Raw genomic sequence first — 144,179 nt, 5'->3', positions numbered from 1 at the left:
TTCTGAGTCCCGTGTGGGCCTTCCTGCCCCCACCCCTGACACTAAAGCAAATCTGGCTCAACTTCAGCCTCAGTGTCTGAGAGTTCAGAGCCCTTCTCAACATGTCAGTCACTTCTGACATATTTCCTTCTTGGCGTTTCCTCTAAACGTTGTCATTACTACATTCAGGTGTAGTGTATTAATAGAAATGTCAAAGTGCAGTAAGGTAAACAGATCAGATGATGGTGACCATTGAAAAATAGTTGTGGATCCCAACAGGATGAGGCAGGTGAGCCATGGGGTGGCGGCACACTGGGAAGCCCAAAGGTCAGTCATGAGATCTTCATTGTGCTTTCTGCAGGAAGGAACAGGTGAGACCAGGTACGCAGGCTTAGAATTTGCTCATTTGAACCATTTCAGGAGGTTGTGGGGTATAGGAGCTGTCCTTAGTTGCTTGGTAACTAGCTCTGTGTGATTAGAACAGGTGGATGGATAGTGGCTTAGAGGTGAGAGTACAGAAAAGGGGGTGTTTGGGAGTGTGGGATCTAGATTGGTTTGTTTGCATTTGAAAAGCCTGCTCTTACTATTTCTAGAAATTGGCCAATTCTGGGAGGGTCAGCAAGACTTCAGATCTCAAACTACCGGAATACAAAAACCAAGAAGATACGGCTAATACAACTAGGTCTAACTCACTAGCTTGGCTCTTCCCCTTAGAGACCTGGATCAAAAGTATAGTCCCTTCATCAGTTTCTGCAAAAGTTCCAGTCACTTCAAGAATTTCTTTAGACTTCAGGTACAATGTTTTAGGAAAGTTACAAGGAGTTTTAAACATCTGTGGGCATTTTCTCTTTTCCTGACTTTCTCTTTCTTCCCTCTGCATTGCAACCAACAATTTCTCCTCCTAGCCTCTGGCCAGTCACATCCTTACATTTAGGCCCTCCAGGGTCTTAGCTTCTACTCCTCTGGGGGTTTTAAATAAATTTCTGAGCATTAGTGGATCTCTTCTGCTATGATAAATGCTTCTGTCAAATGATTCTGTCAATTGCGAAGAAAATAAAAATTCCCTCTCTCACATCATAACATCATAAACATGTATAAACATACTGATAAGGTGGCTGGGGGAGAACTAAAAATAACAAGAGCAAAAAGTGATTTCAAATTAACCATAAAGTTGAAGTGACAGTGGGCAATGTGGCACTGTTGAATCCTAAGGGATAATTTGGGCAGCAGCATTCATCAACACACCATGACTTTGTTCCCTGAGGCAGGATATGATCTGTGAGCTTGTGTAGAAGGGATTTATTGTATGTGCTTGCATTATCATAATACAATTTGTGTTACAATTTGCAGGGGGGTGTGGTGAGGGGGGTGGTGACAAGTGTAGCTTGCTAGGTAACATGGGAAAGGGCTCTTGGATATACAGAATGCTGCCTGGTTTACAGCTGTCTCTCTAACTCTGTAGGACATGCGCCGTTGATTATTCTGGGCCCAGTAAAAAGCAAAACAAAGCAAAACAGAAACAGCCTATGAATACCTTTAATTGTCTGCTTTCCTAGGACCTGTGTGATGGCTAATTTTATGTGTCAACTTGATTGGGCTTCAGGATATCCAGACAGCTGATAAAACATTTCTGGGTATGTCTGTGAGGGTGTTTCTGGAAGAGATTTAGCATTTGAATTGGTAGACTGAGTACAGATCACTCTCACCATATGAAGAGGCATTACCCACTCCTTTGAGAGCTTGAAGAAAATGAAAAGGCCAAGAAAGGAAGGAGGAATTTGCTCCCTGAGCAGTGACACCCACCCTCTCCTGACTCAGACATCAGAGCTCCTGGTTCATGGGCCTCTGGACTTGGATGGAACGACACCACAAGCTTTCCTGGATCCCCATCCCCGATGGCTCTGTTTCTCTGGAGAACCTTGACTAATACGCCACAAGTAACTGGGAGCCAGGATTTCTGGTATATGGGATAAAACTCGTGTAATTTGTTTGCTGTGTTCCCCTGGCCCTGCCTGAGGCTCACGATCCCCTCATCTATGAAATGGGAATGATGTCTGTATTCGTGATTGTGCACATTACTCCAAACCATGTATTTAAAGGGGTTTAACCTTGCGCTTAGTACCATTGGTGGTTATTTTCTGGCTAAATTGAATTTAAGTACAATCACAATCTAAATCTCAGCACAATAAATGCTAATATATGTCTGAAACTAATCAGTACAATATTTGTTACAACATTCAGACATTCTAAAGACAAAAGAAATTAGACTGAAGTTTATTTTTAAAAATATGTTGGCCTGTGTTCTTGTCAGCTATGAACGTTTCAACTCAACTGGAGGCAATCAAGTCAGAGGGGATGAGATACTCTTTTTGATGGAAATAGAGCTGTTGATCCTGTTGATCATTGTTCAGGTATCATCACCATCTGATGAATGGTGTTTCAAGAAGCCAGAGAGAGACAGACAGACAGACAGACAGACAGAGATAGAAATAGAGAGAGAGAGAGAGAGAGAGAGAGAGAAAGAGAGAGAGAATGCATGCAGAGTGGGCCATTAAGAGTTCTTGAGGAAGAGCTGCCAGAGTACTCTTTGATTTGCATTCAAAGAAATCAAGAATTCCTGCTTAGGCATCTTGATTTTGCCATAGCTACTTCCTTCTTATTTCTAAGTTATTATTAAACATGGATTAAGCACCCACAGTGCACAGTGCAAAACAAGTCAAGGAGGGCCTATACTAGGATTGCTTCTGCCTTCAGACCTTTCTTTATCTTTTAACCTAAAGTCTAGGATTACACAGAAATATGATATCATAGTAAAAATGTAGTTAGGATACTTCTGGACCTTCCCTTGGTTATTCTGCAATATAAAAATAAGTTATATTAATGAGTAAAATTATCAGTGTATTTGTGGCTCATCATTACAGTCAGGATGTGGGATACGATGGAAAGCAGAGGATGGAATAGCCGCCACAATCCATATTCCATTGGTTCTGAAAGATTGAATATACAAATGGACAAAGGCCAGACCATATATAAAAATGGAACTTTGACCTGCAACCTGCAGCAACTTGCCCAGGAAACCAACCCCTCATCTACAGTACACAGTCCAGGAAGCTTGACAACAGATTCTGTAACGTGTGGTTGGTCTTTAGTTATTTTCACAGTTCTAGGAAGGGCAGGAGAACTGAGTATGAATGAGCCCATGGAAACCCTTCCCCACTGCCAGGGGAGGAGGCCATGACTGCCGTGGCTGGCCAATGGCATCTGAGTCACACACAAGCCCAAGTGAGCGGGTGAACCTGAAGACCAGAGTGTGGGTATGGACAATTGAACTTCACAGATTATTAATGAACTGAGGGGCTGGGGATAGAAATGGCAAAAACAACAGCACAGCCTTCCCAGGAGGACTCCTGGGAATTAAGGTAGAAGGCCAATAGTCTCAAAGTACCACAAAATAAAAACTGAACAGTTCTTTCAACTATTCAGTGTACTGCTGTGAGATTTTAAAACATTACTGACTTTAGCGATTTTATGAAAATATTTCTCTAACATTTAAACTGCTTTTGACAACACTTTGAGATTCATTTAAAAGAATTTTCCCTCTACCATAAGTACATCAAAGCATGGCTTCAGGCAGAGTGATAACTTGGGGAGTTAAACTCACAAAGGGACAAGAAGTAACCAAAAGCATCATCATCAGAAACAAAACCAATAGGAGCTGCTAATGACAGAGCATTTTCACTTGCCAAAAGTAATTGTACAAGAGCACAAGTGTGGTAAGACCTAACTGGTAGAATAGATCTTCCTAACCTCACTGATTTTCAGTGTTAATTGAGCTATATTTCTTCATTTACTTTATCATTCCTATTTGGGTACTATTAGCTACAAAGGTCATTGCTGAAATGCTAGGAGCCCTCACTGCCTCTTTAGGAAACTGCAGGCTCCTTAGACTGGTGGTTCTTAATCATGCCAGCTCATTAGAAGCATCCCACTTCAGACCAATTAAATCATAACCTCTGAGTGTATTTTTAAAAATAACTCCCCAGGTGATTCTAATGTGCAGAGTGTTGAAAAAACACTGTCCTAGAAGCAAGGTTTCTTTGACAGGAAATATCACCTTGGATTTGAGGGTTGTCAACATTCAGTAAAACCACTTTAATCTTGTTCATTTTAAAGCAGTAGTAACACAGATATTACAAATGGCCTCCCTAGAGCCTTGCCTGACTTCCTGTGTGCTCCTGTCTCAGGATCCAAGGGTGGTGGTTGGGGGAGGTTACCAGACTTGGAGTAATGGGAAAAGGGGAGAAGAGTGAGGTTGAGGGGGATTAGATCAGCAATTCCAACAGCCCTGAAGGGAATAGTTCTTGCACTGTTTCTCTGCTGTATTTCACAGTCTCTAAGTCTTGAGTCTCTCTTTATGTTGCTACTGCTCACTGCCCCTTATCCCTTCTCTCTACTACTCACTCTTGGGAGTCACACCTCCATGCCAGATGGTGTAGAGAAGATTTATTTCTTCTTTAGGGTATTTTTCCAAAGGAAGACAATTCTTCTAAGAGAAATTCAGGAACCACCTATTAAAATTTCCTGACATTTATAAGGTACTTGAATAAGCAAATATTGCTGTTATTAAAAGGGACGTGGGCATTCAGTTCCCATCCAAGTCTGGCTCTGGTAGACAGGTTTGGAAGATTTGGAGCTCTCTTCGATTCAATTTTTGTCATATTTGGGCACGCAACCCTTAATCTTTCTCCCACACTCCCACCGTGCCTTTTCAGCTGCCGACTTCATCCCTGCTTCTGGATGTGTGTTTGGCCCCTCAGTTACAGTATTTATGTTTCAATTTTGTGGGCCATTCTCTATGCTAGACTATGTCAGAGTTCCGGATTGCTACTCTGGGGTCATAGGATAGGCTAATGTAGTGGTTGACGGCAGGGGGAAAATGTGAAGGTGAATAATTAATTTCTCTCACCTCAAGATAAGGAGGTGGCCTTCTTAATCTCTTCTACTCAAAGATAATTGTTAGCCAATTCTAGTCACAAAACATGATTAGGGGACTGACTATGTCACAACCTTTATTTTTTGTGAGTCTCACACAATCTGGAGCTGATCCCTGGGTAAATGCCTTTCTGCTTCCATGAAGGTTAAATTTCAAACAGCCAGCAAAGGGCAAAGAAAGATCTGAAAGTAATTACAGAGAGGAACGCACATCTGCTCCCCCAGAATGTCCATCTTGCTGCTGCTGCTCCTGCTGTAATGGATTAATCCTTTCTCAGAATTGGTGGAGCAGCTTGAACGGCAGGAAGCTATCAAAGACAAGATGAGTCCACTTTGGAGCGAAGGCAAAAAATTAAGGCACCCAAATTAAATCACCCCAATAAAAATACATTTCTCCACTTCTCTGGAATCAGCTAAAGTTTGCGAGCTGAGAACACAGAACACTGACCTTTATCTCAGTCAAATCCTTCAAATATAGGTAACTGAGATATTGAAAGAAAAATGGCATGTGGTTTATTATTCATACAGTGGTAACCACATTCACCTGTATGCTTAGGTCACTGTCTCTAGAAGTAAGGTGTGAGTTTAAGGCAACTTACAAAGTCCTTCAAGCCTTAGGAGAGATACCAAGCTAGTTTATGGTTTAGGGCCTTTGTGTTTACTTGGTGATAACAGAGGGCAAATATTTTTAATAGTTTATCAACTGGAGAGGCCTGAGGGATCGCCCCATTGAAGGCTATGATGACTTTTTTTCTAAATCAAGTGTCCAGAGTCTTATTTTTTGTGTCTTGTAGATCCAGAGATAGAGGTCTAACCATGGTAGTGTAGAACATGGTACTATTGGAGATACCACCAACTTGTGTTTATGATAATCCACCATTATCCTAGAAGACCCAATTTTTTGTATAAAAAGGACCTTAATTTTTCCTCTTCCTTTTCTTTTTTAAAGGCAGATGCAGTATGAAGCTTTTAATTTCAGGAAGTTAACTTTCTTTTTAATGTTATATTTTAAAATTATTACTGTAAGTTTTCTTATTTTATCTAATTTTTCAATTACAGCTGATATTTAATATTATTTTGTATTATTTCAGGTGTATGGCATAGTGGTTAGACAATGGACGTGATTTCTTCACAGAAAAAGTCAATGGACATTTCAACATCTCAAAGTACATATTGAGAGACTACTCTAGGTCAACTCAGAACTATATTTAAGGTACTAAGATGACCCTACGAAACTTACAGAAAGGCAGTAGGGAAAATTTATAAATACAAGTGTGGCTCAGTGTCCTGGTCCATTCTTCCCATTTTTAACTGCATGGCTCTTGTTCACTCCCTAATAAAATCCAACCCAGAATGCCAATTATATAAGCCAAATAAAAGTAGAGTGTTGTTAGTGTAAGTATATTTAAATGTTCAACATTATATGGTACAAAGGACAGTGAGGACAATGCAGATTTTTATTAAATACAAGCTTTAATATAAGAAATAATATTTAAGACATTTGTGCATTTCTGTTACAGTTTAGAATATTTTTCACTTATGTATATGGACATGTGTGTCTTCAGATCAATTGTTTGAAAAATTTACTTCTACAAAATGATAGTTTTGAAAAGTTCTTCATAGCAGATATACAGCCATTTGAAAAAAAAATTGTAATCAAAGAAACTGGTCAGTGTGCATTTAGATAGAATAATTTGAGCAGAAGTGTGGAGAGATTTGAGACAGAACACATAGAAGACAGTGGTATGGAGACTTGACGCTTATTGAACATCCCCTTGTGCTTCTCTTATTTCCCTACCTCCCTTTTATTTAAGTTAGGACAGTGTGACTGTGACTTAGTTCTGGCCAATTTTGTCACTTCCAGGCTGAATCAGAGAAAAGTGAGGGTGGTTTCTCTATCCTACCTATTCCTTTTCTGTGAGGCAATCATGGGTACCACTGTTGAAATGATGTTCCTACAAGTTGGAAGCAACCAGAATTGCTGTCATGAAAAGGAAGTCAGCTATAATAGAGCATCAGTTTTCTCCCACTGGCCTGTGTGTGTGTGCACAGGACAAGTAAACCTATAACCTGTTATGCCACTAAGATTTTGGACTTTGTTTCTTACTTAGCATATCCTGGAACCAACTGACTCATGCAAGCTAGTCAAAAGATAATGAGGGATGCAAAGCAGGAATAAAAAAAAGACAGAAAAATTAGAAGAAAAGTATAGAATGGCAGCAGTTTGTAATTGAATAATTAATTGTAGCACGAGGAAAAGATAGGTATCTAAATGACTCTGGATGTTAATTTTGAGCAACTATGTATAAGCTGGTGCCATTAGGAACAAAATACAGAAGTAGAATATGGCAGTAAATGAAACTGTATTATTACTTCATTTGTGAAAGTACTTTTCAGCATACCAAAAGCATAGTAACTCAATAAAAACATTTTCCTTCTGTTCTTATAATTCACATCATTTTATTTGCCCTATGAATCATTTAGCAAAGAGCTCATTTTCTAAAATCCTTTACACATTACTATTTTAAAACTAATAGTTATTCTTCTTGAAAATTGAAATATTTGGAAAAAGAAAAAAAGTAATTTCTATTATCAACCTTCTCTATCAAGTTTCTGTATCCTGAAACAAGCTCAACAGTTCTACCTACCAGTCACCTGTTTGCTTCTTAAGGACGGCCCAGGCGCTCTTTGTAGGGTTTGCAGTGAGCATTCTGGCTTGTCCATTCTTGCTTCTGATCTACTTCCTCTGATCCTATTTCACTGGGCCAGCTTGAAGCTGGACTTTTCCCAGGCAGACCTCATATATGTACAAATTATTGTTTTTCTGAATCATGTAAGAGTAAGTTGCAGCAATAATGCCCCTTTATCTCTTACATAACCATGATAATTACAAAAATCAGTATATTTACACAATATCATTCAATACTCTTACTAAATCTTCTGGTCTTAGTTATATATCACAGGTCCCAATTGCTTCCATAAAGCAGAAGGAAATAATCCCTACCTTTACTTTACAAAAATTAAGTCTTAGTTGCATATTATATCTAAATATCTAAAACTGATGTATGGATTAATATAAAATAGGATTCAACTAGATATATGTGATTGAAATATTAATCAATTTATATTATTTCCTTAATATAATTTCCTTGTCAAAATTTCCTTAGTCAAAATCACAAAACATGTCATGATTGAGTCCCTTCCTTCATGACTATGTATGGCTATAATAAACTAATGAATAAAATAATGAGAAATGCTGCTACTTTAAACATTTTACATTTTTTCCAGTTTTATTGAGATAAAATTGACATATAGCACTATATAATTATTTGACTTAGATGTATTATAAAATAATTACCATAATAAATTTAGTTGTCATCTATTATTTTATAGATATACAAAAAAAAAGTGTTTTTTTCCTTGTGACGAGAACTCAAGATTTACTTTCTTAACAACTTTCATATATACCACAGAGCAATGTTAATGATAGCAATCCTGTTGTATGTTACGTTCTTAATATTTACTCATCTGACAACTGGAAGTTTATACTTTTTGATCACCTTCATCCAATTCCTAATCCCCCACTCCTGCCTCTTGTAACTACAGATCTGATCTCTTTTCCTATGAGTTTGGGATACAGTATTTGTATTTCTCTAACTTATTTCACTTAGCATAATGCCCTCAAGGTTCAACGTGTTGTTACAAATGGCAGGATTGCCTTCTTTTTATGGCTGAATTGTATTCTATATGTATGTATTTACACACAGAGAGAGATGAAATATATGTGGTAAAAAATGTTAACATTGGGGAAACTGCGTGCAGGATATACAGGAGGTTGTCTTTGTATTATTTTTGCAACTCTTCTATATATCTGAAATTATTTCAAAATAAAAATTACAAAAGCCAGTAAGAAATGGATCAGAAAAAACTCTCACACTAAAGTTTTCTTCTACCCACTCTTTATATAATTTTAATATGGACATTTATTTAATATTTTTAAAATTATATTTTATTGTTTATGCTATTATAGTTGTCCCCACTTTTTCCTCCTTTGGCCACCTGTACCCAGCCCCCTGCCACTACCGTAGGCAACCTCCACACCCACATCATTGCCCATGTCCATGGGTCATGCATCTATGTTCTTTGGCTAATTTCTTCACCTTTTTACATCCAGTCCTCTCTTCCCCCTCCCCTCTGACAGCTATTAATCAGTTTCATGTATCCGTGTCTCTGTTTTTATTTTGTTCACTGGTTTATTTTGTTCATTAGATTCCATATATATAAGTGACATTATGGTATTTTTTCTTTCTCTGACTGGCTTATTTCACTTAGCATAATGTTCTCCAGACCCATCCATGATGTTGTGAAAGGTTAAGATTTCCTTCTTTTTTACTGCTGCATAGTATTCCATTGTGTAAATGTACCACAGCTTTTTTATCCACTCATTTATTAATGGGCACATGGGCAAAGGGCCTGAATAGATACTTTTTCAAAGAGGACATACAGATGGCCCATAGATATATGAAAAAATGCTCAACATCACTAATGATCAGAGAGATGCAAATTCAAACCAAAATAACATATCTTCTTATACCTGCTAGAATGGCTGTCATCAATAAATCAACAAACAATACATATTGGGAAGGATTTGGAGAAAGAAACATAGTTCACTGTTAGTGGAACTGCAGACTGGTGCAGTGTCTGTGGAGTTTCCTCAAAAAATTAAAAATGGAACTTCCTTTTGACCCAGTGATTCCACTTCTGGGGGTATAACCTAAAAATCCTGAAACACCAATTCAAAAGAATATATGTGCCACTATGTTCATAACAGCATTATTTATAATAACCAAGTACTGGAGACAGACTATTTAATATTTTTAATAGAAAGGACAGATGACATTCTGCAGATTAGTATTTTTAACTTATAAATTATGTGATATCGTGATTCTGAGAGCATCAGTAAAAACATTCAAGTGGGATGTGGCAGAGCTAAAGCTAAAATTAATTGTTCTTTTATTTATCGTCAGTGCTCTGTAAACTAATTATGCATTCAAAATCACTTTACTACATATTTTGTAATGAATATTACTGTGAATTTGCATTAAAATCATTGTTAATTTAATGTGATGGTTATTCAATGAGAGCCCAAAGATCCCAAGATGTTCATTTTCTTATTGATTTGCACGTTCAATCTGTAGCGAACATATATATTAATAGTCATGTTGGTTTATGTCGGGTTCATTGACTTTTACTAAACACTTCTAATCTGCTAAGTGCTACATACATGATAGGACACAGTCATTGTTTATTTTCAAGGTGCTTTCCTCAGACTGAATAATAAAGACAGCTCCAGCGAATGGCACCGTGCCTGCTCTTAATAAGGCCACCATCCCCCCTCCTCCTTTCAGAGGGGAGGGGCGGTAGATGAAACGCTGCTTGGGGACGAAGGAAGAGAGCGCAGGTGAGCAAGTGTGTGCGCCTCCCTCCTGTAAGCAACTTCCTCAGCTGTCATCTCTTCTTCAGGAAAGTCATTGGCTTGGGGCAGTGCAGTCGTTTAGAGGGCATTTTTCTGTGGCTCACCTCAGGATGACTTTGCAAAAGCAAGGAACTCTGGGAATGATGCAGGCTGAGTTTGGCCTTGGCTGGGGCTGTGTGGCAGATGGCAGCGATGGGAGGAGGCAAGAGGCTTGGCTGGGCTCGGCTTGACTGGCAACCCTGGGCAGCGAGAAGATGCTCAGGCATCAGAGGAATTCCCTTTCTCTTTCAAGGCCACTTTTGTCCTGCTGGGCAGTTAAATACTGTATGCCAAAGGGTTTTCCCTGAATATCCTTAACTCACACCTACCTTTCTTTTCATTGTCCCCCAAAGGTCGAGCAATGCCCTTTATACCACTTTTAAACTCTACCTGCATTCATGCCTTTGGATTGCTTTAGGGCATCTCCCTCAGTGCTCAATCAGGCAATAAAATCTTTCTCCTATTTAAGGGCAAGAACTTTTGAGTTCACTGGTTCAGGGTTCAAATCCAGACTCTTCCTTCTACTCAAGCTTTAAAACCTTGGACAAGTATTTAAGTTCTTTTAGCCTATGCCTCCACATCTGTAAAATGAGAGTAATAATAACAACTGTGACTTCAACTTGTACCTATTCTATTTAAGACCTTGCCTTTGCAATTCAGAGTACTTCAAAGAAACTAAAACACAAACAATTAGAAGATTTCACTAATATTATTTTATCCCGCAGAAGATGGGAGATAGATTGTGAATTGGTCCAGGTTCATAGGGAGGAGCATTATATAGGTGTGTTCCTACCTAATGGAACAAATCTCCATACTCTTCCCTCCCCCCACCCCTACCCACTAGGTAATAATATGGCCATTCTCTAAGTAATTGCAGTCAAATGGGAAGTTATTCCTCCAGTTTCTGGGGTGCAGTTCAGCTTTGTACTTGGGACAGATGGGTCTGCCAATTACTTCAATTTTATATACCAAAGGGACAAGAGGCAGTAGCACTGAGTTCCACCAGATGGCCACAAAATACTACAGGCAGGAAAGATTCAGGGAATAAAATAATAAATTGAGATAGTGAAAAGGACAAGAATATAGACAACTTGGTGCAATTGAAGTTTACCTTAAAGAAATTCAGGGCCTCAGTCATTGCATATTACACAACCTTTTAAGGTGCTCCTGGGAATATTTCCAGATGCATAATCCAAATATAAAGGAATTTTTCAAAGTTTTTCTGTGTATCAGGTTTGTTCAAAATTCATTTGCATGTCTGGACTCTGTGGTTGCTATAATAACTCAGCAATAGTAGCAGAAGTCTGAGTCTTTATATCATTGAACTCATCATGTGCTTTTTAAGTTCACAGACAAATACCAAAGTGATTAATAAATTATGAGTGTTCAGAAAATGTTAGTTTTTATTATGACAAATGTCATATAGATCATTGACTATTGCCACACAAGAAATATGGCCTCTCTAAGTGTGTGATGAACCTACTGAAATGATTCTAGCGTTCTTAGTGATAGAGTTACAAGTAAGTTGGATCTATACATATAACACACTTAACTTTTCCTTCGAACTAAACTTTCCCAGTCACACTCCTTAGTGGTGGCCCAGCAACCTTGTGCTACATAGGAATCTAGCAGAGCCAAGTGATAATTCTATACTGTAAGTGCTTTCAGGAGAGCCAGGGTACTGTTTCTGTTTTCTGTTTCCCTTCTGTTGATTTTTACCAAGTGGCAGAGGGGTAGGTATGGACACTTTCTGTGTTTCTCAGCCTAATTAAAGTTGAGGGCATTTGCTGGAAGGGAGAGGGCAAGTTAAACTGTTGTGTGAGCAGGTAATTTCCACACTTACTCTTGACTTAATTATAGTTTGAGGTTATATTCTCCTATGCCACATTGAAATTTATAAACTCTGTTCATCCTTGAAATGTAAGAATCTGAGCTTGTAGGAGCCAGGGGGGTGGGGCTTCATATGTAGACACAATACAGAAAATCTGTGAATCTCAGGAGCCAAATGTTTACATTAGCAAACTGAAGTAGCATCCACAAGAACTACCAACAAAACAGCTTTACTCTCTTTATTTCCTTTGTGTCTGCTGGCTAACCAGGTAAATATTACTGCACCTTTGGGGAAGAGCAGGACAGGGGGTGATTAGTAACCCTCTGTGTCCTTGCTGGTGGCGACCGCTCCACAGGTCTGAGTGGCTGAGAGCAGTTATTAAATATTCAGATAGATCATTAGCCACCTAACTGCTTCGATAATATAGCTGGAGGCATAACATCTAAGCATCTTTCTCAGCCTTGCTGGGGCTTTAACATCAAAATGCAAGCTGTAAAAAATCAAGCAGAGTGAAATTTACATATTCTGGTATCAAGACTCTGTGGCTCTTGTTTTATATATTTTACTCAAATGGCTTTGATGACGGATGTTTTGATGACTATCTTTCTAAACAGTCAGACCATCCATATACATGATTGTTCTATAGCTTTAATGGAAATTCTGTTCTACCAGCTCACCAGCTCTTTTTACCCAACTCTAATTAAACAAATTGTTATATAAACAGATGTCTTTTACACCAAAATCTACTTCTCATGGGAACTCAAATTTTTCTCTGTTTGTATGCCAGTGGGCTGAAAGAAACAGCTTTTGATGTTACCAAGAAACATTTTATGCTGTCAGGATGTGAGCAGAAAAGCAGACTCATCAATCAGGTTCCTTTGCCTTCATGCTCCAAGGAACAGAGAGGAAAGACCCAGAAGAGAGAGCACCTCACAGGCCTTGGCTCAATCCCTAAAGGAACTCTTTATCTTGGCTAAATTAATCCCTTTCCCAATACACACACTTCTGCCAGTGTCCCCCCCACTCCCCAACCATGATAAAAACAATAGTATATAAAAAGATTTTCCTGTGCAGTCTTGTTTGATCTTCAAAACTCAGTTATTATAGAGGTAAAGGTGAAACTAGGTTCTTCCATTTGGCAAATACTCGTATCTCAAAGCCACCGACCTAATATTCATTCATTCATTCACCCACTTATTCATTCACATACATGAAACGAACAACTAGTTCTTGGTATCTGCTCTGTGCCAGGCACTGTGTTTTGCTTCTACCGAATGATGACTAAAAAGAGACTGAACATTGCCCTCAGCAACTTACAGCCTAGGAAGGAGACAGACATTAATTAATTAATAATAAAAGTTGGTAATTTTAAGCCATGGTAAACTTATGATTTAAATAGAAAGTAAAAGAATATGTAGAAGTATTATGAAGGATCCCTTCAAGAAATGAATTTTGGGATGAGTCTGAAAAATGTATAGGGTTTACCTACTAGGGCAGAGCAGGTAAAGGAAATATCTGAGCTAGGAGAAAACATGTTAAACTTTGTGATCCCGAAAAAGACCAACTTGGCAGGAACTCAGAGAGGGACAAGGAAGGAGACAGGCAAGCTGTCAGGTTGAGAACAGCCTTGCATGTCATGTTCATTTTCTTTCTTCACTCTAAAAACAATGTGAGAACATTACATATTTTATTTGAAAATACACATAATCAGATTCGTATTTATAAAAATAAATCTACCCAATTGATGCTTGCCTCTTGCATTGATGTTTTTGTCTTTCTTCCTTTCTCTCTTCCTCTCTCTCTAAAAAGCAATGAAAAAATTGTCCTTGGGTAAGGTTAAAAAATATAAGCACTGGCTATAAGATGAATAATCAAGAGGAGGGATCAACAGTTGATGGGAAAGACAGTTAGCAGGCATTCTCTAGTCAGTCATGTGTGGAAGAGAAGACTGGGGTTTGAACTAGGTCTCAGCAGTGAGAGTAGAAAGAAGTGTTCCAATTTTACAAATATTTAGAAGATAAAGTTTAAAGGTGAGTATCCTCAGCACCTTCAACCTTAAGTATCTGGTTAGAGTTCTCTCTGGGGACTCCTCCCACCCCAACCTGATAGAACTAACTTTATCTCTGGGACCACCTCTCAGTAACACTCTATTTGGACCCCAAGCACCAGATGCTGGGGCCACCCAGCTTCACGTATTAGCAGACATTGAGAAACTCTGGGCCCACCCGAGGTTCACAAGAATGAGATGTCTTGGCTTCTTAATCCCCAACCTGTGAACTTTTCTGTATCGGAAAGGCCGACCCTTTTCTACAACCTCAGGAACAGAAACATCCCTTTACTTGATCCAGGCTGACCTGAGGTTTTGTGCTCCAGATCTCCTTCCCTTGCCTGTGCTGGAGGGTCAACAACACACTCCCATCTTCTACATGCATTTTCACCTCAGTCCACTCCCTTCCCAGTGGTTTATAATTCACTCACTTTTTTGAAAATGTCCCCTGGCTGCTGCCCTATCCCCGCTTCTTGTCTCCCAAAGCCAGGAGCTCACACTCTCTCCACTCTCTTGCTTCAAACTCACTGCACCCAGTTTCCTGCCACCTCACCACAGATCTCATCGTTTCCAAATCTGCTGTCTAATCATCAGAACATGTTTAGAATGATCTCACCATGTAATGTCATTAGTGACTTTCTCCTTTTACAACTCTTTGGATTCCATGACATTACTCCCTCCTGGTTGCCTCTCTTCTGCCTGATCATTCTTTCTTATGATTCTCAAGTTTTTCTATTATAACTTATATTGGCCCAAGTTTACATCCTAGACAACCTTCCTTTCTCATGCTGTAATATGTGCTGGGAACCCCCACTGTTCCATTGGTTTTGACCAATACCCACACACTAGTACCCTCAAAAGGGAATTTCTAGCCTCTGCGTCAATCTTCAATGCCTGGATTTTTTTTTTTTTTAATGCTGTGAAACACACAACTATACCTGAACACACACACACAAATAACAAAACCAAACCAAAGAACAAAAATCAATATAAATAAAAATCAAAAACTCTTACACCATACATTAAAACGTCTTAGTCCTTTTCACTAGATTTATCTATGCAGAGTAGAGACAACGCTGTCTTGGGATATTGTAGACAGACCCTAAACATTGAAAAGAGGAATGAAGTTAAGTGAAACTTTGTTTCAGGTCTCATGCAATCTGAGATTTGATGATTCAGATAACATTTATGTGAACTTGGTAAATGCAATAAATTTTGTATTCACACATTTAGTTTTATTAATCTTCTGATCATGTGAATTAAGCATTATGTCCTTATTTTTGTACGAATAAAAAGAATCAGACAATTTTTGCCTATAATCCCATAGTAGGATGCAAATGGCAGTCTGGGATTTGGGGGTTTTATCTCTGACTCTAACCCTCATACATTCCACATGATAAGAGATGATTCTTTGATGTATATAAATATTATTTCTCCAACAAAATTGTAATTATTTTGAGGGAAAAAATGTAAATATTTATTATTTTAGCCTTCTAGGATACTTTGTCACTCTCCTAGGTACCAGTTAGAGCTAGGCTTCATGATGATTGAAGCTTATAAAAGTTTACAATGCTTTTTTAGAAAAATGTACAAAATTATGTTGATACCTTCTAAGGTTTTAGTCAATACATTTGGTGGGGCTCTGAAACTTAAGCCTCATCAGTGCCATTAAATATTTTGCAGAACTAAATACTTGTTACCTTAAATATAGTTATCTGTATCCTAAATTATTACCAAAAAATAGCAGAAAAGTTACAATCACTCTAATTATTTTCAACTATTTCTGATCAGTGATATGATTCTTTTGATGATTTTCAAAGGAACCAACCTATTCATCTAAAAGCTGAAACCCATCAATACTATTTGAAACTGGCATTTAACAAAATAGATTTTTAAAAATTCTGCATGCCATTGTAAGGCATCGTCTTCTCATTAGAAAGATATAGCTGTTTCTGTAATTTCTTAATGTTTTTTTCCCTAAGATACCCTGAAAACAAACTTGAGATGATGAGTTTGATCATGGTGTTAGCTGGAATGGCATGAAAGATAAATAAGGTACAAAGCAAAGAAATGATTAAGAAGCTAGTGTCTTCAAGACCATTGTGTGGAAATATGTGCTCAGGCACCCTTGTTTACACCCTGTTCTTGACTATTATAGAATTGCTTACTGTTTTCTGGAGTTTTGATCAAAAGTCACCCAGAAACAAAGAAACAAGTTTTATCCCTGAATGATTCACTGCATTAACAGTGTGAAGTCCTTTTAGTCATTACTTTTAGGGAAGACAGTGAATGAAAAAATACCACCATCATCAGGGAAATGGTGGGTTAATGATTCTCTTGCCTTCTTAAACTTCATCCTCAACCATAAGAGGCTAAAGGAAATCTTACTTAAGTTTCCAGCTTTGTTTTAAGAGGGAATAAAACCAGATTAGTTATCTTTGTTCAAAAGAGGTGTAGAAACATCCTTCCAATTACAGCTGACTGAAGAATGAATGAGCTACCTATATTTGTTGAGAGCTGCCTGGTGCTAGAGGAGTTTGAACTGTGGGTTAAACACTTGCCTTATATGTTACAGTGAAGGTTCAAAACCAGAGTAGTAAGATTATCTTAAAATCTGCTTTCAACTTCAGGAGATAGGTTTAAGAAGGACTATCCCATGCTAAGAGAGAGTGCTTTGATTTAAAAAAGAAAGAAAGGAATTTTGATGAGCTTTTGTTTTTCCACTTGTTCTTCTAATGGACATTTACCATCGTGCCAGTACTGTACTAGTTTTTAGCAAATAAATTGCTGGGGATTATGTTAGCTATGAGAGTGATAGACCTTACAGCATATGTCAGACACCACACTCAGTTTTATTTTTTATGGAGCTGTCCAGCCATTGCCAAGCAACCCATTCAAACATTGCTTTTTACAATTGCCCTTGAAGCTATTATTTAAGCCACAGCAAAAAGGAAGAAAAAATAGCTATAATATAAGACATCAATAATCAATGCAATGCAACAAAGAGTATGAATAGTGAAAAATGGAGACCAGAAAGCTGACTGTAGATATTAACACTGATCTAAAATAAAAAAGATTTATAAAGCAAATGGATTCTTGTGTTGCTTGTCATTTGGCTTCAGTGAATTTCTGCTTTCATTTGCTGAATGTTGCTTTTTTTTAAAAGCCATTTTCTACAAATGCATGTAAGGTTTTTATGCATTATGTTTATTAATGGGACGGAGTTCCTCATTTTGCCCAAGTAAAGATTCTTTGGGGTACTTTTTTCATTTTGCGCTAACAACAATTTACATAAATAAATAGAAAAATAAATAAGTAGAGGCTTTCTTTAGTATTGAAGACCATGATCAAATGTTCTACCTTTAAACGACCTTCATTGTCACCTGACATTGTCGTGAAAAGTAGGTCAAGCAAAGATAGTGCGCTCCATTTCAAAAACTTATATATTCCAAGCATTAACAATGGTCATTTTAGTTGCGATGTAAAAAAACATGCAAACTACTATATTTTCAACATGATTTCTTTAAAGCCTCAAAGTTAAAGGTGGAAAAAAACTGGTGAATGATGTTCTGTTAACTAATGACATTATTTATTATTTTTACCTCAGTCAATAGTGCTAATTAAAATCATAGTGAACCTGAGATTATCATTTGCAAATTCTGTACTGCTCTCTTTTCCAGGAGAAAATGTAAATGTGCATATAAGAACTCTGCCAGCTGGGTGTTCATAGTTCTCCAGAAAGAAAAATGAGAAACAGGTTTATCAGTTTATTATAGTGCCTCTGCTCACAGGAAGTCTCTATTTTTCTATTGAGTGCTGCAGGAGATTTGCTACCAGGCATTTGATTGATGGCCTCAGTGAATGCTCATGGTTTGGTCCTTACTTATTTATTATCCAAATGCGTTGCATATGGTCTGATTACATTATCCATGAAGAAAATATAACATTGGACTGATTCCAATGTAGGGACTATATATATGTATGTTTTCTCTCAGAAAAAGAGAATGTGTCATAATTTTTTTAATGATGTCATTGTATACAACTCATTTTTGCTGTATAATAAATTATCCCACAGCTTAACAACTTGGAACAGCAACAAGCGATTATTATCTTACAGTTTCTGTATGTCACGAATTTGTAAGTGGTGTGGCTGGGCAGTTATGGTTGGGGGTCTCTCATGAGATTGTGTTCAGGTCTTGGCCTGGGATGCTTTGAGCTAAAGCCTTGACTGGGGCTAGAGGACCCATTACTGAGGTGGCTCATGTCACTAAACTGTAACCATCAGGTCACTGGATGAATATCCCTGATGGATGGGACCTAGCATTTGATAAACCCTTCATTAATGGTTACCTGGTGTGCTCTTCCTGAAACAACCTCTTTTAGCCTGGAATTTGTGTGATATTTGGAAATAAATAAGTTTAGAAAGAAAGAAATAAGACCTGGCAGTATGACTAAAATTTTTGGAAGATTTTCTGGCTTAAAAACAAACAGCTAAATAAATAGCTCCTGTCTAGATAAAATAGGCCTTTTAATTCATTTCTGGTCTCAAGGTAAGAAGTTAAGGAAATCTTTGAGGGCATTTCTCACCACTACCCAAAGGATATAAAGGATGAGTGAACAAGAAGCAATCACAAACAACCAAGGTGGCTCTGAGGGTCAATGACTATCCTCGTGTGACCATCGACTGGGAGGCTGATCCTTTGCCAGTTACAATGCAGAGAAGCTGAAATAGAATTCTTCATTAGTCCAAATGACTTGAAGGGGCTAGATTGGCCCAAGAACACAAATACTTTTAACTTTCAATGGAAGCAAATGCAGATTTTCTTTGACCCATACTCAGTGTTAGAAATTAAAAAAGAGAACAGATAACTGCAAATATGGACACTTAAAACACAGTGAGTATGATAAGCAACTGGAGGTTGACAATTTTGAAAATTTATGAAATGGGTACAAATTATAAGTAATAGAATTTATCAGAACTGACTCAGGAAGAATGCCTACGTTGTCCTGTAACCATTCAGTAAGTAGAATCAATACATTAAAATTTTTTTTTCAACAGAGAAAACACGGGGCCCCAACAGTTTTGCCAGTGGTATTAGTTTAAATCTTCATTATGATTAGATGTTCTATGAGGTCAATATAGTTTTGATATAAAACTAGGATCTCGTACTTCTTTCAACAACAACAACAAAAACCTTCACTATTTAGCCTACGATTCACAGGGATGAGAGGTGTATGGAGCAGACCAGGCTCCACTTCTAGATTGGAGTCAAGTGTACCTGGTCCTAGCCTAGACCAGTTTATCACAGCTCATCCACAGACACATGAATCAGTATAAGTAATTATTGTTTTAAGACACTGAGTATCGGGGTGGTTTGTTATGCAGCATTAGCTTGTCAATAGTTAACTCATTCCTGGTAGAAAAAGCATTTAGTACAATCCAACAATTATTCCTTCAAGACTATTCACAAACCACTAATGAAAGAGAATTTCCTTCTCCATGTAAACTGTATCTCCAATTAAGCTTTACCAAGTACTATGAAAAGTTGTACTTTCATAACTTTTATGCACTACAAATTTTATTTCTAAGAAATGTCCTAGAGCAGGGTTCCCCAAACTGCACTCCACAGATCCGTTCCTGTCTGGGTGTGTTAGGAACCAGGCACACAGCAAGACGACAGCTTGAATGTGATGGGCTTGAATCATCCTGAAACCATCCCCCCTCACTTTTGTCAGTGGAAAAATTGTCTTCCACAAAACTGGTCCCTGGCGCCAAAAATGTTGGGGACCGCTGTCCTAGAGAAACTACTGCACATAGGTATCAAAAGATGAGTGCAGTCATATCTAAAGCATTCTTATTAATAAAGCAAAAATCCAGAAACAACCTAAAATGTCTTTAAAATGAAAATAAACTGTTGAATATTTACACAATAGAGTATTAAACATGAATGAACTACAAAAAGATGAATCTTACTGCAATACTGAGAATGGCAAATGTTCAACCACATACATCATGAATCTTTTTGTGTAAATCTCAAGGCACAGAAGCTCCTAAATTGAATATGGCTTCATAGTAATTTTGTTATGATTATAATTTATATACCTGTTACATATATCTATGTGTATCTATCAGGATGATGTAAAATATGATAATATGAAATAAAATATAAAAAGTTTATGCCAGAATTGTATTACTATAATAATTTTAGTTGATCAGATTAAACATTTAGTAAAAACACCATATTTTAGCCTCAGTGGCTTCAACATGGACACTGTGCAGCAATGGGAATGATTTGAAGTGCATATACTGATTATGCACTATATTATATTTTGTAGTTATTTTTGCAGCTACAGAAATGCAAATGTCCCCTGAATAAAACCGGTGACAGAAAATCTGAAACATTGGAATATCATGTCTTATTTATTTGTGAGTCAGTATTATGCAATCAGGAAAAATAGGATAGTATCTCTTCCCAACATTACTATTCAAAATTGTGCAGAAACTGGACATAGACTGAACACACATATGCTTTCATTAGTTAGGAAGGAATAAAACTGTCATTTGCACACAAAATAATCATCTACTTAGAAAATCTAATAAGATCAATAAAAATTCATTAAAATTAAAAAGGTTGCTTGTACAGTAGTCCTCTCTTAACTGTGCGGAATGTGTTCCAAGACCCCCAGGTAGATGCCTCAAATCATGCATAGTACCAAACCCTACATACATTATGTTTTTTTCCTATATGTTCATACCTCTGATTAAGTTTAATTTATAAATTAGACACAGTAGGAGTTTAACAACAATAACTAAGAATAAAATAGAATAGTTGTAACAATATACTGTAATAAAAGTTATATGGATTTGGTCTTTCTCTCTCCAATAACTTTTATATTTTTCAGTCCAAACATATTTCTGAATCTGTGTAACCATCCCTTGCTGGCAGCGAATGGCTTGCTGTCACTGTTTCAGGGGGTCCTTGGCTGGGGTCCTCACATAGGCTCAGTGCTTTCTAGTGCTACATACTGTCTTCATTCAGCTGGAACACATTTTCTGTTCATGTCTTCCACGGACAAGTTCAATGCCTTGCATCTTCACTAAGCACTTACCACACATTGTGCCTGTCACTTCTGTAGTTTGAGGTGCAGCAAAACTCACATGAATTTTACTGATTTTTTCCCATAATTTTACTGATAAAAGATTGGTTCTTACCATAGATCTTAGTAACTTTAGCATACAATTTTTTTTTCTTTTCCCGTTACATAAAGAATTTTCACCTTTTCACTAAGGAAGCACTTTATGGCTTCTCTTTGGCATATTTAAATTGTCAGTATCACCACTCTTGTGCTTTGGGGCTTTTATTCAGTGACAGAAGGGAGGCTTGAAGACAAGCACAGAGATGTCACAACAATTAGTCTGATAACTGTCTACTAAGTGACTAATGGACGGGCAGCTTACATAGCATGGAGATGCTGGACAAAGGGATGGTTCATGTCCTGGGAGGGATGGTGAGAGACTTCATCACACTACTCAAAATGATGTGCAATTTAAAGCGTATGAAGTGTTTATTTCTAGAATTTCCCGTGTAATGTTTTTGGACCATAGGTAACTGAAACCGCAGGAAGTGAAACCGTAAAGAATGTGAAACGACTGTACATAGTAGCTTTTGCATATAGGGCAATAACCAAATCAGAACATATCATGGGAAAATATCTAAATCACATCAACAGAAACCCAAACAGTGAGAATTGAACCTAACAAGAAGTTTGAAAGACCATTATGAGAAACAATTTAACACTTCCTGAAGGATATATAAGCCGAGCTCAATAAACGCAAGGCATCTTGTGTTCCTGCAAGAGAATATTTAACATTTAAAAGACGTTCGTTCTTCTCAAATTAATCTGTAAATTTAATCAATGCCTTATAAAATCCTAAAAGAACTATTTGTGGAGCATGACTGTTTGAGTTTAAATTCAATTGAAGAACAAAATATAATAACCAAAAAAGATTTAAAAGTGATATTTGTTCAATCATGTTAAAAATACCTCGTATACAGCTATAGCAGCTAAATCTACATAAGTACTTGTTCAAGAATAGAGAGCTTGATTGCCCAGAAAAGGGGAGTGCAAGATCTGAGCAAGTTACTAGGGAAATTTAATATGTGACGACGGCAATGTCATATATTACCTTGTGGTGAAATGAATAGGGAAAAAACAGGCTATTGAATAAAATGTCATGGAACAATTTGCTGACAATTTGGAAAAAACGCTAAAATTATCGGAAATGTACCAAGCAATTATAGATAAATAACAGAATTATATTGAGAAAATAATGATATTTTTTAATTTATAAACTAGGGTCTTAAAGGATTTCCCGAGAAAGTCTCTAAATTCAGAAATCAAAAAGGATAAAGTTGCCTTATTTATCTACATAAAAATTATAAACTTTAAAGTGACAAAACTCACAATGAGTACAAGACAAATAACAAATGTCTTTCCTAGAGAATAATTCCCATTTGCCCAAAGGTGCAAATACAAGGATCTGATGGCAAAGAAAAACTGAAATCACTCTATACATACATTGATTGTGGACTGGTTGATCTCCAGTACCTCTGTACTGTGAATAATCAAATAGTTCTATATATAGCAATGTGGAAAAATTTCCAGTATGTTTTAGGAAGTGAAAAAAATCCATTGCTTATATTAAGTATAGGATTACATCATTTAGGCAATAAATTATTTAAAAACAAAATGATATGTACATATATATGTGTATATAATATGTTTCTTACATATTGCACAGAAAGTGATCTGGGAGAACAACAACCTTCAGCTAACCAAGATTGCAGAAGAGGGGGAGTGAGATTTATTTGTATGGACAGGGAGTAAAACTGGATATTTCTTCTGACAGTGTAAGTAATATTTCTGTGCTTGAATTGTTTTTATAAACTGTTTTCTTATGTGATTAAAAATAAACCAAAACAGATGTAAATAAAGAACAATCTCAAAATACCAAAAGAACTTATGCACCCCTATGTTCATAGCAGGACTGTTTACAATAGCCAAGTGCTGGAAACAGCCTAAGTGCCCATCTGTAGATGAGTGGATCAAAAAACTGTGGTACATTTACGCAATGGAATACTATGCAGCATAAAGAAAGAAGGAAAGATAGGAGTCTATCTTTTGCAACAGCATGGATGGAACTGGAAAATATTATGCTAAGTGAAATAAATCAGTTGGTGAAAATCAAATACATTAAGGTTTCACTTATAAAAGAAGTGTAATGAACAAAATAAACTAATGAGCAAAATAGGACCAGAGACATAGAAACATGCTACAGACTGACAGGGCCAGAGGGGAGGGAAGAGGAGGATAAGGGTGGAAAGAACGGGGAGGGACAAGTCTAGGAATATGTATGAATGACCCATGGACATAGACAGGAGTGTGGGGATTGACTGTGGGGGAGGGGCTGGGCAGAGGAGGGCAAGGGGGGTGGGGGGGACTGGGACGACCATAGTAGAATAACAAAAAAATTTAAAAAAATGAAATTAAGCAAAAGGAAAAATCCCACATAATTCAAAACCACCATAAGATACTACCATATACCAATTAGAGTCAGAAAAATCGAAAAAAAATAATAATCATAGTGAGGATGTGGAGCTACTGGAACTCCTAGGGACTGCTGGTAGGAATGTAAAATGCTACCACCACTTTTTTTCCCCGTTACTCAGCACACTCTCATTACATCTCCTGGCTTTTTATTTCCATTCTGTTGCCCACAGAGTTATCTTGAGGTCTTCCTAATCCACATACTTCATGTCTGTAATGTAGGATATGTCTCGTTCTTTGGCACCCCAACAGTAACGTCCTTGTAAAACTCTTGAGAATTTTCAGGCGGCCAAGTCTGATGTGGATATGCGACTGGATGTCGCTGATGACTCCTACAGCCTCCTCTGGGCTCCAGCCGTGCACCTGAATCAGATGCTGTGCCACCGTAGTGGCACTTCCGGAGCGCCCAGCCTTACAATGCGCATAGACACACTGGCCCAGCGACTGGTATTTGAGAATACACTGAACTCATTCCCCGAGTTTATGTCTATTGTGCTGAGCTGCGCCGCTTAGCTCCTCCTTTCCTCCACTTCTTTGCGGAGTTGCACAGGAATTTGCTTGCATATTCCTCGTTCTCTGTGATCACCTGCGCACATTCTCGTCCTCTGCCAGCCTGCGCGTCCTGCTCTGCGCTGGCAGTGCGCCCAGCGACACTGTCGGAAAGATGCGGTGTGGTACCAGTCGCCGTGCGCCCAGCCCGGCACCTTCCCGAGAATAGTGTGTACAGCCGCGTGGGTAGGAAAGCACCCGGGCCAGGCCGGCCTCCAGCAACACGCAGGCAGCCGTCCTGCTCACGTGGCCCGGAGCAGCAGCAACCCGTCCACCTCTGGCCTCTTGTGGAGGCCACATTGTTGGAGCAGGCCCCTGGGGCTCTGAGACCTCTGGTTTGGCCCGTGGGGACTCTGCCTTGGACAGAACAGGGGGTTGGGGTCGGGAGGGGGAGGTACAGTTACCTTGTAAAATAGATTGGCCTTGTAAAGTTAACTATTAACTTACCATAGGACCCAGCAATTCAACTCACTGATATTTACCCAACATAAAGAAAAGCTTATGTCCTCACAAAAACCCAAACACCAATGTTCTTAGACATTACTTTCATAGTGTCAAAGCACTGTAAACAACCTAAATGTCCAACAACTGGTAAATAGATGAACAAACTATGGGATACATCCATATATTTGAATACTACTTGGCAATGAAAAAGAATGAACTACTGATGCATTCAGCAAGAATATGACTGCACTTCAAAAGCATTATGCTAAGTAAAATAAAGCAGACACAGGAGACTAAATACTTTATTACTTCATTTATATCACAGAATAGAAAAGGAAGATTATGCTGACAGAAAGCAGATCAATGGCTGGTTGAGGAGGGGAGGTAATTAATGACTTCAGAAGTACATGAAGGAACCTCTTGGAATGACAAGAACAGTATCTTCATTGTGGGTAGTTCTGTGACTATATACATCTGTCAAAACCATCAAATTGTATGGGAAGTTTTACTGTAAGTACATTACATATCAATATAACTAAATTTTTAAAAAGCAATAAAAGAAAGAGAGTAATTGAAAATGTAAGGATGAGAATGTGACATAATATCTGGATAAAAATTTTGGTATTGAACTAACTACAGCTAACTCAATTTACCAACTTGATTTGTATTTGAAGCAAAAGCAGGAGTCCTCTTAACTGATGTTTAAAAAAGGGTTAAACAAATTATTGATGGTGGTAAACTGATGGGCCTAGAAATGCCTTTGCCCTGGAGTTTAGGAGGAGGGGCTGATGTAGACATGCTTGTGGGGGAGCCAGTGCAAGAAAGTTTCCACACACAGACTTACAGAGTTCTGGCTGTCCTGACTGTCATTTCTACCTCAATAAAAATTCGAATAGACAGCTGCAGGGTTAGAGGCTGAGTAGAATACCAAGCTATGTTTTAAGTTACGAGCAACATTCATTGTTTTTAATTAGCTGCTAAAGATAGGTGTGTGATAAAATATTCTATATCAAAATGCTTTTGCACGAGTAAGCGAGAATTTCTAGTTTTTTGAAAATTGATGAAACTTAGCATCTTCTCCTTGGAAAAATATATGTTAAGTATAAAATTTTGTATACAATGTGGCATCAGTAAATTTTCCACTTGACTTCATGCAAAGAAGGGGTGACGTATATGTTGCACAAGGATCAATCTCCCACTCTCCCCCAACCCATCCACACACATTACACAAAAGTTCCTGAGTAGTTTCAAGTACCACACACAGCTTAGAATATTCGCCTTTCTCCTATTTGACTTTCCTGGAAATATTCAAAATATAAGACAAGAGCTCTTGCAGTGTGGCTATATTTTACAAATAAACCAAACATGTATGAAATAATAAAACAATATGTTTATTTGTTGGTATTTTAATACGAGTTGATAGGTACTCAGTACATACTAGTGCCTAGCACTCTTCCAAGAGGAAGTGTTGCTGGACGAAAGGAGTCCATTTGCCTGTGCATATCAAAGCCCAGTAAAGCAGGAACCGGAGCTTGTAGCAACGAAAGTTTAGTAGTGATTAGTTAAGGACATGGCACCACAGCCGGAGTCACAGGTGAGCTGTTGCTCAAAGACTTAGGTCCCCTATGGCTTTTAGGGGATGGGTTATATAGGGAACTAAAGGAATTAGGGTCAGGGTTATTTATGGTCTCTACTGATTGGCACCTGGATGGGGGGAGCTGCTCATTCAATCTGGTCCTGATGGCACCCATGGCATCGCTTTGTCTGGTTTCAAAAAGATGTGGTCCATGAAGTGGTTCTGGAGCTGAACTGAGGCCTAGATGTTCTCTCTAGTTTGACTAAAACTCTGTCTCTGTGGTCATTAGACCCAAGGACGCTTTGTCTCTAAGATTATTTGATCCTGACCAGAACCTCATTGTCCTGAGGGCTTAGCGGTTAAGAGTGGATCTGTAAGGGAGAAGGAGGGAGGTGAAGCAGGGTGCTGGATGAGGCCGGTGTGAATTAAAAGGAAAGAAAGAATAAAAGATCATATGCAGTTATAGAAACAAGAAATGAAGGGAGTTGCCTGTGGTCTCACAGCTGGTAAGCGGAAGCGTTGGGATTTGAATCCAGGCAGTGTGGCTCTCACGCTTATGCTTTTGAGTCCTGTGATCTATGGACTGTCATGTTGCGGTTTCTTCAGGCACCCACATCCTGGCTTTAAGTTGATGGAGGGTCTTCATAGGTAGGGTTGCTATCTCTGAACTTCAGTTGACCTTGAAGATTCTCCCTTCCAGAGTCCCTCTGAAATGTCCGCATTCCTGGAGGGCTTGATGTGCTTAATCATAGCTAGGGCTGACCGTTGCGCAAACTCAAATATTTTGCTGGAGGTAAGAGGAACCAATTTATTTTCCTTGCACTCACCATCTTTTCTTCGTCCTCTGTATCAGAGGCCTTATTCATCTCTGTTTTACTTTCTTCCAGAAAGGTACTTCCAGTATCCTCAGGAGACCTCATCTCTTCACACAATTAACAGACTTTTTCCTGTGCTGCCCCATACAACATATGGCATTGGGTTTTAGGTTATTGCTCAATCATTAAACTTGACTGTGAAGGTGCACATGAATGGAGTCTAATCCAGTGCAGGAGAACAGGTTGTGTCTCTTCTTTAATCTCCCCAGCTCTATTATACTCACTGCTTTTCTCCTAGGCTGCTTGCACTTTGTTATACACAACTGTAGCCTTGCCTTTGACTTTTCTCCCTGAATGTGAAACATCGCAGTTGCCTCATAGGCATTCTCCAGGGCATATGACTTCAAGGCATTGAAAGCCAAGAGACGCCCATGACCCCCTTGAATCAAACTCAAATGCCTATGATTTCTACACAAAAGCAGATTCATTGCTTATTAATTTTGCTCAACTTCTCAAATTAAGTAGCAGTATTACTTTACAGTCTTATAAGTAGACTTAGATCCCATTTTAAAAGAGCATAGCTGATAAAGTTTGGGCATAAAAATGGGATTTAAATGCACAATTTCTTAGGCTGATGAATGAGAGGATTGCTATGAAAGGAGGACATATTGCAGTCAAAATGTTTGATCTTTGGTTAGAGAGGCCACCAAATGGGGAATAAAACTACTAATCACCAGTTTTAGATTAATATTTCATATTGATATGCTGATGCTGGACTTTTAAATGCCAAATCTATTCGAAGTTCAGGGGTCTTCTTTAGAGAATATGTCTGGATTTGACTCTTAGAAGTTAAAGCTATAAAACTGGTTGCATTGATGACTTCTTAAAGAGACTATTCCTCCTGTTAGATGGTTAAACATTTATAAGAACTTATTTTGCACAGTTTTCCCCTAGAATCTGAATAGCCTATGCTAAAACTCCAATCAAGAAGGTAGTCTAAAGTCTATTCCAGTCTGTCCTGTAATGCGTAATTGCCCACCCACTTTCCCCTAAATATCCTGGTCTTAATCTGCCATCTTATACCTGAATGAAGGTAGAGGAAAGAAAGAGGGAATGAAAAAGGTAGGAAGGAAAGAAGAAAGAAAAAGTGAGGAGGGGAGGGAGGAGGTGGGTTAATTTCATTTTGAGGATTTACTGTGCACCAGACGGATTATCTGCAGAGAGAGAAGGAGAGGAACCGGAGCGTCTCTGGAAGGAGGGCGCGTATGGAGACGAGGCGTTATGACCACAGTTTTGAGCACCGTTCCGCCCAGTACACAGAGAGAAGTCATGAACCGTCTCTCACCTTAGACCGAGCGTAAGTACCGTCCATGTGGCTGTGACGTGCAGGTGGTGCCGCTCCCGTCGGAGGACCGCGAGCCCCGGAGCAGCGCCGCTCACGGGCTCGGTGCCCGGAGCCGCCGGGACCCGGCCTTGGCGCCGACAAGGCCTTCTGCGTCCTTGGTGAGGTTTCTTCCTGGGTTTGCTGTTGTCTTTTGACGCAGTTGTCAGTGGCTGACGCCACTTGGAGGGGAATGGTCTACCCGCAGTACTGGGGATGAGTCAGCACTGGGACCCAGTCGGCTGCTCCTCCAGTTCTCCCCTCAAAGCCACCGTGCCAAACTCTCCCCAAGTGTCTCCAGTCCTCTCTGCCTTCCCTCTGCTTGAGCCCAGGAATTCTTGCCCTCTTTCTCTTCCTGGGAATGGGTTGCAGAGAACTCTGAGACCAAGCACCAGACTGGAAGAAGCCTGAGTCGGTGTTTTACCATGCTGAGACAAGCCACTGGCCTACCAGGAACTATGCCATTATTATGAGAGCAATTGTGTATCATCTGAATTTACATGTTGATATACATTATCTCATAAGGAGAAATAATGAAATTCTTTGTGAAAATGATTGGCATGTAATTATGAAATTGGCTTCTGAATGAAGTGTCAAGAACATCTTCATGGAAATTTGGAAATAGATTTTCCAACTCTCGTGTAAAAGCTGTGCTCCGAGAGAGAGGCCGGCAACAGCTTTCAAGTGCGCAGAAGAAATGTGCATTGACCATCCTTACCATCTCTAAAATCAGAGAAGGAAAACTCTGACTCCAAAAAACCTCCGCTGCCTTGCGGCATACCTCTTCAGGGGAAAGGCTAAGGGAGTAAACCCCGACAGAAAATCCGGAGCCGGAGTCCCTAAGGCGGTTTGACGTTGTAGTCAACACCGGCAACTCCTGCGGCGCACCTGAAGCCAAGCTGTATTGACTTTGTCTTTCCCTTGGACCCTTCAGCTGCGAAGAGAGGGGGGGGTCTGCTGCATGGGCAACAGCAGACCCTCCATATCACCCTGCCCAGGCTCTGTAGCTTCAGTTTCACTGGAGAGGACACTCCAGCGTCATCGCAAGATGTCGACTCAACACGGGAGGAGACAGATACCGGTTATAAGCTCATCCGATTGGCGAAGGAAACGAGCGCCAGGGGTCTCCTCTGACGGTGGGAGAGGTCATCGCACCTCACTGGACAGCTACCGCCCGCCTCAAGCTGGGCAGCCCCAGCCAATTAGGTGCCGTCTCGCCATGGCTCGCCTGCCCCACTGGGTGCGTGGGGATCAGAGAGGCGCCTCTCGAAAAGTGAGCCACAAAACACCCGCACCAGTTAATTCCAAGCAAACAACAAGAAAGAAGCCTCCGGCTCTTCGCCTCGCTAGCTGGAACATCAGGACCATGTGCCCTGGACTTACTGCAGACCTTCCGTGGATCAAGGGTGCCAGGAAAACCGCTGTCATCGATAGGGAACTGGCACGACTAAACATCGACATTGCGGCTCTACAGGAGACCCGGTTGGCCGACAACGGAACTATCAGAGAAACCAACTACACCTTCTACTGGCAAGGGAAGTCTCCGGACCAACCAAGACAGCACGGTGTTGGGTTCGCTGTGAAGAACACGCTTGTTAACTCCATAGAGCCACCCACAGGAGGCACAGAGAGATTACTTACCCTCCGATTGTCAACAACTTTCGGCCCAGTCAGCATTCTTAGCGCATATGCCCCAACCCTCTGCGCCACCATCGAAGAGAAAGAACAGTTCTACCATGCACTGGACGAAGCATTATCCAAGATCCCCAGTAGTAACGCTCTCTATCTCCTTGGAGACTTCAACGCAAGAGTAGGAGCCGACCACATGGCCTGGCCCACCTGCCTCGGAAACTTTGGGAGAGGAAAGATCAATGAGAATGGTCAGCGACTGCTTGAGCTTTCGTGTCACCACGGCCTGTGCGTGACAAACACATTCTTCAAGTGCAAAGAGATCCACCAGGTGTCATGGAGGCACCCCCGCTCCCGCCATTGGCACCAACTTGACCTCGTCATCACCAGAAGAACGGATATTGGCAGCACCCTCCTCACCCGCAGCTACCACAGTGCAGACTGCGACACGGACCATGCCCTCGTGGTAAGCAAGGTGCGCATAATGCCGAAGAGGTTGCACCACTCCAAGATGAAGGGTCGCCCACGCATCAACACCAGTTGTGCCAGCAACCCAGTTAAGACCCAGCAATTCATCAACAAGATGGAAGATGCACTCAGCGAGGGAGTGGCGGCAGATGACATTATCAAATCCAATTGGCCACGTCTCCGCGACGCCATATACAACTCCGCCATTATTGCTTACGGGAAGAAAGAGCGGAAGAACGCTGACTGGTACGAGGCTCACTGGGAAGAAATGGAACCCGTGATCGAGGCTAAGAAGAAGGCCCTACTGGCTTACAAGGTCACGCCCACTCCCAGTACACTTCAAGCTCTACGGGCTGCCAGGAACAAAGTCCAGAAGACCGCCCGCCACTGTGCCAACACCTATTGGCTAAACCTGTGCAGAAGCATTCAGGAAGCCGCCGATATAGGCAATGCACGAGGAATGTATGAGGGTATCAAGAAGGCAACAGGCCCAATCCCCTCCAAGATCGCCCCCCTTAAGTCCAAGACAGGTGAGGTCATCACTGACCAGGAACAGCAAATGCGGCGGTGGACCGAGCACTACCTCAAGCTGTACGCAACGAAGAACACCGTAACAGACACTGCTCTTAACGCCATCCCAGACCTACCAGTCATGGAGGAGCTAGACACCCCACCTACTGCGGCAGAGCTCAGCAAAGCCATCGACCGCCTCGCTTGCGGGAAAGCACCAGGAAGCGACGGAATCCCTCCAGAAATCCTAAAGAGCGGGAAACCAGTCCTGCTACAGCCGCTCCACCATCTACTCTGTCGCTGCTGGAAGGAGGGTTACATCCCCCAGGATATGAGAGACGCCAACATTATCACCATGTACAAGAACAAAGGAGACCGCAGCGACTGCAACAACTACCGGGGCATCTCTCTCCTCAGCGTCATCGGCAAAGTATTCGCCCGGGTCGCTCTTGCCCGCCTGCAGACCCTTGCTTCCCGCGTCTACCCAGAGTCCCAGTGTGGCTTCAGAGCTGGCCGATCAACAGTGGACATGACCTTCTCCCTACGCCAGCTGCAGGAGAAGTGTCACGAGCAGCATAAACCACTCTACCTCGCCTTTATCGACCTTACGAAGGCGTTTGATCTGGTCAGTCGAAGCAGTCTCTTCAGCTTGCTACGGAAGATTGGCTGTCCACCACATCTGCTTGCTGTGGTCATGTCCTTTCACGACAACATGCACAGCACGGTGTCCTACAACGGCGCAACCTCTGAGGCCTTCCCAGTCAGCAGCGGAGTAAAGCAGGGCTGCGTCCTCGCGCCTACGCTGTTCGGAATCTTCTTCTCCATGCTCCTCCAATACGCCTTTAAGGACTGCAGCGAGGGTGTCTTCATTCACACCAGATCCGATGGCAAGCTCTACAACCTGGCCCGTCTACGAGCCAAGACCAAAGTCAAAGAGGTGCTCATCCGTGAGATGCTCTTCGCCGACGACGCAGCCTTGACATCACACTCCGAAGAGGGACTCCAGCAGCTAGTCACTTGCCTTTCCCACGCATGCAAGGAGTTCGGACTAGCCATCAGCCTGACGAAGACGAATGTTATGGCTCAAGGCACGGGGACTCCCCCATGCATCACCATCGACGGGTACACCCTGGAGGTTGTCAACGACTTCACTTACCTCGGGTCCACCATCTCGAGCTCTCTGTCAGTCGACTTGGAGGTTAACCGGAGAATCGCCAGGGCAGCCACAGTTATGGCCAGACTGAACCGGCAAGCGTGGAACAATTCCAGCCTCACTGAGAAAACCAGACTGCGCATCTACCAAGCCTGCGTACTCAGCACTCTCCTCTATGGCAGCGAGACGTGGACCACCTACGCAAGGCACGAAAGGAAACTCAACAGCTTCCACATGAGGTGCCTGCGACGCATCCTGCATGTCGCCTGGCAGGATAAAGTCCCCAACACCGAGGTGCTGAAGTGAGCCAACATGAGCAGTTTGCATGCAGTTCTTAGTGAGAGACGCCTCAGGTGGCTCGGCCATGTCAAAAGAATGGATGCAGGCCGTATCCCCAAAGACCTCCTCTACGGCGAGCTAGCAGAAGGCAAGAGGATGACAGGGCGCCCAAAACTGCGGTTCAAAGACATCTGCAAAAAGGACATGACACAATGCTCCATCAATCTCAACACATGGGAAGTTCAAGCAGACGACCGCCTAGCCTGGAGGCTCGCGGTCAGGCAAGGTACGTCACGTGCAGAGGCTGCGCGCAACGAGGAGGCGGTCCAGAAAAGATCGAGGCGGAAGCAGCATCAACAGCAGCAACAACGGCCATCTGCCTTCACCTGTAACAAGTGTGGCAGGGATTGTCACTCCCGAGTCGGACTGCACAGCCATTCTCGGCGGTGCAGATAGACTCTCAAGAAGCTACGCCATCGTCTCTCGAGACGGACGGCTGCCGACGTCTGTGCACCAGCCCGGTGTGAGCCGCTGACTTTATACATGCTCATTTATCCATTGCACCATGTCTAATGCAAGATAAACCCAGCATTTTCAATGTAAGGGGCCTAGGAAGTAATTTCTCCCTGCTTATTTTATAGATAAAGAGGCTATGATCAGGCAGATTAAGAAACTACCCAAGACCATACAATTGGTTCATGACAGTTTCAGAAAAAAAGTTAATATTGATTTAAGGTTTTTCCTACCATTCCAATTGATCTTTGAATAGGACTATCTATTGACAAACTTAATATATTTAGTGAAGATTCCAGACCTTACAAAGTTCTAGCAACTCTTCAATCCACCCAATATCATCTCAACTCCTTCTTAAAAATTGTGGTGATCAGTCCCTATCTCTCTCTTCTGAGAGGAATGGGAAGAACTGGTATTTTCTGTGATGGTCAGTCCATCTCTTAAAAAATTTATAATTATGTTGATTTTAATATTAGGATGGATATAATATATAAGATGTGAAAACCTATGTTTATTTCTAACTCAGTATCAACTACCTAAATTTAATTAAATCACCTGCAGCATGATGTATAAGTTATGAAAACCACTACTGGTCTGAGTACATTACACAGGGTGAAATTGATTTTGCTTCCAGATTCTTTTTTAAAGGAATGATTTTGTGATAAATTGGTAAGTTATAGGTGCAGATAGGGAAATGAGAGGTCTGGTAGAAGAGACAGGAGTGGGATAGTAGCCACTATTTATAAATAAAGTAAGGGCACAATGTTTTGGAGGAATTGAGAAATATTATTGTCAAATTGTTTATATATTATGATTTGCATACTACCTAATGTCAGCATCCTTTATAACTTTTTGATAAAGTTACAAGTTAACAGCTTTTGAAATTGAGTTAATTAGAAAGTTACCACTTCTGTAAAGTTGAATAAATACTGGAGTTCAATAAACAAGGGGTCTCTTTCTACATTTCAGAGCTTTCAAATCACAGTTCTCAAAGCCTGAATGTAACTCTGATAAGTGAGATCCTTTTGAGCATTGTCCTCAGGGATTGGCAGACTCCTTTCTGGACCAAACTTTAATCTGGCTCCTTGAACTGTCTTCTCAACTATGTCTCAACCTTAGCTTGCCTTTAGCAAGAACGTTGTTAGACCAATTTAGCAAGAATTCTCCTCCCCTTGATATCTCCTTTTATTAACTTTCCATTTACTGCTTCCCTCATGCTTGCCTGTTCATCTTGACTCCTATTACAGTAGCCTTGAATAAAGTCTTCTGTACCATTTTAACAAGTGGAAAATAGTTTTTCCATGACAGGATTCTATGTGAAACACTCACAAAATGTCCCTCTCACTACACAAGGGCCTGCCTGCATGGTGGAGCACATCGAAGAATGTTTACCTACAAGACACATGGGACACCCCTCTGAGACTATAAAGAATGTTTGTTTTGGACACTGATCTTGGATGGTTTGTGCCAGAGTATCTAGTATCTAGTAGCACCTTGATTTCTTTGGCACATTTTAGTTGATGTGCTTAAAACAGGAGAATTTATGCCAGCGCCTAATGATCTATCCATAAAGAAATTGGCTGGCTACAACAGGCTGCTGGGAGAGAGACGTGACTATTCAATCAAGAAATGCACATGTAAATAGGTATTGGGCAGCACTGGCCAATAGATCCATTTGTCCTATGAAACAGAATAACCTCCATTCCCTATCTTCCCCACAATATATCTACTTTCCATACTGATAAACTAGGGTTTCAGCTATAGGAAGACCATTCTAAGTGCCATTGTGATTGGTATGAAGCAAGATTGAATCTAAGCATCAATGTTCTAATGCCTAGAGAGAAAAATTCAGCACAAGAGAAGGAGCAGTCTGGCTTGGAAAACGTGGCAGAGAAACAGAACCACTGCATTAGTTCTGGGCCTGGAAACACCTGGGAAGTAGAATGGCTCTGCACAGAAATACAGCTTTTGTCCAAGTCTGGCAATAACAGGGGACAAAGTGGCTTTGGCCTTCCCCACTGATCTTCACACAGAGGGAAGGGTCATTATCTCCCTCACCCCCCAAGAGCATTTATTGTTGTATGTGGAGAATTGGCAGGGACTGGCATGGAGCAATGGTAGCTCAAAGAGTGACTAATGATAGATGGACATATACTTAAGTAGAACATTGGCGTTCTCAGAAATACCCTAAAAACAGGAACTCCAAAAAGGTCTGAATGTTCCACAAGGGTTAGTGGACTACTGGAATGCTTCAGATTTGAGTATTAGTATTATTGATATTGCAGTTGAATTCAGAGACTTGGAATGCTAGACATGTATACTAAAGGCATCACTGATTCAAATGACATGTTTTATCAGTATTATCTAATAAATCTCTTGTTTTATTTATTCTACTTAATGTTACATCTGAATTTAAATAGGCCTTAATAACTTTCTACATTCAGACAACTCTCTCTGGACAAATATCACAAAGAAGCACGTCTCACTGTGTGAAACATAATTCAGCCTCCAGATGCTCAGAAGAAAAATGAGTCCACATCTGAGAGTTAGGAGAAGAGAGTTCCATTCTCTGCCCCCTACCCATTGGACTACACCTGCCCAGGTCACCTCAGTTCTCTGGCCTTAGGCTCTGATTGGCCTCTTCAGATGATCATATTTCAAATCTCATACAGCCATATCTAAATTATCTCTACATTAATTTGGCTTCTTTGTGAATGTGTTTATCCCCTGATCATACTTACAAGTTTCTCCTTAACTAAACATTGCTATTACATATTATGTGTTCAATCTTTTCAATATCTGAATTAATTTTTAATGTTTTCTTTTGGTGACTTTCTTTTGTTAGTCCTCAACGATATTTCTTTATTTTCTTTTCTGTTCCATAATATTTGGCAGTGAGTTGCTCTCTTTTCTCTAACACCTGGGTTGAAGTTGAATCCTACAGAGATTGGCATCTGTTTCTGCCAGTTGCCTGCTAGCACTTTAAATTAAAAGCTTTGAAGAGTCTTTGAATCCCCCAGGTAGTGTGAATTCGTGTCTTAAACGCACTGCAAGGACCAGTTCAGTATTGAAAAAATTCAAAGAAGGATTTTTCCTCCACTTGGCTCTGAGATAGAAACATTTTCTCAGGATCCCCTTTGCATGGCAAGATATCCTTAAGAAAGTAGTGACATATTGAATTTTGAGAATGTTTCTTTCCCAACTCTAATTCTCATGCTTACTGTGAGTGCACAGAGAAGGAAAACTCTGATTCCAAAAAACCTCCGCTGCCTTGCGGCATACCGCTTCAGGGGAAAGGCTAAGGGAGTAAACCCCGACAGAAAATCCGGAGCCGGAGTCCCTAAGGCGGTTTGACATTGTAGTCAACACCGGCAACTCCTGCGGCGCACCTGAAGCCAAGCTGTATTGACTCCGTCTTTCCCTTGGATCCTTCAGCTGCGAAGAGAGGGGGGGGGGGGTCTGCTGCATGGGCAACAGCAGACCCTCCATATCACCCTGCCCAGGCTCTGTAGCTTCAGCTTCACTGGAGAGGACACTCCAGCGACATCGCAAGATGTCGATTTAACACGGGAGGAGACAGATACCGTGTCACTCCCGAGTTGGACTGCACAGCCATTCTCGGCAGTGCAGATAGACTCTTAAGAAGCTACACCATCGTCTCTCGAGACGGACGGCTGCCGACGACGACTGTGAGTGCAACCCTCTTGGGTCCAAGCTCCATGGCTGGCAAGCTCTTACCAGGTTCCCGACCTTGGCAACCTGATGAGTTTTATCTCTTCTCTCATACCTCACACCACCATAGGAGCTCAAGATAAGCAGGGGTAAGCTGTCACCCCCAAGACAAAAACTAGCTTTGGAGCATGCTGACCTGCGCAGATTTCCTGGTTTCATCTAGTTGGGGGCTTTGAGGATTTACTGGCTTCCTAAAAGCCCATTTAGGAAGGTGTTTTACATATCTTAAAATATTTTTTCCAGCACTTTCTTCCAGTACATCCAGCACTTGGGGGAATATTCTGTGTGACTAATCTGCCATGACATTGAAAACAGGAGCACCTGAAGATATTCTTAAGAAAAAAGTAGCGTACTGAATTTTGAGAATTTTTCACGGAGGACAGATTTGACTCAGTAAGGTAGGTGTGTCATTAGATACCCAGGGAAGCTATCACTATCACAAAAGTGTCAAAAACAGATGGGGACCATTCTCTTCAAAGTAGAATGATAGGACAAAATGCCCAAAATATGTGTGTAAGGTTTTTTTCCCTTTCTTATTTTAAATAAACATAGCATAAGGCAAAATAAAAATGAGGATAAATTTATTGGAGTGAACAACACCATCAAAAGCTTAAAAAATAATCCGTTAAATAAAGAAAACACAGCTACTCCCTGAGCCTCCGACACACAAATGACACCAGCAAGAGTAACACATGATGCTGAACTTGACTCATCAATTTAGCTAATAACCATGGAGACTTACGCCAGACACAGAATACACATAAATTAAATGTTTTTTTTGATCTGTTATTCCCAGATTACCAGATTTTCAAATGAGAAGGAAAACATTAACCGTGACAAAGTGAAAAGGAAATAATTTCCTTGGGAAATACTATTCCTGTTTATTCCATCTTTGCTCAGTTGTGGTACAACCAAGAAGCACCAGGTACAAGCTAGAGTAAGAGGGTTTGTCTCTTATTTTCTAACCTATGACATTTTATCTGTTGGGTGGGGGAAGAGGGTGCTGACAATGGACCTTTCAAAAATCTGTGAGAATAACAGGGAAGGAGATATTTCTCTGGATGGAAAATTCTAAATAATGAGGATTTTATTCCTCTCCACCTCCCCTCCCTTTGTCAACCCCAAGGACTGATCTATACAGTATCTTTTTCTAAATATTAGAAAGTAACTCAGAGAAAAAAAACATTATACTCTTCTGGGGAACAAATGTCTGTGTGTTGGGATACATTGCAGGGAGAGATTGTGAGTCTGTTGTTCAAGAAAATGTCACAGTTTCAAAGACAGAACTTTAAAGTAAGAGACTTTGAAAAGGAAACGCTAAATAAAAGATTATGGTCTTCCAACTACTTGTTACAATATACAAAATGCTTGCGAGTTCTGAGTATCACAGCAGGCAAGAAGTCCGACAAAGCTGTGTCACTGCGGTGGAGCAGGCACCGGGGAGTTCCTCATAAGCAGAGTAGACAGCTGTGTGGTTTGCAAAGCACCAGGAATCTTCCCATCTCCCTAGTCAGCTCCCTATCCCAAATATACACATGCCCAGCCCTGTTGGAAGGTGTATTTTGCTACTGGAGTTACACTAAAGATGTACAATGCCTCTGTAGAGATGCTTTTAAATTTGAACACTCCTTGGAAGTTTAGAATTATTTTTATTTATCAAAATTGGAGTTCATCTTGATTGGCAAAGCGGGAAACAACATCTGAAATTCAGAGAGGGACAGATTCACAGCAGGCAGTAAGAACACAAACCGGAGAAGGCTCTTGGAGATGCTCTGGTTGACACCAGTCACACAGCAAGTAAAGAGAAGAAGTGCAGGCAATGGAGAGAAAACACACCTGTTGGGGGCCAGTGGGCAGAGATCAGGTAAGCCCGCGATTGCATGAAGTAGTTCTGGCCTCAGTGGCTGGTGCCTAGCTCAGGACAGTGGGACACAGAGATACATTTTCAGCCATGAGAGGCGTCAGGGCAGGACCCTGTTAACAGAGCCAAAATATTAAAGAGAGGAACAGACTAGAGAAGAATCAAGGGCTGGACTCACACAGAAAGGAGCAGACTAGGAAGAGAATTTCAAACGTGAAAACATAAGGGAAGGGAAGTTGTAAGGAAGATTTTGGTCTCAGGAACTCTTTACATGCCTAAAAATTATTGGAGATCTCAAAAGACTTTTATTTATGTGTTGATATGTATTGATATTTAGCCCTGGCTGGTTTAGCTCAGTGGATTGAGCGTCGGCCTGCGAGCTAAGTGTCGCTGGTTCGATCTTCCAGTCAGGGTACATCAGAGAAGGAAAACTCTGACTCCAAAAAACCTCCGCTGCCTTGCGGCATACCTCTTCAGGGGAAAGGCTAAGGGAGTAAACCCCGACAGAAAATCCGGAGCCGGAGTCCCTAAGGCGGTTTGACGTTGTAGTCAACACCGGCAACTCCTGCGGCGCACCTGAAGCCAAGCTGTATGGACTCCGTCTTTCCCTTGGACCCTTCAGCTGCGAAGAGAGGGGGGGTCTGCTTCATGGGCAACAGCAGACCCTCCATATTACCCTGCCCAGGCTCTGTAGCTTCAGCGTCATCGCAAGATGTCGATTCAACACGGGAGGAGACAGATACCATGTCACTCCCGAGTCGGACTGCACAGCCATTCTCGGCGGTGCAGATAGACTCTGAAGAAGCTACACCATCGTCTCTTGAGATGGACGGCTGCCGACGATGTATTGATATTTACCATAACAGAAATGAAAATTAAGAGTTTTTAAAAATTATCTACTTTGAAAATAACAATAATAAACCCAGTATGTTATCATAAGTAACTTATTTTATGAGAAATTGTTATATTTTTTAAAACAAAAATATATAGTGAGAAGATTGACATTAATTTACACTTTGAAAATCGATTTAACGTCTGGCTTAATAGAATATATTGGGATTCTGTTTCTGAATTCAGTATATCACAGCATATTTTTATTGAAGAATATAAAGAACATCTAGTCAAAGAGAGGTCTTTAATTGGAAAAAGGAGAATATTACAATATCTTTTCAAATAACTGTGTATACTCATCTTTGATACTACACCAAAACTCAAGTTGTTTCTTAAAACTTAGTTGCACCTCAGAATCTGAAACTCTCTCAATGATGTTACATGAAAATCCATTGGTCTATCTTGTGCTTAAAATGGACATTTTGTATCTTCAGGCATTGACCATTTGAAAAATATTAGTGTAGCAAGTAATGTATACTTTCCCATGTTGACACATTCCATTATAGAATAATAAAAAAATCACAGTGATAAGATCACCACTGACTTCTTATTTATTTATATTGTATTTTATTGTTTATGCTATCACAGTTGTCCCAGCTCTTTTCCCTTTCCCCCACTTCACCTGACCCCACCCCCTTCATCCGGCCCCTCCCCCTTCAGGCAATTCCTATACATCTGTGTTCTCATTGTCTGTGTCCATGGATAATGCATATATGTTCTTTGCTTAATCCCTTCACCTTCTTTCATTCAGTCCCCTGCCCTTCCCCGCCAACATGTATCTATGCTTCTGTTTCTATTTTGTTCTTTAGTTTATGTTGTTCATTAGATTTAACATGTAAGTGAGATCACGTAGTATTTGTCTTTCACTGACTGGCTTATTTTCCTTAGCATAAAAGCCTCCAGATATATCCTGAAACACCAATAGAAAAGAATATATGCACCCCTGTGTTCAGAGCAGTGTTATTTACAATAGCTAAGATCTGGGAACACCACTGACTTCATTTGAGATGTATTTATGTACTGAGATACTGTCAAGTTAATGGTGACAGATACACATTTTCTAAAGTTCTAAATTTTGCTTGAAAGCTTGAATTTTATCATTGACAACAAATACTATCAGTTGTTTTTCTTGAAGTAATAGGCTCACTTTGTTGATTCTAGAGAAAATGTCTGCCAAACACCCATTCCTGAAGAACTGTAGACTGGCCCTTAATTGTTCTTTCAGGTAAAAATGGTATTGCTAAGGATGTTAGCTTCTGGACAAGAAGGGATAGCAAATCCTGGATTTACCCAATGGTCAGATATCAAAATTAGGTGAAGTATATAAAACAACAGTTTCAAAGCATTGGAACATGAGAAGTGGAAAACAAATGATGAGCCTCACTAATTGCCCCAGCTTACATCCTTAAAGAGCTTCCAGGTCACGGTATGGGGAGTGGGATCCAAGATAGGGCCTGTCAGATTTCCCGGTGGAAGCGATGGAGCTGAGCGGTCGGGCAGAACAAGGTGACTGAAGTTAACAGGACAGAGTACAGGAAAGGAGAGAACTGCACAAAGAAGCCTGGAGATCTGCAGTGAAGTTGCCCAAGAATATTCATCTGCTTACTGATCACCATGTACATGTAGCAGAACATACAGTCAGAGAGAGGTTAGCAGTGCTGGGATTGATTCTTGTATGTGTCTTTTGGTGAGTGTGCAGATAAATTTCTGTTAGGTAAATGCCTAGGAGTGGAGCCGTGGATCGATAGAATATGTGTATGTTCACCGTTAGTAAATACACCAAGCTGGCGATACCGCTGATGATGGTTCCAGTTTCTTACATCCCCTTTAATGCTTCTGTTGTCTCTCATTTTTATTTTAGTCATTCTGGGGGGCATATACTATTATCTCATTTGATTTTAATTTGCATTTCCATGATAACTATGGGATAGAATTCCTTTTTTATATGCTCATTGGTTTTGTTCATATAACCATTATGGTGTAACTAATCATTAAAATAACTTTGTGACCAAAACCAACTGCTTGCTTTATTGACTTACCAGAGCTTTTTTTTTTTCTCCTTAAAAATAATGTCACAGGGGAGAGCAATGAGGGAAAAACTGGGACAACTGTAATTGAACACAAAAATTTAAAAATCCTGACAAAAAATAAATAAACATTCATTTTGTTTCCTTTTTTGGCATTAGGAATAATGTTGCAATAAACAGAGTTGTACATATAAAAAATAATATACTTAAACATCAAAGTTTAGGTGAAATTCTTTGTTAAGGTTGTTTGGCTGTACTGAGAATAGTCCAGTGAGAACACGCTATTTGGTAAGTAGCTTTGGAAGAGTATTTATTGATTGCTGTGGCTGGAAATACCTTATCAAACTGAATAAGTCTGCTCAGGTTTTAATTAACTACTGGGTGATGACAAGATCTCAAAATGAGTTGAATAGCAAAGACTTCCCCTCATAAACTTGTGGAGGAGATTTGCTATTTCCAACTTGAATGTTAAACCAACTCACTTCACAAAGTGAATGGCTTGGATAACTAGGATAGAAGGTGCTATCACGTAATCTTGGTAAGTTGGCTTTCAACAAAATTAACACAAATTGACAGATCTCTGTCAACTTTAGAAATAACTGTAAATAAAAATAAGACTGCACTGAACGGGGCATCTGGAGGTACAAAAATAGACCACACATGGCCCAGGGAAAACTAGCTATCATGAAAGTGTCTGCTAATTATTTTTAATTTGGTGCTGTCATTCCTGAAATACTTCAATCACCTGAAGTCTTCTGTGTGGCTGTAGTTAAATCACTTGATTTAAGTGTTTAAAAAATTGTAGTGGGAATCTAACTATGCCAGCAGCATAATCCCAATTAGCATAAAGAGTCTATAAATCACAGTAGCCCTGACAAAGGTGTTAATGGATATCGTCAGACATTCTACAATTCATCACCGCTTAGGTAAAAGCAAAGCTCCCACATACAACCAAACATCCCAAAGAAAATAGTTATGAGATAGCACCCTAGCCCTGACATTTCTGCTTCTTTTATGTTATACTTTTCTTTTTGATGAGACCCATAGTTTTTCATTGTGATTCTCATGCCATTTATTTGTAGAGAACAACACAATAACTCATGAGTTCAACAACTAAGGTGATGTTTTGAAAAAGTGGAAGAAACTCTTTGTCTGGAGTGTGTCTCTTTAGTAAAAATACAATGGGACAAGTCATCTGTTAGGTTTCAAATTTTTGGTCTATGTATCACCTCTGTGTTTTCATTTTTGTATTTAAGTAAATAAGATAAGCAATGATTCAAAGAGCAGGTATCTCAGGTACTGTTGCTGACAAGGAAATTAGCTTATGCTGTAGCAATAGATTTTGTTTCCTGTTGTTGTTTTATAACAAACAAAAATGACAATATCAATGAGTGTTTACTAAACATCAAGTGTCATAGTAACAGCTCTGTTTGCGTTAACCCTCTTCCCGATGATTACAGAAGTTAAATGTTATATCTGTTTTACAGATAAGGAACCTGAGGCTTAAAAAGTTTGCATTATTTTCCCTTACCTTCTTTAATACTCTCACTTCTTTGATGTCTGTTTTTCTGGTCTCTTTCTTCTACCCTGTCCTTCAAAGCAATTGTTTCCAAAATTATCTTGTCTTCCCCCTATAGCCTCCAGGAAAAATTTGATCTACATTACGCTTTCTTATAAGTTTGGGTAATGACAGAACGTGCCAAATATACCATCATGTGTAGAAGCCGATGACACATGAAGAAATATTTTATTAAGGGATCATAAACATCTTGTTCATATTTTAAATAGCTTTTTAAATTAAATAAGGAAATAAAAAATCATTACAATACTGCCTTTACATCAATTAATCAATTATGTGGAATCACTAGTCACTGTGCTCTTTGAGAGGAAAAAAAATATTATCACATATATTGGTTTCCTGAGGAATTAGACAGCCATTAACATAAAAGAGGCATTTAGTATTATTCAAAAAATAAAACTAATATTATCTGTTTCTTTAAATCCAATATTTCTTCAAGTATAAGAAAATCTTTTAGTTTAATGTAAGCCTTTTCAGAATTTTTAAAAAAATAGACATGAAACCAAACTACTGCTAACCAACAAAAACATATATTTATGTATTATTTTTATATCCCACTTTCTTCAACAGTCTAATACTTAATATTTTCAGTCTAATAATTCTTCCTTTGGGTCATGTTTGGCCATTGAGAGTTATACAAAAAATCATGATAACATGGTTATGGTCTTGGATTTTTTGAAACTTAAGGTTGTACATTATGGTGATGTTGAGGTTTTTTAAAGAATTCTTGTTTGTCAGGGTAAGACATGTTTGAACTTCTATGTATTCCATGAAAATAAAATTTTCTTTGTTTATTCTTGTAGGCAGTACTCAGCCACTGAGATTTTTAAATATTTTAAACCACTGAAATGTAATCATTTGTGTTTGAGGAAATACTACAAAGAGTATCTAATGAAAGATAGAATGAGGGGAAGGAAAACTAGAAGTAGGGCAAAATGGGAAGTTACTACATATGTAGTAACAGGTAAGAGATGTTGAGCCTCCCAAACTGAGATAGCAGGGATGAAGATGGAAGGGCATATTGGAAAGATATTATAAATATGAAATTAATAGAACTCAGTGGCAAATTTGGGACGTAGGAGAAGTTTAAAATATATTGATCAAGGAGGATATCTAAAAGCCCTTAAAGCAAATTTTTGGGTGTACCTGGGGGAAAAGATCATTAGGAGAACAACAAGCCTGTCCTTTTTGTTTCCTTGCCTCCTGTTGTCCTTCTTTCAAGAACACAAAGTGGGGCAAAAGTAGATTTAAAGTTGTAAATATGCAAAAAGAGAGTTTATTCTGATATTATTACCTATTAATTATTGTAGTCCCTGTCATATGAACAACCGTAAACCTACTTTTGCCCCAGCCTGTAGTTGTTGCAGGCTCTGGGAAGTCACCATGTACAAAATTAATTCCTGCTCTCAAGGCACTATAGTAAGGACACAGGACACATAGAATAAACAAACAAGTAAATACAGAGGATGTAACATGCTATGGAGAAAAAAACATGGCAAGATAAACTTTCATGCTGAGTTGTGATGGAATAACTTGTATCAATCCAATCCACCCACCAAGAAAATCTGTGAAAGCTGAATTAAAAATAAATAAATAAGTAAAAAGGACAACTATTTGAATATATCATAAAATAATCCAGGTACCCAGGACTTCAGAAGAGATATTTTAGAGAAAGTGATAACACACAGATGCAAATCTGACATATTATGCACAATCTCCCCCTTGAGGCATCCTTTTGAGGCATTACCTGACTCTCAAATTATGCATTTTGGAAAATTGTTCTAAGAAATCAAGCTGAATTAGTTATAAGAGGCTAAAAATGTAAGAGCTTTTAGCAGTATAAAGGAAAAAAGTGAACCTGCCAAGGAAGGGAGACTCTGATAACCCAGAATTAGTCCATAAGAATGAGAGTAAACAAGAAGTAGATTACAATCAACTGGATCAGAGAGATCTGCCTATATCCTATATGCCTGCCAAAATAACATTAAGTATTCTTTGTAAGAAGATAGCACACTCAGTGCCTCTACACATTTTCATATACAATGTTTATGTTTCAATAGAAAAGGACAGTGCATTGCAAACGTAACCAAACTGAAAACCAAGAGAAAAGACAGGCAATAAAAACAGGTCTCCTGGGGATGATATCCTCATGTTCCAGTTACTTTTGGTGAAGAACTTACTATTCCTAAACTTGGTGGCGTCAAACATTCATGATTTTGAGGGTCAAGAATCTTGGGAGGGGCTGACTGTGCAGTTTTCACTTGGAGTCTTTCATGCAATTGTAGTTAGACGTTGTCCCAGGCTGCAGTCATCTGCAGTCTTTACTGTGCTGTACATTCAAGATAGTCCTTTCGTGTGTCTGGCAGTTGATGCTGACTGTTGGCAAGGAGCTCAGCTTGGGTTGTTATGTGGGACAACTAAGAATGACCTCTCTAGCATTGCAGTCTTGGTGTAGTTGGATTTTTTACACAGCAACTGGTTTTCTCCAATATAATCATCCCCAAAGAGTCAGGCAGAAGCTATAAATTTCTTTTTTTTAATAAACATATCCTTGGAAATTATAGCATCATTAACATGTACTTTTTTGGCTCAAATAAATATAAAACTGTGTAGATTCAAGGGAAAAATACATCAACTCTCTCTCTCCGCAAAAGAAGTGCCAAAAAACTTATAGCCATTTTTAAATTGCTACATGGAAACATAGTAAAATATGGACGTTTAATAACAATGATAAGAATTATCTAATCAAAATGGCTGAGTAAGGAACTGTGAAAGTTCGCTTCTTCATAAAAACACAGAAACAAATTGGCCCGCACTGTCAGAATCACCGTTTTTAGAGCTCTGGAAATGAACCAAAGGCTTCCAGGCCTAAGAAGAATTCATTCAATGAAAATGGCCATGTATGAGTAAGTGAAGGGAGGTCTGTGGCATTTTAATTTATCTGAATTTCACTCCCCTTTTACCACTTCTAGAGTAGCTTTGGTTTTTGACATTGGAAAGAGTAGGATAAACTTTATTTACAAAGATTTGTAGTTCATTTGTTTTGCTATATTTGATGGCACCCTGGAAGACTGGCTCAATGGTTTGTCTTTATTTCACCTAACATGTTTTCTTTTTCCTTTCCTTTTTTCTTTTCTCTTCTTCTTCTTCTTTTACATTTTTTTACAAAAATTCATCAATAATTTCTATAATAGACATTCATTTTTCCCATAAGTATGTGCCTTTATCATTCCTTATATTAAAATCTTAAATTTTAGCCCTGGCTGCTGTGGCTCAGTGGATTGAGCATCGGCCTGCGAGCCAAGTGTCGCTGGTTCGATTCACAGTCAGGGCACATGACTCGGTTGCATGTCAGGTTCCCAGGTGGGGGCGAAAGTGAGAGGCAACCACACAGTGATGTTTCTCTCCCTCTCTTTCTCCTTTCCCCACTCTCTAAAAATAAATAAATAAGCCAAACAACAGATAAATAAATAAATTATTTTTAAAAATCTTAAATTTTATTTTTTTCATCATCTTAAAGATGATTAAGAAGAATATTTCTGAGTTCTGCAAAAGTTCAATAGAATGTTATAAATTTTAGGATATGAGATGATAAATTTTTGTAGATATTTAATGATAATATTAAAGTTTGTTCATTATTTCAGACTATTATCATATTCTCTATCCATTGAAAAATATATACTGATTATCTACAATATATACCAGGCCTTATTCTAGGTGCATGGAGTATGGAATCAAATAATATAGAGAAGACCCTTACTTTCAAGAGGAAAAGCAGCAATCATTAGATAGACAAACAGTTTGATGGACAGATAAACTAAAATATATGAGATTATGGTAAATGTTTTGTTTAAGAATTAAAATAAGGTATAACGTGATAACTAATGGCTAGTTTACATTGGATGGATAAGGTAAAGACCATTTTAGGAAATGAAAACAGCTAAATAAAAACTGAAAGATGGTCAGTATTGGCAGAAAACAGCTGGATATAAAGAGAGTCTATTTTTTTTCTTAATAAAGTTTTGGCCTTTTAAAATATATTAACAGCATCAAATTACAGTGAATTCATATTTGTGTAGATAATATTTGAGAATAATCTGAGTATATATTGATCTAAAATACTCCACTTACTGCATTACTTGTCAATAAAAAACTCAGTTCTTTTAAGAGGGGTGGGATTGCTGGAGGGAAGGGAGGTACTGGGCAGAGGGGAGCAAAGGGAAAAATTGGGACTACTGTAATAACATAATCGATAAAACATACCTAACAAAAAAACAAACTCAGTTCTTTGGGTTATGAGTGCTCCTGCACTGAAGGAAACCTTCCTCCTTTGGAAAGAAGTAGTTCCCTAAGGATAACATTTCAGCACTAACAGCTGGGTAACTCTGATTTAATGAAAGAAAGTGCTGAAACAAAGAAAATATGGTGTTTGTTTCTGCATCTTCCAAATGGTTCTTGAGTCTCGTAATGAGCAACGAAGAAGATAAGGTATCTGTGTTGCATGCAAATGGGGAGGTCTTCTGAAGTACCTTGTGTTCCTTACCATGTTTACAGAACAACACGTGAAACCATCTGCCATGAGGAGGAGACAAAAACCTTTTTCCTCAAATAAAGTTCAAATATGCATAACAAAATATTTGAACATGAGAGCATGTATACATATTATGAATTCTAATCAGGTAGAATTAAATAATTCAGTGTGGTATTGATAATTGTATCCTTCCCACCAACTTCCCTCTGCCTTTAACGCTGCATCCCCAGAATTCTACATGATTAACTCCTTCACCTTCTTCAGAATTTTCAACTCTATTTAAAATTATCTGCCCTCTCCCCCAAATTCCTCACATCTGATTTACTTTTCTTTGTCTCTTATTCATTGGTTTTATAAAAACAAACATTACATTGGCTATGAGAGAGTGAACATGGGTGTGAACATAATGCTGGCTATCTACGGTTGTTAGAATCAACACAGGAGCACATTTGTTGAATAATGCTGTTTCAGGAATACTTCTGTGCTCTGTTGACGAAAATTTCTTTGAACTTCATGAATCATTGACAAAGCAAAAGTTGCCACCAAGTATAAAGGAAAAAGTTGCTTCTCTTTCTGATGCTTGATATTCTTCAGGGTGAAATGTTTACCTATGCACTTAAACTAAAGAGGAAGAGAAAGAGTTCTTTTTGATCAGTAAGGCCATCCTTTAAGTGCATTTTGAAGATGGTTCAGTGATTTTTGGAAGCTATAAACAGATAGTGAATAAAATACAGTATTTTTGAAGTTAAAGAAGTGGATTAAAGCAAAGAAATACAAATATGTATTAAAAACAAAATGTTTCATCCTTTTGCATGTGGCTTTCCAATTTTCTCAGCACCATTTATTAAAAAGGATTTCTTTCCTCCATTGTATGTTTTTGGCTCCTTTATCAAAAATTATTTGCCCATGTGGGTTTATTTCTGGGCTCTCAATTCTGTTCAACTGGTCTGTGTTGTGTCTGTGGTTTTTTTGTTTGTGTGTTTTGTTTTGCAAATACTATGCTGTTGATTATCATCACTTTGTAGTACAACTTGAAGTTAAGGAATATAATATCTTCAGGTTTTTCTTTTTTCTCAGGATTCCTTTGGTTATTTGAGGTCCTTTGTGGTTCCATACAAATCTGATGATTTTTAGTTCTATATATTTTAAAAATGCCATTGGGATTGCACTAAATCTGCATATTGATTTGGATAATATGGACATTTTAACTATGTTAACTCTTTTAATCCATGAACATGGAATGTCTTCCCATTTTGTTGTGTCTTTTTTCAATCTCTTTTAATAATGCTTTGTAGTTTTCTGTATATAGGTCCCCATATACAAAAATTATCTCAAAATGGATCGAAGATCTAAATATAATATTTGAAACAATAATTTACAAAGAAGAAAGCATAAGTACTAAACTTATGGACCTTCATCTTGGAGAAGATTTTATGAATTTGACCCCAAAGGCAAAGGAAGTAGAGGCAAAGATAAATAAATGGGACTTTATCAAACTAAAAAGCTTCTGCACAGCAAAAGAAACTGCCTACAAAACAAAAAGGCAACCAACTGAATGGGAGAAGATATTTACAGACAACAGCTCTGACAAAGGGATAGTATCCAAAATATAAAAGAACTCATATAACTCGAACACCAAACAATAATCCAATTAAAAATAGGGCAGAGGATCTGAACAGATACTTCTCCCAAGAAGACATACAAATGGCCCACACATATATAAAAAAATGCTCAACTTCACTAGCTATTAGGGACATGCAAATCAAAACTACAACGAGATAACACCTCACACCTGTTAGAATGGCTGTTATCAATAAGACAAATAATGACAACTGTTGGAGAGGTTGTGGAGAAAAAGGAATCCTCATTTACCGCTGGTGGGAATGTGAAAAGATACAGCCATTGTGAAAAACAGTATGGTGGTTCTTCAAAAATTTAAGAATACAGTTACCACATGACCCAGCAACCCCTCTTCTGACTATTGAAAAATTTGAAAACATTTATTCACAAAGATACTGTTCATTTCAGTATTAAGTGGCCAAGACATGGAGACAACTGAAATGTCCTTTGATAGATGACTGGATAAAGAAGATGTAATACACACACACACACACACACACACACACACACACACACACACACACACACACACAAAATGAAATACCACTTAGCCATAAGAAGAGATGAAGTACTGCTATTTGCAACAATATGAATGGACTCTGAAAATACCATGCTAAGCAAAATGTCAGTCAGAAAAAGTTAAGAATCATATGACTTTACACATATTTGGGATATAACAGTGAAAGTAACAAGTGAACAACTAAGAAAAACAAGCAAACAAAAACTTATAAACACAGATAACAATATCGTGGTTACTAGAGGGAAGGGGCTTTGGGGTTGTAAATGCAAAGGGGGTCAAATATATGGTGACAGAAGATGATTTAACTCCTGGTAGTGGGTGCACAATGCAATATACAGATCATTTATCATAGAAATGTACACTTGAAACCTATATAATCTTACTAATCAATGTCACCCCAATAAATTAATTTTTTAAAATATTAAAAATTGAAATGTAAAATATTTGAAATATTTTAAAAATTAAATTCCATTTTAAGTTTTCGCACCTTCTAATTTTTGCAACTTTATGCTTAAGAAACTCCAAAGTAAAAGAACATGATCTTCAAACTTTTACATCGTATACTTGAAAAAAATCCAAGTCTGTGAATATATGTGTGTATATAATTTCAACTATTTATAGTTGTATTTTTTTTACATTATTTTTCTTCTATGTATTCAACCCTTTAACCCCTACCTAGATGTCATCAATTTCCCTGATGGTCCATAGCTTTCCAAGGAAGGTGATTTGGCCTCAGTTTAAGTGACATGGAGTAGAAAACAGTTTGAGTAACACGTCTGGTTGCCAGTGGCACAACAAAAGATTTTGCAAATATTTTGCACAAAAGATGACATAATTATGTGACACATATGTATATGTAAAAAGAAATTCTTTCACTTATAAAGAAAACAATTAGAAAAGAGAGAAAAATAAACTATTCTTAATTATGAAAAGTAAAAAAATCATGTTTAACTCTTTTAAACTAATCTTAAATCGTCGGCAGCCGTCCGTCTCGAGAGATGATGGTGTAGCTTCTTAAGAGTCTATCTGCACCGCCGAGAATGGCTGTGCAGTCCGACTCGGGAGTGACATGGTATCTGTCTCCTCCCGTGTTGAATCGACATCTTGCGATGACGCTGAAGCTACAGAGCCTGGGCAGGGTAGATTAAATAGACTCTGTACATTACTATATATATGTATAAGCATATACTGTAGAACTTACTATTTTTTACAGGTGAATTAAATCCTATACCTTGGTAGATTTTAAGTCTTTGTAATTCTATCAGATTTCACTCTGTATATTTTGAAGATACAATTGAGTGTCTTTTAAAAAATGACAGTGTAGCATTTCCTTTTATTTTAGTATTTTTTAAATTACTATTTTATCTGGTAGTAATGTTATTGTGTTTAGTATTTGTCAGCTCTATCTTTTCCAAGTATTTTGTTTCAAACCTGTCTTTTTGCTTTAGATGTATTTCTCATAGGTAGCATATAACTTTTATTTTTAATCCAAATCTAATATTCTCTATCTTTAAAACCCACTTCATTTTTATTGTTGTCACCAATGTACATGAATTTATTTGTTTATACCGTCTTATTTTAATTTTGTTTACATTTTTCTTCACTCCTACATTTTTCTTAGCTCCTAGTGCAGTGTGAAAGCTTTTTACAGATTCTTTTTAATGGTTTTTGTTAATTTTTTATAGACATATCTGTAATTTTCCCCATAATGTACCTTAAAAATTAAAATTGCCCTGCAATTCTCTTTTCCTCTAGATTCCTTTACAGAGTTATACAAATGCATAAACACAACAGTATCACTCTTTATGATGTTCCCAAAACTATGCAACAGTTATTCAATATTAAGCAAAAGGCAAGACCTAAAATTTGAGTGTCTCATGGGTGAAACTGTGTAATATAATGTTCTCACAAAGTATCATGCTTCTTGCTTGGTCCGCCCCTATCTATTTACAGCATGATATATATTGTATTTTATCTTCTATTAATGAAATAGTGAATGAAACTTATAAAACAGACTGAGTGGTACAACTGTAAAATAAGCCAGAGTGTTACCAAAGTAATTCTCACAAAGAATTTGCTTAGGTAAGATGCAGACAGTTAAATGGCATCATTATTATCATAAATTATATATTCCATTGTCCTGCCAATGTAATTATTGTTAAAATAATCAGAAGTTTTCTCAGTGAATGTTCTCTGTCAGAATAAGAAACTGGTTAAATTCATGACAAACTTCTAAATTTTAATTACCTCAATTCTTTGAACAAATGTTTCTTACTTGTTATACAAACATAACTTGTAAAAGGTATACAAAAAGCACTGAAGAAGATGAAGTTACACCCAGAATTTGCATGCATGCATGAGCCTCTGAGATTATCAATGCAGTAGGGAGAAAACATAATTTTGAAAGTTCCAGTAGGAACATATGGTGAACAGTTTGTAGAAACTGCCGAACATTATCAACATATGGGTCTATTCCATACAATCTTAAGCAATTTCAGGGGCAGAGAATATATCAAAGAATATGCTCTTTTAAGTTGTCAAAATATTAAATATTTTGAGCCCGAATCCTATGGTGATGGTGGTGGTATATGTATATATATATATATATATATATATATATATATATATATGTGTGTGTGTGTGTGTGTGTGTGTGTGTGTGTGTGTGTGTGTGTGAGTGAGTGTAAAAGAGAAAGAGAATATAAAAATAACTGATGAATTAATTAAAATAAGGCATATTTATCATAAATATTTCATACAATTTTGAGGAATTGATCATGTCAACGCTGACGGGCGATTAATGACTGTGGTTTTAATTTCAGTATGCTTAACAGTATTGCATAAAAAGAGGCCAGTAACAAAATAAAAATGATGACTTTTACTACAATATGTTTAGAATTTTAATTTTGATATTTCTTTAATATCTTAACCAGCCAACATTTAATTGATGTTTTGTTTTAGCCCACTAGTGTATATTTGATGTTTTGAACTACTTTCCTTTTTGTATCACTCAGATTTGTTATATAGTTCCTTAATGAGAAACAAATTGTTCAGAAAATTTTGAGACCAAGTCATTTTAGTTTAGTAGCATTTGGTTAAATTTCTCAAAAACCTCCTCTTTTAGACACTGAATATTAGTTATTATATGGCCATGTTGATGGTCTTAATATTTCATGCAATGGAAATTTTCTAAACACAGAGTGTGTTAAAGAAACATCAAGGTTTTTCTGTTTTTGTTTTTTGTGGTCTTCTCTAAAAATTGAAGCCCCCTGTGCTGAAGAATTAAAATATGAGGAGTCTTACGAGTCCTAAGGAACAGAGATACTTGTCAAGTTATGATGGGGTCACATCCCAATAAGCCCATTTAAAGGTGGAAATATCTTAAGTAAAAAATGCACTTAATTCAATACACCAAAACCCCAACCTTATAGCTCAGCCTTGCCAACCTCAAATGTGCTCAGAATGCTTATGTTAGCTACACTTGGGCACTTATCTTGAATATTATCTCAAGAGTAACTGCTTTCCTCTTTTCACCAGAAGCAAGAGACACTAACAGGCATTTTGTAGACACGATGGGATACAAAAACACAAATCCCAAAGCCCTAAAATGCTGGCAACCCAGCACACTGTAGAGCATTGGTGGCTATCCTGGGTGACGGAGTAACTGGTGGGGAGCTGCAGCTCTCTGCCACTGCCCAGCGTCAGCAGGTATCAAACTGCATGCTGCGAGCCCAGAAAAGATCGATATTCAAAATTCTAAGTTCAGTGACTCTGGATGCATATCACTTCTCCACCATTGTAAAGTCAGAAAATCATAAGCTGAGGACTGTCTGTATATTTGCTATAGGTTTTATCATTGTACTTAAGGCAGCTCATATTAAAATTTTTGCAACTGTTCCTCCAATTTTTGAGATTTGATTCTATTTCTATTCCTACCTCTCCTTCTGCTTTAAATTTTTTTCATAACCTGTCTAAAACAGCTGTATTTTTGAAAAAGTATCTCATACATTCAAAGGATGTTAGACCTAGAAGGACTTTCGGAAATACAAGGGTTGGCCAAAAATAGGTTTACGATTGTGAGTACATGAAACAGAGTTTATTTTTGTATTATTATTTGTTAATTATTGTATTAGTATTAATTACCCTCCTTTTTCCCACTCCTGTATTCTAGTCCAGCCGGCTATTTTTCTACCCAGTACATCTGAGTGGTATAACACACTTTCAATGGTAAGGCAATGCATGGGAGGGCAGAGGGGAAAGGAGAAGCTTTGGCAGAATTTTCGTGAGACATGAGTGTATATGGTTTTAAAAGCTGTTCAGGAGGTCTATGTCCCCTCAGGTGAGAATCTTCATCCTGTGGGTGAAGCAGCATGAAACAAATCAATGCAGCCGTTTGAAGCAGAACTAGAGCGAGGGTCAAGGTTTTCTGACTCCTTATCCAATGCCTTTTCTTCAATACCACGTTACCTTTGCTCACTCAAATCCCATAAAACTTAGATTTCTTTGCTTGCAAGCAATATAAATGGACCAATCATTTAATTCAAAAAGAACTTTTTTGAAGTACACCAGACAGTTCACAAAATATAAGGGTAAAGGAAGAACCAGGCTCCAGATCAGCTGTGGACATGGGCCTTCAGGAACAAAGTGACCTTCTTTCACTGTTGGCACCAATGAGATCCACAGTTCAGACGTCAATCTGATCAAGAGTCAAATTCAGTCAACCTGCAAAGGGGGGTATCTTCATCAGGCATCCCAACAAAATTGAAGTGTTGATTTCCTAAAGGAAAATTAATGTGTCATTACCTAAGGAAGGAAGAACTGGGAGTGGTGGTCAGAACACCTGTTTACACCAGTCCTTTGTGACAGAAGTCATTCCAGCAGAATCTTCAAACCTGCTTCTTGTGTATGTGTGTGTGAGTATGTGCATAATTGTGTGCATGTATGTGTGTTTGTATATATGTATGTGTATACATGAGGTCTGTCCAGAAAGTATCCAGCCATGTGCTATGAAAAATTGAGACATTTATGGTAGAAGATACAAGCTACAAGAAACATTGTACATAGGACAATGACTCCTCAGTCCCCTTCAAAGTAGGCACCTTGGGACCTCATAGAGTTCTCTCAGCATCTTTCCACTGTTCAAAATACTTCATTTGTATTTTCCTGAATCTCATCAAAGGTCTGAAATTTCTTCCCTTTCAAAGGTGATTTTAGTTTTGGGAAAAGCCAGAAGTCACAGGGCACCAAATCTTGGCTGTAGGGGGGCTAAATCACCTGGATGATTTGATATTTAGCCAAAAAATTCTCCATGAGACGTGATGCATGAGCCGGTGAGTTGTCATGATGAAGCTGCCAATCACCAGTTGCTCACAGCTGCGGCCTTCTAGATTATCTGAATATAGTTTCCTTGGAGGAATGTTCAAGCTTAAGGCAAAATTTGGTGCAGATTCGTTGCTGTACTTGCTCAGTCATTTTGAATGTGATGGCCACACAGTACACAGGCTCATTCAATTGCATCTACCAACCCAGAGGGAAAAGTCATCATTGTTCATGCATGTGCATTCCAGTCCACTCTTTTTGGTTGCCAGGCTACATTGATGTCATGCAAACCATTCTCGGTATATTGACAATGGCTGGACTTTTTCTGGACAGACTTTATATGTGTGTATGTGTGTGCACATGTGTATATCTTTGTGCATTTGTATGTACATATGTGTGGGGATGTGTATGCATGCATATGTGTGTGTATGCATTATGTGTGGGTGTATATATATGTGTGTGCATGTGTATATATTCATGTGTACATGTGCATCTGTGTTGTGTGTGTGCGTGTGTATATGTTTGTGTGTACATGTGTATCTGTGGGAGGGGAGTTGTGTGTTTGAGAGAGAGTCAGTTCTGGCACAATTTTTGGATGCCTGTGCAGTGGTCACGAGCAGAGATTGCTTCTTCACTCCTGGCATTCTCCCACTTGAATCATCCTTCCCCTAATCCTCCACTCAACAGATGGGGTAAAGCACACCCGTGGGGGTGGCATTCCTGGAAAGAAACTTTACAGAAAGGAATCAAAGAAGAGTGAACAAAGCTGAACAGAAAACACTTAGCATGGGAAATGAAGAATTTGTACCAGTTCTTTCCTGTTTTCTTATTTAAGATATTAACTGAGGTGTAGGGAAACAGGAGCCAGTGTGCAGCAGGTTAGAGATGAGTTAAAGGTTGCTAAGTAGCATGTCCTACCCAGATAGAAATCAGAAATGTGTAAGGGCCAGGCCAGGAGACCAAACAGTTATTTCCTAGTTCTGCTCTACTTCCCACAAGGCTGGATGAAGAGAATAGAATCTGGAATTGAGTGGCGGCGGCCCAGGTGGAGTAGGGAACTCTCAGGGAATGTGGTGAGATTGCAGATTACATTTTGATTATGGGATCCAGGTGGAAGGTAACGCCTGAAGGAGCTGAAGGGGGCTGAGGCACGGAAGGCTTGGCACCCAGAGCTGTCATGTCGAAGAGTTGCCTTGTTGGTGTGTGGGATAGAGCTGTGGGAGGCCACCGGAAGTTGTGACCAGAGGTGAGACTTTTCCATGTTTTGGATTCACCTGTGGAGCCTGGGTGTGTGGCTGAGGTGAAAGGGGCATAAGGTAGCTAGGACAGGAGCAAAATCCAAATTAAGAAAAAAGTCACGCCCTCAGATTTAAGAAACTATCAGGAAAATATGAAATTGAGTGATGAGAACTGATTAAGTTATTACCTTGTGTCGCACTAAGGGTCAAATTATATTGGAGCTCCAGCTAGAAAATCCATCTTACAGGTATTTTTATGGTGGGCATTCTTTTACCTCCATAGATGACTGCACTGTGCTGTGAAAAAATCACACTTCCTGAAGAGAATTTTCACCCCTGAGCCTGATGAACTCAGCCCCTCATTTTATAAAAGCTATAAAATGGAAGGAAAGTGACAGACCAACTGCTTGGAATGCTAAAGGGTCAATGCACATGAGAGACAGCCAATTTTTAGAGCCACAGTCCGTGGTATGAGATGCAGAAGTGTGTTTTTCTAGGCGAAGCTTAGTGCATTTTATAGACTGCTTTAGGGTTTGGCACTATTGAAAACCAGGCTAGTTACCCAAGCTTGAAATGCTAAGCAGAACCCAGCTAAGGAGGAAGCCAAATTGAAATCAATGGAGAGCAGCTAAAACCTCTGGGAAATCTTATCTAAACTCCAGGCTGCACACCCACTCTGACAAGCTTCCTAACTTCCTTGGAAATGCCAGCCTGGTCTTCACATAACCTCAGCTGCTCAGCCAGGAGAACGATTTCAGCCACTAGGGGAGGAGGTTTAATGCTTCAGAAGGGGAGAATTTTCTGTCCTCTACACATCCTGGAGAGATTCTTTTTATAGGTTTATTTTTTATTTTTTATTGTTTTACCTTTCTTTTCACAAAAGACGCTTACTGTGGCAATAGGGTTGCAATAAAAAATGAGGAAATCAATTTATATTTTTTACAATCCCTAAACATAAGTCGCATTCATACTGTTGTGAGTTTGCTTACTTTGCACAAATCACCTATATAAAAGTACATCCTGTAATGCTCTAAACTATAAGTGAAAGCATCTGAAAATCTTTTACTTCAGGAAATACGGGGCAACTTGCTTTAAAATAGAAATACGGTTGTCCAAGTCAAAGGCATGCCATGTGCAAACTCTTCCTATAAAGGCAGCACTCAGCTTTCTACGGTCTCCTAGCACTACCCTCGTTTTTCGGGCTTTCTGCCATCCCTGGATTTATCTATTTGGTTTTTAATTCCTGCACATCATTGGCACTCTCATTGCTCAATACGTTCTACTAATGTGTTATAGGGAGAATTCATGAAAACTGGAGCTCTTTTTATAATCCTTTATAAAATAGAAGCTGGGGTACTAGTGGCCAAGTTTTCATGAGAAAAAGTATAGAGGAAACTCTAGGTTGTGGGGCTAGGTATCAGCTGATAGTCCCCATGGTCATATTTTAATATAATCACAAATGTTTGAAAATTCATTTCATTTTGTGCCAACATCTAATCTACATTAAAAACAAATGCAGGTCTCCAGAGTGAAGAGCTGACTTCACTGAGGGAATCAGGTCTCTAAATCATGCTTCTGTACAGGAAGAAAATAGCAACTTCCGTAGAGTCCCTAAGCTGAGGTTTTGGTTGGCAATTACACCAATGACCTCCCTCCTTAGTGGGCAGGGTCAAGGCTGTGACTTCAAGATTTGCCTCCAGGAGTGGGTAGTGAGGACCTTGGCCACTAGGCACAGATAAAGTAGAACCAAAACCAGAGTTCTGGAGTAAGGCAGGACCCAGAAGCGAGGGATCTCATAAAATCTGAGGGAGAGAAGGAAGAGAAAGAACAGGAACCTGCTTTACAATTAGGGTCAGAGAAGCATGAGCAAATGGGCTTGGGAGCCTAGAGTCACCTGAGCAACGGAACTTCAGGGGTAGATTTCTATGGAGCATCTGCAGCAGAGCCGTGGGAAGCAGAGGAGCTGTAATGGGCTCTGAGAAATTCTGCAATGGACAGACTAGTCACAATCATCACAGGGGCATTTTTAGAATCAAATAAGACAATGTACATGACAGTACTTTATAAAGTGTAACACAAATGGGAGGTGTCATTATAGTCGTTAATGTCATTATAAGCATCACAAAGCTCTGAATATATATAGTAAGTTTTATGTGCTAGAAAAGACTGGAAAGAAATGATAATAACCTGATTTAAATGCTCACTATTAGGCACAGAGATAACTGAAAGTACAATGATTTCGCTAATGTGTGCAAAACCTAAATTAAAAATGTATCTCATGGACAAATTTAGGGAAGATTTATGTTAGTGGTGGAAGGCTAAGGCAGGAACATCTGTGGACCTAACATGTCCAAAATTGTCAGAGCAAAACAGGTAGTCCTGCTGAGAACGAAGTGGGAAGATTTCACGGATCAGGAGAGATTTAAAAATCTAACTTTTACCAAAGCCAACTGTATGCATGCAAGTGCAACCTACATATTGTCAGATCACATTTTTAGCATATTGAAGGTTCTCCCATTTCTTTTGCTGTGTTCTGCCCTGCCCATTGAAAGTGAAACTCCTTGCGGTCAGACCCGACACTTCCCTGATCTTGCATGCCGCCCAGAAAGTAAGTGCTAAATACGCTGTGGCTATTTAGAGAGTACCTGGTGGTTATGACTGAGGTGAGAGTGTAGTCAGAGTGTGGCCCAGCTGTGACAAAGGAGAGAGCCTGAGTGGAGTGGGTGGGCAGGATGAGTGGGAAACAAAGGACAAACTAGGATACAAAATTAAATAAGTAAGTAAACCAAACAAGACCTTTCAAAATGGCTTAAAATAATATTTTTAGATCTGTAGAAAGCCATTTTAGGACTTTCTAGAACAGCGGTTCTCAACCTGTGGGTTGCGACCCCTTTGGGGGTCGAACGATCCTTTCACATGGGTCGCCTAAGACCATTGGAAAACACATATATAATTACATATTGTTTTTATGATTAATCACTATGCTTTAATTATGTCCAATTTGTAACAATGAAAATACATCCTGCATATCAGGTATTTACATTACGATTCATAACAGTAGCAAAATTATAAAGTAGCAACAAAAATAATTTTATGGTTGGGGGTCACCACAACATGAGGAACTGCATTAAAGGGTCATGGCACTAGGAAGGTTGAGAACCACTGCTCTAGAATAAGATGATAAAGAAAAATAAAACAATAAGCTGGATAAAAAGGAGACAGTTGCAGTTGGGTAAACAGCAAAACGGGAAGATATTTCCAAAGGTAGGAACCCAGCAGGGAGAAGTACAGGGTAGAGTGGAGTTTGAGGGGGAAAATGCTGTCCAGAGGAATCTGACTCCAAATTTGACTTGCAGGTGAAAAGTTAGAGACCAGCAGGAAAAGTGAAGGGTGACATTTGTGTGATTGGATGTTAAAGCAGGACTCTGCCACAGAAAGAGGGCAAAATGGGGGTGCTAAGTGCCCTTTTAATATTTCAGAGTATGATGATAGACCCTCTATGAAGGAATTGTAAGAGACAAAAAGGAGACAAGCAAAGAAAGCTAGAGATATTTAGGAGGTTGAAGTTATAGAGGCCAGACTGGTTTGGAGCTAATTTCTTCAGAAACAGCTCATTGTGTGCTGTGACATTCTTCATCACTCATCCCCACCATGAGCAGGGAAGGAATGTACTGTGCTCCTTCCCTGCATCAAACAGAGATAGATGGGCTTTGGGAAAGCCACTTGGGAAGCTTAACTTGGACATCTAAAGTTTGTGACCTAAAAACTGGTATGAGACCCGCATCCCTAAAAGCCAAAAGGCAAAGAGATTGTGGCTGGCCGACTGCCCAGGGAGTGGCCGTGCTTGTGCTGAAGGTGCCCCTATGGAGGGAGCTGGCCTCGCGTCATTTTGATTTCACACAAGAGGCTCACCTGGAGGGCTAATAGGACTTCAGCAGTGTCCAGCCCAGAGAACATCCCTGCCATATCCTGGAGGTCCCCATCGAGTAAGCCTGTCCTGGTTTTACCAGTGCTCTCTCCTCCCCAGTCCAATTCTAGGGAGAAGGAGAAAAGGTATATACAGGGTGTCGCAGAAAACTGTATCCATAGTTTTAATGATTATAAAGTCTGTATTTATTAGCATACAGTTCCCTTTCAACATTCACAATAAACTACATAAATGTACTTTCTCATACTTAGCGTCTGTTTTCAGGCTGATGACCATTCTGCTCTAGACATTGCTGGCAACGCAAAGCAACAGAATCACAAACATCAAGAATCATTTCACCCTGGCTGCTGTGGCTCAGTTGGCTCAGTGGATTGAGCGTCGGCCTGCGAGCCAAGTGTTGCTGGTTCGATTCCCAGTCAGGGCACATTACTTGGTTGCACATCAGGTCCCCGGTTGGGGGCGCGAGTGAGAGGCAACCACACAGTGATGTTTCTCTTCCCCTCTTTCTCCTTTCCCCTCTCTTTAAAAAATAAACAAAACGACAAATAAATAATAATAAATTATTTTTTTAAAAAAGAATCATTTCATTTGGTATTTGGGCCCATTCTCTTTCAATGGCTACTTGTAATTCATCAATGGTTTCAGGTTTTTTTGCATAAGCGTGATTCTTGAGAAATCCCCAAAGGAGAAAGTCTAGTGGTGTGAGGTCTGGTGAACATGCAGTGTGAGCTGCAGGACCCCTCCGCCCGATCCACCTGTGTGGCAGGTTCTCATTGAGACAGGCCCTTATGTCGCGATGGTAATGTGGAGGCGCTCCACCTTGTTGGACGTAAAAGTCCTCATCATGAAAATCTTCATGAATACGTGGCAGGGCTGATTCCTGCAGTAAATTCACGTAAGTGGCCCCAGTTACAGTACCTGTCAGAAAGGAAGGGCCAGTGGACCTGTGCGTGGATATGCCACACACACCGTCAGTCCTGTTTGCGCTTCTACTGCCTTTGCATACTTCCAGTAGCGCTTCACAATAAACTTTCTTTGTTCAAAACTTTGTCTGGCTTCAGCCATTATTTCTCAATGGTGAAATATAAAACAAAAAAGAATTCAGCAAGTTACCAGCTATTAAAGTGTGAACACATTTTTTCGTGACACCCTGTATATGGAAGGGAAAGAGAGAAAACTGCCTAAGCAACCTACCATTCATCCCCTTCCCTTTCCTACCATGGGCCCAGGAGAAGAAAGTGAGTCAGTGTAGCAGTGAGAAGTTTTTCATATGAAAATATACTCCTTTTTTTTTTTTTTTTACAGCCCAAAGGCCTTATAATTATGGCTAATAGAAGTTACAGGGACAATATTTTGTCTCAATATAAGGAAAGACAGTTTTAATTGAATATATTTGACGTAAAATACTGCATAAATTTAAGGTGTACAACATATTAATTTGACACATTTATTTATTGTAATATGATTGTCATTGTAGTAATATTTAGCATCTCTGTCATAATACATAACTGTCCTTTTTTAGAGGATGGGATAATTAAGTTGGCTCGCAGGAAGTTTCATGATTGTAGGACAATACTGTTGTTACACATTAAATCTTTATGGCTTACTTACTAGTTTTAAGCAGCATTAATCTTATCATACAGTGCTTGTCTTCCTCTGACTTATCTCATTTAACATCATATGCTCAAGGGCCATCCATGTTTCACAAATGGCAGGGTTTCTTCCTTTGTCATTGTTCTTAACAAAATGTCAGAATCAATCAGAACTCACTGTCTTTCACCTGCTGAGGTGTTCCTTAGCATCATGGGAAGGCTGTGTTTCCAGAATGGCTACAGGATCACACTGAGCACTGGAAGGGGCTATTGGTGGAGATGCTGTAGATGTGATGCAAGTATGGGATAGAAGTTGGACCACATGCCTTTGAGATCTTTCTAATTTGTTTGCTATTAAAATTCTATAAGTATAATTTATTACATGTTCTTATTGCCTTCCTTCAAGTGTCAGATTTAACTTTACAAGTTATGGTGGTAACGTCAATCCCTGTAATACAAATTATCTTGATTATATAAAGTTGACATAAATTTTTAATGACCCCTATAAAAGCTTTTGAAAATAACTTCACTTACTCTTTGTTTTTGATTGAGAATCGTGCTCTGAGATACAGCCAGGTGCCTAAGTCTTAACAAAGTTTTCTCCTTGACTTCCAAGGTCTCTCTCTAGACATTCTCTGTATTTAGCAACATCATTTCATTGAAACTCATCCAGTGTAACAACCTTTCAAATGAAAATTGTTTATCCCCAAGGCACTGCATCATTCTTATGTTATTCCTTCTTCATAGCCGCTGTTGATTTCACCAACCTTAGTAAAGCAGAAAATTGATAAGACATAAAGAGCAAACCCTGGCATTTGTCACCATATTTAAGGTACACAGAATCCTGTGGAAGTAGAAGCAACTGGTGGAGTAAAGGAAGGGCTCAAAAACAAACAAAACAAAACAAAACAAAACAAAAAACACCCCAGGAGAGCTAGGCAGCACAGAACGCTGGATGCTTTCCCTTCTTCTGTTGCCTTAGCAACAGTCACAGTCAAATCTCAGGGCCTAATGTGAAAACACATTTCCCTGCATCCTACGACTATGACAAGTACAACAGGAAGTTTGTTTATTTAACATGACAACTCAGACAGAAGTCATACATTTCTCAGTATTATAGGCAATGAAGTGGATAAGAAATTAACAAGAATCCAAGTCTCAGTCAACTTACTGAATTCTTCAGCAAACATGTTCTGAGTTCTCATTATGTCTTGAATATAGTTCTAGGGTCCAGGAATGGGGCAAAATAGAAATAAGATATGATCTCACATATTTTAAAAAGATTATAATCTAATTACGGGGTCAAAATAAAAATCAATGTTCAACATCAATGCTAAGGGTTATCAGAACTCAGTAAAAGGAAAATATTAATTCAGTTTTTATCTACAGAATCTGTTACCATGCCTGATATGTGATTTACCTGCTCTCTTTTTCCTCCCATGGATGTTCTTGAATTGGATTCAAGAAGCTTTTGGAATATGCCTATGACTTTTCAGAAACATCTTTTTGGAGGAATTTGTCAGGAATGTGTGTGTTATGTATACTTTAATTTCATTTCCAACTATGTATTAATTCAAAATGATGTCTATTCTATGTGTAATCTAAATAATGTATGTGTCCCAGCACTGCCAGGTGTGGATATACAATCACTTACTAGGCCAACACTGTATCTGTGAAGGTTTTCTTTGTGGAGGCTACATCTTCACTTTGTTCTATTTCCACTGTTGTAGGAAGAGCCAGGATGTTTGGTCAGACTCACATGAATTCAATCCCTAGCTTCACTACCTACTAATTGTATATTCTTGGGCAAAGGTCTTATCTTCTTTGAATATTAATATAAAGTGACACATATAAAATGTTTGGCATATGTGGAATAGTGTCTTTCTGGCTGAGTGATGGCACGTGGTACTTCATTGTACTATTGATTATATTTGAAATTTTCATAGTAAAATGTTTTTTAAATTCTTGGCATATGCAGTATTTTATGTCCTAATGTGTTTCAAGAACCCTCACACCCCATCTCTTTTCCTTTCAAACCTAATTAAGTGCCTTGTATGATCTCATCACACTCACCACCTGTACTCATATTTTAAAAATGATACTTTAGCTGTGAGTATATTTGAACTGTTGCAAGTACTTGTTGCTCAGCTATTGTATAATTTAGCAAATATCTTTAATAATGATTGTTTCTATTTTTAAATCAATCAAGTCATCATGCCAAAGAGTGGTGCCAAGGAAAACTTGTTATATTTTCACTTTTCCTATATTAGTTCAAAAATGAACTTATTAAGAAATATATGTTGTCATCGTGGAAAGAGCAGGGATCTGTTACTCACAAGATGTCAGTACTGATCACTAATACTGGTCAAGTCCCGGTGGCCCCTTTGGCCTCAGTTACAGAATTAATAATTGCCAATATCTACGTTGGTGATTCTACAGCACACATTTCAGAGAAGAAATGTGAACAATTATCAGAGCCCACTAGTTCATAAAATAGATTAGAAATTCCCAATCTTTCCCCTTTGATAGCTTTTTTTTTTTTTTTACTTTATATTTCTTATCTGTTTTCTAAACTGTCATCTTACCTGGCTGTTAACAAATTCAAATTGTGAAGTCATTAGAAAGAACCAGTCAGTGTTTGCTGAAGCTGTGGGAAGTACACTATTCATAACAATTATTTTTAGTGGGCCGACTTATTTCTAAAATATTAGGAGTGTGGCTTGAGAAAGTCACAAAGGTTAGCAGGTGCTGCAAAGAGAAATGCAGTTTTAACATGCCCTTTTTTATTTACTTTGTGCTCCCATCTTAGACTCAACTTTCATGCTTATCAGCAGTTTATCACCTTATTAACAGCTTATCATCTGTTTCAAGCCCTCCAAACTAGCTTCTCTCATTTCTCCATTGGCAGCTCATTCTCTAGGTTATTTATATTTGAAGACACAGGGTAAGTATGGGCTCTACTCAGGCATTGTGACAACCAGCCCTTGTGAATTGTGCTTCCAAAATGCCCTCGACACCATTACCTTCTTTCCATCACTCCCAACTGCTGGCAATAACTTAGTTTAGGTTGTTATATCATCAAATATAAATAATTCCAATGGCTTCCTTAATATTCTACACCAATAAGTTCTTACTATGAACTTAATCTTACAGTATTAATTTTATTATGACAATAGTATTTTTTTATTGCCTGTGAGAATTAAATTTCAATTCCTGGAATTTAATTCTTTACTCTCAAACCTCACTACTACTCATCTCTATAAATACTCAGAGTACTAAACTTGGTCATTACTTTGTTATATTGTCCAAGAAAAAGCCCTTGTTCTTCCATGTTTTCTTCCCTCCATACATTTTCTAATCTTTACATTTTAAATCCAGTACCAATTTGTCACTTAGGACACCTCTACTATTATGAGCCTCATCAATCTCCCCTCTTTCAACTCTCTGTGACATTGTCTCTCAATAACCCTCACTTAGATATCTAATCACATTAATATTTTACTTCCTAGGTATATGTGCTGGCAAGCAGCCAAGATAGCTGCCAATATCTACACCCATATGTATTCAACTCCCATGTTGAATCAGGGATGGCCTTTGTTACTAACAGAGTATGGCAGAACTCATGGCGTGTGAGTCCCAGACTAGGTCATAAAATGTATTGCAACTGCAACCTTGCTCTTTTGAATCACTCACTTGGGAGACATGTCATCAAGACACTTAAGCCCTCTGAATAGGCCCATATGAATAGGAACCAATCTACCCACATTGGTTTACTAGCCATATCAATGAGCCATCTGAGAAGTGACTCCTCCAGCCGAAGTCTAGATAAGATGAACAACCACATGAGCAGGCTGAGACAGAACTCTGCAGTCAGGCCACTTCCAAAACTCCTGACTCACAGAAACTTGGAAAGATAATAAATGATTATTATTTCTTCAGTCATTAAGATTTGTGGTGATGCTTTGAATAACACAGAGAAAAATAATAGTGTGTAACTTACTTCCCAACTGCATTGCCAACTCCTTGAGAATAGAACATTTCTTGCAAATTTTAATACCTAGACAACTATTTAGACACCATTCAACACTGTAGCAAAACTAGATATTGCATTTGGAATTAAAGAAGGAAACCATTATTTATTGAATGCTTACTAAAGGCTTTACATACTCATATGTATGATCTTTATATATATATCAGAAGGGCCCTATACGTAGATATGGAACAAGATATTCTCTAAAGACATAAAACACTGGGCTCAAGCTGCAGGTTTTGCAGTCAATTTTTCTCTTTCTTTTATCATGAATTCACAGATTTTTTAAAAAGTGAGATATGTATGAGAGCATTTAATAAGCTATAAAAATGCTCTATAGATGTAAAGCATTATGGTTTGCATTAATTTATTTTTTTTTACTGAGTACATTAAAGAGATACTTTAATACTTCTACTCTGGTACTTCTTTTGCTTTGCTAAGACTAGCATTATAAATGGTACTGTGACACAAAAACTCTCGGTTTTCGGACAATCAAGAAGTCAAGTAAAGGACAAAGAAATAAATTTTGTGGCTTCAGTGCTGCACTGTCTTTTTTACTGTCATACGCCCAGCACATGTCTACCAAAAATTACATCAGTCAAGGTCTCTGAAGGGAAGAGATGGGCAACTGAGGAGAGTTTAACAGAGTTAACAGGAAACAAAAGAGGAAAGGAGAGATAACAGTTAATGGAACACACAGAGAGTAATATAATTTTAAGAGAAGGCTTGTTAACAACTATGGCCTCTGGTAGAGAATGCAGCCAGTTGGTCTCACCATAGTGGGCAGAGGCCAGAGGGATTCAGTTCTTAGACTTTCCTCTCCTGGTACACTGTGCTTTGCTACCCCGTCCCATGCTAGCTGAATGCAAACCAAAGAGAGTGAGGAAGCTGGGGTAACATAGTTCATACCAGTCAGTTTCCAGGGGGCACGGAGCAAGGTGGAGAAGATCAGAGAATTAATTAAGGGTAGGCAATGAAAAATATCCATCACAAAATGCAGCATTAGTTATAGTGAGAGAATAACCCCAATAATGTATGGGAGGAACAGAAACCAGTGATATATTCCAAGGGACAATTAGACATTTGGACTCATATCAAGCAGGATCTCAATTCAAGACAAAATTAAAAATAAGGAAATATGCATTAAAACAAGAATCATTAAAAAGCGCCTTAAGTTCCAAAGGGAATATAAAACAAATACAGAACTATCTGAATGTCACTGCCATTTAAACTGGTGAGGTATAACTTTATAGCTATTTAGCTGTACAAACATGTGACCTATCCAGAAGATATTAAAAAATAACCCAGAAATAGCTTCAGCCAAACTGACAGCATTCTTTCTGTATGCATTTATGATTTCTTGAATGGTGACAGTTTTTAAAGAATAATTTTAATAACATTTGTCCATGCCTAGTATCAGTAAAGCTTCATATTTTAGTAATCTTTCCTATTTGAACTATAAAATATATTTAATGCCAGTAATAGGAAATAATTTTCAGATTCATAATGAAAAAATCTGCTAAAGGGCATTTTAGTTTAATTTATGTTAAATAAATTGTATCTATAATTTTAAATTATCATAATTCCCCACAGTTAAGGAGAGTTGGTAATTTTCTAATGTTTTCCAGAGGTGTGCAGAAATGCTGTAAATATGCATGTATGCTATAGTCTTTTTAACTTTGTTCTCATTATGTCAGTGTGATCTGATAAGTCTATAAAATATTCCTAAATTATGTGACTGATTTTGGAGACTCTTCTAGAATCATATGGTCCCGACAGGAGTCTCTTAGTTGCATGCTCAGAGATCATATTTTACCTAAGACAGGTACTTTGCTTAATTTAGTGTAAATGTCTAAGATTGTCCAAATTAAATCAAGTGTTTTAAATAATTTTAGGGCATGTTAATTTTGTCAATGTACCATGGCCAGGTTTGTTAATATAGTTTCATTAGAAACAGAGCAAATGTTCCTTTTCATTTGCATAGCAGTTTTTTTTTTTTCAGATTTGGGGAATTTTACTGTTTAAAACAGGGGTTAGTGAAATATAACCCTGGGTCAGTCTCGGATCATGTTGTCAGTATCTGCACACTTTGCATTGCCACTGAACGTGGCTCAGCTATTCCAGAACTTACCCAACACAGCTTCCAGTCAATTTTCCATTTCTTCCTTTGGCAAATGATTGCTTCTCCTAGATCAGTGGCTCTCAGCCTTCCTAATGCCGCGACCCTTTAATACAGTTCCTCATGTTGTGGTTACCCACAGCCATAAAATTATTTTTGTTGCTACTTCATAACTGTAATTTTGCTACTGTTATGAATCGTAATGTCAATATCTGATATGCAGGATGTATTTTCATTGTAACAAATTGAACATAATTTTAAAGCATAATGATTAATCACAAAAACAATATGTAATTATATATGTGTTCTCCGATGGTCTTAGGCGACCCTGTGGAAGGGTCGTTCAACCCCCAAAGAGGTCGCGACCCACAGGTTGAGAACCGCTGTCTAGATCAATGGTTTTCAAATTTGAGAGTTTTAACAAGGGATTGTTAAAACCCATCAACATCCTAGGATGTCTGATTTAGTAAATCCGGAATGTGGTCCAAGAGTTTTACGTTTTCCATAATTTGCCCAGCAATGTTAATGCTGTTGGTGAGGGGTTTTCCCTCTGAGAACTGTTGCTAACACCCGTCCTTGGGAAGTTTCCCAGCCCTTAGCCAGTACTGGCCAAAGGAAGTTGTCACTCCTCATATTTCTGCAACATGCTGTTTTGCTAGAGAAGTCACTGCCTCTGACTCAGTACCATTATTTATACTGCATCCTCACCACCTGCCTGGCCCTTTCATCTTATTTGGCACCTTAGGAGCTACCATTAAAGGAAGAAATTTCTGTCAGGTAAAAGGCAATTCTTATGTTTGTGCATGTATCTGATAAAGCATTTATCAGAGGTCATTCTTACCACCAGTTTCACATGCAATGGTTGCCTCTTTAGGAGTGAAAATTAAATGACAATGGATTATACAATTTCCGTAGCAGCACCCTTATTGTGAAGCACTGAGCCATAGGTCTAGCATTGTATTCATTTTTTATGTGAAAAGAGTTAAAGGCTTCTTGTGTATTATGCTCGATAATTTAAGAACTTACATGTTCACCTTGCTGTGGCTACCTTCCTGTTGTAGATGAAGATGAAAAATAGTGGCTGTAGTTCGTTTTTAAACTAATCAAATTTTTAAAAATCCGAGCGTCGGCCTGCAAGCCAAGTGTCACTGGTTCGATTCTCAGTCAGGGCACATGACTAGGTTGCACGTCAGGTCCCCAGTTGGGGGCGCGAGTGAGAGGCAACCGCACAGTGATGTTTCTCTCCCTCTCTTTCTCGTTTCCCCGCTCTCTAAAAACAAACAAACAAACAAACAAACAAATAATAACAAAAATGAGCGATCACACAAAAGAAAAATTTTCAAAAAAAAATTTTTTTTAATCCTTTTGTTGTACAAAAAGCAGCAGCCTTTGGCTTCTGGCTATGAATGTTATTCAACAATAAAGAGACCTGCATCAACAATCTAACAACAAAAAAAGAAAATTATTTGTATAGTTGCATGACATTAAATAAATATAAACAGGGTTTAAGTAATATATACAGTGTGTGTGTGTGCTGTATGTGTAGGAGTACCTCCATTATTAGATATTTCCTCTGTTTTAATTAGTAATTAGTGTTTATAAGTAGTCAATTCCAAATGATACTGAATGAATAGTTAGATTGAAGGAAAGTTGTAAACTTGTGCAGCTTACAATAAAATAAAATAATAGCAAAAAAGGTGACATGCTAGAAGACAGCTTTTTAACAGTTTCCAGAATGATGGTTTCTGACCAGGAGACTCTCTAATCTAGTAAGCAGTCCTCCCATTTGGTTATAGCACCAAATATACAGGTTGACAATAAATTTATTCAGAGGCAATCTAAATAAAACAATGGTATTCATCTAGTTCTTTGAAACTAAGGAAAGAATTTGGCATACTGTATTTCTAGTGCGTTATTTTTTAGGATTTAGAAAGATTTCAAAACTGATTTAGATAGAATGGTCTGGAAGTGAGAGGCACATATATGTGCACTTCATTAGATCCTCTAGACATGATCAGGGTTCTGTCCAGGTTACTCAGGGACATGGCAGGGGACACACTCTCTGGAACCAAGTCTGTGGACTTCAGTCTTGGCTGTGGAACCTCAAATAGCCTTGGGCTCAGTTCCAGCCCCTGTCAACCACAGTCCTTGGCAAATCTGGCTTACACAGGGACCCATCGAGTGATGAGGCTACAGTTGTCCCAATGACCTGGAAGGAACCACACACCTCTACACCTGGAAATGGGCTTGCTGTCTGAGGACCTAACTGTGGATCCTGAATTAGACCCACATCCCAGCCACCTTACTGAACAAGTACCGGAGCTAAGCCCATCCACCTAGAGACAGGACAGAACCTATGTCCACCTGCGCCCCTGGTAATAAGCTCATCAACCATGCACCTCACTGCAGACCCAGAGACAACCTCATAACCAGCACCAACACAGTAACGGCAGTTTCAGAGGTAATCCCACCAGCCCAGGAATCAAGTAGGAGAAGGTCTTTGCCTGCTGAAACCAGTCACTAAAGACTGGAAGGGAAAATGACACTTTCAAGTGCATAGACACAAATGAAAGGCTACACGGATCATAAAGAACCAGGCAAATACGACACCACCAAAGAAAACTTATAAAGCTCTAGTCACCAATGCAAAGAAATAGCTATCTAGGATTTGCTTCATGGAGAATTCAAAACAATCATCCTAAAGAAACTGAATAAAATGCAAGAGAACACAGGTAGATAACTAAATGAAATTAAAAAAAAAAATACAAGAACAAAATGAGACGTTTAAATATATATATAAACCATCAAAAAGAACCAAACAAATCCTGAAGCTACAGAATACAATGACATATGAAAAAAACTCAATAGAGACTTTAGTAACAAACTTAATTATTTAGAGAAAAGAAGCAGCAAACTTGAAAACAGATTATTCATTAGCTACTAGGGAAACAAAGGAATGAAAAAAAGCAAAGAAAACTTACATGAATTGTGGGACACTGTCAAGTGAATAAGCATTTCAGTCATGGGTGGGTCTCAGAAAAATAAGAGAAAAAGGAAGGGAAGGAAGATGATTTAAAGATATAATACCTGATAGCTTCCCAAATCTTGGGAGAATTATGGACATCCAAGTACAGGAAGCTCAAGACCCAAGCAAAATCAACATAAATAAGAGTACATTATAATCAAAATATTGAAAGTTAGAGACAAGCAGAGGATTTTAAAATCAGTAAGAGGAAAATGACTCACATACAAGGAACCTCATAAGGCTCCAATGGATTTCTCTGCAGAATCCTTTTAGACCAGACAGAATGCTGAAAGTTAAAAAAAAAAGGAGGCCAACCGGGAATACCATACTCAGAGAAACTATCCTTCAGAAATAAAGAAGGTATAAAGACATTCCCAGACAACAGAAGTTAGGGCAGTTCGTTACTACAAAAATTGCCTTACAAGAAGTACTAACAGGAGTTTTGTTAATTGACACGAAAAGAGCTAAAGAACAGCAAAAAATATATAAAAGTATAAAACTGGTGAAGGTAAATATATAGTCAAATTCAGTGTACTTTAATATTGCAATGGTGGTAAATAAGTCACTTTAATTACCAGTTAAAAGTTAAAAAACATTGGCAATAATTACATGTGCCATAATCTGTTAATATAGATGAATAATATAAAATGATGTAAAGTGCACCATCAGCTGCATAAAATGTGGAGAGGAAGTAAAAGTTAAAGTTTTTGTATTCAATTCAAGGTCAGTTGTTATCAGTTTAAGAAAAAAAAAAGTGGTCTGCATGGGACAGTTTTATCTGGGGAAACTTATCATAGTACTTTCTGTTTCTGGAATGAAGTTCATCCTTTAGAAATTTTATATTTAACTTGAGTCTCATGTAATACTCGTAGCCATCTGTAGAAAGCTTTGCTTTAAGAGGAAAGAACTATATGGTAATGACATGATATATCCAGAAGCCACTGAAGACAAGCAGAAATGAGTTTTGTTTGGGAGAAAGACTATTGTCATCGGAACATAGGTCATGGAACTGACAATGAGACACTTGTGTATGTATGTCCAACCATGGAATTAAATTGCACTTCTGAAAGAGGACCATGATGAGTAAACTTCACTGATTGTACATGCGAATTAAAATCCAACATCTTCTTGCAGAGTACTGCAGTGTAAACCCAGTGTCTCTAACATTGTCAGTAGCCTTTCCTTTCACAGCAGCAGAAGCAGTCCAATTAAAATGGCCATGAGAGACAAGCTGAACTGCATTAAATGGCTCTCATTAAAGCCACATTTAATGTAGAAGTACAGTGTTGAAGAGGTTCATTACTGACCTGTGCAAATTGTCATTCAGCTCGTGGACATTAAATTTTAGCAATTACATTTACACCTTTTAGGAAAGACAAAGATCAGTGGGCTTGTATTCCAAATCAACTCTACTGGGTTTCTTAGTCCCTTGAAATCTGCAAAAATAAAATCACAATGTTTAAACAAGTTTTTTGTAGTCATTGTTCATAAAGGTGTCAGGAGAAGGGACATATACTTTAAAAAAAAAAAAAATAACAATTCCAAAGCAAGTCGCAAATTGCTAGGAGTCTTAGTTAAACATGATTTCCAGGCAGTAAAACTAGAACCAGAACTAAATTATTCTATTGCATTTTCATGATTGACAATGCTGTTAAGTGTATTTTACAGCATAATTTAGAATCAAGGAGTATGAAGCTTTGATAATAATTAACAATAAAATCTCCCAGGAGTGGTGCTATTGAAGGAAGCTGCAAAGTGGCCATGGTGCTGCTTCAGGCTTTCTCCGAGCCTCAGCTGAGCACATGCATAATGAGTGGTGAGTTGTATTGACTTGTTCAGATTTAGATGCTCGAAATGTAAAAAATTTAAAACAAATATGTGTACACATTTTTTAAACATATATATAAAATCAAGATTAGTACATAAAGAACTATCCACCAATAAAAAAGACAAAAATGAAAACATTAAAAATGGGCTAGTAATATGGGGAAAATGTGAGTGTCTAAAAACATGAAAATATGTTCAAACATAGGAGTAATCAGAGAAGTACAAATCAAAATCACTGGTTATCTTAATAGATAACCAGTGACTAGACAGAAAAACGAGCCCTGGCTGGTTTGGCTCAGTGGATTGAGTGTCGGCCTGCGAGCTAAGTGTCGCTGGTTCGATCTTCCAGTCAGGGCACATCAGAGAAGGAAAACTCTGACTCCAAAAACCCTCCGCTGCCTTGCGGCATACCTCTTCAGGGGAAAGGCTAAGGGAGTAAACCCCGACAGAAAATCAGGAGCCAGAGTCCCTAAGGCGGTTTGACGTTGTAGTCAACACCGGCAACTCCTGCGGCGCACCTGAAGCCAAGCTGTATTGACTCCGTCTTTCCCTTGGACCCTTCAGCTGCGAAGAGAGGGGGGGTCTGCTGCATGGGCAACAGCAGACCCTCCATATCACCCTGCCCAGGCTCTGTAGCTTCAGCTTCGCTGGAGAGGACACTCCAGCGTCATCGCAAGATGTCGATTCAACACGGGAGGAGACAGATACCGTGTCACTCCCGAGTCGGACTGCACAGCCATTCTCGGCGGTGCAGATAGACTCTTAAGAAGCTACACCATCGTCTCTCGAGACGGACGGCTGCCGACGACGACGACAAATCAAAATAACGAAATACAGTTTCATAGTTCTCAGAATATCAAACATTTAAGTGTAATAGTATCAGGTTGGTGGAAAGTTCTGGAGGTTTGAGAACTGTCTGCACTGCTGGAAATGTAACTGATGGAACAACTCTGGAAAGTAATTTTTCATTCAATTAGAAAAGTCATATATTCTTTGAATAGAAGTCTCAAATCTAAGCTTAGATGATAGAAAATAATACAGACATGTAAATGGGTATAAAAGTAGATCGAACTCTCTATGATGGTTTTTTTTCAATTTTACATTTTGCAATGGTCACAGAGAGTTTCAAGTATAATACAAAGAATTCACTCAGATATTCCAAATGTTAACCCATTTGCCTGGAGATATATGTGTATATGCAGGGTGGAGCAAAAGTAGGTTTATAGTTGTTTATATAAAAAATACAATAATTAATAAATAATAAGACAAGAATAAACTGTTTTGCATACTTGCAACTGTAAAGCTACTTCTGCCCCACCCTGAACTTATACATATTGGCATGAGCCTAGAGAAAGATGTGAAAGGATAGATCCCAGGGGCAGCAGGCAATGTCCCTTCCCCATCTAGATGCCCTGGATCCTTTTGTCAGCTTTGTGTCCCCTCCCCAGCTTCAGCACGCTTTGCTGCTAAGACTCACCTGTGACATTGAGGAGACAGCTTTGTGCCCGGGAGCTAAATCATTTTTAAGAGAACCGGAGCTACTTGGCAGTTATATGTCCCCTGTGAGTCTTTGTACAGGGCTGAGTAGGAAGTCTGGCCTCCAGGCCGACACACTCCTGAGGTATAATTTACACTCCAGAGCTTTCTGAGAGAGAGGGTGAAGCTTGGGATGTCTCCTGAGTCACAGCCTGGTCTGGGAACTTCTCTATTGCATCCTATTTCCTCCATTTCCCTACTGGCTTGTCCTGGAAGTCCACCCTTAATACATCACCGACACCTGCATTGTCTCCGGATTTGCTTCGGGGAGAATTTGATGTGAGACACTGGTTTAACTTTGGTTACTAAAGAGGGTTACTGACACATTTTTGCAATGCTGCACTGATTACAATAAATGTCTTACTTTTTAATTTAAAAACATTAAGACATTTTAAAAGAAAAAAAATAGCTTTCGGTATCATCTGCTTTATGTGTTTTTATGGGATAGCTAAGAGAATTTCTCACTTACAGTTCTTCTTCTTCATCACGCTGAGAGAAATGCGTATTGCCCTGTTTCTGAAGCAGTACCTCATGTTAAATTGTTGCATTTTTGCTTATGATTTTATGTCACAGTTAAGCACATCAGAATAAAGCAAGACACGTTCCGCCTGGCGTCCTAGGTTCCTGCTTTTAACCACAGAGAAGAAGCAGAATGAATTTCCAAGGCTCACTGTACTTCAGTTTCCTTTGTCACGTTTCAAACAGCACTTCAAAAAACACTTGTACTTTATCATCCTACCAGTTCCCCGACCTCCAATTCTGTTTTCCCCTATGATTGTCAACCAATAACTTACAGAAATACTTGGTAAGTGGGAATGTCTAGAGACAGCTTTGTTTTTAACTGAAATTGTAAACTGTCATACATGCATGTCTATCTCCCCCAAATTTTCTTCTGAATGGCGTTCTAAGACACACTGTCTTGACCAAGAAAATCAGTCCACGTGGCAGACAGCATCTAAATCCAAGCCCTAGTCAAATACTTATTCTTAAAAAGTAGCCTTTTATATGAATTGCTGTCTAGAAAATGTAACCCCTATATTGTATCAAAGAAAATTTGGTGAGAAAACTGTATTTATGGGTGTTTTTATCTTCTGTGAAGTTCAAGTATAAATTCTTAATCCAAAATATGAAACCACTGGGGCAGACACAGAACAAGGTGCATCTTTGATTTATTTTGTTGACTCTCCTCTGTAATGTATAACCGCTACTTAGTTATACCCCATGTTATCACACTTTGTGTTTATAAAACATTCATTAAAAACTGCTTCGTGAACTATTTTGCAAGAAAGGAAGTTTCTCTCTCACCAAATATCTGCATGGTATTCTCATCCAATTTGATAAAAGTGTTCTCATCTAGGAGAAAATATTTTATTTTTAAAAAACACAACGGACACAATGTACCTAGATAAAATCTCTCTGGGTAAGATAAAAACCAATCAGCAGAGCAATTTGCCAGCTCATTTAGAAACTATTTCATAAATGAAGGAAAATGCCATTTCATATTTTTTGCACCCAGATACTTGTACTCTATCAAGATGTACCCTTTGGAGATGATGGGTGCTATTTATTTGGGCACAATTCCAATGAACATGATTCAGTGGACTAGAAAGTATTGAAAAGTCTAATAAATGTAGGTATTTGTAGATGGACTCAGTGTTTACAGAAGAATTTCTCTTTGAATAATGGATTGAGTATCTCTTTAATCTTTTTATTATATTGTAATTTATATAAAGTAAAATGCACAAAATCAGTAAGTTCTGGCGATTGCATGTACCCGTGTAACCAGCAAACCAAAACAAGATACAAAATACTGCCATTACCCCAGGAATTTATTTTATTCCACAGAGCCATGTGCTTTTTGACTTCCATCTCCGTAGGTAACTTTTACTTTTTTTTAAGACATTATATAAATGGAACGATCTCGTATATAGTCATTTTGGTTCATTTCTTCTGTTCAAAGCAATGTTGTATCAGTAGTTCCTTCCCTTACACTGCTGAGTAGAGCTGTGTTACATAAATGTACTATCTTTCGCTTACTTCATCTCCTTTTGATGAGCATGTATAGTGTTCTTGGCTATTGTGAAAATTTGTGAACAAATCTGAATGTGAAGATGGTTTTGTTTCTCTTGGGTCAGAATTTGGGAGTGGAATTGTTGGATCATAGTATAGATGGAAGTAAAATTTTAAGAACTGCCAAATTACTTGTCAAATAAGTTGTACTATACATTGCTAGCAACATGTGTGAGTCTCAGTTGCTCCATACCCTTGTCAGCCTTCGGTGTTGTGAAATTTTTTTTTAACTTTAGTTTTTGTAAAGAATCATTTTTGGTGGATTTCATAGGGTTTCCTTCATTATAATCATAAGAACTCTAGTAAATAAGTGTTGAGAAAAAGTAATAAGTGTGAACATCTTTGCCTTGTTTCCCATCAAGCATAATAATACCTGTAGTTTTTTGTTGGTTGCATTGTGTCATATTAAAGAAACTCCCTTCATTTCAAGGTTATCTGAGGGTTTTTAATATAAAATTCATATTGAAACAGATGTTGTTTTTTGTCCAAAGTGCTTTTTGAATATATAATTATGTAGCTTATCTCCCCTTTATTCTGATAGAGACCTAATGATTTTCAAATATAAAACAGTCTTTGCATAAACTCCACTTGATCCTGGTGTACTACCTTACTTAAATATTGTTTTAATTAATTAACTAATATTTGTTAAGCCAACAATCATGAAGGATTTCCTTTTCTTCTTATCTCTCAGTGAGGTGTTGGTATTGTAGTCTTAGCATATTGGCCTCATAAATCAAGTTGGAAAATGTTGTCTATTATTTCCTGTTTGCTGAAAGTTTATGTAGTACTGGTGTTATTTCTTCCTTAAATGGTGAATAGCATTTAAAGCAATCTGAGCCTATTTTGATCTTCTAATTCTTAATCAAAGAAATGAAAATTAAAATAATTTATTTTGTCATTTATTAATTTAATTTACACAATTTTTAAAGCAATATTCAGTGTGTCCTGCTAGAATGAAATAGACAGTCTCATCTATTAGAGTAAATTTTTTAGAAAACGATTTGTAAATAAGCATCAGAAATCTTAAGAATACATATACCCCCTGTTTCACACATTTAAGACTTTTATCAGGAAATAATCAGAAAGATATCCAAAGATGTATGCATAAAATATTAATTTTAAAAATAATTGTTATATAATTCAAATCTAAAAATATCCTAAATTTTCAGCGCTAGGAAAATAATTTGGCATGATTGTATAATGAAATATATCTAAGTAAGATTAAGATTCAGATATGTCCATAATATGAGAAAATGTTTATAAGTAAAAAGATGAATAATGCATTCTTTTAATTGATGATATGATTACAACTATTTAAAATTTTTTCATGCTAGAAAATATATGACAAAAATTAACTGTATTTTCCCTGGTTAATAGCATCATGGATAATACTTTTGTTTATTCAAAATATATTTGTGCTTTTTAAATTGCCTTTTATAATTACACAAAAAATATTATATAGCTATACCTGAAGTGAAGATGAGAAAGGCTCAGTCTGATGCATTCATTGGTTGACTCTTATATGTCCTGACTGGAGATCGTCCTCAGAACCTTGGCTTATTAGGACAATCCTCTAACCAACTGAGCTACCCAGCCAGGGCTGGGGAAGGCCCAGTGTGAACTTCACCATATGTTTTGCTTCAATAAAAAATATTCAGTACTTAGTTCCAAAGCTGATACTAGAACAAGGTAAGAGTAAAAAAAAAAACATCTTAAAATTCTATATGAAAAAATATGATGATTAAATGTTCAGCAAATAAAAACATTTCTCAGAACAAGAAAACAAATTTCAGTAAATTTACTAAGAACCAAAGCTACTAAGCCTTAACTAAGTTAATGAACAGAAGCCAGATGCTTTGGAATGCTCAGAATAAAGCTCAATTTGAGGCTTTTTGATAAATATTAATTTTTATCATTCTGTCTCTGGAAACAGAATTTTTCCAGAAGAACAAAAATATGCTAAATTTATAACCTTAAAAGAAACCAATATTCTACTGTTGTAATCGAATGTAATCAAAAAGTTGGACATTATGTACCAGAAGTTGAAGCTGACTTAATACTCATGATAAAAAGCTTAGTCTTTGATTTATGAATTAAGTAACTTTTTCTGTTGATAATCATTTCTAAAAAATTGGAGCAGTGAGGGAATTTAAGTATATAAAATTTTTTAAAAAAGGAAACAAATCTACCTCTCTCAGCCCATCCCATTACATATGAGTCTTGACCACTCAGTAGCTGATTCCTTAAACTAGATTATAAGCATTTCTGGACTTGAGTTTTCTCTTAACTCATAATTAAATCCTAATTAGGTCATAACTGCTGCCGTATTTTCCCCAGTTCTTTGTTCACTTTTAATACACTTGTGAACAATTTAATACAATACAGTCTCAACAGTTCGGAAAACATGGTGAGATTGTACTTCCTTGCCTCCTTGTGCTGGAGTGGGGCCCTAAGACAGGTCATGGCCAGTCGGTTTGAGGAGCAGAACATTCCTTACCCACAAGCAACATCCTATAGAGCTCTCTCTTTGCCTCTCTCATAGAAGCAGAGCACCTATGGTAGCTGTGCATCATCCTGGGTTTTGAAGCAGAGGCCCTGGCTAACCCACAGTGAACATGGATTGTGACGAGAAATAAACTTGGTTATTAAAACTACTGCAATCGGGAGTTATTTGTTACCAAAACATAACTTGACTTATCTTTAGTGATATGTAAGCACAATATTAAACAGTAAAAAACTGGTTAAATGGTTAATGATGCAATAGAACTTGGAACACTGTGTAGTCATTAAGAATTTTAAAGTTACATTTTGATGAGATTGTTACACTATATTACTGAAATGTGTATATATATATATATATATATATATATATATATATATACACATATGTGTGTGTGTGTGTGTGTATCTGTCCAGAAGAAGTCCAGCCATTGTTAATATAACAAGAATGGTTTTTACTCATGTATCACATCTTGTGCAGAGTTTTTTGGTGAAACATCAAATGACCCAGGTGACTGAGCTCCCCTACAGCTCAGATTTGGTGCCCCAAGACTTCTGACTGTTAGGTTTGTGCCCAGAAGAAGAGAGGAGTCGGGGGGACCAGTTCAAAGCTTTTACTGAAGAAAGTTCAAGCAGGTGCTGAGTCCGAGCAGACTGCAGCCGCAAGGGAAATGATAGGGGGATTTTTAAGGGTATGGAGCAGACCCTCAGGGGAATGGGTCACCCTGCTGGTGGGCTCCAGAGTCCAGGGTATAGGTGTTTGTGAGAGAACAGTGTCTTCTGATTAGGAATGGCTGTCAGGAGACTTAGGGTCCTTGCTTTTGACAAATGATTAAGGGAGAGGGAAAGGAGCAATGGGGGTGTAACTAATCCTCAGCTGGACGCTGGTGGTTATGCCTTAGTCACCTCTGTTAATAGGGAACCTCGTGATCGGGTGCGTGGCCAGTGACGCAGACTCTCTGTTTCAGCACATGTGATGGCTCAGGTCCTCCAAGTCCCAGTACGTTCTCAAACTGGCTTTTCCCATAATTAAAATTGCCTTTGGAAGGGATGAAATTCAGGAAAATACAATGGGGCAGCTGATGGCGATAGGGAGAACAGTGTGAGGTCCCAAGGTGCCTACTTTGAAGTTGGTTGAGACATCATTGTCCTATGTACAATGTTTCTAGTATCTTGTATCTTCTGGACAGATAAAAAGTGCTTCCCAGACAAGGTAAAGCTAAAAGAGTTCATCATCACCAAGCCCTTATTATATGAAATATTGAAGAGACTTATTTAAGAAAACGAAGATCAAAACTATGAACATTAAAATGACATCAAACTCATGACTATCAACAATTGAATCTAAAAAACAAAAATAGTCTAAGCAAACAACTAGAACAGGAACAGAATCACGGATAGGGAGATCCTTTGGAGGGTTATCAGCAGGGAGGGGGAAGGAGGAGCACGAGGGAAAAGGTACAGGGATTAAGAAGCACAATTGGTAGGTACAAAATAGAGGGGTGTTAAAAATAGTAAAGGAAATGGAGAAGCCAAAGAACTTATATGCATGAATCTTGGACGTGAACTAAGGGGAGTATTGCTGGAAGGAAGGGCGGGTGGAATTGAGACAACTGTAATAGCATAATCAATAAAATGTATTTTAAAAAAGAAAAGAAAAATATGGCAAGTGGGCTTCAGTATGGCTAATATTTTCTATGTAATTATATTAAAATACTAATTTCTTAATCTCCAGTATTCAAATGAAACTGTGTAATAGACATACTTGATAAAAATTGGAAGATACTTTAAGATAAAAAGGATGTTTCACTTACTGTTATAACCACATAGCCTGAAATATCTTCAGTTGAAAGACAAGGGTTTCAATTAAAGCAACATTATAAAAATGTGACTGTTCTGTGGTGGCAATAAGACTCGACAAGTTGTATTTGCCCTAAATTTATTTTTCTCTTTAGAAATGTCTCAAAATGACTCTTTGAGGGAACCTCTACAGTAGACATCTGCCCTCATATGTTTGCTCCGAATCTCCATTATAATAAAAGCTTCTGGAACTTGTCAAAAGAAAATTGCCTCAGGATGTTCATGTTGGTCACACTTTAAGGCAGGTTTCATTAAGTAATCTCTGACACCTTCTAGCAATGCTGGGAAATACTAGTACAACTTCCTGCGTTGTCCAAGTTCTAAAAATCTTCAGTCAGTTTTATCACTCAGTAAACTGAGCATGAGGACTTGCATGGGAGCATTGAACATGTCTCAGGATGCAAATTTAATGAAGTTTAATGTAATGTTTTAATCTGCCAAGGACATCTATGGAAAAAAATTGCTTAAAAGATTTCATTTGACAGAGTATTTTTTATTTGATATAATAGTGTTGCTAGTGTATTTGCTCCTTCTTTGCAAATGTCCAAAGCCTTTCCAACAGAGCCCAAAGAGCAAAATCTGAAAATTCTTCAATGGTTGTGATAGAACAAAAATTCAGCTGCTGAACTTTGGAGGTCTAGTTGGTTTTAGCAAGCCGTTCATGAATCGGGCAGCATCACACCTAGCAACAGGAAGGGTGTTCCTGGGGTTGAGTCAAATGGAAGGTTTTTATAGCAAGAAGGGTGTGACAGGGTAGTTATTAGCAAAAGAAAAGAAAGGATTATTTTCTGACCAAGACATTTGGGGCATAGGGAGTTCTAGGGAAAGGGAAAGGCAAGGGTTTTATCATACAGATTGCCTCTTCTTCCTCTGGAGGATGGAGAGGGTCCATGTGACAGATGACCTTACTCGGTGATGACCAGAACATTCCAGACTGGTTGATTAAGATTACCTTTCTGGTGAAGGTGGAAACTGCAGTTCAGTCAGTTAGTGAATCTAGATTTGGTATAATGGGCTTTAGCACAAGTGATACCATTTTGGGCCTGTGGTTTTCTCTTTAACCAGATAAAACAGCCCCTCACTTTCAAAGAGTTAATGTAACACTCTGTTTCTTAGGCTGTTGGTCTGTAAATGTACAAACAGAACCCCCATTTCTCTGCCTACATAGATGAGGGTCACACAGCTCTACATAGTTAATCTCAAAGTTTTCTCGGTGGCGGGGTGGGGTGGGGCAGGGCGCTGTCCAACCAGTCAATAGAGTTCTTTAGTTGTTTACCTAATAATCTACACTTTGGAAAATACTGAGATAGCCTTGCTGTAGCTGTAGAACTAGACACTACTGTATTTTTCACGAAGGGATTCAGAACAGGCCTCCCCAAGATGTGCCTGGCATGTGAATTATTTTAAGCCGAAAGCAGTTGAGACCATGCAAGCTTATGAGAAACTTTTACGTCTCTCTTAAGTAATTTAAACTTGGGGCCCTGCCCATAATAAGAGGTATTACCAGAGATAACTTTTATGACCTATCTATAGAGCAGGGCAAACATCTAGTTATTGAACATCTGCTCTTCTTATTGTCCTGTGAATGTCCTTTCCCCTCTCGGAAGCCCCACGGCACCCTACCTCTCCCTTAGCTCAGAATACCATATATGATTCATTTCAACTTTTTGTCTCTGAACTGCTTGGGTACATGGGATGTGGAGGCTAAAAAAAAATTAATCCTTTTTTTCCTACCTTCGAAATTTTTCTACTGGGTTAATAAGCAAATTAATGGGGACAAATTAACAGGAGAAAATAAAAGTTTTAATACATGTACGTAAGGAATTCACATAGGCAGCATTGGGCATAGAAGACATTTTGGACAAGGACAAATCAGAAAGGAAGAGTGGACAGGGTCTTATTTTTTAGAAGTGAGAATGGGCAATGTATAGGTAGTTGAGGAAGAAGGGAACACACATGGCAGGAAAATTCTTGCTTGGGAACTCCGAAACAATGGGACATAGGCTATCTAGCTAACAGGCAGCTGCCCGAAACCATCTTATTTACCATAGTTAAATCAAACTGGGGTAAAGTGACATCCTAAAATCTCTTTTTTAAAGCAGGATTCTCTGTCTGAATCTCTTGCAGGGGAAAGTGGGTGAAGATCAAAGGCTCCCTTTGTGTCTTATTTCTTAATAAACAGCTTAAATTATGTACATATGTAATTAAATTTTATTCTTTCCTCTTGTTACTCTGCCTTATGTAGATTTATTTACTGGATCCACAGAAAGAACCTTGAAGGGTAGAGGAAAGTTTCTTCCTCTCCCACATTCATGTCTCAAACATGTCTAGCAGAACTGAAAACACCTTGCATGATGTTCCCACAGTATCCAGTGGGTGAGGAAACCTTGCTTCCATTGTGTGACCTCTCACTGAAGCCTCATCAAAAGTCATTGGCTGACCTCAACTCTGCAGTATGAAACAACAAAAAGCCTGACCTACGCAGAGAGGTGAAACAGAATGGCAGGGAGTGATGTCTGCTCCCGTGTGACAGTCACTTTCTAAGGCCAGCTGTGCCCCGAAGAGCAGTGACCACATCAGGGTCATCAATTAAGTTGCTCGTGAACTGATGACAAGTATTAGGTGAAAATGGAAAAGAAAGAAAAATATGAATGACATTTTAGATTTAGACTTTACATCAATTGGTATCTAATAGTACAAAGGAGAATTTAAATCTGACTCCTAAAGCTTTTTTTTTTTATTTTTTTTAGTATAGATAATTAGGACAAAACTAAAAACTGAAATAACAGTCTGGAAGTTTTACTTTGAGATGGAGATGAATTAATGATGAGGAAGTTGAAAGGGAGAGTAAAAAAGAACATATTAAAGATGGAAGAGAGAACAGCTAATTGATGGAGTAAGATCTTAAAGGAAGAGAAAGGGAGAAATAAAGTGGAAGGGGAGAGGCTGGGGACACAAATATGGAATAGAAAGTTGGATTTCAAAGACTTATTATACCAGCATCTTTTTGCTAGTCCCTATATATTGTGTGTGTGTGTGTGTGTGTGTGTGTGTGTATGTGTGTGAATGTAGACACTCTTGCTCACTCAGTTGGAAAGTTTGACATATACTCAGTAAATAGCAAATTGAGCAGGGTGATTTACATTCTGATGCTAGGAGCTGATGGTAGGCACAGAAGTGTAGCAAGTCTAGTCTTTAATTGCCAGGAAAGAGCAAAAAGAATACTAAGTATATCAACCAAAGGCAGAACAAAGGAAGGAATAAAGAGCCTTGACCAGCGTGGCTCAGTTGGTTGGAGCATTGTGATATGAAGCGAAAGGTTGTGGCTTTGATTCCTGGTGAGGGCACATGCCCAGGTTGTATGTTTGATTCCTAGTCAGGACATGTATGGGAAGCAACCAACTGATATTCTTCTCTTAAATTGATGTTTCTCTTCCCCACTTCCATGTTTATATCTCTCTAAAAACAATAAAAAAATATTCTTGGGTGAGGATAAAAAAAACGAGTAAGGAATATAGGGAATAGTTAAAAAAACTCATCCAGTTCAAAGGACACAAAGGGCAAATACTGGGTCCCCAGGTAAAGATCTGTGGTAGGCTCAGAAAATCAAGTGAATGAGTGAACGTACAGTAATAACCCTGAAGCAAGACCTGAAGGAGTTTATGTGTAGAATCAGACCCTTCTACAGGGTGTGGGTGGTCATACTGATGTTCATGCCAACAAATGAAATTGATTCTTAAAGGTTGGAGACATACAAATACATAGCAAATTCCATTTGTTTTCAAGAGAGTGTCCAACTGGATATATGGTTGAAGTTCTTTTTTTAAGATTTTATTTATTTTTAGAGAGAGGGTAAAGGAAGGAGGAAGAGAGGGAATCATCGCTGTGAGAGAAAAACATTGGTCAGTTGCCTTTCATATGTGCCCCCACCAGTGACCAAACCCTCAACCTAGACATGTGCCTTGACCAGGAATGGTACAGGTGACCTTTTGCTTTGTGGTTGACACCCAACTGATGGAGCCATACTGGTCATGGCAGTGTGTGGTTGAATTTTCAAGGCCAGTCATGGTGCTTATTTTTAGTTAAATGGAAAAAGATAATTAGAATCCATTTATTTATTTTTTATTTAGTACAAGCATACTTAGCCAATGCAGAGTGGTGTTCTAACTCCTTTAAAACTTGTTTTCCAAGTCAAATGTTCAATTTCATTAGGTAACCAACTCTGTGTCTCATCGAGATAAAATGCCTCCCTTTGAATTCCCAAACACAAATTTACTTTTGACTTACTAAGATTTGATTTTTATGGCTCTGATTAACAAATAGCAAAAATCAAAAGTGCCACTTATTAAGAAGTGTAATACTGACTTAAGAAATGAAACCGATGCTTATTCTTTGCTTATCCTAAGAAGTAATTGAACTTTTGGTCCAAGATTTGATGGACAAATTGCTTTCATTGTGAAAATAGTCTTGGAAAGCTGACTTAAGGTAAACAGGTCAAGCAGCTTCAAACTGAATTTTTTTTCCAGGTAAGCCATTTTTGCAGAATAAGGAATTCTGACAAATACTAAACTCTAGCTTTTTGTGTCTTTTTAAATTACCTGCCTATTCTGTTAGTGTATGGAACCTCTCTTCTATTGTACATCTTAATAATCACTCTGTACATGTTAAATTGAGTCCCATATGCATTTTTTGCAAGTTAAAATTCTTGCATTTCAAATGTTCTTTTACTGTGTCAAAACTGGGGTTTTGGTTTTTTGTTTTATTTTGTTTTTTTTGTTATTCCCTTAATGTTGGCAATTTTGCTTCTCGAAAAATGGCACCTCCTAGGTACGTATCTTCGCTTGATCACTGTTGGAGCTTGGGTGTGGGGAACACAGCTGTCCTAACGAGGGCAGGGAGCAGAGGGAACCAAAGCCTGTGTTCTTGCCTCAGAGGCCTTGGAAGGCTGAGGAAAAGGCAAATGCTGAGAGGAAGAGTGAACCTAAATGAAGGATCTGCTTACAAGGAAGAGGCAAGACGAGGCAGGCTGGGTCGTCTGGAGAAAGAGCTGAGATCAAGCTGATGCCTGCATTGGCCTGTACTGCTTCCCAGAGCTCGGTATGCTCTTCTGCCAGGGAAGAGATCCTGACTCTGAGCTCTCAGGAGAAAAAGAATGGAGGGGTCATTATAACAGCTTAACAGTGATGTCCTCGATAGCAGATCTACGTACAAAAGAATGCGCAGGTCTTACACAGGTAACCATTTAAAATAATGCTTCTTTTTGAAAACGGAGGGCACAATGTTAAATGTTTTTATGGAGTCATTTCATTTATTAGTGCTTAGTAAAAATAAGGACATAATATTAAAGTTATGTGAAGGACCTTGTATTGGACAGTAAAGTTAGATAGTCCAATTTTGTAGTTTACTGGAGATTTAAATTAATATAGAAATAGAGCTTCAAATAAATTCTGAATTTCCTCATTGTCACTGTAGCAAAACTGCTCTCGCTGAGATTACCACACTTTCATGATGGTAATTCCTTGGAAATCTTTAGGCTTAATCTCATTTCACCTTTTGGCACCACTTAAACTTCCTCCTGCTTAAAATACTTTCTTAATATTAATAGCTAACATTTAACATGCATGATGCTAAGAACTTTTCCTGCATTAACATCCCAGCCATATCGTCAACTTCATTTCTAAAATGAGGAAACTGAGGCTTAGAAAGATTAAGTAGCCCGATGAATGTATCATAACTGGCAGAGTTCAAGCCCTGTGTGTCTGACTCTGGAGCAGGTGCTCTAAACAGCGTGGTTCTATGTCTTTCTGCTCTTCCCTCCCTTCTTTCAGTACAACTAATATTTGATGCAACAATAGAGTTTAGACTCAGCAGCTATCCTCAGCCCTGTCACCTGGGAATTTTTTTTTACCTCAGATTGAAGGACCAGAACCCCTGAAGATGGACCTGCTTGGACATCTGTAGGTTGAAGATATTCTCCAGGTGATTCTAATGGAAGAAAGGGTTGATGACAACAGAGACTCTAGACTAGTAATTCCCAAAGAGGACTTATTATTATAATTAACTGAGAACTTAAAAATCCTCTCTGAAGTAGAAAAAGAATCTGTATTTTTTCCCCAAGAACTCAGGGGTGATTCTGATTAACAGTCATTCAGAAACCACTTAAGAGTTTCCCTCCCACGTACCCACTGCATAAACAAAACTTGGCATAGGAGCTCGATGGTGTAAATATTGTGTTGTTTTCAAGTACCAAACCCCTACAAATAACAAAATAAAAATTTGAAACAAAAAATAAAGAAAATTGCTTTCAACTTTTTCCTGTGACTGTCAAGGGTCTCCGTGGCTGACACCCACTTGGTTCTACCTCATCACTCACTACTTCCTCCCTAAAACCTTCTAGAATAGAAGTATTCCCAGAGCTCATTGCATCCTGCCTTCATCCCTTGTGCCCTTCACCAGAAGTCCTGTCCTTTACTTGTAGGGCTAACTCTTCTTTATCTTTGGAGCCAACCAGATCACTCTGCATCCAGAAAGCCTACGCTGGCGGCGCTGGTGTTGGGTGCTGTAGCCAGGTGACTCCTGGTACCCTGTGCACTTCTCTGTCACTGCATTCATCACGTAACATTGAACTGCGTTGCTCATGCGTCTGTTCCCCAACCAGCTTCTTAGTTCAGTGAGAATGGGACCACATGCCATCTTTCTCGTTATTCTCAGGCTCTGGCAGACATCCTGGCAAATGATGTTGTCCACTAAATGTTTTCTGGTTGAATGTTAAAATGAACTGGCGTAAGTGGCAGGTAATCCTCCCCCGATTAAAAGAGTAATTTGGGGACAAAATGGAAATATATCCGAAATTATTTTTTAGAAGGCTACATATTTGTTTTTTTTATTCATTTATTAACTGGTCCATAATTCCCACACAATTTTGAAATGTCACCTTGATCATATACTAAAGTCCCATATACATTTAGGTATGTTTCTTGACTATATTCTATACCATGGATCTATCTCTGTTGTATGCAGTAAGAGCATATTAATAATGAAATGTTATAATATGTGGAAATATATAATATTTCCAGCTGTTCCTTTCATTAATTTTAGAGTTTTTCTGGCTATGTGTATATGGATTTGTTTTTTCCCATATAAATGTGAGGGCCAATGTACATATTTCCAAAACTTATCCAGCATTTATCTGTATATTGGAAGATTGTACTACCTTAATAATTTAGGGAGAATTAACATATTTATGATGCAAAGTTTTGTTCAAGACATCACTGTGTCTCTCAGGAATGTTATGTTTTAGTCACATGGGAACTACATGCTTCTTGTAAAGTTTATTCATGGGAATTCATCTTTTTCATGGTAGAATTTTATTTTTAATACAATATGAAAATCCTTTCTTAAAAAAATAAGTCATTGTTTCAATCATGGTTTGAGCAGGAAAAGAATAACAGTCATCTCAGGCATTTCAATAGAGAGATGTTGAAGTGTTAGAAGTTTACACAGCCATTGGAAACAGTGGGAAAGAAATCAAGAGACGACTTCAAGGAAACCTGGAAGGGCAGGTATCTCAGGGAAGCCTCAATCAATGATTCCAGGTCCGTGTTGCACCAAAGTGGGTGAGTCTCAGGAGCCATTCCCAAGAGAAATCACCACCAAATTTCTGAGTTACTGGCACACAGAAAGTGTAACATCAGTTGACTTCCCGCAGCATATGTTTCTCAGGAAGACAGAGACAGTACCCCTGATGATGGGACTTGTCTGCCCAAAGCTGCTGCAGATGTCGTCCTCTGAGGACATCAGGTGAGGTTCAGTCAGTGTGATGTCACTTGTGTTCTGGGCCAGTGAGCTGCCCTGAGGGATAGTAAGCTGATCAAAGAAAGCAAAGACAGGAGTCCCTTGTCTTCCATCTGCCTTAGTTCCTATAAGAAATTTGTTGTCATATCCTTTGTATGTTGTTTCATTTTTAATTTGTTTTTCTTTTAAGTTCTTTTCTTAACCTTTAGTGTTTTAAAGTTTTAATATAATGTATCTTGTAAAGATTTTTTTCCGGTTGTTTACCCTGCTTTGGAAACATTGAAGTTTCTGAATCACAGTCATGCTCTGAACGTTAGATTCAGAACAAATCAGTCTTTTTAGTTTCTTTTGTGTTCACTCTTTCTAGCTTGATATTCATCTTCTTTTTTTTTTTTCATAAAATAGAGACAATCTTTAGAAATTTCTCTTTCCTGAGAATCCAAAATTTAAAAAAATATTATATCCAATATTTATTTATATTTTAGTGGAGGGGACCTTCAGAATACTTCCAAATGAAAACATTCTGCCCAATTTATCTATCATAAATTCCATGTCTATATTCGTGAAAATACTGAATAACATAAAATAACTTTAAATAACCAAGGCACTTGCTATTTTAAAAATAGAAACTGTAACTACATTACAAATAAATTCAGAGTTTGTAGATATTAAAATTGTTTCCTTTTCTTAATATTGTTTTGTAATCTGATTTTGAATCTTCCTGCTTTTCTCCTTAATACTGGAAACATTCACAAGGATTTATTATTGTTTAATATTAATATATTCTAGGTTTCATGCTTTTTTTTCCTGAAGGCTATATATATATATTCACAGTGAATGATGTAGCATCAATCATAGGTAACCTTGATGCTGCTTATTTTAATCCTTTTGGATCAAGAAATAATACTAATGGGTATGCAACAAAACATGGTTTTGAGGATCTTTTTAAAAACACTGTATTAATAACTTTTGAAAATTTAGGTGAAATGGTTCATTTTCCACTATTAACTTTAATGTAATGAGATATTTATTTCTGGACTGGCCAATATCCACAGTAATAGAAGTTTAAGAAAAGGCTTACTCTTTAAATATCTTTGCTGATTTTCTCAAACATTATGAAAAATAGACTGCATTATGTTTTTGTTTTTGCTTTTTTGGGAGAGAGAGTAATGGGGACAATAATCTCTCTTATAGCTCAAAGTAAAAGAGAGCTTAAACTCTGCAAAATCAATAATACATTATTAATAAATGCAACCTAAAATATCTGCCACATTATTATAGGTGCTAAATGCCTCATGTCTCCCATTTACTTCACGTCATTTTCATGGAGAAAGCAGATGCAAATATTAATTCTCATTTTCCACATGCCAAGCATGAAGCACAGAGTGATTAATTGTCTTATTCAAGGGAGTTAGTTGCAAAGCCAGAGTAAGAAACAAAGACTCCCTTTATTTCATTATAAAGCACCAAAGCTTTTGTTTTTTTAAGCCTCTTAAAATAAAACTGAACCTGAGAAGCTAGTCTAAAAGCTGTGTTACTTTCCTTGCCTCGAAGAAATTAAGGATCCATATCAAAATCTGTGTTTTATAAACTCATAGTGATCATTTTAAGCTGCAATTTTTCTAGATAGTTTTTAGAAGATTTTTAGCCTGTTTCATATCAAAAGAATGAAGATGTGAAAATAAAAATATATTCAATGTCTTTACCGCCAGAGCTCAGGGAATGGCAGCACACTCACCCAGTGAGCCAGTTCCATCGGATCCTTGTTCTGGGCTGTCACTCCTGTCGCTGCTGTCCACTGGGCCGTGCGCTGCCTCTCCTTGGGCTGCACCTCAGATGCCAGGCCGGATGGCTTGTCTACAGCTGCCCTTGGCCTTGCCGCTGCCCACTTCTCCAGACTGCACATCCCTGTCCCTTCTCTGCTTTGGATTCTACTCCCGGAGTTTTAGTTGTATCTTGTCATGGTCTTTAATAAATTTATATGGAACTTATGATTATTTCCATTTTATAGATGATGCTTATAAAGCTTGGGGATATGAAAGCACTTGGTCAAAACCACTCAGCTTACCAGTAAAAGAGGCAGAATTTGAACAAAATTTGTTTGATTCTAAAGACTCCTTTCTTACCACTAGGCCCCACCTGTAACTGTCGAGGATTCTTGCCTGGCTTCTCTTTGACCCCAGTGAGCTGTCACATCTTGTAGGATATTTCCTTTAGACTGTCAGAGTTTGTTCTTCCCAGGAATGTTTTGATGCTGGGGAATGCACATGTGTGTGGGGTGCAATTATGTATGGACCTCCCTGGCTGCTGTTTTGCCTGTCCTTTATAGGATAAAACTAGGCCAAGTTCTTTTCATAAAAATTTCTCTGAAAGATCCAGAAAGTCTTATACAGAAGGTACATCCAGAAAATCCCTTAAAAGACTCCAAGATTTAAAATAACTCTGTACATAAAAGTGCCCCTGGATTTCATATGATGTATTGCTCATAGACTAGAAGAATCTTTAGGGTGGTGTCCAGGTCTAATTGTTGAATGCTCTCCATGTATTCTACGCACCATAAAATGCTTTTCTCTGCCATTTGAATGTCACATAGATGGTGTGATCACTTATTTATTGTTACCAGTTTGGCCTTTAACCCCATTAGGTACCCCTCCTTTTTGTATTCTAGGCAGTTTCAGAGGGAGCAGATTGAGGGCCCTGGAATAGAATTGGCCTGAGAAGTCTATACATTGTACAATATTTTTTTCTTTTCTTGAATAAATGTCCCAAAAACAAAAGCTAGGAGCTTTTACATAAGAATTCAGATTTTGAATACTTTTTATGATGCCAGGTGACCAGGCAGCACAAGGTGGATTGAGAAGCAACTGTCTCTGAGGGAAGGAATGAACTTGCTGCATCCCTACCCACCCCCGTCCCTGTGAAAGTTCAGCCACTGAGGTCAAGAGGCATTGACTACAGCTGCCCCACATGCTAGTTTATAGCAGGGGCAAAAGAAAAATAAAGCCAATTATACAGTTGCCATTTTCCTGTCCAAAGTGGGAACATAAAAGAGAGTGTTTCAAGAAAAATTGGTGTGAATGTATTTTGATGCTAAAGTGAATACTATTCCTGAATTTTATAAAAAGAATGTTTGTGGTAAGTCGAGAAACCATAAAAATAATCTATGGTAAAAACTATAAAAATATATGGAAAAGATACTTGATTTAAAAAATGAAGAACAATATTAAAAACCTTTTGCTTTTATAACTCATGTTGTTATGAAATGCAGCTGTGATTTAAGAGGTCTAATTTGTTTTTCTCTGAGACTCTGGGTCTGGATGGTTGGACTTTATTTACCAGCTTGATAAACTTATCACTAATTATTTAATTTTATTACAATAATAATGTCCGTTATATGAAAGAAACTCATTGAGGAGCTACAAATTGTAACACAAAGATGTATAGAACACCACCCCTGCCCTCAAGGACCTATCTAAATGTTGTCATTCATTATTTCAATATTTATTGAGTTGCCCTAGAGGGTCAAGCTCTGTGCTAGACTGGTGATGCTCAGGTGAATAATAGTCTCATCGCAAAGGTTTATAGTCCAACTGGAGAGGCACATAACTAAGCACGCAGGTGCAGTGCAGTGGTCAGTAGGGTGAGAAGATGGTCACAGGGCACAGTGGGAGTGTAAGTGGCAGATAGTGAGGATGGGGTGGGGGCATGATGAAGGTCGTGAGAAACAGAGTCAGCAAATCTGTTGGGAGATGATTCTCCATAAAGTCCCACATGTTTTTTGCAAGCAGAGACATTGAGTATCTTTTCCCCTAAATCATTTTTTCAAGGGTGTCTGTGCAGCAAATTTCCTCAGAACACAAAAGAGATATCGCCCTCCAGAACAAAGGGCTTACTGTCCAGTATGATAAAGATAAGATCTCTCTTGGAAGACTTCCTGTTGCAAATAAAACGTGGGCTCCTTAAGCTCAGGATTCCTCTCCTGTCATGCAACCCACTGAGTATGCAGATGTCGTCTGGGCCCGCCCACATTGCCGCCATGGGCCGGAAGGGCAAATATGTCAGTCCTCCTGCTGCTCACTGTGCCATGAGCAATAAAGGCCTTTGTCTCTGACCAGGAACCTCGTGCTTCTGACAGCATCCACACAGCTTGCAAGTTAGCTTGTAAAGTAGAATAAAATCTCAGGGCTTTTATAGTTCTTGGTTTAACCTGATGGCAGAATTTTGTCCTGTACCCTGTTCATCAGAAAGCTCATGTTTTGGTGGCATCTGGGCTGGAAGAGGGATATGTTGGTTAATTGGAATTTAAAAATTAGAAGAAGAAAAGTTACTTTGTGAAAATAGAATTACAGACCATCCTTATCACTGCTCACATTTCTGTGCAGGTGAAATGCAGAAAAAGTAAACATCAAGGAAAATCTTGAAGCAAATAGAGGTTTCATAAAACGCAGCATGTAGCCTAAAATGGGTTTGAGCATTGGAGACGTGATTATTGCTGCTCACCATTGAGGGGTCATTAAATATAAATTTCTATCTACCATCTATCTATCATCTATTTATTATCTATCTATCTAATTACCTACCTGTCAGATCATGGACACCTGGACTTTGGACTTTGGTAATCAACCTGGCCCTGGACTTAGCATTTCCCAAAAGACATGTTGATGGACTGAAACTTTCCCAGAGGAAATGCTAATGGCTTAGCCCAATATGTTAATTAAGCTGGTGTGGGAGGGGGAAGCAATGAGATGTAAATAACCTCCTGAATATGTCCATAAGCAAACTCCCCCTTACCGAAAGGTGTATAAAAAAGGTGCCTGCAGAAGTGTCGGTGGCGATTCCTATGGGCCTACGAGGCGGACCGGGAATCACCCTCCCCTATTCCCTTGCTCCTACGGGCCCACGAGGAGGACCAGGAGCTACGCCTACCCACTCTGCCGCTGTTTCCCTTGCTCCTGCGGGCCGGGCCGGGCCTTTGAGTCAGTCCGGGGAATTGCCTTTCCCCTTCCCCCTTCCTTTGTTCCCTCAATAAACCAGTTATCTGTTCCCACAGCAGTCTCTGGGCGATTTCTCAGAGCAAGGGTACTCTGACACTACCTGTCTATCCATCTAGTTGTGCCAGTTAGTGGAGATGCATTATCTACCTGGTTCACACAGTTTTTCTGTCGTCCCCTCCACATCAGCATCCTTCTTTCAGCCAGACTGAGCACCAGCTTCTGGCCTGTTGTGCCCTGAAAATGGTACTGTACAAGGTCACCTATCTGCCATGCTTACTTCCGTGCCTGACGGAGTTCTATCCCCACATTGTGTGGTATGTCCACGGACTCCCCAACTATTAGCCTTTGTATGACAAGAGTTGTTAGGATTCCCCAACTATTAGCCTTTGTATGACAAGAGTTGTTAGCATTTCTGAAAACATTAAACCCCCAACATAGCCACAGCTCTTGAGAAATCACATTCTGAAGCTAGTTTAGGTTTTATATAATGCTGTTGTTTCTTCCTTAAATCCCCAGACTCTTGAATGTGTCTATTTCTGTCTCAGACTTCTCCTGCTCATAAAAATGTAGTTAATTGGAGAGGATTTGCATTTCTTCTTCTCATTACACAGAAAGACATATCAACATTCCTGAGGTGTGAGATGCTATATTTATAGTTGGACAAGCACATGCTTTTTGCTCTCCCTAGGACTTCACCTCTCTAAGTAAATAACCAGCCACTAGAATATTAGCATAATTAAGGGAGCCTTACACATCACAGACATTATTAAAATGGGAAAATTTAAATAAGGCAGGAGCAGGGGAGAATTAAGGATCTCACCATGGGACTGGGCATAGATGAGCACTGTATGACACGTGACTACAGTGAAACCTGTATTTTCCACAACCTTCCTGTTTCTTCTCAGATGTACATTGATCAGTCAACAGCTTTGTTTTTTTCTTTGTGCTTTTTTGGGGGGAAGGGTGGATATACAGGTGTAGTGGTAGAGGTGGGGGAGTTGATTTGTTAAGGAAAGTTAACCCGAAGGGTGAGAGAGTAGAGTTTATTTAAAAATGGCAAAAGAATTTGTTGATGATGGCCATTCTGACAGGTGTAAAGTGGTATCTCATTGTAGTTTCTATTTGCATCTCTCTGATGGCTAGTGATGTTGAGCATTTTTTCATGTGTCTATGGACGCTCTGTATGTCCTCTTTGGAAAAGTGTTTGTTCGTGTCCTTTGCCCATTTTTTAATTGGGTTATCTGTTTTCTTGATGTTGAGACTTATGGGTTTTTTATGTATTTTGGAGATCAGTCCCTTGTCTGAGGTATCATTGGCAAATATGTTTTCCCATATGGTTGGTTTCCTTTTCATCTTGCTGATGTTTTCTTTTGCTGAGCAGAAACTCTTTAGTTTGATGTAGTCCCACTTGTTTATTTTTTTCTTTATTTCTTTTGTCTTAGGAGATGTATCAGTGAAAATATTGTTACGTGGGATATCTGAAATTTTCCTGCCTATATTTTCCTCTAGGACTTTTATGGCATCAAGGCTTACATTTAAGTCTTTGATCCATCTTGAGTTTATTCTGGGATCATCATCAACAAATCAACAAACAACAAATGCTGGCGGGATGTGGAGAAAAGGGAACCCTAGTGCACTGTTGGTGGGAATGCAGCCTGGTGCAGCCACTGTTGAAAACAGTATGGAATTACCTCATAAAACTAAAGATGAAACTGTCTTTTGATCCAGCAATTCCATTGCTAAGATTATACCTGAAGAATCCTCAAACCCCAATTCAAAAGAATTTATGCACCCCTATGTTCATAGCAGCACTATTTACAACAGCCAAGTGCTGGAAACAGCCTAAGTGCCCATCTGTAGATGAGTGGATCAAAAAACTGTGGTACATTTACACAATGGAATACTGTGCAGCGGAGAGAAAGAAGGAACTCCTGCCATTTGCAACAACATGGATGGAACTAGAGAGAATTATGCTTAGTGAAATAAGCCAGGCGACGAAAGACAAATACCATATGGTATCACCTAATACAGGAGACTAACGAACAACCCAAACAAATGAACTAAATAGAACAAGGAGCAGAATAACAGTTATTAGGGGGCGGGGGAAGGGTGAGAAGGGGGATAAGTAAGGGAAGGGTTTAGTCGAGGAACGTGTATAAATGACCCATGGACATGGCCACCGGGGGCGGGGATATGATTGTGGGAGAAGGGGTGGGCTGGGTGGAGGGGAGCAATGGGGGAAAAATGGGACAACTGTAATTGAAAAACAAACAAACAAACAAAATGGCAAGAGAAAACAAGTCCAAAGTCAAGAGTCTGTGTTTAACTGAAACTCACAGGGAAAGAGGGGACGGCAGCATACACCGCAGACACCGCGCTGAGTTTGGAAGCCCAGGTTAGGCAGGGTGATGTCAAATGTCAGCTGCTCCACAAGAGTCCTTTAACTCTCTTTTTCTCTCTACTTCTGCAGGATCGGATATTGATCTCTTCTGGCAAGTCTTTAATGCGTTCAACTACAGATCTTTTTCCATTTTGACTGTTAAATTAAAATCAAGCTCATGGGCTCAGATTATCTTTGCCTAAAGGAAGGCAGCAACGGTGTGCTCTGTAAAATGACAGTTTATCAACTCAGTTGCAATGCTGTCTTTTAGGATTTGTGCTCTTCTCTTAAACTGTGTTAATCCTCCTGTTATCATCTCTGTCAGATTTGTTGGCTACAATCAGTTTGTCACCCAAAATAGGCATATCTGGAGACAAGTAGCTAAGCCTCTACCTCACAATGCATTATTTTGTTTGCAAAGAGCTGAAGCGAATAAAGTTTTAAACTGTGAGTCATGCTATTAAATAAAGACAAAAGCCATTCGTCACCTTCCATCTATGTATTTGCCAGTTTGTATGCATGAACAATTGTTATACCCCATTAGTTTCCTAAACAAGAAAATGCAAGACCAGGGTTCCTGGTGATTTGTTTACTGGTCAGTGGTGCAGCCTGGATTAAACTCAAGCACTCAGCAAAAAAAGTCTACCGGGAAAAAAGCCAAGTGGTTAGAAATATTTTCCCCTCCAACTCTGCCCACAGGCCTATGTCTAGACACACACACTTTGACTCTACTAATCTTGACTTTGTGACAGTGTAATCGAGATGAAGAAGGTTTTAGGCAACAGGGTAACAAGCTAGGGAAAATTATATCCAATTCCTTCTATGAAGAGCTATTTTGGAAGAAACCTTTTGATAGGTAAATAAAAGTCTGTTCAACTTTCAAATACTAGGGTATTGGAAAATAGCTGACTGGGGTAGGGCTGGCTGCAGATTGTGAGGAAAGGGCTAATGTATGAGGTGACGTTTATGCTGAGCGTACAAAGGCAGGAAGATGCCTCTTCTGAAATAATGCATATTCAAATGTTTCGCTAGCTGATTATAGAACATACAAAGATTAAAATGATAATTCTGATCTGCAGAGAGCTTCAGATCTCAGAGGAGAAGCAGGATACAATGAAAGTATAAGGCAGTTAGTCAAGTTCTATACATTTATTCAGAAATCCTTCTTTGACATATGTCCAGCTGGAATTTATCTCCATGAGAATGATGAGAGTGACCAGCTAACTCTACATTTAAAAAGTCTTCCTGGACAAGGAAGAATATACTTAGTCAGGTTTCCTGATTGCAAACTTCAGAATCTAACTCAGGCTAATTTAATAAAAATGGGAAATTCTAAGTCAGCATAGAGGAGTTCTCAAAAGTGGTGGAAAAATGGAAGGACAGTCTTGGAAAATAGGCAGAAAAGAGAGGGCATCTAAAATTATGCAGCAGTAAAAATCTGGCCAAGATGTCAATACATCAACACTTATCTATGACATAATTGCTTCTTGGGACATTGCCTCTATGACAGAACCCAAGCCTGGAAGAGCCTCTTATAGACTCCACCACACCAGACAAAATTGAACTGTTTTATGCTCTAGAATTACTCTCTCAAGATTTAAAGTCTTGGGAAGATACATCCAATATGTTGAGCCAACATACCGTGCCCTGTCCAGGCTCCGGAACAGGGAGAGTAGATGTGGGTAGTTTCATAATGAGAGATAAACCTCTGCATTCTACTAAGCCTCATGCAATAGGGATTCCCGTGAACTAGGAAAAAGGATTTCATTCTGAGCAGGGAAAATGGCAGATATCCACTATACTTTACCATTTTGGACTGCCCAACATTTATGTGCATCTTTATCTTCATATCAATTTTCCAAACTAAAAAGTTCTTGCCTAATGTAACTAATATGTATATTGTCAGTTACTGCACTTCTACAAGACCAGAATCCCTTTTATCTCTTTCATTTAAATTAAATCCTTCCGTCTCTAGATCTGTCATAATCCCACTTCAATAGTGTCTAATGTACAGCCTAGGCCACTATTTTCCCAGGACCAACAACATTACCATCACCTGGGAACTTGTTAGACACACAAATTCTTGGGCCATAACCCAAATCTATGAAATCAGAACCTTTGAGCACAGTGCTCAGCAATCTGAATTTTAACAAGCCTTCCAGATGATTCTAAGAGCCATTGGTTTATAGAACTTACTGTGCTGATCAAAATATTCTATATTTGCATCATCTAATACAATAGCCACTAATTATATATATGCAAATGGTAATGTGGCTAAGAAACTGAATTTTTTATTTTACTTATTAAAATTGTAATAAGTGGCTAGTCATCATCATAAGAAACAGTGAATGGCTATAATATTAACCACTGTTAAGACCCAACGGTAGGGAAAAAAGAGATAAAAGAAAGTGTTAAACTACATAAACATATACGTGGCATGACAAGAGAGAAAACATTTGTAGGAGCTTTAGTCGTGTTTAGGAGGAATTTTAGCCTTGTGACTAACCTACTTAGACTGGGTTGAAGAAATGGAATCAGTTACCAGTGTAGCTTGTATTTATAACTCCCACACATTTTATATTGCCTTTGTTTTCAGCCAGCACCTCTACTACTCAAAGTCCTTTAAATAGTTGAACAATTCAAAATTTTATTCTGGGAGGATCTTGATCCCCGTTGACCCTGCCAGTTTTGTTTTACTAGTAGTCTTCCACTAGCATTAGTCCTGGACATGAGTGGAAGAAATGCTTCAGGGGCATTGATTCTCTTTCTTCCCCCTTTGTAAAATAACAATTCTAGGTCACCGTAACAGGATTAATTCGTATGTTGTCTGACATTTAAAACTCATCTTTCACTCTTTCCCTAGTAGCATTAGCTACTAGAAACAGACTGTTGTGGACTCTGATGTACCAGCCAAATCTCCCAGTCCCCCTTCTGGAATGAAGGACCTATTTATCACTCCAGCTGCTGAGAGGGCCATTGGTAGACAAGCCTCAGCTTTCATCCCCTTTGGGGACTATCTCAGTGAAGAGAGCCACCTTACTGATGCTCACACCCTCTTTTGGAGTGACCCCTATCCAATGACTGATAGACTCTGGAGTGTACAGGCCTGGCCCTCTTACCTCATCTAGGACAGTTTGAAAGGATCAACCTGTCTTAGCTACCCATAGGGTTGGCTACAGTTTCCTGAGACTATAACACAGCTTGACTTTTCCCTCTGCCAAGTCCTGATTCCATATCTCTTCCCTTCCATACGTGTAGCTCTCGAGAGCGCTCCCTGATAGACCTGTATGCTCATCTCTATCTTAGAGGGTGCTTCCTGAGGAATCCACCTGCAGAACAGTTTCATTTCCATTCTGAGGGACAATTGTATTCACTATGAGAAGCAATCCTTCTTTGGGCATTACAGCCTCAGCACTACAGAAATCCAGAGCTGCAGGAATGGGAGGCAAACAGTTCATGAGTAGATATTTTTTTTTTTTCTGAATGCATCTATTCTTACATGAAAGTAACAATCCCATCTATTGCTTGCTGGTTCAGAGCTCTGTCACATCCCACAGTACTGCACCAAAATCCCTCATATCCTGTCTCCAAACTGGCAGGTACTATCACAGAGTTGTCAATCATCTTTTCTCTCATTCTTCTAAGGCCACCTGCTTTGGGATGCAGGATAAAACCACTGGCTCTGTTTAGAATCATGATGGAAAACAGGATGCTTTTTCCCACCAAGACACTTATCAAGAGGAATTCCCTTCAAATAAGAAGGTAGTTTGAATACACACAACTAGAATGACATATTGCTATGTAGATGTGGAACTGTATAGGAGGGACTTATGTAGGATGGGGTAAATACAATCTAAATAAGAACAAGAGCTACATGCATGTAGCTGGGTATGCACTAGATAGGTTCATGAAATAGAAAGGAATCTGGTTTGTCACAGACTGAAAGGCAAATATTCATACTTAAAGATAAACATAAATACAATCAATAATTTAGACATGTCCATTAATATAGAAATAAATATTTGATACCCTAGTTATTTTCACATATTTGCAAATGGGATCTTGAGCATTAAACCCCTAGTGAATATAATTGAAATTAATTTACATGCCCTAAGGTAAAAGAAAAAAATTTGTTTAAAATATTAGACAAGCCTGATTTTCATAAGTGAGATGGATCTTCTTGCTATTTAATCTGACAAGTGAATTTTCTGTATGTGTTACATTCTACAGAGTATGAGTGACCATCTAGATCTTATCCAATGTAAGTAATCAGGGTCATTTAAAACTAGTCTGTCAAAGGAATGTTTAAAATGTGCATAGAAATGCAAATGTCAACTTATGTTTGGAAACTTAATATAATAATTTGAACTTTTTGAATAGTTGTACAACTTCCTTTTGAAAATTAAGAACAGTTGGGTAAAATAGTCCTGAAATCCACAACAGAGTTTCATTTGTTTTGCTTATTGACTTGACTTAAATATGAACTAAAAACATCCTTAAAGCTTTTTTTTCATATATATGTGAATTTTATATACTCATACATATATACACATGCAATCAGAAAAGTAAAATCAGGGAAGTCTTTCCAGAGCACATGATATTTAAGATTTGCATTGAAGATAAGATTTCTATACATAGAGAACTCTTTAATTACCAGTGTAGGAAGGTAAGAGGAAGCATCATGTATCATAAAACTATAAGAGATTCAGTGTGTCTGGAAAAATCAATGTATGTGAGAATGGCAAGAACTGGGGTTGAAAAGGAATAAGGCTTAGGTCACAGAGGCACTGTATGTCATCCCAAGAATTTTGGATTGTATTCTGCACTTTAGGACTACAACCTCAAAGACAGTATCTCCAAGTTGGTACCGTAACTAAATCTTCAATCATCATCCCTCTCCTCTCATTCTACTAGGTACAACTGCTTCTGTGTACAAGATTTAAAAAATACTTTAATACCTAGATTGAACTGAAATAAGTAGGGGGTGTCCCAGCATTTAAGTAATAAAAAAGATTTTCTTAAAATTTAATTTAGTTTCTGGCACAAAATTCCCCCAATCCTTGTGATTTTCTAAATGATAAGAGCACCAGGAGCATCTTCTATTCTCATATTTGGTCTTTGACCATGGCTTCTGTTGTAAGAGCTCCTAAATTTCCTGCGATTTCCTAAGTAAATAAGAATGGTCTTTTACTCTAATGAGGCAACTCTTTGTGGGCTCCTTGATAGATTCAGGATGGGTGCTGTCACCAGAAAGACTAAACTATGATTAAAAATGTGATACTTTCAGCAACATCTTTATATTCTAGAAAGGGAAGAGGAACTGGTAATTAAATTAATAATAAATAAGAAATGGGATAAAGGTTCCAAAAGAATCTCAAAAGTATAACCAAGAATTCGGCGAGCTTCTGGGTTGGTAAACACATCTTCATGCTGGGAGTGTGGCACACCCTGATTCACCAGAGATCGAAGTTACTGCTTTCGGGATTCTCCAGACCTTGCTTTGTGCATCTCTTCATCTGTTGTCCATTTGTATTCTTTATCATATCCTTTATTATATAATAAACCGGCAAAAATAAGTGTTTCCTTGAATTCTGTGAGCTATGCTAGTAAGTGATCAAATCATTTCTTATTTGTAGCTAAGTCAGACAGAAGATGTGGGTAACCTACCACTTCTGAGTGGAGTCTGAAGTGGGGGGAGGTCTTGTGGGGACTAAACCCTTAATCTGTAGTGTGGGAGATAGGCAGGCATGGTTTGAAAGACTTTGACGACCTCTGTGTGGAAACCCGCCCAAAAACAGGAACTTGGGACCTAACCAGAAGGTTTCTTACCTTTCATGCCTGCTCTGAATCCCACCCTCTGGGGGATTTTAAAGATAGAATAGAAATACAAAGTGGTTTTTAAAGAAAAGGGAACCTGCTCTGTTTTCCTCTGTATAGCCTCAAATCCTTGTCAGTAGAATGTAAAAAGCAGAACAATTAAGTAAGAGGAAGTGCTTTTGACCTTGTGTAAAATATCTGGATGTTTCAACCCTATATTGATCTGCATTTCCTTTTCACTCCTTACCATTTGGGGAAGGATTGCATCTTTTCCTTATGTATTCCCACATGGAAAGTAGATAAAAACCCTGGCTAATAAAGAAACAGGGGTGATTTCCCTCAGAGAAAACCCCATCTCTTCCTTCCTCAAATGGAGTGTCTGAGTAGTTTCTTCATCCACTCTGTGGGACCCAGAGTCTCTCTCACTGTAGGATCTGCCACTAATTCCCATCTGTTAGTGTCAGAATTGTTTGGTGTGGAAAACCCACACACTAGTGTTGGGCAGGTTGTGAGTATGGTAGCAGTGTAAGAGTAAAGGAAAATACAGTGTGCTTTTCCTACAGACAGGTTGGTTAATTATCACAAGAATGCACCACTGTAACTAATATTCAAATCAAGAAATACAGTGATAGCTACCTTTGGGGAGAGATGGATGGAAATGGAGACTATTATGCTAAGTGAAATAAGCCAGGTGGTGAAAGACAAATACCATATGATTTCACCTACAAGAAAACCTAATGTACAAAACAAACAAACAAGCAAAATAGAACCAGAGTCATGGAAACAAGGGACAGACTGACGGTGACCCGAGGGGAAGGAGGGGAGAAGGGTCTAGTTAAGGAATATATGTAAATGACCCATGGAAATGGACAACAGGGTGGAGATTGACTGTGGGAACGGGGGCAGGAAGTTGGCAGGGCAGGAAAGAGCAACAGGGGAAAATTGGGACAACTGTAATAGAACAACAATAAAAAAACTCACAGGAAGTTCTATAGAATAATAGATCCAAAAAGACGTGGAAAATTTTTTCTAAATTTTTGGTATAATTAACTTAATTACCCAGAGGAAAAGCCTCGTGGCAGTTCATATGTTAACATAACTTTTATCAGTACAACAGTATGCTCATAAACTGCTGCAATTGAAATAAGACATTAAAAAATTTCACCTATTTCTATCAGTAAGAAATTTTACTATAAATAAAAGTAAATACCAGAAAAAAAATTATTGCATGAGTAAGCATCTCAGGTTGGATGTTTATTAGAGTCTATTTAAGTAATTAGAAATTCAATGTAACTGTAATAAAATATCTTTGAAGAGATACAATGTATCTAATAATGACCTGTTTAAGTCTCTTACCAAAATGAATAACTTAACAAGAAAGATAAGCAGTGAGCAACATTTTATGAAGTAGAGCTTTATTGCCCAACCTGGGGAAGGAGGTGATTTTCATTCTCAGTAGTTAGCAAACATAACTTTGGAAACACCAAAGAGCTTCATTCCACAGGAAACACAAAGGATATGAGAAGAAAGAAAAGCAAACATAATTCTTAGGTGGTGAAACAGTCACTGGAATGAGTCCAACCTGCCGCAGTCGTCGTCGTCGGCAGCCGTCCGTCTCGAGAGACGATGGTGTAGCTTCTTAAGAGTCTATCTGCACCGCCGAGAATGGCTGTGCAGTCCGACTCGGGAGTGACACGGTATCTGTCTCCTCCCGTGTTGAATCGACATCTTGCGATGACGCTGGAGTGTCCTCTCCAGTGAAGCTGAAGCTACAGAGCCTGGGCAGGGTGATATGGAGGGTCTGCTGTTGCCCATGCAGCAGACCCCCCCCTCTCTTCGCAGCTGAAGGGTCCAAGGGAAAGACGGAGTCAATACAGCTTGGCTTCAGGTGCGCCGCAGGAGTTGCCGGTGTTGACTACAACGTCAAACCGCCTTAGGGACTCCGGCTCCGGATTTTCTGTCGGGGTTTACTCCCTTAGCCTTTCCCCTGAAGAGGTATGCCGCAAGGCAGCGGAGGTTTTTTGGAGTCAGAGTTTTCCTTCTCTGATGTGCCCTGACTGGAAGATCGAACCAGCGACACTTAGCTCGCAGGCCGATGCTCAATCCACTGAGCCATACCAGCCAGGGACAACCTGCCGCAGTGGCCCATGGGTATCACCTGAGAAGTTAGTGGATAAGACGGCAGTAGTGCAAACAGATAGACCTTGACTCCCAATCTTTTCTGTCTGTCTTAGATCATTCGTGGCTTCTCCATGGTGAACTTCTGGGATGTTTCGTTAAGGACACTTTTTGTATCCATGACTGAGGAGAGTGCAGCCTGAGGTGGAATCCCCTAAAAACCAGACTTCCCACGTTGCTGAATGCATCCACATTGTGTTCATTCATACAACACGCTTTGATTGAAGGTGCTCGCGCTATGCAAGTTGATGAGTACACTATGGTGAAAAGACAGACATAGGACTGGTGTGCACTATGTCATTATTGAGCCCTGGCCACTGCCTCCCTCCCAAATTCTTGTGTCAGCTCCTAGGAAGCCATCATTTCCCCAGACACACTTTCTTAACTGCTTGTCCACAAAGGCTGATATTCTCCATGTGTAAATTCTTTCCTTTACAAAAAGCATTTTCTGTTCATGGTCCTTTCAGACTCTGCAAATGTGTCTGGAGATTAGTCTTGCCCCTCTAACAAAAGCGATTGGGACAGTGTGTATATGCTCAAGCCAAGGAGAAATAGAGACATATTCTTTTAAAAATTTTTTTGTATTAATTAACTTTTTAACATGGCTACTTTATTTTATTTTATTTTTATATTTATATTTTATTTATCTGTTTGTAGAGAGAGGGGAAAGGAGAAAGAGAGGGAGAGAAACATCAATGTGCGGTTGCCTCTCATGTGCCCCAACTGGGGATCTTGCGTGCAACCTAACATGTGCCCTGACTGGGAATTGAACCAGCGACACTTGGTTCGCAGGCCGACGCTCAACGCACTGAGCCACAGCAGCCAGGGCTTAGAGACATATTCTTAAGGGAGAGGGAAATGTCACTGAAAGAACCCATTTTAGAGATTTCTAAGAAAAAGTTTCTCTCCTTCACACTGTTGCTTACGACTGAAATTAAACAGTTATCTCATGAATGTAGATCCTTTCCTGATGCAAAATGAAAAGGTAAAAAGGAGAAAAGGGCAAAGTGCATTGCATGTACCCTATGCACCTAATGAATTCTCATTAGGCATTCAATGGTTCCTTTAAGACCAGGGGTTATTTTCCTGACTACTAATATTCTTCCTTCCTGAATTTTGCCTTGTTTTTCAAATAATATTCTTGGCAATCTCAAATGCATACTAAAATATGTTAGGATAACATGATTATTACATCTGTTGCTATAATTTGATTACCCTAGCTTTTTCGTACAGAGAACATAGTATTTTTTTAACAACAATCAAAATGATAAAAGAGAGAAATAGTAAACAAAGTAAAATGCTATTTACAAACATAGGTTATAAGTTTTCAAAGAATGTGTCTCACGCGAGTGTGAAATATAGGTACTCACCTGCCAAGATTGCTCTATAAGATGTGCTATGTGGTGCAAATGAAGAAAATGGCATCTCCGATGAGGTAAAATCTTGTGAAAATATTTCCTGACCTTAAAGTTTTTCATTGGAAAGTTTTTGCTAGTAATATTTTCATTGATGGAGCTTACATGACTTAACCAGGTCAAATTTGATGATTTTCATATCCTTAAAAATTTAGAGTGATTGCGCTGTCATTGGGCCTGGAGTTATTATTAGGCAATGATAGAAAACGCAGAGAAGACTTGATGTAATCATAAATTTTCAATGTCCCTCTCCTCTCTGTTGGGGTATAGAATTGAAAATCATTTTCCTTGTATAATTTAATTAACCTGTCACTTTATTTTGGAGGCTTGCTAGTTCATGATCCAAAAGCGCTGATTAATAGAGCATTATAAGGAAAAAAGCTATACTCCAAGTAGCATTAAGTAGCATAATTACAATGTAAGAATAGAATTATTTTTGAATTAATATCAGTTGTAAAATGAGCTCAAAAGATTATTTACTGCTTAAGCTGGAATGACGGTAGTTTATTGACCTGAAATTTTCTTATCTGTCTAGAGTTCCCTGTTATTTCATACTAAAGAGTTAAAATAATATTAAAGACTAGTAATAGCAATCCTTTAATAGTGCCAATTACTTAACAGATATTATGTTAGTTTCTATTTATATATACACTTTTTATTCTCACAAAAATTTGCAAAGTAAAAATTATTATTAATGAGTGTCAGACCATACTCTGGAAATGTTATTATTCCAACTTAGTTTACAAAACTTTTTGTGATGCAAAAAAACAACAACATTAAAGAGTGAAAGGAAAATGGGAAAATATCCACATTTGAACATAGGAGACTCTATTCATTAAAAAAAAATTAAGTATTAAGAATCAATTGCAGATGGTCTCCTAAGCATCAGTTTCCTGAACTACATCTAAGAGATATTCTCTTTTAGAACATCAAGAAGTTACCATGGAAAATATGAAGACACATATAGTTAGTAGTTGGGAGCATTTACAAATAAAAGGAGGAAACTGGTACAAGAACTGTTAGCCGTGAGGGAAAGAAAGTGATAACTCTTGGCCTTTGAACATTAGTTTTTTCCTTGTCTGGGGATTGGGACTGGGTTGTTGAGAGAACATGAGCACTCACACAGTAGGTAAGAGTGTCTAAACTGAAGGGTATGAGTTGGGTGGGACCCTTTGGCTTACTCAAGAATGTCCCAGTTATTCTTTTCTTAAATATTTTTATTTTTGTTTTGTATTTATAACAATTTTAATTTTTTCTATTACAGTTTATATTTAATATTATTTTGTATTAGTTTCAGGTGTACAATATAGTGGTTAGACAATCATATCTTTTACAAGTGTTCCTCCTGGTATTTCCAGTACCTACCTGGCACTATTCATAGTTATTACAATACTGTTGACTACCTTCCCTAGGCAGTAATTTACATCCCTATGACTATTTTGTAACTACTAATCTGTACCTCTTAATCCCTTCGCTTTTTCCAAACTCCCTCCTCTCTGGCAACCATCAGTCTGTTCTCTGTATTTAAGTTTTTTTCTGTTTTGTTTGTTCTTTGTATTGTTCTTTAAATTCCACATATACTAGAAAGCATATGATATTTGCCTTTTTCTGAATTATTACACTTAGCATAATAGGTCCATCTATGCTGTTGCTAATGGTAAGATTTCATTATTTTTAATGGCTGAATAATATTCCATTGTATATAAGTACCACAGCTTTTTTTATCCAGTCATTTATTGTTGGGTACTTGGGTTGTTTCCACAGTTTGGCTATTGTAAATAATGCTGCAATGAACATAATGGTGTATGTATTCTTCCAAATTAGTGTTTTGTGTTTCTTCAGATATCTTCCTGGAAGTGGAATGACTGGGTCTTAGGGCCAGATATTCTTCTGTTTTCTTGCAGGTCATTATGGGTGGAGCCAGGGAGTGAGCTACAGGTAAGTGGCTCACATTGCGTATGAGGGGGATTATTGGGATGTTTAGCTTCTATGTACATACAGCAGTCACTATTCCTAGATATAGGTAACAAGCACCCCTATGCCTCACCTCAATCCTACCCCCACATATAGAGGGCCTCTCTTGCCTCTCTTCTGGCTGTCCTTACCTTCTAGAGTAGAAGTTCATAGTATGAATGCCACATGGCCACATGGAGCCCAAGTCCCTCTTCTTCTAGATTATGCTTGAGTACTTAGGGTCTCAGAATCCCATTACCAGTGGACCTGAGCTTGCTCCCAGGGCTCAATGAAAACTCTTTCAAGTTCTAGTCCTCTGATGATGGACCACACCATACATGCAATTAGGCCTAAGAGATAGTCAAAGGTAAGCTCTACTCAGGCATGTGTATAGTCTGGACAAGCATGCCTGTAAGGCACCTCTTGACTTGGGATGCAGTCAAAGATAGAAAGGGAGGTACCCCAGCTAGGGGTCAGGCACTGGGACATGCTCTGTCCTCACCTCTATGTTCCAGCCTAAGATTCCAGGTGGATTCAAGAATTTTCATTGAGATCCTATGGACAATTAGGAAAATATATTTGTCAAAGTAGGAGAATAAAACGTATTTTATTTAAGAGATTGTGAGCTTGACTTATAACATTTAAATATTTAAATATTTAGACAATGACAGGTGGATTTTCATTTGAACTCCTGCCCAGGTCTTGCTGATGTTAGGAATGGATACACCAAATATTCTTAATGGAAATATTTAAGTTTACATTCCCTAAAAGCAGAGACTCTTTCATCCTTGGATCCTAGCACAATGCCAGATGTATAGCAAATACTCAATAAATATATGTAGAACAAAGATCTGAATTTAACTTGTTCTTATAAACTGGAGCAAAGGTCCTGGAGTTGAAGGTAAGAACCAATATTTTCTATAACAGCAGTGAGTAGATTATTTGTATAAATCACTTAGTAACATTTTTGTCACTTAGTAAGTCTACAGTAAATGTTACCTACTATTATTAATTATTAATCTATAGATTGTGAATTTCAGGGACTGCATCCGTTCAGACTCAGAAAATGTTAAGGTACATAGTCACTTTAAAATATGTGATCTATTTCTTAACATTGTAAAAGTTCCCATGAAAAGATTTCTTGTCAACTGAATAATTTAGCATCTATCCTAATTTGTGTGTTCCAGCACTTGTCAAACTATTTACTTGATTAACTCTACAGCTATGACACACTCAGAGTAGTCATAAATTTTATTTTACATTATCTATTAAATGGGAGTGTTTATTACAGTTGATAATCTGTGCATTCGATTTTTTTCATATTTAATAACTTCTGCAGAATTCATCATCCATACTCAGAATTTGATTTCCAATCATCTATGTAGGATTCTGAAACATACCTCATGTTGAGTCCAGCAAAGGTTGGTTAAGTTCCCAGAGAAAATACTACATATATTTGATAAATAAATAAGGGAATAAATCTCATTTCTTAAGAGCTTATGTCCAAAGGATCACAACTCCAACCACTAGTTTCTCCATGTTTCTTCTTAGTATACTGCTAAGAAGTGGCTGAGTCATAATTATATCAGACCTCTACAAAAAACTAACAAAAATACTTTGGCCGGATTAGATTCATATATATCCTTTGCCTTTTAAAAAGTTCAAATATATATGAATATATATATATATATATATATATATATATGCAGAACATATGAATATTTCAGAGAGACCCAAAATTCCAATAACAGATTTCAAAATTCACATGACAGTATAATTTTTCATGCAGAAATTATATCCTGGGCAAGAGAAACCAGACTTTAGAGTCTGCACGTCCCGTGCCATCTAAAAGCATCACTGACTGAATCAGTTCAGTTTTACTCCACTGGCAGTCTGTTGTCTGGACACAGGCACGGGGATAGCAACATGGAGACCAGTTTTCTGGGAAATACTTTGCTCTATACTCTCTTCACCACTCTCTTTCACCAAAGAAGTATTTAAACATTTAAGAAAAGAGAATTCAGTTTTACTTTCCCACAATAACAATATAAGGTGAGCGGGAAAGGCATATTTGTTTTTATCTTTCCAGATTTGTTTCCCCTAACATTCCTTGAAAAACATTCATTATCTCCATAAATGTTTTCCTCCTGTTCCGTAGACCAGAAGGATTGATTACGGGCAACTGTGCCATGATCAACAAGGGCAATAAACCCATCTGCTGTCTACTAGTCATTATAGATCCGTGGCGCTATATTGATAAACCAATGGGCCTTATGCAATCACAAATATATGTGAGTAGAAGAATGAAGGGAATGGTAGCAATATTGCTATAACTATATATTGCTATAATACATTTTGTAGCTTTTACATGATCTCATTTGACCCCTACACTGTCTCTGTGAGTTAGAATAATTATTAGTCTACTCACTTTTGAGCTCCCGATGCTCAAAAAGATTGAGGAGCTGGTTCAAGCTCACATGGATCACACTGTCACTAAGACAGAAATGTGGCTTTGGGCCATGTGGTCTCTCTGACTATGTCCTATAGGACACAATTAAAATGGAAATTAACCATAAGGGAGGAAGGAGAGAGTGGCGCTTGGTTTGATAAAAAGGGATGTTTTTCTGAAGATTCTGGAAAGATGTAAAAAGAGAGCCAATTTAACTCAGGTCCTTAAAAAAAAAGAGTATAAATAACATCCAAGGCTTTCCCCAATTGCACAGTGCTGGAATTTGAAAACTTTCAAAATGGATTTGGTATATGCACCATATTGAGTCAGCACGACCATAGATTAGATGAGTATTTTTATCTTCAGACAGTAACTTCATTTCAACTTACACCAGAAACAAAAGTAAAATCAATTTTTTTCCTCCAAAAATGTGATATCCTTATTTTCATAATAAATAACTAAGCTAAGTGTATTTACCACAGGTCGGGTACTCTTCTAAGTAACCCTATATATTTTAACTCATTGAATTTTCACAGTAGTCCTAGGAATTTAGTCCAATAATTATGCCTATTTTATAGATGAAGAAACTGAGGCATAAACTGATTAATCGATTGCCTGGAGTCACACAGCTCATAACTAGCAGAGGTGGGATCTGAACCCGCTCCATAGCTTTATCTGTAACACTATGCTCCGATAGCACTGAAATAAACAGCAGGCCTACCTTTCTCTTGCAGAAACATTTGAATTGACATAATTTCTCACTGAGTGGCTTCTTACAAAAATTACTGCCAAATATAAAATACAACATTTTATTTAACATGCTTCCCTCATAATCACAAATGCGAGAGGGTAGTCGTTGTGGTTTCAGGATCAAATGAAATAAACCAACAGCAAAGAGTCTGCTTTTACTTGAATCCTTGGGCATGCCAGATGCTAATGCCTATTATTCTGTCATATTATTTTTGATGGAAGTCTCCAGAAGGAGATAAAACAATGATGAGACCGTAGTGGCTGCCCATGCACCAGGTGATGTGTGCCAGGGTTTGCCACACCTTTTGGAGAGGAAGTCACATGAACAAGCCTAGAGCCAATGTGGGAGAGAACAATCCTGGGATACTGAGAATCATTAGAGTGATATCTATTACAAACGAGAAAGCCTAGCATGTATCTAAATGGAGTTTTGGAAAGAAAGAAAAGGAATTCACAATTAAGGGAAATGGAGAGTGGCAATATTCTCAGACAGTTGCTGAGGATTTTCCAAAATGCATATATGTACCTACATATGTGTGTGTCTGTGTATATGGGCGTGTATCTCTAGACTTAGAATATTCAACTAATCCAAAGTAAGCTCCATTTGAACCCATAATATAAAATATAAGAGAACCATAATGAATGTATCAAAAACAGCCAGAGGGAAAAAAGGCATTACTCACAAAGGAATGACAATTAAGCTAATTTCTCAACTCTAATGATAATGTCAGAAACTAAGATAGTATTTTAAAAAGCTGAATTAAATAACTGTCAACATAGAATTCTATTCACTCGGTGAATCATCTTTCAGAATAAAACTAAAATAGAGACATTTTCAGAAAATTGAAAGCTGAGAGCGTTTGCAAACAAGTAACTGTCACTAAAGGAAAATTTAAAGAATACATTTCAGGAAAAAGGAAGTGATGTCAAAGAGAAATCTGAGGGGCAGAAATCAATGACAAAAAAGGAATTTGAGAAACACTGGTGCATCTAAACTAATATTTTACGTATAAAACAACAATAATAATGTCTGATATGTAGGGCAAAAATAGTGAATCTAAAATACTAGGAATTATAAGAGTAAGTTGAGAAACAGGATGTTAAAGAGTATAAATGTTCTTATGTTGGTCAGAAAGAGAACAAAGATGTTTATATATTTTATTTTATTTATTTTTTTTTTAATATTGTTTTTTATTGATTATATTGTTACAACAGTTCCAATTTTCTCCCCCTTGCTCCCCTCCACCCACCACCCCCCTCCCCCAGCAATCCCCCCCAAGTCCATACCCCTGGTTCATAGAAATTCACTATCCCCCCCCTCTCAAATATTAGGACCCTTTGTAATCTTGTAAAGGACAATGGGCGAAGGTCTCAAGCTCCTCTAGCTGCTTCAAGCTGGACATGGTCGTCGTCCTACCTACCCTTGGGTCCAGAAAACCCTAATAAGAGTGGGGGTGTGGAGGGGAGGGTGGCCTTCCCACATGGGGAAGGATCGTGCAGACTCCAGGTCAGTTGGCTGTCTCCGGTCATCGGCGTGCTTGGTTTAACAGGCTGGTGTCCTTGTTGTGTTCTGGGGGCAACAGATTTGGCGAAAAGGGTTAAAAGACATCATTCAATCCATAACTACTAGATGACAGAAGGCAGGGATTAATTTTTCAATGTTCCATATTAGGGAAAGAAAAAAAAAAAAAAAAAAAAAAAAAAAAAGGCTTCTTTGTAAGAAGGTGTGCTAGGCACAACTCGCCTGTCCAAAACCCTTTTGCCCATTATACTTAGTTTGGGCTGAGGTAAATAGTTTAGGTATTTCCCCCTCTCAGACCTCTGGGCCTTTTCTGTCCAAGCCATTAGGATAGAAAAGAGAAACCCGTTTTAAAGTGAAGTCCACAGACCACCCCATTCTTCCCCAACCCAGCCATTTAGTTCAGCCAAACCGTTGAGTCTCAGGAGGCAGCGCTGCAGAGAGGATTAAGTGAGGCTTATGCGTACAGATAATCACTCAGGTAATGCGATCATAGGCTTATGTCCTTTGAAAACAAAAAACACGTGTTAATTTATGTAACATAACCCGCAAACAAGTCTCTAAATCTGGAGAAGAGACTTTTAAGACGGTTAGTTGCCCTGTTTTATACTCTACTACTGATCATTGTGATTTTCCTTGAATAATAATTCTTCTCCCTAAGGTTACCCTCCTTGTCTTTAAAGGGACTACATTAAATCCATTTTTAATTTATCCTGTTCGTTTGCATAGACATAACAAGAGCAGCAAATGATCACTTATGATCTTTAGTTCTGCTTTGCTGGAACTTACCCAAGGAATATTTGGGGTGACCTTCAGTCTGTTCTTCAGGGCACAGAAGCTGTGCCACATATCTGGCATTCATCCTTGCCCGTACACACCTGTTTTTTCCAAGTCTTTCTGGTCTTTCCTTGTGCCTTAAGGTCCCTTCTAGCCATCTTTCAGGAAAACAACCTTCGTTCCTTCCCTGGAAAGATTGCTGTGGACCGCACAACCAACCATGGTACCAGGCCTTTTATCTCGCGGGCTTTTATTACCTTTGAAAGTCATTCCCAGTTCCTCAGGGCTTTCTGGCAACAATCTGAGGCCAAGTATGTTTCCTTTAGGCTTGACATTCCAGTCAAAGACTTGGTCAAAAAAAAAAAAAGAACCTCTGTTGACAACTGGTCTTATTAGTTCTATGCAAAGGAACTTACGTCATTACTTACTTGTTTAGAATGCCAAACTCTGGAGGGATCAAATAGGGAGAAAAATATACAACGTGAAGGAAAATCTTCGTCCTAATATTCACTGAACTGGCATTTCCATTCTTCATATTTTCATTTTTCCCCCACTAAGAGATTTTGGTTTGTTTTTCCATTACAGTTGTCTCACTATTTTAGCCCTCTTGTTTCCCTGCACCCTGTCCCTCCCCTCCCCCACATTTAGTCCCCACTCAGTTGCACCTGTCTGTGGGTCATTCATATATATATATATTTTTTAACTTGACCCATCCCCTTACACCTTTCTTTTCCTCCCCCCCGCCCCCCTTTTTACTGTTAGTCTACTTCTTGTTTACATACCTCTGGTTCAATTTTGCTCATTTGTTTGTGTTGTTCATTAGTTTCCTGTAATAGGTGACAGCATAAGGTATTTTTCTTTTGTTGCCTGGCTTATTTCACTAAGCATAATTTTCTCTAGTTCCATCCATGTTGTTGCAAATGGTAGAAGTTCCTTCTTTCTTTCTGCTACATAGAATTCCATTGTGTAGATGTACCACAGTTTTTTGATCCACTCATCTACAGATGGGCATTTAGGTTGTTTCCAGCACTTGGCTATTGTAAATAGTGCTGCTATGAACATTGGAGTGCATAGGTTCTTTTGAATTGGTGTTTCGGGATTTTTTGGATATAATCCTAGCAATGGAATTGCTGGTTCAAAAGGCAGTTCCATTTTTAGTTTTTTAAGGAAATTCCAAACTGTTTTCCACAGTGGCTGCACCAATCTGCATTCCCACCAGCAATGCACCAGGGTTCCCGTTTCTCCGCATCCTCTCCAGCACAAGTTGTTTGTTGATTTGTTGATGATTGCCATTTTGACTGGTGTGAGGTGGTATCTCATTGTGGTTTTAATTTGCATCTCTCTGATGGCTAGTGATGTTGAGCATACTTTCATATGTCTATGGACCCTCTGTATGTCTTCTTTGGAGAAGTGTTTGTTCAGGTCCTTTGCCCATTTTTTAATTGGGTTGTCTGTCTTCTTGGTGTTGAGTCGTATGAGTTCTTTGTATATTTTGGAGATCAATCCCTTGTCTGAGATGTCATTGGCGAATATATTTTCCCATATGGTTGGTTTCCTTTGCATCTTGCTGATGTTTTCTTTAGCTGAGCAGAAACTTTTTAGTTTGATGTAGTCCCATTTGTTTATTCTTTCCTTTATTTCCCTTGCCTTTGGAGTTATATCAGTGAAAATGTTGCTACGTGGGATATCTGAAATTTTCCTGCCTATTTTTTCCTCTAGGACTTTTATGGTGTCACGGCTTACATTTAAGTCTTTGATCCATTTTGAGTTTATTCTGGTGTATGGTGTGAGCTGGTGGTCTAGTTTCATTTTTTTGCATGTCCCTGTCCAGTTCTCCCAACACCATTTGTTGAAGAGGCTCTTTTCACTCCATTTGATGTTCTTTCCCCCTTTGTCAAATATTAGTTGACCATATGAACCTGGGCTTATTTCTGGGCTCTCTATTCTGTTCCATTGATCTATATGTCTGTTTTTATGCCAGTACCAGACTGTTTTGATTACCGTGGCCTTGTAGTATAGTTTGATATCGGGTATTGTGATTCCTCCTACTGTGTTCTGCCTCAAAATTGCTGTGGCTATTCGGGCTCTTTTTTGGTTCCATATAAATTTTTGAAGTATTTGTTCTAGGTCTGTGAGATATGTTGCTGGTATTTTAATAGGGATTGCATTGAATCTATAAATTGCTTTGGGTAGTATGGACATTTTAATGATGTTGATTCTTCCCATCCATGAGCATGGTATACGCTTCCATTTATTTGTATCTTCTTTAATTTCTTTCTTCAGTGTTATGTAGTTTTCTGTGTACAGGTCTTTTACCTCTTTGGTTAAGTTTATTCCTAGGTATTTTATTTTTCTTGTTGCTATGGTAAATGGGATTTTTCTTTCAGTTTCTATCTCTGAGTTTTTATTGTTGGTGTATAAAAATGCCTTCGATTTCTTAATATTGACTTTGTATCCTGCTATTTTGCCAAATTCACTTATTAGATTGAGTAGTTTTTTTGTGGAGTCTAATGGATTTTCTATGTACACTATCATGTCATCTGCAAATAATGACAGTTTTACTTCCTCTTTTCCAATTTGGATGCCTTTTATTTCTCTTTCTTGTCTGATTGCTGTGGCTAGAACTTCCAAGACTATGTTGAATAGCAGTGGAGAGAGCGGACATCCTTGTCTTGTTCCTGATCTCAGGGGGAATGCTCTCAGTTTTTGCCCATTGAGTATGATGTTGGCTTCAGGTTTCTCATATATGGCCTTTATTATGTTGAGGTATGCTCCCTCTATTCCCATTTTGCTGAGAGTTTTTATCATAAATGGGTGTTGTACTTTATCAAATGCTTTTTCCGCATCTATTGATATGATCATGTGGTTTTTGTCTTTCATTTTGTTTATGTGGTGTATCACGTTTATTGATTTGCGAATATTAAACCATCCTTGCATCCCTGGGATGAATCCCACTTGATCGTGGTGTATGATCTTTCTAATGTGTTGCTGGATCCGGTTTGCCAATATTTTGTTGAGGATTTTAGCATCTATGTTCATCAGCGATATTGGTCTGTAGTTTTCTTTCTTTGTTGTGTCTTGACCTGGTTTTGGAATTAGGGTTATACTGGCTTCATAGAACGAGTTTGGGAGTCTTCCCTCTTCTTGTATCTTTTGGAATAGTCTGAGGAGGATAGGAGTTAGTTCTTTCCTAAATGTTTTGTAGAATTCACTTGTGAAGCCATCTGGTCCTGGGCTTTTGTGTGCTGGGAGTTTTTTGATTACTGCTTCAATTTCGCTAGCTGTTATTGGTCTATTCAGACTTTCTGCTTCTTCTTGGTTCAGTTTGGGCAGACTATAGTTTTCCAGGAATCTGTCCATTTCTTCTAGGTTGTCAAATTTCTTGCCATACAGTTGTTCATAATAATTTCTTATAATTCTTTGTATTTCTGTGGTATCAGTTGTGATTTCTCCTCTTTCATTTCTGATTTTATTTATTTGGGTTCTCTCTCTTTTTTTCTTGATGAGCCTGGCTAAAGGCTTGTCAATTTTGTTTATCTTTTCAAAGAACCAGCTCCTACTCTTGTTGATCTTTTGAATTGTTTCTTTAGACTCTATGTCATTTAATTCTGCTCTGATCTTGATGATTTCCTTCCTTCTACTTGATCTGGATTTTGTTTGTTGTTCTTCCTCTAGTTCTTGTAGCTGTAGGGTTAAATTTTTAACTAGAGATTCTTCTAGCTTTTTTAGGTAGGCTTGTATTGCTATGAACTTTCCTCTTAAGACTGCTTTCGCTGTATCCCATAGGTTTTGGGTTGTTGTGTGTTCATTATCATTGGTTTCCAGGAACTTTTTGATTTCTTCCTTGATGTCATTGTTAACCCATTCATTATTTAATAGCATGTTATTCATTCTCCATGAGTTTGAATGTTTTTGAGTTTTTTCCTTGAGGTTGATTTCCAATTTTAAGGCATTGTGATCTGAGAAGATGCTTGATATAATTTCAATTTTCTTGAATTTATTGAGGCTTGTTTTGTGACCTATCATGTGGTCTATCTTTGAAAATGTTCCATGTGCACTTGAGAAATATGTATATTTTGCTTCTTTGGGGTGTAAACTTCTATATATATCGACTAAGTCCATTTGATCTAAAGTGTTGTTCAGTGCCTCAATATCTTTGGTGTTTCTTTGCTTTGAAGATCTGTCCATTGTTGACAATGGGGTGTTAAAGTCCCCTACAATGAGTGTGTTGCTGCCTATATCTTTCTTGGAGTCTTTCAAAATTTTCCTTACATATTTGGGTGCTCCTAAGTTGGGTGCATATATATTTATAAGGGTTATATCTTCTTGATGGATTTTTCCCTTAAGTATTATGAAATGCCCTTCTTTGTCTCTTTTTATGGACTTTGCTGTGAAATCTGTTTTGTCTGATATAAGTATTGCTACCCCGGCTTTTTTTTCATGTCCATTTGCTTGGAATACATTTTTCCATCCCTTTACTTTCAGTCTGTGTAGATCTTTTGTTCTAAGGTGGGTCTCTTGTAGACAGCATATATGTGGGTCATTCTTTCTAATCCATTCAGCTACCCTATGTCTTTTAATTGGAGCGTTTAATCCATTTACGTTTAAGGTTATTACTGATAAGTACTTATTCATTGTCATTTTCCCCCTTTGTACTCGTGTTCTTCTCTGTTTCTCTCTGTTTTTTTATCTTTTTAGAGCAGACCCTTTAGCATCTCTTGCATTGCTGGTTTGGTGGAGATGTATTCTTTTAGTCTTCCTTTGTCTGAGAAACTCCTTATTTCGCCTTCCATTTTGAATGAGAGCCTTGCTGGGTAGAGTATTCTTGGTTGTAGGCCTTTGTTTTTCATTGCTTGGAATATTTTTTGCCATTCCCTTCTTGCTTGTAGTGTTTCTGCTGAGAAATCTGAGGATAGCCTTATTGGAGCTCCCTTGTATGTTATTAGTTGTTTCCCTCTTGCTGCTTTTAGGATTCTCTCTTTGTCTTTGGATGTTGCCATTTTAATTATGATGTGTCTTGAGGTGGGCCTGTTGGGGTTCATCTTCATTGGGACCCTCTGTGCCTCCTGGATTTGCATGACTCTTTCTCTCCTCATGTGAGGGAAGTTTTCTGTCATTAGTTTTTCAAAGAGGTTTTCTATCCCTTGCTCTTCTTCTTCTCCTTCTGGAATTCCAATGATACGGATATTGTTACGTTTCATGTTGTCCTGCAGCTGTCTTAGAACCTCTTCAGTCTTGTTCAGTCTTTTTTCATTTTGCTGCATTGTCTGGGAGTTTTTGTGTACGTTGTCCTCCAGCTCGCTGATCCGATCTTCTGCTTCCTCTAGCCTGCTTTTAATTCCTTCTACTGTGTTTTTCAATTCAGAGATTGTATTCTTCATTTCCTCCTGGCTCTTATTGATAGCTTCCATGTCCTTTTTGATGCTGGTATAATTCTCAGTAAGTTCCTTATAGTTCTTCTGGAGTTCACTGTAGTTTTTCTGGAGTTCTTTGTAGTTTCCGCTGAGCTCATTTAGCTTCTCCATAATCCATGTTTTAAATTCTGTATCTGATATGTTGCTCCCCTCTATTTCATTTAGCACTCTTTCTGGGGATTCTACCTTTCCTTTTGATGGGGGGTTGTTTCTCTGTCTCCCCATTTTTGTGATTCCTTTTGTTTGTTGGTGCTTCTTAGAATGATCAGTTCTTCCTGGGTCTGCCTCTGGTAGTGTCAGATCATGTACCAGACTGGCCCTAGGCAGCCTGTTGGAGACTTCCAGGGATCTACTGCCTTTGTCTCTCTTCTTTAGTTGTTACTATACTCAATCTGTGATCAGCCGTCAGGCTTAATGACCGTGGGTGTGGCAACTTAATTCCTGTAGGCAGGGCTTTTATTTCCCCTTAGTATGACACCACTTGGAGGGGGATGGTCTGTCTGCTGTACTGGGGCTAAGTCAGCACTGGCTCGTCCTGGGAGGGGGTTAGTGTAGCTTCCACTTACTCCTCCGCCCTCCTGGATCTCCTTCTGTGTTGTCCTTGATGATATTTCTTTAATCTGTCTGGTTGTATTTCAGCTACTTTTTGGTGGATCTTTTTCTCTGGTTAGTTGATTGAGAGTCACTCTGCCCACCTTGTCTTGAGTTCTTTTGTGAAGGTGCTGCTAAAACATAATTATACAACCCAGGCAAGAAACCCACACCCTCCAATGTCTCCCCCAAATACAATCCCACTATAGGCTGCAAATGAGCCCGTGTTAATATACTTGTGGAGATACTGGGACTCTTATTTCGTAGGAGAAACAGAAAGGAGTTGTTTTAAATGAAGGAAGGGTAATTTTTGAGCTGGAAGTTGATAGAGTATTAATATTAGCAATTGGGGTCAAGGTTATGTAAGAGAGCAATTAACACTTACACTGTCTGTTTGAAAAGGAGGGGAGGGTTGCAGTGTGGAGAGAGAAAGTGGAAGTGTATAGTATTAGGATTATATAATCGGTATATACTATATGATTAGCGTGGGAGGTAGGGTAGACACAACAGACATCCAGGTAGACAGACAGCCAGAAATTGAAAGAGAAGGCTGGGGAGGTTAGAAGGTAGGAAATAGATTGAGAGAGAATTTTTTAAGGATAAAAATACAGAGTAGAAAATAGCAAGACAGGAAGGGAGAGAGGAAAGAGAGAGAGAAAGTAGAGAAGAGAAGGGTAGGAGAGAGAACAAAAGAAGAAGGGGAGGTAGAAGAGAGGGGACTGGATTAAAATTCTTTTTTTAAATTATATGTTATAAAAAAGATTAGGAGATTAAAACATGATATAAAGTTGCAAGATAGAGAGAAAAGGTGCGTATAGAGAGAGAGGAATAGGAGATAGGAAAGCAAGAGGATTTGGGAGGAAAAGAGCTCAGAGGAGGGATGGAAATCAGGAGGAAGAGGAGATATTAGGGAGGGGAGGATTGAAATTGAAGAGTTAGCAACAGATAGGATGAAGGAGAGAAATACAAGAGGTAGGGAAGGAAGTGGGGGGGTAGAAAAAGAGAAGGGGTAAGAATGGGAGAGTAAAGGGAGAGGGGGATAGATTAGAATTATAATTTGAATATTAAGAGATTAGAGTATAAAGTGTAATAGGGAGAGAGAGAGATTATGTATAGGGAGAGAAGGAAAATAAGGACAAGAGATGAAAGAAAAATGAATGTAGACTGAAGGGGGACAAAATACAGAAAGAAATTTAATAAAGTTGAAGGTGCGTAGCACAGAGAAAGGAGAGGGTGAGAAAGGGAGAGAACTTAAAATTATAAAATTAACTGAGAATAGGATGCAGGGGAGAATGCTAAGGGGAGAGAAGAGAGGGAAGGGGAGGGGAGAAAAGGAGAGAGAATAAGAAGGGACTGACGGTAGGGGTAGTTAGAGAGAGAGTGAGAGATAAAAGAATGAGGATTTTAACTCAATTCAACTTTTATGCACAGTCTCTGGGTATTTTTGGTTTGTTTGTTTTTTGGTTTTTCCTTGCTTCCTTCCTGAGTCTGCTCCTATTCAAAATTCTATGAGTTTCAAATCTTTTCTGGTTGGTTGGCTGGCTGTGGGAGGGTTCTGCTTGATTCTGGGGTTGCTAGTCTTTTTTTTCGTGGGCCTAGCGCCGCTCTGCTGTGAGCTGCGTTCCGTTGTCCCCTCCTGGGGCAGCCTCAGCCCTCCTCAGGCTTGTCCAGCTACTCCTTCCCACTCTTGGTGCAGCCTGTGCCTGCCAGCAATCCCCGCCCTGCCTCCAGTCCTGTCTCTATTCCCAGGCTACAGCTTCTGCTCGCTTCCCTGTCTATATGCCTGTGCACCCTACCTCTCTTCCTGTCTCAAGATCGTCCTTTTGTTCTGCAGGACTCTGGCACAGTCGGTCAAAGTGCCGGGCCCAGTGACCCCTTCCTGCCCAGGGCCTCTCCCCTAGTCTGGAGCTTTGCAGTGGCTTTCCCGCGTGGGCTCTTCTCCCTGCCCCCAAACTTTCTCTATTCCGAGCTACCGCTTCCGCTGGCTTCCCTATCGGCCTGCGCGCTCTATCTTTCTTCCCGCCACAGCACCGTCCCTTTGTTCTGTGGGACTCTAGTGTGGTCGGTCAGCGCAGCACTCTCCTTCCCCGGAGCTCTCTGCCGGTCTGGAGCTCCGCAGCAGCCCTTCCCTGCGGGCCCTTCTCCTTGCCCTAAAACCGTCTCCCCTCCAGAACCTCCGCCTCCGCTCTCTTCCCTACTTACACACCCTGCACGTCCTATTTCTCTCTTAGCCCCAAACCTGCCTTTTGTTCTGTGGGATTCTAGCGCGACTAAAGAGCAAACACTGATTTCAAGAACACAGTTCTCCCGGGTCCGGAGTTCCGTGGCAGATTTTCTGTGCGGCCCGTCTCCTAGCCCCAAAACTGCTCCTTTGTTCTGTAGGGCCCTAGCGCGGGTGCTGGGCGCGCCCGGGATGCCGAGCTTTCCGTCGGAGGTTGCAGCTGAGGATGTTTCTCTCTAGACTCAGGTCACACAATTTCTCCCAGTCCTGGTTGTTCACTATTCTCTCCCTCCTCTGGCTTTTTCGGCCAAATCCTCTCCCTAACTCCCTACCAGAATTCACTCCCGGCTAGTGAGCTCTCCGGCTTGATACTGCAAACGCACGGAGTCTCAGAATGACTCAGCCTGCCGTTTGTGATAAACCCCTCCACCCCCCTCCACGCTGCTCCCACGATCTCCTCCCCGTTCACGTTATCAGATATTCCCACTCACTCAGTCATTCCTCCCCGAGTTTGTTCCTCCTGGATTGTCTCCTTAACAGGAGCGAGCTGAGAACGCTGCTCCTACTCCGCGGCCATCTTCTAACCCAAGATGTTTATATATTTTAGAAGTGCTGGTATGAATATTAATAGTTTAGGAATAACCACTAGTGAAATTAAAAATAAAGATGATACAGCAACATTAACATCAGGTTGAATAGGCTTGTTGTTAAAGGCCTTTATCCTTAGAGGTAGAGAGGGAAACATCATAATGATAGGTGACCTGATTCACAAAGAAAACATATGGGAGAGTCCTGGTGGTGGACACGCAGAGGTGATGGCAGAGTGGAGGTACACAGAGAGGGCAGAGAAGCTCCACGCCCCTTCCCACAAACGTCGCCCTATATACCTCTTCATCTGGATGTTCATCCATTCCGCTTTAGCCTTTCCACCGCTAATAAGAAAACAAGATTTGAAGCTCCATAACACCAGAAACAAGAAAGATTTTAACTGTTTATTCTGAATGAATATTATATACCTAGAGATGTCAGCTCCATTCTCTCTTTGGAATTTGAAATTGACCAGAATGATAGCAGAAATAACCATGAAGAAGACAGTGATCCAGTTTTAATGTATTAATGGGTACAGTCTATAAATTTCTGCTGATAGCAACAAGAAAGGGCAGTATGATAGTCTGATTTTCAAAAGGCCTGTGTTTTGGTTTAATTGTTTTTATTTTGTTTTAATAAACAAGGAGAGGAAAAGATTTTTTAAAGTACATGAAAAGCAAGGTGAAGATAAAAACCTGCTGGTCCTGGCACATGGCAGGGCTGGTGTGGTGGTGGGGTTTACTTGTTGGTTCTTCAAGGGAAGCAACATCCTCCAGGGGCAGCTAAATTCAGTTATCTCTAGACAGGGAAAGAACCATCCAGAAAAGAGGCAGGCCTGTTAGAGGCAGCTGCTATTGACTCACTGTGTTCTAGAGAGGGCACAAGTTAAAAGTGTGGGAAGGTAGGGTGGGGAGGAAGTCCAGACAAGCTAGGTACAATACTCACCAGTATACATACTGGAGCAATGGAGAATGATCTGGAAAACGTGGGCTGCTAACAAGCACTGTGAGACATGATGAGGACAGCCCTGTTCATGTTTATACAAAGGAGGCATTTGTTTCAAGTTAAACACCCATGTACTTAGAAGATAAGCTGTATTAGCTCAGAATTCACATTTCTTTGTGTTCCTCAGTCTTTTTCACACAGACCTCCACCCAGATCAATCCACTCCCCATTTTGTTACTCTGATTCACCTATTGCTGTGGTATCTCTGTTTCCTCAAAGAATTGTGGTGGTCTTTTACAGGTTGGTTTTTCTCTTGAATCCCCAGCAAATACCCTAGCAGAGCACTGGGTGCACATTGAATACTCAGTAAATATTTGATTGTCTGAGCTATAAATTTTGTCTAGATTATCCCCAGCACTCAGACAGTTGATATTGCCATAAATTGAAAAGCAAATGATCTGAGATTTTATTAGAAACTTTTTTGTGTTTAAAACGAAATCTTGGTTTATAAAGATCTCACTTTCTCCCCACCTCATCACAATGTAAGTTTTATAAAAACGTAAGTAGTTGCCATGGAGACAATTGCTGGCACTAGAGGACCCAATGGAAGTCAATGCAGGAACTGCTATAATATTCAACAGCAAGACTTGACAGTAATAGTTTTTTGCTTTCAATAATAAAACTGAAAATAAACACCAATAAATTAGATGCTGTGAACTCACTATTTTTATTACAGAGCTGATAACCATCTGGCACATACCAGTAGATGTTGCCCTTTGTTAATTTATTGAAATAATTCCATACTGGCTGCAAAACAGTCATTGCCCTTTGGATACACCCCTGCCATGGCCCCAGCTACCTCATCCTTATCCCGATATCTGCCACAATTCCTAATAATTTGACAACTAAAGGTTAACACCTGGTTGAACAGGGCTCAGCACTATGGCTGTAGTTGACACACCAGCTGTTAAACATGGTGACTCTACCAGCTGTTAAATATAGCAAATATCATTTCCAGCTATTTATCAGAGGTTCCAAACTAGTGTCCAAAGGCGTGGGGTGTGTGGTCCTCCCAGAGTTTTACATTCTTCTAAAATATGCCATGTAGCAAATTTTCACCTCTTTTCGAACAACTGGAGATCCTGGTTTTCATTCCAAAAAATAGTCAACAGGGCAGAGTGGCAACTGTCCCCTTCAAATATTACATATGCTGTCTAGTCACCTTTGTCACTGCTTCTTATTGTTCACCCCACGGACAGCACTGTTGTATGGTACTAGTCTTGCCATCATGGATGTTGACATTTCTGTGCCCTCTTCTACAGTAACCCCAGGTCAGATTCTTGGGAGCTGTGCTTGGTTCTAGTCTTTAGGGATAATTTGGTGCAACATCAGCTCAGTGCGTATCTACACCTATTTTCCCTCCTTCCTCTTCCATGTGTCTTTTGCTTCTACCAGTTATAACAGCAACTCACCTCTCTGCTTCTAATTCGAGGTGGCGTGTCCAGGCTGCAGATGAGAAAACTATGTTTGAGGTGCCTGTATTCCTGATCATTCACAGAAAAGGACAGAGAATGGGGAAGAATCATGCACACTAGTCTTGATATTTACCACCAATAAAAGATAGGAATACAGTGTTGTGACCTCTGCTATATAGATTTACTCAGTATTTGAAAAGTTAAATCGTATATAGGAAAACTGAGGCTGGTAGTTATGTGGCTATTTCTGGGAAGGGCATACTCCAGCTGGGACAGGCCTGGGGTTTCTACCTGTTCACCTGCTGTTTTCTTCCATAACTGTGACTGCCAACTGCCAGTTTGTGACTTCACATTTATGCCTAATGATAAACAAGAGGGAATGTCCCTGCACCACACTTGATCAGAATCTTTACCATGGTTTTCAATGGCTGTATAATAATATATGGCCCAAAACTTAGTTGTTTACAAGAAGCGCTGTTGATTTGCTCATGACTCTGTTGTTCAGCAACTTGGGCTGGTCTGGCCAGGGTTATTATGACATTCCAGTAACCTAGCAGCTCAACTATGGTCCCAAGATGGCCCCTTTCCCATTTCTGCAGTTGGTATGGGACACAGGAGGGGCAGCTGCATTCTCTTCCATGTGGCTGGGCCAGGCTTCTTGACACAGTGAACTCAGAACAGCATTCCAAGCAAGTGGTAATGCTTGCAATGTCATTTCCACCACATCCTACTGGCCCAAACAAACCCCCAAGGCCAGACCAGAATCAAAAGATGAGAAAACAGATTCCAACTCTTGAGGGCAGGAGCTGCAGAGTCACAGAGGTGTGTGTGTGTGTGTCACACCCCTGTGACTCGGAGGAGAGGAGTGATATGGCCATCCATCTGTGCAGACCACTTACCACATTCCTGAAGTTAGAACTCATAAAGGGACCGCTCCACTGTGGCAGAAGAGAGGAGCTATGGCCGAAAAACCTGTAAAATGTGGTGGGAACCACATACGTTCGGAATTCTCCGGTGAAATGGACAGTGTAAAGATCAGGAAGAGTGGGAATGAGTTCTGATTTGGAATTCATCAGAGAAGCCACAAAGGTGAGTGGAAAGGGGGAAAGAAGGGAGAAGGGGAGGGGAAGGAAGGATGGAGGAGGGATAGTGAGAGGAGGAGGGTCTGAGACCTACCACAGCATAGACCAACATCATTCCCTCCGCCATTCAGTCCTCACAGCCTGGGAGGTGTTTTCTGATCCATCCTCTCTGCCCTCATGTCCAAGTGTAAGATCATTTTATCTCAGCCCTGATGACTATGGTATTCCCCATACAATTCTTCCAGGTTTCCCTCTTATCATGCATCCTGCATATCACACTAGCTGAACTTAATTACTTTTAAAAATATATTTATTTCCTTCTGAGTACATAAACGAGGCTCATGTAACAAAATTCACAGAGTACAAAAGTTACACAGGCAGAAAATAAGACAAAGTTTATAGATGTTAAGCAACTTGCCTCCTAGTAAGTGGCAGAGCCTGGATTTGAAAACATGCTGAGCCTTCTTGACCATGACACTGTTGGCCCCTCGAATCAAGGCTCCTCAGCTGCCCTGCCCAGAGAAAAGTTAAAAATTACATTTTCCCTCAGCTATAAAAAGTAGTAAATTGACCTTGTTTAACAAGTGAGAGTATAGACCTGCAGAACTCTTGGCCAAATGAATGAAGAAGCAGAACTGACTCATAAGCAGTCAGCATTTTTCCTGAAATCAGAAGTTATGGGAAACGGATACTCAATACTCCTTGTTCTAAGACATATGGTGTCTTATGTATTGATTTTGGCAACATTTGTACACCTCGTCATGCCAATAAAAACACTGAAATTGAAAGTAGAATTGAAAACTATATGTGAGCTGCATCCATCTGCCTCGCAGGAGTCAGTATGAAAGATGGAAGGGAGGAGGCCCTTGGTAGGTGGGTGATGGGCACCTCTAGCTTCTCTCCCCAGGTCTACCCTCCTTACATTTCTGCTCCATCATCGCCATTGAGAAAAAAGACATGGGAAGAGGCATGATCATTTAGTTTCTAAAATTCAAACCCATAGTCTTGGGTGATGCATCTCAATGTATTTATGCTACAGATAGTACATGGGTGTGTATGTTTGTACAAGATTGTATAGCATTTCAAGGAGTATGCACATTGGCCGTAAAACATTTACCAACGACACCTTCCATACTGTATACTTGCAAAGGTTTGTTGGGGTTTGAACGCTGTTGTGCCATATGAAAGAGAGGGAGGTCATCCTGCCCACCCGACTGTCCGTAGGTCCATCCCATAGTCAGGCAGGCTTATCTGAAGCTGGACTTTCTAACCCTCTTTACTCTGCTAAACCTCTGGTACCTCTTTTTAATGCATCACACAGCAACATCTTTCCTGAAGGGTTGTTTGCTTGTTTCTGGCCATTTGGGGGTATTCCGTAGTAAGAATATTTTTACTCCTTTCTTGGAAAAATCATTTGGGGCAATATTGGTCCCTCACTTTTAATCAGCCACCGAGACATGTAGGAGGAAGATTGACCTTCCTGCTGCTTGGGAAATGGAATTTTCCTTTAACCACTCTGCCCACACTGGTCTGGATGTTAGCCTTTTTAAACAAAAATGTTCTCCCTAAAATAACATTAATTCTCAGAGCTGAATTTTGAGTCCATTCCCGCTTAGTTTCTCCCTTTGTTGAATTTATAAATAGACCAGTCTGAAAGTAAGTCCCCCAATGAGGTTAATGGGTCAGGAGGAGAAAAGTGAGTGATTTTTCTGTACGTTACACAATATGTTTATGATTCAGCCACAGAATTATTCTCCTGAACACCTTGAGTTCTTCTCCATTAAGGTGAGTGAAGAGAAGGACCTCAAAGTCATGAAATTTCTTCTTACACATAAAGAGGCTGCATGGATTCTCAAAAATACCAGACCATGAATCTTCATCAACCCTTACTCTATTTCATATGATTTAATTTTCTAGAAAAGATGTATGCACAATATTTGTAAAATGTAATTTGAATTTATAAGTATAAAACATCATACAAGTTAATTATACTTAAATAAGAAAAATTATATCTGTTGTTATATATATTACGCCTGAAAAGGAAAATTTCACACTGCCCCCTCCATCTGTGTGTGTGTGAAAGAAAGTACGAGGGAAGTAAGAATAAGGGTGAAGGTCTATGTTTACTGTTTGCATTCTGGACACAGGAATACACCTGGGTCTTTAGCACTCACAGTCTGGCCCTGCCTGGAACGCAGGATCATGACCCCCAGGGTGCCCACTGCAGTAGAAGGAACACAGAGGCAAAGGCAGGCAGGCCCTAGGGTCAGATTCCTCATCATCACTGACTCAAATTAAAGCCCTGATAATGGAATATAAATTATACCTTTCTTAATTCTATGCTGAGTTATCACGGAGGCTTTGTGTTATGAGATACTTTTAGTTTCCAGCAACTCAACAGTAAGCATATTCCTGAAACAAAATGTGACTTGAATGAGGGTAAGCGTGAGGAAGCCATGACCCCAGGGACCCTCATTCACAAGCCTGCATCAGAAACAGGTGATGAAGAGGGGCGCATCCCTGAAGAGTCATTCCCAGCAAGCAGAGCCACAGAGAGTAGCCCCGTTTATAACCAAATTACTGCAGTTGCTGGGGATCAGGTGTGGTCTCTTATAGACTGACTAGACAGTAATGGCGAGACAGTGATAATAACCCCTCCTATGCTCATTTATTCTAGTGAGACTTCTGTGATTGCTTTAAAGAAAGTCCTGGTGCCTGTCAGGAAGGATGGAAGTCCATAATACAAGGGGACTGTTGTGAACAGCTCATTAATCAATATCAATATCTGCCACCCAAGTCCAGCAGGTAATTCCCACCCAGCTTGGTGAAAAATATATATATATTATCTTCTCTGACATCATCAACTCATGTGTCAGGCCTGAAAACACCAAAGTCTTCAGACACAGAAAGATGAAGTGTTGCTGAAACTCTGGAAAAAGCAGCAGTATTTGTCTCTATTACTTCAGCATGCAAACTGCCTCCCACTAATCAATTTTCACTGCTCCCTTCTGGAACAGTAGCCTGGAATCATTGTCAAAAGTCAATTCCCACTTGATATGAAGGATATAGTTTGAATATTTGTTTTAGGAACCAAGATTCCAAGTACACATTAAGAATAAGGGTTGCTATTTAGAGAGCACATTTTTCAAATAGGGCTTCTGTTTTTGTTTTTTAATAGTATTGCCAAGCTGAATACATGTGTGGGTCACTCTGTGCCTGGTTCATTATGGGGAAAGTTGGTTGCTTGACCCAATTAGCAATGCTATGACATCAGCCAAGAGACATTTATTTACAGATTACCTACTATACGTAAGGTAGTAAAAAGACTGAATTTGTATCCAAGCTTCACGTGGAAGCTGAGTAAAACAGAGGATTTGAAAATGGAACTGTATGGAAGAATCTGGAGTGATACAATCCTTTCATATCCACATTATAGGGTAGAAAATGTTATTAAAATCTGTTGTCATAAGTAAAGAGTAAAGGAAGTTTTAGTTCAAAATGTATGCACTATCACTGTCATTCACATCAGTGTGCATTAAAAAGTAAATAATATAAAATGAGTGCTAGACGAACAGTCAGTGCTGGGGATTTGTGCCATGTGGCCATCAACATGCTAGATTACTTGGGTAAATTCACTTACATCTTTTAGTTTCCCCATCTATCAAGTCAGGCAGCTGGAATAGGATGATCTGTATGTCTCTTCTAGTATTTAAATCCTACAGTTTTGTGGTTCTACCTGAGTCACTCTTCTATTAACACCAAATTTCTCTAAAGAGATATATACATCAAAATTGCAAAACACACATTTTTGCCTTTTATCATTAATATACATCTCCAAACTCTCAAATTATATTACATAATTACCATACTGCATCTACTGGCATTATCAATAAATGCTATATTTTGTCAGGAGTCAATGTCTAAGAGTAATTAAATTTGCTGAATATTGAATTTTTTGCCAAGTGTACTCATCAATCACTAATGATTATTCAAATTTTTTGCTGCAATTAACTTATCTTTTGTCTCATTATCATAATTGGTTTTAATTCCCTCATTTTCCCCTGGCTAAATAATCCTCAAGGGACATTGAAAAACACATTAAAGAACAGGTATTTTTATATTATAAGAAAAGGCTGAGACACAGTTAATTATTTTCTGGAATATGAAGAAATGGATGATGATCACTATTTTTCATTACACAAAAAACAAAGAAAGACTAAAGCAAGAATAAGAAGGGTTGTGATTATCAGAAAAAAGTTCTGATTATTGTTATTTTCTAGAATTTGATAGTAAGAAAAATTGGCTAATATATTTGGGGTGGTTGAGTTAAAGGGCCTCTTGAAAATGAGACAGAGAAACAAGTTTCCTTCTAGGCTTTTCTGAGAAATAGTAGCAAAAACACCAATACCTTATCTGTTCTGTTCTAAGTGATCCAGGATTACTAAGCCCTACTTCCAAAGCTCTTGGTATATGCAATAAGAGACCAAGAACATCTTTCTATTTCTAATACTTCTACAAAATTTGGGATTCTTTGCCTGAGTTTGTTAAAGTGTTAGCATAGTTTCTGCTAAGAAATATCTAAGCTCAGTCACGTGAATTACGTAAATATGCCCCAAGGAAACCCAGAAGAATCCTACCACTGTTTCAGTATTTCCACAGAAAAGGTTTCTGAATCATTTTGGCCACCCCTTTGGGGTTTCATAAGCACAAGAGGAGGAGGAGTATTGTTATGCATCTCAGAAGTCATTTGCAGGGGAGAGTGAGGAAGGATGGCCTAGAACAACACTTAACAAGAATTGTTTCGGGGCTCTCTATTCTGTTTCATTGATCTATATGTCTGTTTTTATGCCAGTACCATGCTATTTTGATCACTGTGGCCTTATAGTATAGTTTCATATTAGGTAGTGTGATTCCTCCAACTTCGTTCTACTTTCTCAGAATCACTGTTGCTATGCAGGGCCTTTTGTGGTTCCATATAAATTTTTGAAATATTTGCCCTAATCCTGTGAAATAAGTCATTGGAATCTTGATAAGAATTGAATTGAATCTATAGATTGCATTAGGTAGTATGGGCATTTTTTTTTTTTTTTGCTTTTTCAATTACAGTTGTCCCCCTTTCCCCTAATTTCTCTCCCCCACCCAACCCACCCCCTCTCCCGCAATCATATCCCTCCCCGTTGTCCATGTCCATGAGTCATTTATACGGGTTCTTTGACTAAACCCTACCCTTACTTATCCTCCTTCTCTCCCTCTCCCCTCCCCCCTATTGACTGCTATTCTGCTCTTTGTTCTATTTAGTTCCTTTGTTTGTGTTGTTCTTTAGTTTCCTGTATTAGGTGATATCATATGGTATTTTTCTTTCTTTGCCTGGCTTATTTCACTAAGCATAATTCTCTCTAGTTCCATCCATGTTGTCACAAATGGCAGGAGTTCCTTCTTTCTTTCTGCTGCGTAGTATTTCACTGTGTAAATGTACCACAGTTTTTTGATCCACTCATCTACAGATGGGCACTTAGGTTGTTTCCAGCACTTAGCTATTGTAAACAGTGCTGCAATGAACATAGGGGTGCATAAGTTCTTTTGAATTGGTGTTTCAAGATTCTTTGGGTATAATCCTAGTAGTGGAGTCGCTGGTTCAAAAGGCAGTTCCATTTTTAATCTTTTGAGGAAATTCCATACTGTTCTCCATAGTGGCTACACAGTCTGCATTCCCGCCAACAGTGCAGTAGGGTTCCCGTTTCTCCACATCCTCGCCAGCACTTGTTGCTTGTTGATTTGTTGATGATGGCCATTCTGACTGGTGTAAAATGGTATCTCATTGTGGTTTTTATTTGCATCTCCCTGATGGCTAATGATGTTGAGCATTTTTTCATGTGTCTATGGACCTTCTGTGTGTCCTCTTCGGAGAAGTGTTTGTTCAGGTCCTTTGCCCATTTTTTAATTGGGTTGTTTGTTTTCTTGATGTTGAGTCATATCAGCTCTTTATATATTTTGGAAATCAGTCCCCTGTCTGTGATTTCATTGGCAAATATGTTTTCCCATATGGTTGGTTTCCTTTTCATCTTGCTGATGTTTTCTTTTGCTGAGCAGAAACTCTTTAGTTTGATGTAATCCCATTTATTTATTTTTTCCTTTATTTCTCTTGCTTTAGGAGATGTATCCGTGAAGAGATTGTTACATGAGATATCTGATATTTTCTTGCCTATGTTTTCCTCTAGGACTTTTATGGTGTCACGGCTTACATTTAAGTCTTTGATCCATCTTGAGTTTATTCTTGTGTGTGGTGTAAGTTGGTGGTCTAGTTTCATTTTTTTGCAGGTCCCTATCCAGTTCTCCCAGCACCATTTGTTAAAGAGGCTCTTCTCACTCCATTTTATGTTCCTTCCTCCTTTATCAAAGATTAGTTGACCATAGAGGCCTGGGTTTATTTCTGGACTCTCTATTCTGTTCCACTGATCTATATGTCTGTTCTTATGCCAGTACCAGACTGTTTTGATTAGAGTGGCTTTGTAGTATTGTTTGATATCTGGTGTTGTGATTCCTCCTGCTGTGTTCTTCTGTCTCAAGATTGCTTTTGTTATTCGGGGTCTTTTTTGGTTCCATATGAATTTATGTTATGAAGTATTTGTTCTAGGTCTGTGAAATACGTCATTGGTATTTTAATAGGGATTGCATTGAATCTGTAAATTGCTTTGGGTAGTATGGCCATTTTGATGATGTTGATTCTTCCCATCCCAGAACATGGTATTTGCTTCCATTTATTTGTTTCTTCCTTAATTTCTTTCTTCAGTGTAATGTAATTTTCAGAGTACAGGTCTTTTATCTCTTTGGTTAAGTTTACTCCTAGGTACTTTATTTTTCTTGTTGCTATAGTAAATGGTATTTTCTTTTTTGTCCCTGTCTCTGCTATTTTATTGTTGGTGTACAGAAATGCCTTAGATTTCTGTATATTTATTTTGTACCCTGCGATTTTGCCAAATTTACTTATTATATCGAGTAGTCTTTCAGTGGAGTTTATAGGATTTTCTAGGTATACTATCATGTCATCTGCATATAATGAAAGTTTTACTTCCTCTTTCCCAATTTGGATGCCTTTTATTTCTTTTTCTTGTCTGATTGCTGTGGCTAGGACTTCCAACACTATGTTGAAAAGGAGTGGAGAGAGTGGACAACCTTGTCTAGTTCCTGAGTTCAGGGGGAATGCTTTCAGTTTTTGTCCATTGAGTATGATGTTGGCCTCAGGCTTTTCATATATAGCCTTAATTATGTTAAGGTATGCTCCCTCTATTCTCATTTTGCTGAGTGTTTTCATCATAAATGGGTGTTGTACTTTATCAAATGCTTTTTCTGCATCTATTGATATGATCATGTGATTTTTGTCTTTCATTCTGTTTAGGTGATGTATTATATTTATTGATTTGCGAATATTAAGCCATCCTTGCATCCCTGGAATGAAGCCCACTTGATCATGATGTATGATCTTTTTGATGTATTGCTGGATCCTGTTTGCCAATATTTTATTGAGGATTTTAGCATCGATGTTCATCAGTGATATTGTCCTGTAGTTTTCTTTCTTTGTTGTGTCTTGACCTGGTTTTGGGATTAGGATAATACTGGCTTCATAGAAAGAGTTTGGGATTTTCCCCTCTTCTTGGATTTTCTGGAATAGTTTGAGGAGGATAGGAGTTAGTTCTTCCCTGAATGTTTTGTAGAATTCGCCTGTGAAGCCATCCGGTCCAGGGCTTTTGTGTGCAGGGAGATTTTGGGTTACTGTTTCAATTTCCTTTTTTGTTATTGGTCTGTTGAGACTTTCCACTTCTTCTTGATTCAGTTTTGGAAGGTTGTATGTTTCTAGAAATTTGTCCATTTCTTCTAGATTGTCAAATTTCTTGTCATACAGTTGTCTGAAGTAATTTCTAACTATCATTTGTATTTCTGAGGTATCAGTTGTGATTTCTCCTCTTTCATTTCTGATTTTGTTTATTTGGGTCTTCTCTCTTTTTTTCTTGATTAGACTGGCTAGAGGCTTGTCGATTTTGTTTATTTTTTTGAAGAACCAGCTCATAGTTTTATTGATCTTTTGGATTGTTTGTTTAGTCTCTATGTCATTTAGTTCTGCTCTGATCTTGATGATTTCATTCCTTCTTCTTGCCCTAGGCTTTGTTTGTTGTTGTTGTTCTAGTTCTTGTAGCATTATGGTTAGGTTTTTTATTTGAGATTCTTCCATCCTTTTCAGATATGCCTGTATTGCTATGAACTTCCCTCTCAGGACTGCTTTTGCTGTGTCCCACAGGTTTGGGGCTGTTGTGTGCTCATTATCATTAGTTTCTAGAAATATCTTGATTTCTTCTTTGATGTCATTGTTAACCCATTCATTATTTAATAGCATGTTATTCAATCTCCATGAGTTTGGGTGTCTTTGATTTTTTTTCTCTGAGGTTGATTTCTAGTTTCAAGGCATTGTGATCTGAAAAGATGCTTGATATGATTTCAATTTTCTTGAATTTGTTGAAGCTTGTTTTGTGACCTATCATGTGGTCTATCTTTGAAAATGTCCCATGTGCACTTGAAAAGAATGTATATTTTGCTTCTTTGGGGTGAAAAGTTCTATATATATATATATATATCAGTTAGATCCATGTGGTTTAGTGTAGTATGGGCATTTTAATGATGTTAACTCTTCCTATCCGTGAACATGGTATATGCTTCCACTTATTCGTATCTTCATCAATTTCTTCCTTCAATGTCTTAAAATTTCCCAAGTACATGTTTTTTACATTCTTGATTAAGTTTATTCCTAGGTATTTTATTCTTTTTGAAGCAAGTGTGAATGAGACTGTTTTCTTAATATCCTTTTATGTTAGTTTGTTATTAGCATATAAAAATGAAATTTATTTCTATATATTAATTTTGTATCCTGCTACTTTGCTGAATTCATTTATTAGGTCTAGTAGTTTCTTGGTGGAATTTTTGTGAAACAAAAGAAAAAGTAGACAAGTGCAATTATATCACACTAATAAAATTTGCCCAGCAAAGAAAAACATCAACAAAATAAAAATAAAACACATAGAATGAAAGAACACATCCACTGATACATCTGATAAGGGGTTAATATCCAAAATTTATAAAGAACTTACAAAACTCAACATGAAAAAAAAAATAAACAATCCAGTAAAAAATGGGCAAACGGCCCAATAGACATATGGCCAATAGACATATAAAAAGATGTTCAATGTCACTAATCATCAGTGAAATGCCAATTAAAACCACAATAAGATACCACCTCATACCTGTCAGAAGGGCTATCATCAATATATCAACAAATGCTGGCGAGGATGTGGAGAAAGGGGAACCCTAGTGCACTGTTGGTGGGAATGAAGTTGGTGCAGCCACTATGGAAAGCAGTATAGAGATACCTCAAAAAACTAAAAATGGATCTGCTTTTTGGCCCAGCAATCCTACTTCTGGGAGTACATCCTAAGAAACCCAAAACACTAATTCAAAAGAACATAAGCACCCCAATGTTCATTGCAGCTTTATTTACCTTCATCAAGAAACAGAAGTAGCCCAAGTGCTCATCAGTAGATGAGTGGATAAAACAACTAAGGCACATTTACACAGTGGAATTCTACTCGGCTGTAAAAATGAAGAAATTTTACCCTTTGCAACAGCATGGATGGATCTAGAGAACGCTCTGCTAAGTGAAATAAGCTAGTTAGAGAAAGACAAGTACCATATGATTTCGCTCATATGAGGAATCTAATGAAGAAACTGAACTAAGAAGCAAAATAGCTCTGAAATGTAGGAAAAGATACTTAATCTTACTTATGATAAAAGAGAAATTGTAACTTCAAAAACATACCATATTTTGTGCATTAAATTGGCAAAAATTAAAAAGTCTTATTTTAATATATCATATTGAAAAAGATGTGGAGAAATAAGCCCTTTTACACATCTCTGAGTGAGTTGTTACAATCTCCACATAGGGCAATTTGACAGTATCCTGCAAAATGTTAAATGCACATACTCTTTACATTCAGCAATTTCACTTCCAGGAATTCATTATTCTGATATAACCCTATATGTGTGAAATTTTACGTGTACAATACTACTCATTTCCAAGACTGAAAATTCACATTCCAAATTTATAATAGCAAAAGATTGGAAGCACCTTTGGTGCCAGTCAGTAAGAGACTAGTTAACTCAATTAGGGTTCAATCATAATGTTGGGGTGGTGGGAGGGATGTCTCTTGATTTTCCACAGAGAGGGTTTTTCCTAAACCTTCTTAATTTTTTTTTCCCACCATTTACCAAAGTGAGTTGTCTAGTTCGTGAGTTTGGGTGAGAAACTGGGCTCATGTAGCTGAGTTCCTTGTCCATCTTTCCTTTTGGGATCTGCCTGCTCCACGTTCACCTGCTACTTCTGGTCCTGAGACCTTCAGGGTCTGTAGGGAGGCCTCTGTTTCTCTGAGCTGCCTAGGACTGAATTGGTAAATCTGTCTAATCTGGGGGGTTTGGCTTTAGAAAGTCATTGTTGTGCATCTGAGCTGCGTTCTCCAGTGTCAGCTTTACCAGTAATACAGCTATTATATTTTGATCTTCATCTGCTTTGCACTTGGCGTTCTCTATCAATTCAAAGCTCAGGTGTGAGTTACTGTGCCTCTCTTATACAACACACATTTGGATCCCATCTACTCACAAAAAATGAGAAATCTTTCCCGGTGCATATAAATAGGATATCATCTCCAAGCAAAATCGATAGAAGAAAAGAGCAAGGTGCAGAACAGCTTGTGCAGAATGCTACTGTTTGGGTAAAGAGAGGTGGGGATGAGAACATATGTTTGTTTGTAGCTGCATGACATATCTCTGAAAGGGTACACTAGCCACTGATAACAGTGGTTGCCTCAACAAGAGGCGAGTGTGTGGCTGGGGACAAGAGAGTGGATATTTTTTCCCAGTATTCCCTTTTATACTTTTTGAATTTTACATACATGAGGATGTATGGTCGTGAGTTCATTTTTTTCTGCTGTACATGTTGCTAAAATTATCTCTTCCTCTTCTATCTCTTTCTTGCTCTCCTCAAAATTCGTTTTTATTAGTGCTTGATGTTAAAAACAACAACGATATAACAGCATAACATGAGAGGGGGCAGGAAGTAACATCTGACTATTCTTGGATTTTCCCCCTTACCCGATGACTAAGATGGCCTCTCTCTGCTCAAACCCTCCTTGACCTTCTTTCTCCAAGAAAGGCTCTTTTCACCCAGTGACTGGGGCTTTGATGATGTAAAATCAGGAGATAGGGAGAGAGTGATACTATGGAAAACAGTATGGAATTACCTCAAAAAACTAAAAATGGAACTGCCTTTTGAACCAGCGATTCCACTGCTAGGATTATACCAGAAAAATCCTAAAACCCTAATTCAAGAAAACCTATGCACCCCTATGTTCATAGCAGCCCTGTTTACAATAGCTAAGTGCTGGAAACAGCCTAAGTGCCCATCTGTAGATGAGTGGGTCAAAAAACTGTGGTACATCTACACAATGGAACACTATGTAGCAGAAAGAAAGAAGGAACTCCTGCCATTTGCGACAACATGGATGGAACTAGAGAGAATTATGCTTAGTGAAATAAGCCAGGCAAAGAAAGCAAAATACCATATGATATCACCTAATACAGGAAACTAAAGAGCAACACAAACAAACGAACTAAATAGGCAAAGACTAGAATAGTAGTCAGTAGGGGGGAGGGGCGAGGGAGAGAAGGGGGATAAGTAAGGGAAGGGTCTAGTCAAGGAACGTGTATGAATGACTCATGGACATGGACAACGGGGAGGGATATGATTGTGGGAGAAGGGATAGGCTGGGAGGGGGGAACAATGGGGGAAAAATGGGTCAACTGTAATTGAAAAACCAAAAAATAAAATTAAAAAAAAAAAAAAAAAGTTCAGCAGGGAGTAGGCTGGAGGAGGAGTTCATGTTGTTTGAAAAGGATTACTGCAAGATTAACTGGCATGTATGCAGAAAGTAGGAGTACATTTGAAAAAAGAAAGGACTTTTAAGAAATACTTCTGAAAATTTGTATAAATTTCATGGTTTCTGGACTCTGAGATAGGACTGTTTGGCTCCCAGCTCCAACTGACTTGAAATATTACAGTTTGGATCTGAAAACATTCATGACGTGCCTTGTGGTTTTGGGTGACCCCCAATACCTCCATTCAACAGACGCATAAAACGACTTAGGAGGTTTGAAACCGTCCCACAGACTACTGATTCATTTATTCTAGAAAGGCAGAGCCTATTATCTAAGCCACTGAGTCATCATACTGGCTATCTGTTTCTGTTTTCTATTGTTCCTAAAGGATAGAATAGGAGTAATGATAGTCTGAGTGTACTGTGAATGAACACTCTTATTCATCGCCAGATCCCAGACGGAAGCAATGGGCAGTCACTCTGGACAATGAGCTAGTTTAACCAGGACGTCCACGCCATAAGGCCCTGCTGGAGGGGACTGTCAGACAAAGGCAGCTTCCTCCTGGCAGTGAGGAGAGCTCACTGCAGACCCCTTTCCCAAATCTGCTGACCCTATTATTCATTCACATCTCTCCCACCCTGATGACTTTTCTTTCCTCCAGTTTATCTCTAAACTGCTTAATTTGGTTATTCCCATAAGATAAATTTTCATGATGAAACTGGCTTACCACTTATATGTAAAACACAATACTATACAATTTGTATGCAGATCACTAAAGACATATCAGATTGTCTTTGTTACAAACTTTCTTTCATTCCAGCATGAAATCTTGTTCACATATTTCCAGTTTTCACAATTTGTTGTTCATAAAACCCTTAGAAGTATGAACACACAAGGAAATGGGCTTAAGCAAAATTTAGTAATATTGCCTTTCTCTGACGATCTGTTGGGGAGTTTTTTTAAAGAACCCTTGTGTTTCTGGCATTCTTATTTGTTTCTATGACAATGGCAGCGATGGGAAATTATCACTAGAAGGAACTCTTAACTCCTAGTCAGAGAGGGCTCTGGGTCTAAGCAGCTTAAAAATTTGATTTAAAACTCTAAGAAAAAAAATATTGTCACAATAAATTTTGACTGTCATTCAGATGCTTAAGCAGAAGCAGAAATCTCTACAGAATAGATACTGCTCTGAAATATGCAACAATAAGGAATCCTTTCTGAGACTTTTTATTATCATCTCTGAGAACAGAAAGAACAAAGACAGTTAGCAAATGATATGCTCTAGATGGCTTTCAACGCTCTGACTTTACTTCCAGCTGTATCCCCTTACTCATGGAAGTCAAAACACTCTAACCAGATACTGTTTTTATTTGGGAATGTTGCTTACAATAGGAATGTAATGCCAAATTTATATTAGTATGTACTTTCAAAACATTATTGCAGTTTTCCTGTATTTCTAAATCCACAAATATTTCTTGCTTAATGGAATCATTAACTCATCAAATCGCTTGTGGACTAATAAATTTGTCTATTCATCTGCTTACAGAGAACTGTTTCACGTAATTAAAAAGACAGTGAAATATACCATGTTTTCCCTAAATCTTGGATAATTTGGATGAATGACTGGGTGGATAAACACATTTTCCCTTTATGTAAGGCAAGTCCCAACACCAGGCCATGCATCAGGTGATGCCCATCAGTGGCACCTGCTCTGATGCAAAGGAGAATAGGGAGCTCTTATTGGGAGAAAGCCTGCAACCCAGAAAGGCTAGGAGTCACTGCCAGTGGAGGAAGTGGACAAATAACATTCCAGGCTTCTGGCCAAAAAGGCAACTTTGGGCAAAGAATTCTGCAGCTCTGAGCTATTGCTGCCAGGTGTTTTGCTCAATTTCTACCTACATCCTCTAGTGTCCCTTTCTGGGGATGATTCTTGTTTCTCCACTGAACTTTTAAAGCATTTTGATGGAGCAATATCATTGTAGTCCTTGAATTTCAGGCTTCAACTTGAAACCCCACTGAGCCCAACACTTGCAGGAGAAGGCACCATGTGGTTTGATTGCAAGTATGACACAGAGAAAGAAGAAGTGTGTGTTAAACGTAGGCGACAGTCATAATCTTACTTTGCTCTGTTTTCTATTATGACAAAAAATTAGACCTACTAAAATCATAACTCATCTCATTTATCCATTGGATTCCAGAATATTTGATGGCTCTCTCACATTCCCCATTGTTATGAATTTCGTTTTCCTCTGTTGGGAACTGAGCATTGCATTAGGTGGAAGTGTCAGGCCACAGGCACCTTCACATGCCACTCACATGGTTAAGAGTTTGACGATACTTAAGTGCTGTTTTGTTGCTGTAAAATCACATGCATGAATAATTGGGCCATGATGCCCTAAACTTAAGGGTGAAACAACCTGCTAGATTGCTACATCATGGTTAGAAGACTGTAGTCATAATTAGTCTTTGCTTAATTTGGTTGCAAATGACTAATGATTATAGCAAGATTATATTATTCAAAGTGCAGGTCATTTAGAGCTATGGCCTTGAGTAATAGGAAGCTGCTTTGCCACAGGACTTTAAAGACAAAATTGCAGTCCTAATTAAGGTGATGGCAGAAATGCTCCATGATTTGGCAATTCAGCTTGTAAGCAAAATGAGGAGCTGTAAGGGAACCAACACAGCTTTGTGAGCTGGTCTACCTAATGTCTAGTACATGAGGGCAGCATTTTAGTCCTACCTGAGAACCTGGAAATAAATTTGCCTCTGGTAGTCTGACAAGTAAAATCCACTTCTGGTATTAATCAGATGTGGGAATAAATTCTGAGATTATTAGTAAGGGACTGCAAAACTTCAATAAATGTTGTTGGATAGTAATTTCAGAAATATTAATGAGACTCTTTCAAGATGACAAGAAGAACAAACTCACTCATTACCTCGAATAATGGGCAAATATTGGAAAGAATCACAGGGAAGGAAAGGAGACAGAAAACCCTTTCAGGAGCCTCGTGACCAGGGACTGTAGACCCTGAAAGTTTACGGAGGAGTCAACAGGAACCAACAGGATCCTCTCAAAATGGAGCATCTCTCATTTCATTTCCAAATATTGTCATTGCGGTGAATCTACAAGGCCACATTTCTGCTTTTCCTGTCCCTGCCACTGCTGACTATGTTTAAGTTTCTCTTTACCATTTGACCTTGTCCTCGTCTGCCGTAGCCAAAAGAGCAGGCATATGTGGCACACACGACCCACTATGCGTAAGGAATGCCCCAGGGGGAATTGGCAGGCTCCCTGTGGGGGACGAGAGGACCTCCTTTCTTGGGTGATCCAGTGCATCAGAAAACTGGGGCAGGATTTTAACTTAGGAAATGGAAGGCTAGTCAATGATATGGGGCTGTGTGGTTAGAGGTATTTCTAGAAGGTGGAAAATGCAATTCCCAAGAGCAGTGGTAATCCAATCATCCAGCAGACAGCATTTACTCCTATGGTATCTGTTAATATGAATCTATGCCCAAGAGATAGAAGAACTCACAAATATTAAGACTCTGGGCTTGTAAAGTTTGAGAATTTATCAATATGATAAATGCCTTTGAGGTAAATTTCATCTTGTGGAGCTCTGGCTCAGGTTCCATAGGCCTTCCCTATAATCTATGCTTCTGCACTACCATGAACAAGAAGGATTCTATTTGAAAAGTACTTCATGGTCAAGGGAATCCCATTAATATTCACTCGATGATCAATAGGCATCCTTTAAGTTGAATCAGGCTGCTTCCCATTACATTGCACACTGGGTTTAGAAAATAAGGTTTAGCAAACGTAGCCATAAAATGTAGTTAAAAAGAAGAAAAGAAATGTTTCAAAGGGATTCTTAAGAACAATCTAATACTGAGATAAATATACTATTGTCTGAGGATTATGGGCTAAATTTGGCTATGCAGCATCATCAGTTCTCAACCTTTATCTCTGCTCCCTCTGATTCACAAGTACAGTACATTTCCATGCTGACAACTCTCATACACAGACTGAGTATCAGCAAGGTGGTGAGGGCATAGCTGAAGATCAGTCTTCCACTATTCCATCTTATTGAGAATTTGAGGGGCACTGGTCCCATTGCAGTCTAAGTGAATGGCCCCCAGTGTTGCATCTGGTACTGCCTTCATGGTGGCGTGCGTTGGTGCCACACTTGCATGTAATAACACTAACTCTTTAAATATATAAACTTGTCATAGTGGGTGGAGAATGATAGAGGTAATTTGCAAAGCAATAGATACTGTTGATACATGAAAATACTCTTCTGAAATATGACCGTTATCAGACAGCTAGTAATGAAATTGTTAAGATTTAATACTTATTTTAAATTTTTGTTTCAAATGTTTCTGGGGAAGAAATCTTTAATGTTAGGTAATTATAAGCTTTATTGAATAGAAGAAATTGAATATTGAGTGAGATGACAGGGAATTTTATGTTTTGGCAACTTTACCATTAAGTTGTTTGGAAGTAAGAGGTAAATTTGGGGGGTGGCATGGAATGTGATGGTGTATAGATTATTCCAATAATTATGCATATGTTTTGTTCTCAAGTGGGAACGAATAGGCAATATTGATGAATTCAGACTGAAGTGGAATTACGTATTTCATTATTTAAGCTGTTTATAAAGTACTGAGCCAGCTTTTTTCTTCTTTTTCTTCCTTTACTAACCTCTAGAAGCCGCTGTAGTAACCCAAAGCTTCCATACACCTGTGTATAAGAAGCTTTGTGTTTTCATTTTCCTTTTGATTTGCATACATTTAAAGTCTAAACTACTGCTATCTCTTTACTTTGTCTTTTAAATTCTTAGAAGGTGTTGAAGAACTATAATTATAGACAATGAGGGGACAAAAAACTTCCATGTACAGACGTTTACCAGAAACGATCAGTGATGGAACGTTTAATGTTCAGACGTAGTAAAAACCACACTGCTGGGAGTTGTTTACATCATTCTTCAAGATTCTGAAAGAAGTAAACCACCTAAGGAGGAGATATTGCTTTGCAGCTGCAGCCAAGGCTTGCGAGATGAACGTTAAATACGAGAAAGTGCTTGGGTAGGTTTCACTGTGGTCGATAATTCTAGAAAGCACACTATATCTTTATTCTTTGGAAACTGGTCTTTGGAGGTTCCATTTGTCTGGGGAGTCTGAGTGTGTGCATGTGTGTGTGTGTGTGTGTGTGTGTGTGTGTGTGTATGAGAGAGAGAGAGAATAGTTATATGCAAGAATGTTTCACTTCTTTCAATCAGAAAAATCATTTTGAATAGAAATTGTTTGATGGTGGGAGTACTTATATGATCCTTTCATCTTAAAAAACCCTGGCTGGTTTGGCTCAGTGGATTGAGTGTCGGCCTGCGAGCTAAGTGTCGCTGGTTCGATCTTCCAGTCAGGGTACATCAGAGAAGGAAAACTCTGATTCCAAAAAACCTCCGCTGCCTTGCGGCATACCTCTTCAGGGGAAAGGCTAAGGGAGTAAACCCCAACAGAAAATCCGGAGCCGGAGTCCCTAAGGCGGTTTGACATTGTAGTCAACACCGGCAACTCCTGCGGCGCACCTGAAGCCAAGCTGTATTGACTCCGTCTTTCCCTTGGATCCTTCAGCTGCGAAGAGAGGGGGGGGTCTGCTGCATGGGCAACAGCAGACCCTCCATATCACCCTGCCCAGGCTCTGTAGCTTCAGCTCCACTGGAGAGGACATTCCAGCGTCATCGCAAGATGTCGATTCAACACGGGAGGAGACAGATACCGTGTCACTCCCGAGTCGGACTGCACAGCCATTCTCGGCGGTGCAGATAGACTTTTAAGAAGCTACACCATCGTCTCTCGAGACGGATGGCTGCCGACGACGACATCTTAAAAGTAGCAAATCTCCACCCCATTAATTCCTATTCAAAATTCGTCATTGTTTAAACACTACTGTTTGTCTCCTGCTCAGAGTTGCTGATTTGGAAAGAAATCTGCCAGTCATTAGCCACTGAAGCATCCACAGCTCTCGGTGCATTATCTTATTAAATGAATGGTTGTTTTTATGATGCATTATAAAAAACGACAACATCTACTTCCTGTCATGAAATAATCACACTGACTAAAAAACTATTCCAGCAAGATGGCCTCAAAATTTGCTTTTGCCAATTTGGCAATGACTGTGAAAATTTTAAGATTTCTGCAAAATAGCTTTAAGATGAAGCCACACCAATAACTATTATTGCAAGGTACAAACAGCATTAAAATAACCGGTATGGTGAAAAGGAGCTGGCAAGACAGAATGCTCCATATCCTATGCTAAAAACGCTGTGAAGCATTTAAGTTGTGTGTGAATTAGAGAACTAAGGAATATAATATAAATAAATTGAGTGTGTCTCCTACTCACTTGCCTTGGTCCATCATCCCTCCTCCAAAGTCTCCCTTTCAGTTCCACCTCCACAGAAGACCAAAAGGTTCTTTGTTAGATTTTAGTTAATTAAAACCCTGAGATGGCTCCTTCCATTTACAGACAAAGTCCAAAGCCTTTTAGCATAACATGCAGTGACCTGTATTCTAATTTCTCTGTCTTTCCAGGTCATGACCCAGTCCTAGCCCCACTGATCCCCCAAGCCCTGCAAATCCTCTTTCCATCTATGTTTTATGCTAAAGCATAGGTGGTCTTTCTACTTGTCACATTATTTCCTTCTTGGTCCTTCAAAACCATGTTGAAAGGTAATTTCCACTGAGAGCCCCCCTCAGACTCCTTTCCAGTTTGTGAAT

At 38.8% G+C, this 144,179-nt stretch overlaps 1 pseudogene; it reads right to left on the bottom strand.

Annotated features, from left to right (window-relative positions):
• Positions 1-24,164: 24,164 nt before the first annotated feature.
• LOC150007891 (uncharacterized) lies at positions 24,165-90,793 on the bottom strand (annotated as a pseudogene).
• Positions 90,794-144,179: the final 53,386 nt, after the last annotated feature.

This window comes from Furipterus horrens, unplaced genomic scaffold, assembly GCF_987537825.1.
Source record: "Furipterus horrens unplaced genomic scaffold, mFurHor1.1.pri manual_scaffold_6, whole genome shotgun sequence".
Classification (NCBI taxonomy): Eukaryota; Metazoa; Chordata; class Mammalia; order Chiroptera; family Furipteridae; genus Furipterus; species Furipterus horrens.
The sequence above is the reverse complement of the archived record's forward strand: the minus strand, read 5'-3'. Positions and strand labels throughout refer to the sequence as shown.